The 144,179-nt window shown below is 42.6% G+C and overlaps 6 protein-coding genes across 20 annotated transcripts in view; 2 read left to right on the forward strand and 4 right to left on the reverse strand.

Moving 5' to 3' along the window:
* Positions 1-5,480: 5,480 nt before the first annotated feature.
* Positions 5,481-13,857, reverse strand: tmg2 (Transmembrane gamma-carboxyglutamic acid protein 2). Its single transcript, NM_001165242.1, is given in 7 exon segments — positions 5,481-6,171; positions 8,403-8,546; positions 8,945-9,071; positions 9,255-9,288; positions 9,447-9,610; positions 13,154-13,258; positions 13,724-13,857. Coding segments are annotated over 6 exon segments (627 nt in total). The 5' UTR covers positions 13,239-13,258; positions 13,724-13,857; the 3' UTR covers positions 5,481-6,098.
* A 4,481-nt stretch (positions 13,858-18,338) lies between these two features.
* LOC110521016 (ras-related protein R-Ras) lies at positions 18,339-40,047 on the reverse strand. The gene is made up of 7 exons (XM_036968766.2): positions 39,995-40,047; positions 38,850-38,968; positions 38,585-38,672; positions 23,820-23,922; positions 21,238-21,346; positions 20,859-20,977; positions 18,339-20,595 (listed from the first exon to the last, which is right to left on the reverse strand). The coding sequence occupies exons 2-7, from the start codon at positions 38,934-38,936 to the stop codon at positions 20,508-20,510; spliced, it is 594 nt and encodes a 197-aa protein (XP_036824661.1). The 5' UTR covers positions 38,937-38,968; positions 39,995-40,047; the 3' UTR covers positions 18,339-20,507.
* An 899-nt stretch (positions 40,048-40,946) lies between these two features.
* Positions 40,947-44,381, reverse strand: LOC110521913 (uncharacterized). The gene is made up of 5 exons (XM_021599866.3): positions 44,110-44,381; positions 43,678-43,794; positions 43,339-43,498; positions 42,705-42,828; positions 40,947-42,589 (listed from the first exon to the last, which is right to left on the reverse strand). The coding sequence occupies exons 2-5, from the start codon at positions 43,777-43,779 to the stop codon at positions 41,350-41,352; spliced, it is 1,626 nt and encodes a 541-aa protein (XP_021455541.2). The 5' UTR covers positions 43,780-43,794; positions 44,110-44,381; the 3' UTR covers positions 40,947-41,349.
* Positions 44,382-51,913: 7,532 nt separating this feature from the next.
* Positions 51,914-112,214, reverse strand: LOC110521915 (AP-2 complex subunit alpha-1). Of its 11 annotated transcripts, XM_090232187.1 has the most exons (23): positions 111,981-112,193; positions 111,323-111,417; positions 96,295-96,506; positions 84,185-84,378; positions 83,832-83,961; positions 83,008-83,109; positions 82,614-82,873; positions 79,358-79,526; positions 79,092-79,229; positions 78,497-78,679; positions 77,964-78,061; positions 77,471-77,702; positions 75,414-75,593; positions 64,764-64,918; positions 64,201-64,260; positions 63,592-63,663; positions 63,154-63,236; positions 60,741-60,831; positions 56,732-56,854; positions 56,466-56,582; positions 56,319-56,388; positions 56,057-56,191; positions 51,914-54,154 (listed from the first exon to the last, which is right to left on the reverse strand). In XM_090232187.1, the coding sequence occupies exons 2-23, from the start codon at positions 111,387-111,389 to the stop codon at positions 54,077-54,079; spliced, it is 2,949 nt and encodes a 982-aa protein (XP_090088313.1). In that variant the 5' UTR covers positions 111,390-111,417; positions 111,981-112,193; the 3' UTR covers positions 51,914-54,076. The 11 variants fall into 11 exon arrangements, with proteins under 11 accessions (XP_090088313.1, XP_090088312.1, XP_090088315.1 ...); XM_090232186.1 differs by having other exon boundaries at positions 111,323-112,214; XM_090232189.1 differs by lacking the exon at positions 64,201-64,260.
* A 5,716-nt stretch (positions 112,215-117,930) lies between these two features.
* On the forward strand, positions 117,931-125,746 carry LOC110521916 (protein arginine N-methyltransferase 1). 4 transcript variants are annotated; one of them, XM_036968892.2, is made up of 10 exons: positions 117,931-118,335; positions 119,416-119,511; positions 121,320-121,475; positions 121,857-121,920; positions 122,031-122,173; positions 122,733-122,820; positions 123,460-123,575; positions 123,704-123,854; positions 124,056-124,177; positions 124,391-125,746. In XM_036968892.2, exons 1-10 carry the CDS (start codon positions 118,195-118,197, stop codon positions 124,472-124,474), a joined length of 1,161 nt encoding a protein of 386 aa, XP_036824787.1. In that variant the 5' UTR covers positions 117,931-118,194; the 3' UTR covers positions 124,475-125,746. The 4 variants fall into 4 exon arrangements, with proteins under 4 accessions (XP_036824787.1, XP_021455551.2, XP_036824786.1 ...); XM_021599876.3 differs by having other exon boundaries at positions 118,034-118,335; positions 119,425-119,511; XM_036968891.2 differs by having other exon boundaries at positions 118,058-118,335; positions 119,425-119,511; positions 122,733-122,844.
* An 11,018-nt stretch (positions 125,747-136,764) lies between these two features.
* LOC110521917 (uncharacterized) overlaps positions 136,765-144,179 on the forward strand; it is a 20,441-nt gene continuing 13,026 nt past the window's right edge. Inside the window, exon 1 of one of the 2 annotated variants that reach the window (XM_021599877.3) lies at positions 136,765-137,087. The gene's annotated coding sequence lies outside the window, so the exon portion shown is untranslated. The remainder of the gene's footprint in view (positions 137,088-144,179) is intronic. The other variant, XM_090232198.1, reaches the window with a different exon arrangement.

The raw sequence follows: 144,179 nt of genomic DNA on the forward strand, positions 1-144,179 counted from the left end.
TTTTGGGCAAAAGGGTCAATTGGCCTTTTTAAATGTATTTTAATTCTCATCTCAAATGAGCTAGCTAGCAAGCATAAAGTATTCCATTCCAAGCACAGATAAGTTATTCTATTATTCTTTTTTTTTTAAAATTTAACTAGGCAAATTCTTATTTACAGTGAAGGCCTACCCAGGGCCAAACCCGCTGGGCCAATTGTGCGCAGTCCTGTGGGACTCCCAATCATGGCCGTTTGTGATACAGCCTGGATCACAACCGATTTGATGGAGCAATGTTGTTAGTTTCCCTACAAGCCTTTCATTCTAATAGTAATATATCATATTATTGACCTTCAACAGATGCACAGCCTTTGGCAGGGAAAAAAACTCAGTTGGGAGAGTAAAAGTCTCCCAACTTGAAGTTGTGAGCACAAAGACGTATGAATGCCACCAGGGGAAAGACAGACAGAAAGTATTCACTCCTCTTGACTTTTCCACATTTTGTTGTGTTACAGACTGAATTGAAAGTGGTTTAAATGTAGATGTGTACAGTGCCTTTAGAAAGTATTCACTCCTCTTGACTTTTCCACATTTTGTTGTGTTACAGACTGAATTGAAAGTGGTTTAAATGTAGATGTGTACAGTGCCTTTAGAAAGTATTCACTCCTCTTGACTTTTCCACATTTTGTTGTGTTACAGACTGAATTGAAAGTGGTTTAAATGTAGATGTTGTGTCACTGGCCTACACACAATACCTCATAATGTCAACGTGGAATTATGATTTTTTTTAAACAATTTATTTGACTAATTAATTAATAATGAAAAGCCGAAATGTCTTGAGTCAATAACTATTCAACCCCTTTATTATGGCAAGACTAAATAAGCTGAGGAGTGAAAATGTGCCTAACAAGTCACGTAATAAGTTGCATGGGCTCACGCTGTATGCAATAATAGTGTTTAGCATCATTTTTAAATGACTACCTCATCTCTGTACCACACACATACAATTATCTGTAAGGTCACTCTGTCGAGCAGTGAATTTCAAACACAAATTCAACCAAAGACCAGGGATGTTTTCCAAAGCTTCGCAAAGAAGGGCACCTGTTAGTAGATAGGTAAAAATAATAGTCAAGGGGTATTAATACTTTCTGAAGGCAATGTAAGTGGGGTTAGGGTCGTAAGTTTCCCCTTACACTGTAAAGAGCTTTGGATGTCTAAAAAAGTGCCATGTACAGTGGGAAGAAAAAGTATGTGAACCCTTTAGAGTTACCAGTAACTGAAAGGTTGCTAGATCGAATCCCTGAGCTGACAAGGTACAAATCTGTTGTTCTGCCCCTGAACAAGGCAGCTAACCCACTATTCCTAGGCTGTCATTGTAAATAATAATTTGTTCTTAACTGACTTGCCTAGTTAAATTAAAAAAATACCTGGATGTCTGCATAAATTGGTCATAACAATAGACAAACACAATCTGCTTAAAACTAATAAGACACAAACAATTATAATTGTTCATGTCTTTATTGAACACACAGTGCAAGTTGGAAAAAGTATGTGAACCCTTGGATTTAGTAACAGGTTGACCCTCCTTTGGCAGCAATAACCTCAAATGTGGTAGGCTTGATTACCAACAACGACGAGACGGCCTACAGGGAGGAGGTGAGGGCCCTCGGAGTGTGGTTACAGGAAAATAACCTCACACTCAATGTCAACTAAACAAAGGAGATAATCGTGGACTTCAGGAAACAGCAGAGGGAGCAGCCCCCTATCCACATCGACGGGACAGTAGTGGAGAGGGTGGAAAGTTAAGTTCCTCGGCGTACACATCACGGACAAACTGAAATGGTCCACCCACACAGACAGCGTGGTGAAGAAGGCGCAATAGCGCCTCTTCAACCTCAGGAGGCTGAAAAAATGTGGCTTGTCACCAAAAATACTCAAACTTCTACAGATGCACAATCGAGAGCATCCTGTCGGGCTGTATCACCGCCTGGTACGGCAACTGCTCTGCCCATAACCGTAAGGCTCTCCAGAGGTCTGCACAACGCATCACCGGAGGCAAACTACCTGCCCTCCAGGACACCTACACCACCCGATGTCACAGGAAGGCCAAAAAGATCATCAAGGACAACAACCACCCGAGCCACTGCCTGTTCACCCCGCTATCACCCAGAAGGCGATGTCAGTACAGGTGCATCCAAGCGGGGACCGAGAGGCTGAAAAACAGCTTCTATCTCAAGGCCATCAGACTGTTAAACAGCCATCACTAACATTGAGTGGCTGCTGCCAACATATTGACTCAACTCACTCACTTTAATAATGGAGAAATTGATGTAATAAATGTATCGCTAGCCACTTTAAACAATGCCACTTTATATAATGTTTACATACCCTACATTACTCATCTCATATGTATATACTGTACTATATACCATCTCCTGCATCTTGATGTGATAAATGTATCACTAGCCACTTTAAACAATGCCACTTTATATAATGTTTACATACCCTACATTAATTATCTCATATGTATATACTGTACTGTATACCATCTACTGCATCTTGCCTATGCCGTTCGGCCATCACTCATTCATATATTTTTATGTGCATATTCTTATTCATTCCTTTACACTTGTGTGTATAAGGTAGTTGTTGTGAAATTGTTAGGTTAGATAACTTGTTAGATATTACTGCATGTTCAGAACTAGAAGCACAAGCATTTCGCTACACTCGCATTACCATCTGCTAACCATGTGTATGTGACAAATACATTTGATTTGAAATGTTTTCTGTAGTTGTGGATCAGACCTGCACAATGGTCAAGAGGAATTTTGGACCATCCCTCTTTACAAAACTGTTTCAGTTCCACAATATTCTTGGGATGTCTGGTGTGAACCGCTCTCAAGGCATCTCAATCGGCTTGAGGTCAGAACTGACTGGGCCACTCCAGAAGGCGTATTTTCTTCTGTTCAAGCCATTTTGTTGTTGATTTACTTCTGTCTTTTGGGTTGTTGTCCTGTTCCATCACCTAACTTCTGTTTAGCTTCAATTGGCGGACAGATAGACTTACATTCTCCTGCAAAATGTCTTGATAAACTTGGGAATTCATTTTTCAGTCGATGATAGCAAGCAAGCTGTCCAGGCCCTGAGGCAGCAAAGCAGCCCCAAACCATGATGCTCCCACTACAATAGTTGGGATGAGGTTTTGATGTTAATGTTGGTGTGCTGTTCCTTTTTTTCTCCACACATAGTGTTGTGTGTTCCTTCCAAACAACACAACTTTAGTTTAATCTGTCCACAGAATATTTTGTTGCCAGTAGCGCTGTGGAACATCCAGGTGCTCTGTTGCGAACCTTAGACGGGCAGCAATGTTGTTTTTTTTGGACAGCAGTAGCTTCTTCCATGGTGTCCTCCCATGAACACCATTCTTGTTTAGTGTTTTACGTATTGTAGACTCATCAACAGAGATGTTAGCATCTTCCAGAGATTTCTATAATCTTTTGCTGACACTCTAGGATTCTTCTTAACCTCATTAAGCATTCTGCTATGTGCTCTTGCAGTCATCTTTGCACTCCTAGGAAGAGTAGCAACAGTGCTGAAATTTCTCAATTTATAAACAATGTGTTTTTTATGGGGCGGGGCAGCTATTATCAAAATCTCACACTGTGAATGTATAAATTATGTATTCAATATAGACAAAAAAAGACAATAATTTGTGCGTTTTTAGTTAAGCTGACGGTGTTTGTCTACTGTTGTGACAGATGAAGATCAGATTAAATTTAGTCAAATTTATGCAGAAATCCAGGTAATTCCAAAGGGTTCACATACTTTTTTTGCCACTGTAAGTCCAATTAATCATAATTATTATTAAATGTTTTGCCACCTTCCATAACTTGAAGAGCCTTTGTACTGAAATGGGTACAAAATACCAAATAGGTGTACTGTTAAGTTAAATAAACAACTATAGTAAGTTCATAGATGCCAAATAAAGTAACACATTTAAAATAAAAACAATTCTGTGAACATTTCTATGAAATTACGTTTTACTTGTGACTTTTGAAAATAAAATGTAAAATCAAGGTGTCAACATGCCATTTTAAAAACAATGCAGATATTGGAGTAAACCTATTTTGGGTTAAGACAAGTAACTGAGTTTGAAAAAGACATCCAATTACCAGTTTGCATTTTGAACGGTTGGTTTTATTATAGCTAATAAATAAAGAAACCATTGATGGATAACTTGATAAAATGGTGCTCTGTTCAATTACTAGTCGGAACTAGGAAACTCAAATTTCCGACTTGATGATTCGTTGAACGCGGGACGTGTATAACTTACAACCAGTTAGCAAGTCGGAAATGTCAGTTTCCTAGTTCCGACTACTACATGAACGCGGCATAAATGCATCTCTCTCGTCTGCCCCTGCAAGCCGGTCAGCATACGCGTCATCACACTCCCTATTCTGATTGGTCTTTTCCCACGAATAGTAAACCGGCATACGCGTTCATCACACTCCCTCATCTGATTGGTCAAGTAGGCGGGCCTTCTTACTTCGACGACTACAATATTCGTACCGCACATCAAAATATATTGTAGTAGTGCTCGCGTTCTTTTGTAAAACCAATCAGAAATAGACCAGATAGAATTGAAGAGTGGTTTCGCGGCCGTACTAGAATCTTGATGTCAGGGTTTCACGTCTTTTTCTTCTGAAGACGCCATTTTTGAGAGCGGCTGGTTGGATCGCTCGTTAGCACACTCCCCCACTCACTCACTTTTTCTCCCTCTCCAGTGCGCGCGCACACACACACACACACACACACACACGTAGTCTGTCTGCTACTCCGACTCTTGTTTAAAAACCATTTATGCTTGATCATGAGTGTGGTCGGAGGTTTCGTATGGCGGGTGTGACGCAATTGCGGAGCAATAAGAGGAATGCAGAGGCCAAATCAAGCTCTGAATCGCATCGCCGTGCGCCTCAAATTGTGAAACAAAGCAGAGGACTCTGTATTGCTCCGCATTGACATGATTGGTTGACGGTATGTGGGGGCGGGAGGTCCTGTATAAACACCAACTCAACTTTCTTGACAAATTCCTTCACGATAGTTCAGCTAAACACAAGATGTCTGCGCAGTAAATGCTTTACAGCCACCTCAGATGCAGATTGACCATGTAAAGCCTTTAGTCATATACACAGAGACCATTCTCTAGCACAGGCCAATTCTCAACCAGGGAGAAAAAGGGTACATTTGGGAGCAATGCAAGATACATTTATTTTTGATGAGTGCAGATATATGCAGGGTGGGCAGATTACTTAAAAAATGTAATCCGTTACTGATTGCAGTTATATAAAAAATTAAGTAATCAGTAACGGAAACTTTTGGATTATGCAAAAGTAGTAACATAATCCGATTACTTTTGGATGACTTTCACTTCTAACACCCGGGCATATTTTAAAACCTTGAAAACGTGCATCCATGGAGTCTTGATGACTGATTGACCAGTGGGCCAGGGTGCAAAACATTTTATAAAAATATTTTTAACAAGAAATGTGTATAAATATAAACAAGTTCAGAGTGGTCTGTCATGTAACAATTCAGATAAAAACAACTGAGATAAGACAAACATTAGGCAACATGTTGACCTAAATACAGTACCAGCTGCTAGTTTATACATATTAAAGGAAATTCCACCCCAAAACTATTTTTTGTTTCATTAGTCCATTGTTGACATAAGCAAAACATTTGGTGACTGTCAGCAATCAAGTTTTCAAGATATGTAACTTTCAAGGGATTGCTTCTCTTTCTCACAGGTAATCTTAATTTCTCTATTCTATAACATCCTTCAGCCTTGCCCCCATGAACTCCCCTCTTCCCCTGAATAAAAAAAAAGTCCTAAAAACTAGAACTGTGTCAATTACATCCCAATTTCAATCAGTACAGGGATTGAAATGCTCGCCTATTATATGGACATATACCATGTCTATTTCAACAACTCACAGGAATTGAAATGGAAATGTTCACAGCTGTGCTCACTTATAACTGTCCAGATCTCCAACTGAAGAAGCTTGTAACACACACACACACACTTCCTGAATGCCCCTTTTTAAAATGTCCATCCCTCCTTTTCACTCAGTGTCCTCAGTATTAGCAATAATCCCAGTATTGTCAACTGGGTCAGGAGGTTCTGATGGCACCCCCCTGTGTAAAAAAGAGAGAGAAAAATAATGATATGAATGAAACATGCACAGACAGACCAGTGATGTAAAGTACTTAAGTAAAAATACTTTAAATGACTACTTAAGTAGTGTTTTGGGGTATCTGTACTTTACTATTTATATTTTTGGCAACTTTTACTTCACTACATTCCTAATGAAAATAATGTACTTTTTACTCCATACATTTCCCTGAAACCCAAATTGTACTCATTACATTTTAATAGGAAATGGTCCACTTATCAAGAGAACATCCCAGGTCATCCCTACTGCCTCTGACCTGGCAGACTCACTAAACACACATGCTTAGTTTGTAAATTATGTCTGAGTGTTGTAGTGTGTCCCTGGCTATCTGTCAATTAAAAAAATGTAAATGGTGCAGTCTGGTTTGCTTAATATAAGGAATTTGAAATGATTTATACATTAACTTTTGATACTTAAGTACATTTTAGCAATTCCATATACTTTTGATACTTTAGTATATTCAACAGACTTTTAGACTTTTATGAAAGTAGTATTTTACTGGGTGACTTTCTTTACTTTTATGAAAGTATGATATTTTAGTACTTTTTCCACCACTGAGACAGACAGACACACACAGTGGACGGACATGCATATTACAACTAGTACAGAAAGCTGGAATACATTTACGCACAGTACACATTCGTCAACTGTATGTTCTACCATAGTTTAAGTCGGAAGTTTACATACACCTTAGCCAAATACATTTAAACTCAATTTTTCACAATTGCTGACATTTAATCCTAGTAAACATTCCCTGTCTTAGGTCAGTTAGGATCACCACTTTATTTTAAGAATGTTAAGTGTCAGAATAATTAGGAGAGGATGATTTATTTAAGCTTTTATTTCTTTCATCACATTCCCAGTGGGTCAGATGTTTACATACACTCAATTAGTATTTGGTAGCATTGCCTTTAAATTGTTTAACTTGGGTCAAACGTTTTGGGTTGCCTACCACAAGCTTCCCACAATAAGTTGGGTGAATTTTGGCCCATTCCTCCTGACAGAGCTGGTGTAACTGAGCCAGGTTTGTAGACCTCCTTGCTCACACGATTTTTCAGTTCTGCCCACAAATTTTCTATGGGATTGAGGTCAGGGCTTTGCGATGGCCACTCCAATACCTTGACTTTGTTGTCCTTAAGCCATTTTGCCACAACTTTGGAAGTATGCTTGGGGTCATTGTCCATTTGGAAGACCCATTTGCAACCAAGCTTTAACTTCCTGACTGATGTCTTGAGATGTTGCTTCAATGTATCCACATAATTTGTGTTCCTCATGATGCCATCTACATTGCATCAGTCCCTCCTGCAGCAAATCACTCCCACAACATGATGCTGCCACCCCCGTGCTTCACGGTTGGGATGGTGTTCTTCGGCTTGCAAGCCTCCCCCTTTTCCTCCTAAAGTAATGATGGTCATTATGGCCAAACAGTTCTAATTTTGTTTCATCAGACCAGAGGACAGTTCTCCAAAAAGTACAATGTTTTTCCCAATGTGCAGTTGCAAACCATAGTCTGGCTTTTTTATGGCGGTTTTGGAGCAGTGGCTTCTTCCTTGCTGAGAGGCCTTTCAGGTTATATAGGACTCGTTTTACACTGGATATAGATACTTTTGTACCTGTTTCCTCCAGCATCTTCACAAGGTCCTTTGCTGTTTTTCTGGGGTTGATTTCCACTTTTCGCACCAAAGTACGTTCATCTCTAGGAGACAGAACTCGTCTCCTTCTTGAGCGGTTTGTAGGCTGCGTGGTCCCATGGTGTTTATACTTGCGTACTATTGTTTGTACAGATGAACGTGGTACCTTCAGCCATTTGGAAATTGCTCCCAAGGATGAACCAGACTTGTGGAGGTCTACAATTGTTTTTCCTGAGGTCTTGGCTGATTTTTTGGATTTTCCCATGATGTCAAGCAAAGAGGCACTGAGTTTGAAGGTAGGCCTTGAAATACATCCACAGGTACACCTCCAATTGACTCAAATTTGGTCAATTACTTGTGTCATGCACAAAGTAGATGTCCTAACCGACTTGCCAAAAGGAGGATGGCTCAATAATGGCTGTAAATGGAATGGCATCAAACACATAGGAACCATGTGTTTGATACCATTCAACTCATTCTGTTCCATCCATTACCACGAGCCCATCCTCCCCAATTAAGGTGCCACCAACCTCCTGTGATACACACACACACACACGCCTACCCAGAGTAAGGTGGCGGGGGTGCGTCATGCTGCCCACTGCGGTTCAGGGCTTCGCCATAGGAGGGCAGTCCTGGGGCGATGATCCCAGCGAGAGGCACTGTCTCTGGGGCAGGCTGGCCATCCAAAATCATCCTCACTGGACCACTGAAACAGATGACATAAAAGTAATACTAGGTTAGGCTACACACAAGTAATGTTGGCCACACACAAGACAAAATATGGGAAGACTCAGGGTCCATTGCTTATTTCTGAAATAATGTTGCTGCTAGGTAGGGCTATCCGGGATTACATAGACCTATGTTATCATGTTGCTAATACCTCATGTAGGCTACTGTAATTAAAAAATAATAAGACAAATGTACTTTACCATATGTTGCTACTATGTAGGGATACCAGGGATTACATAGGCCTACTTTATAATTTTAAATTTGCTGACAGGTAGGGCAACCAGGCAGTAGATGCTTTAGGCTATAGTGTACATACTTACACTCTAAGATCGACACACTAACATACATAGACACAACACACACACTCAATCTTACCTGCCTGCCATTCTACCAGCCTTGTTCTTGTAACAGTAGCAGCCCAGCACCGTGGCTATGACAGCAGACACTAGAATAGCCAAGATCCCTGCCACTAGACCCGACACATCCACTCTGGGCGCCGTGTCTAAAAAAACAACACAATAAATATATTTGCAATGTACATTATATTAAGATTACAGCCTGTGCGATTATAATCCACAACACTAGCATCATCCATAGAGAAACATGAGGACAGTTGTGAGAAAGTAAATGTCAATATTGACTTAGTATAGATTTCCTAAATACCCCCCCAAAAAAAAGGTCTTACTGTGACTGCTGGTATATGTGTCCCAAAATACATTCTGGGGATAATAGAAAATTAATTCCAAGTAAATTTCTAGTATCCGATTAGTCAATTAATTGAACAAGCTTACAGTATTCTTAATGTGTGTAAATAATCCATCATTTCCAACAGACTTTCATGAAAGGTACCACCACATTCACTGCCCCCTTCCCTCACCGTTTTGGTTGTGTCCTCAAACACCTCCCTGGCCTCCTCGTAGGTGCACACCTCCTCCATGCACTCCCTCTCAAGGCTGCCTGGCGTCACCAGCTCCAGGTCCCATTTGTTCCAGAGCAGCGAGCGAGACAGGTACGAGGACGCAGACTGTTGTCCCAGGAACACTGGACCCAGAAAATGAGAAACAGAGAGACAGACAGCGTGCGAGAGACAGAGAGGGAATAAGACAGACAGACCGAGAGAGAGAGAGGATATTGGTGGTCATGAGATTGAGGTTGATATAATCAGAGATAGAGACGGAGCCTCTTTCACACACACACACACACACACACACTAGCAATCATTGATCATAAGTCTGACTTCGACAGACAAAAGTCAGTATTGAATGGATAACCTCACAATCAGATATAAATAGAAAAAGTGAAGCAAAAGAACAATTGCCCGACACAGTGGTTCCCAAACTTTTTCACTCAGTCCCCTTTCTATCTTTGGGGACACCCCTCCCCTACACTGTCCATGACACAAACTGGTCACACCCCTCTTGGAGGAGAGAATTTTGCAAGTTTCAAACTTACTTCCTGCAATTCTATAAACTTTCCCATGGGGTGGTGATTTTTTAAAACAGCAATTCTTCACATTTTGCCATGTGGTGGAGAACACATTTTGCCATTTCAAAGCAGATTTCCTGCAATTCTACATAGTTTGCCATGTCTTGTCTGTTCATGTGATAATTGAGTGACTAAAACATTACAACAAAATCAACGCGCTAAAAAAAAAATCTATAAATAGCTCTCTAAAGGTCTGCAATGACAAGAGGAAAACTGATTCACTATCCAATCACGAAATTGCACATTGTGCATTCTACTATTACAACTTTCAAGAGTAAGTTAAAAGCCCAACTGAGTTCTTTGGGCTGAGATCCTGCTAACGGGATCGATATGACAACAGCCAGTGAAAGTGCAGGGCGCCAAATTCAAAACAACAGAAATCCCATAATTAAAATTCCTCAAACATAGAAGTATTTTACACCATTTTAAAGATACACTTCTTGTTAATCCCACTACAGTCTCAGATTTCAAAAAGGCTTTACAGCGAAGGCAAACCAAACGATTATGTTAGGTCAGAGCCAAGTCACAGAAAAACACAGCCTTTTTTCCAGCCAAAGAGAGGAGTCACAAAAAGCAGAAATATTGATAAAATGAATCACTAACCATTGATGATCTTCATCAGATGACACTCATAGGACTTCATGTTACACAATACATGTATGCTTTGTTCGATAAAGTTCATATTTATATAAAAAAATCTGTTTACATTGGCGCGTTACGTTCAGTAGTTCCAAAACATCCGGTGATTTTGCAGAGAGCCACATCAATTTACAGAAATACTCATAATAAACATTGATAAAAGATACAACTATTATGCACGGAATTATAGATACACTTCTCCTTAATGCAACCGCTGTGTCAGATTTTTTTAAAAATGGAAAAAAATAGAAAAAGCACACCATGCAATAATCTGAGTACGGCGCTCAGAGACCAAAACAACCCAAACAGATATCCGCCATGTTGGAGTCAACAGAAGTCAGAAATAGCATTATAAATATTCACTTACCTTTGATGATCTTCATCAGAATGTACTCCCAGGAATCCCAGTTCGATAATGTCCATCATTTATGTCCAAATACCTCCTTTTGTTAGCGCGTTCAGTTCACAAATCAAAATTCATAACGCGCGTTCACTAGCAGCAGATGAAAAGTAAAAAAGTTCCTTTACAGTCCGTAGGAACATGTCAAACGATGTATATAATCAATATTTAGGATGTTTTTAACATAAATCTTCAATAATGTTCCAACCTGAGAATTCCTTTGTCTGTAGAAATGCAATGGAACAGATCTCGCTCTCATGTGAACAAGCGTGGTCAGCTCATGGCACTCTGCCAGAGCCCTGACTCATTCCCCTCTCATTTGCCCCCACTTCACAGTAGAAGCATCAAACAAGGTTCTAAAGACTGTTGACATCTAGTGGAAGCCTTAGGAAGTGCAATATGACCAATATCCCACTGTGTATTCGATAGGCCAAGAGTTGAAAACCTACAAACCTCAGATTTCCCACTTCCTGGTTGGATTTTTTCCTCAGGTTTTTGCCTGCCATATGAGTTCTGTTATACTCACAGACATCATTCAAACAGTTTTAGAAACTTCAGTGTTTTCTATCTAAATATACTGATATAAATATACAAATATGCATATTATATATCTAGCTTCTGGGACTGAGTAGCAGGCTGTTTACTCTGGGCACCTTATTCATCCAAGCTACTCAATACTGCCCCCAGCCATAAGAAGTTAAGGCCTCACAGTTTGGGAACCACTGGCCCAATATGACCGTACATGAAGTAGGGTGAAAAAGGAGGGGGTAAACCTGCCTCCAAACATAACATTAAATAGTTTATCTTTAGTCTCTCTGTGTTTCATAATTTTCCTTCAATTTGCAAGAAGAGGCTGAATGTATGTCATCGGAGAAAGCATCCAAGACGGCACCCCGTTGTCTCTGTATCTATCTGATTCTGTCTGGTCAAAAAGAGTAAGACATTGTTGCCGCTCATAGCACTGAATGCATGGGAAGCCATGCAAGGGAAGCGAACATTTGGCCACCCTTGAAAAAAAAAAAGTCTAAAATAATAGCAGATCAGCGTTGAGCTAAACTGAGTGAGCCCTACTGTGAATGGTCCTGGCGCACAAAAAGAGTGTCAAGTGTCAAGGGAAGCCAGTTTGGATTTGGCTTCACACCAATCACTGACAGCTAATTGCTAGCTAATTGCCCCTTTCCTAAATTACTCATGGATGGAGATTGGGATTTAGACATGTGGTTTCACTTAATTCTCCGTACTGGCCAATGATTATAACAAAGATTCTGATCCAACCAGAAATTCATACATTGTGCCCCTGGCCTGAGAGGATGGAAGTTCAATATGTAGCTAGATGTAGTAGGCTAATGTTAATTAGCTGGCTCATCGTTGCCCATGAAAGGAAGTTAGCGAGCAAGCATTTTAGCCAGGTAGCCTAGGACAACAAAAACTAAAAGTGTGTACTGTATGACAGTCATATACAGTTTTGTCAGCATCAAAGAGAGGAGGATAGCATTTCTCAACAAGTAGGGTGATTCAACATGTTTTTTCTACAGCCAGCCAGACACATCATATTTAGCGTACGTTGATTGAACTAAATCGTTTTTGTTATATTTTAGTTTTCACTGTATTGGACTAAGCATAGGTGATTTGATGATGTTGAACTGTTGAAGTTGAAATAGTGCTGGAATAGTGAAGGCAGCTCCTGTTTTCTTTGCAACTTGCGGTAACTGTCCGTGGTTCTAAATCAATAGCTGTTTAGTAGTAACTTGCTTGACAATGATGTAGGTCATGTAACTGTTTGTTACATGCAATATGCTTTGTGGACTTCATCAGACAGAGGTTGCTCTCCGGGTTTGTGATGAAACAAAGGTGTGGTTGAATTTATTCTGCCACTGTGTCTGTCTCCTTGTCTCGGCCTTGGGCCTATATATTACAGTGGCAAGCATATGAACTAACAGGTTATAGAGCAAACAACACAATTATCACAACACATAGGTAGTAATATGGCTTTTTCTTCCCTGGCTTGGCTTCTCCAGTGATTTTACCCACACACCACGACTGAACAGATGTGTGTTTACCTTCGTTGTGGTTGTAGACAACTCTGGCCCGAGCCAGGGGGACCAGCGACAGCATGCCAATACATATCTCTGCCAAACCTGGCATTTTTCAAGCAGGAGACACAACTGCAACAAAATGTATTTATTCATTATTTCTCTAATTAAATACGCCATACTCAAAACATTATTCAGTGATTTTCTCATGTAAAAAAAGCACCCACACATAAAAAAAACGACTGTTTCGCCCTCTTGAGGCGGAGGTTGAAACGAAACAAAAGCTACTTTTAGAATGTTTCGACATGTAACAAAATTGAATCACATAGGAACAAATACCTACATTGTAGCGTATCGTAGGCCTACTGTCTTATAAATAATAAGGAAAATAAAGAAATACATTTACATTTTTATTTTTCTATCTTAAACAAAATATTTGTTCGGTTGCATTGAGAAAAGAGAAAGCACAATTAACAATAATTAATTATCATAGCTATAGTTATATCGATAATAAACAATTGGTCAGTGATGCCTGCCCAATGATTTTGGTCGAAAATAATTGATCGTAATTCGTTAACGAGAAAATATTATCCTTACCTTGTGTCTTCGGTGTTTTCGCTTCGAAACGAATATTTAATCCTCTATTTTCAACTCGCTCACCCAGGCTTTCCTTAATTTAGACCATTACTAGGCTAATTTACGACAGATACAATATCTACACAAATGTACCTGTTAGACAAACACCCTGCCTATAACGTCACATGACATACCCGTTTTACAACATACCCTATGGTCATGGGGGTGTGAGGGCAGAAAGGGGGAGTTTCCTGAAATTGTGTGTGAAAGAGAGGAAGAGAGATCAACAAGGATATTAATTTCCATATCCAAACAGTTGCTGTCACGTTTACTTTAACGTTTTAATTGACAGAAAATAAGTAGAGATTTGTTATGTTTACTACTATAACGACATTCGATACTATGCTATAGCCACAGAGTGGGGGGCCAAAGTGAGGAATCTGTGAACCTTGGTCAGTGGCGGTTCTAGCTTGTATGGCTCCCTGGGCGAACCCCTCCTTAAGCGCCCCCCCTCACAACAACAAAAAAAGCACCATTCTGCACTACCTGTAATTTTTATTCAGTCATTTGGAACAACACAAATAAATAGTCCTAACATTTAAAACGATATAAATATAAATATATATACAAAAATAAGACAAAAAAAGAAGTAACAAAGACAAATAGAAACAAATTTGTTTCCATCCCCCAACACTGTCAACTAAACTAAGTCAAGACTAAACCAATTCACCTTGGTGGTGTGCAGACTGGTTTTATATTATTCTTAACGATTCCGTGTATAACTTTAGACCGTCCCCTCGCCCATACCCGGGCGCGAACCAGTGACCCACGAAGCATCGTTACCCATCGCTCCACAAAAGCCGAGCAAGGGGAACCACTACTTCAAGGTCTCAGAGCAAGTAACGTCACCGATTGAAACGCTATTTAGCGCGCACCACCGCTAACTACGCTTGCCGTTTCACATCCGTTACATTTCGCACAAACCAGAAAAAATGCAACAATATGTCTGTGAAACTATATATTCACAGTATTATGAATGAATTGTGGTTTATTTGGTAGCATTTCGTAGTGTGACTGATTTTACTAATTGCATTAGTCCTCTACCAAGTTAGAGGTGCGCTATTTCATAGCCCCTTACCTCAGGCTTCCAGTGGGGAGACCTGCCCCCTCCCCATCTCATACTTCTGAGTGGGAGACCTGCCTAGGCAGTAGCCTGCCTAGCTCACAAACTAGAATCAGGGCGCCCACTCCGACAAGGTTAGTTGACCCACAGTCCCACACGTTGACATGATATCATTGACGTGACGTGGAAATGAGTGATAGAAAACCGATCGCGCAAATGTCACCATTCCAATTTTTTTGGTTGCCCTTGTCGCCTATAACTAAATTTGAAACAGGAGTCTTATCATCCATTCATAGGTATGATGGGAAAAGAGATAACCCTTAGGGCAGTGGAATTTGGTATTGTTCTGCCCTCATGTGGCAGTCCCCCAACCCCAGGTAGACCTCTATGCAGAATATTTTTTAATCCTTGTGATGTTCATGTTTTTGTGTTCACCCAATGTTCACGGGTCAGATAGACCCACAATATTATTGGGTATTTAAATCAATACAGCCATAACAATTTACATAACAATACTTAATACTTAGATGTTGACATCCATTACAAACAATATAGACAGCATACATGGTTAATATTTGCCATTTACCTCTGCTCACATTTACCTCAGATCACTTTGCTTGTAATTGTAAACAAAACTCACTTATAATCAAGACATCGGTGGACAAACATCGCATCGCTTCTTCTTGTTGCTACCAGCTGCAATCTAGAATGATGAAATCACTTAAGTTCAGGAATTTTACAAACATCACTCACTCACTCAAATGTATTTATATAGCCCTTCGTACATCAGCTGATATCTCAAAGTGCTGTACAGAAACCCAGCCTAAAACCCCAAACAGCAAGCAATGCAGGTGTATAAGCACGGTGGCTAGGAAAAACTCCCTAGAAAAGGCCAAAACCTAGGAAGAAACCTAGAGAGGAACCAGGCTATGTGGGGTGGCCAGTCCTCTTCTGGCTGTGCCGGGTGGAGATTATAACAGAACACGGCCAAGATGTTCAAATGTTCATAAATGACCAGCATGGTCCAATAATAATAAGGCAGAACAGTTGAAACTGGAGCAGCAGCACGGCCAGGTGGACTGGGGACAGCAAGGAGTCATCATGGCAGGTAGTCCTGAGGCATGGTCCTAGGGCTCAGGTCCTCCGAGAGAGAGAAAGAGAGAAAGAGAGAATTAGAGAGAGCACACTTAAATTCACACAGGACACCGAATAGGACAGGAGAAATACTCCAGATACAACAAACTGACCCTAGCCCCCCGACACAAACTACTGCAGCATAAATACTGGAGGCTGAGACAGGAGGGGTCAGGAGACACTGTGGCCCTATCTGAGGACACCCCCGGACAGGGCCAAACAGGAAGGATATAACCCCACATTTCTGATGTTTCTGGCTATAGATTCTCCCATCCCTATGCAGGGTACTCATGAGTACCACATTTTTGCCTTTCTTTGGCAAGTAGGACACTAGGGAAGTGTCGGCCGTGAACACAAACTTAGAGGAATTGATAGGCCTGTTCCATGTATTCAAGAGCTGAGGTGGGAGCTCTGGGTTATTTTTGCGTACTGTTCCTCCCATCGTCAGATTCCTCTTGAGGAGCTCCTGTCCCAGATTGTGCGAAGTAAAAAAGTTATTGCATGTGATGTTGTGGTCACAGTTGTGGTCACAGAGCCTGTGTCATGTCCAGGACAACCCTTGGTTCTTCTCAGGGGCTCCTCCACCTGGCCTCCCCGTATGGGGTTAAGACGGTATGTACTGCCTAACGTTTGGCACATGGTTGTAAAACAGGGGAAGGCGGTACACCCACTTGTCCCACACTGACCTGATTACAGCTGGCTTGTCTCTCTGCCGCCAAGCTGGTCTGGTGTCTCAGTTATCGAAGCGGATAATCCTGGAAATAATGTGGAAGTCTTCAAGAGACATTGTTGCACGGAAAAGTTATCTGCCAGTTTCTGCATCCCACAGGGATTCCCCATTTGATCTGAAAACACCAGCAAGAATAAGAACCCCAAAGTATGCATGTAAATGGTCCCTCTCCTTCCATCTCTCTCCAAAAATCCACTTTTCCCTCCAAATTAGTGCAGTCCAGTATGATTTTCTGGAAGGTGTCTGGAATGAACAGTTCAAAGTAAGACTGTGTGTCCTGCACATGAGTAACCCCCATCCACGTTGGCCCTGGTTGCATCCTTATCACATTGGCAGCCATGCAGGTGGCTCATTCCTTGACCAAGAAGACCATTCAATTTCACAATTTTTTAACATACATATTTCTCCTCCTGCAGGCTGATGAGCTGGTTGCTGATGGGCTGGTACTGGGGGCTGAGGGTCAATCTCATCCTCTCCTTCCAACTCACTGTCAGACTCTGAATAGACAGAAACATGATCCTCATATTTCGGAAAACTCCTTCCACACTAGCTTCTCTCTCTGCAAAAATAATTTTAAGGGCCCTCTGAGCAGAGATCATTCTTGCCATACTGATCGATTGTGACAACGAGCTACACATGCAAAGCTATTTGTTGTGTCCCTCCTCCAATTTGCACCTGGTTGGGGTAGAGTGTGGGAAATACTTAATTTTTTTACAATGTATCAAAATAATGTAATGTAATAACATTGTTCAGGTTCCCACAAGACATTGTGTAGTTTTACACATTACAAAAGGGTAAAGAGTGCAAGACAGCAGGAGACAGGTTCTTGGTGCTCTGTTGAAACAGCAGGCTCAGGAAGGAGCAAGGCAGAGTGAAGGCACACAGCAAACCTTGTTTAAGTATTACTTGTTTTCACCTACACACACACACTTGTATTACCCTCGGGTCCAGTGGACTCAAACACCACATGTGTAATATAAATGTGCGGGGGGGGGGGGGGGGGGGGGGGGGGGGGGTGCAGTGCATGACAGACTCAATGAAAATGTGTTCTTTTACATGTTCACAGAAAATGAGCCAAGTCCAATGAGTCTCAGGTTGAAAAAATCATTAATTGTATAATTTGTCTTTTAGTAAACATTGAAAATGGGTTCCACAGACCTGAACACTACACTAGGGTTAAAGGTATTTTTTTAAACTTTATATATTTTTGAGATTTTATTGAAGCGATAGAACAGTGTTGGAAAGATGGGGAGGGCGAATCAAAGGGCAGTGAGACGGATTCGAACCCATGCCGGCTATAACCACACAGGCTACCTACCATACATAATATTTTTGGGAATGAACATCAGATAAGTGCATGCTTGAGTACATTGAATTGTCACAATCCCAATTCAAAACAGTCCTTTTTATTTATCTGTACATTTACATGCTCCTTTTCTCATTGCATTCATCAGAAGTTCTATTTTTTTCAATCAAATTTGACCTCGGCCAAACTGAGATTTGCTACTTCTTTCCTATCACTAATTGTTCACCAATGCTGTTGAAGAGAAATAGTAAAGTAGAAAAAAAGTTGGGGTTATCCAGATAAACCAGCTGCCCTATTTCATTCTGAGCAAAATATCTAGATTTAGGTAATAACATAAAAAGTGTAATGTGTAAAAAAAAGTATTTGGTTTATTTCAGTACAAAATACACATGGCAGATACCGGCAGATTACAGGGTGCAAGTTATATATAGTTTGAGATTCATTAGTATACGAATACAAACGGCTCTTTGCTGTTAAAAATTATTACAAAGAACAGACTTAAGTACAATTGTATGTTGTGGCTTATTACACTACAGTAATAAACACAGAGTCAACGCATTATTTTAGAATTAGGTAAAGAACAAATGGGGGACAAATGTTGATCCTACATCATCAACAGGGTTCTATTTCACAAATAAAATAAGATTGCCAGTTTTGAGATGTCAAATTATTCATCAAAACATCTCAAATATTTTTAGGGTCACAGAATTGAGTCTGAATCAACTCACAAATATGGAACATATCCAGAATCTTTCAGAAATTTAGATGGCTATCCTGCTTTGTGTGAAATATCACCCAGGGGAAAAGTAGGCTAACTGTTAATTACATCTATATGAAGGTTTGCAGGACTAGTGCTACACATCCTCTCTAAACAAACAAGTTACTTCATGACAAATGTAGTTTACGGAAGTTCAATCAGGAAGGCTGGTCTGAATGCTTGGTTAACTTGAAGCATAACATAATTATATGGGCATAGTGGGAATGAATACGAACGTATTGTCATCAGCATAGCGGCCTTCTTTCCTATTAGCCACGTCCGGAATGTAATTCATTATTTACCTTATATCCCATAAGCACGGCACAATAATGCACATTCCTCATGCCTGCTGTTCAGCTTATGAGCTCACACTTATAATTAGCACCGTCCTCTCTCGCAGCCAATGGGCAATCTTACGATGTATTTATATGTCAACTTACCCATGTTCTCGCACTTTCTCATCAACAGTTGTCGACAACCATCCCCTCCCCCAGTTATAATAATGGGAAGCGGAGTTGGTTTCCGATGCCAGCTGCCCAGTGTAGGGCTACCCGTCATCAGCATCTGGCTCTGAGGGGCAATCCCCGGAGACGAGGCCATACCGCAAATTTAAGAAAATTCCATATTACATTCTGTCTCTGTTGTTAATTCAGTTAACCCTGTATACTATTGAACTTTACATAACACCAACATTATAAATACACTGCATTTGTTGTCATTGTTGGACCCACAATTATTTTGGTTGATAGGAATGATGCCTTGTCTGCAGCTTTTCAACGGATCTTCATTAGCTTTGACTCATTCATTTAATACAGTTCAAAAACGAACTCCTTGATGTACATGGCTGGTAAGCAGTGTGACAAAAAATTTGCAAACAGCATTACAATAAAAATGACTTAAAAAGCAGGCCTACACCTGTATGCACAGACAAAAAGTACCTGGACAGCCTAAACTTCCACCCAATCATTTTAAAATAAACAATAGTACTTTAGTGTCAAACTACTTTTGCCTACCAGTCCATAAGTTGAAGTTGTGCAAAAAATATATTATGTGGTCATGGATACTACACCGTGAAATAATACCAGTGTTTCAAACATTTGTTTCCACTCTCATTCTGCTTCTTCTTTATCTCACTCGATTCCATGCAGTTTTTCAAAAATCAAATTTGTCTAGTCAGTTTAACTGGGCTCCCTTCCTTTTCTGTTGTAGGTATGAATAACAGCACCCTCTAGTTTCTAAATGATCCCATTCCTTCCAGCAACATCAAACCAGTGACTTACATCAGGTTGACCCAATGTAGGAGGCCACCTAAAACACAGTATCTGTGAGATCTCCCCCTTATACCATCCCTCCTCTCTCACTCTTTCTTCAGGCTGTGGACTCATCTCTTGCTCTCTTCTCATCTAGCTCAAGGCCTCCCTTTACATCCTTACTCAATAATGAAATAACAAAACCGTAAATACAAAAAGTATAGGGAAAAAAAGTTTGAAGATGCTAATTTCTATGTGTGAATGAAACCATAAAAATGTAACACCACTTTGCCCACCATTGACGTAAGCAAGCTCTCCCACACACATCCCTGCCCCATTCACCAGTTTTTTTTTGCATTTCCAAGTGTATATCCCCCCCCCCCCCCCCCCCCCTTGCCCAATTTTCCCATTTCCCTCCAGGTAAGTCAGATAAGACTTGCATCAGTGGTGAGGTGAGGAGGTTTTGGTCTCTGTGACAACAGTGCTATGCCAGGGGAGGGGACAGTTAAAGGAGGGTGCAGGGGCAGCCACCGCTCTTCCGTTTTCCTGTGTGGTTTGCAGGTAGAGGGGGACTCTCAGTCTCCTGAAACTTTCTGTGTTTAAAAAAAAAGAGAATGAAAGAGAGAGAGAGACAGAGAGAGAGTGAGGGAAAGAGCATTGGATGCTTCGACTCAGGAGCAGGCTATAATGGACACCACAACATCTGTCCCTCAACTTTGCCTCTAGTCACCAACTCTTCTAATCATCTAGCTATAAACATGATGACCTATTATAAAGTACCTTACAGCTTTCTGCAACATAATAAAATATTTAAAACAGCCTACTTTGCAGCTAGCTGTTAAAGTTGTGACATTACCTTATAGCTCGCACCACCTCCAGGAAGGCTTCGTCTACGTTGTAGCGGTTCTTAGCCGAGGCCTCCATGTAATGGATCCTGTTCTCTCTGGCAAAGCCCTGGGCCTCCTCTCTGGAGATCTACAGGCAGTACAGAGAGAGAGAGGTACATGCACTCAGGTTAAAAGCGAGCTGCTCGCCAGGCGAGTTTCATTTCCTCATTCCATTAAACTGTGTAAGATTAGGAAGTTGCTATTAGATCTAGCCAAAGAAACACTTGTAGCCACTCGCCACCTGTTGGCAACTCAAACGTATTTTCAAGGCCTGAGACTTTGAACCTGTAGGATCTAAATTGGCATTAAAGCTAGCAGAATATCTCTTTTAACAATGAAGACCAGTACCACTCTCGACTGGTCCAGGTCAGCCTTGTTCCCCACCAGCACCATGGGGAAGTCATCCCGGTCCTTCACTCTCAGTATCTGGGTGTGGAACTTGTGGATCTCATTGTAACTGAAAAAAGGGAAGGAAAGTGGTCGAAACAAGAACACATTAGGAACTGATCACAAGTGCTTTATGTCCAGGTGCAATCCATTCATTCAATTTACTGTAAAAAAACAACAAGTGTACATACCCCCTAAAACAGAGGCATATTCATTTGCATAAATCCAACTTCTTTTTTGTTTGTTGAATTGTATACTCTTATTTTAAAATGTACAAAGACGACAGCACAGTGACAACAAACATTCAAACATGACAACAAACACTAGAAGTGGGAGGGGTAGCCTGTGTCCTACCAGGACACAAAGGACATCTATCGAACCCTGCCAAATCAAGCCAGGCATCCTGTGTGACCTGGCAGGAGTCAAGTCTGGGGGGAAAGGTACAGTTCATAAATAAATACAGACAATTGTTATATTAGGCTAAGCTCTACATATGTTCTTAGAATGTTGTGTTTGTACTTAGACTCGTCGCCGCATGGGGACAGAACTTCTGCAGTGCACCTTTAAGACCCATTCTACAGCTCATAAGAGGGCAAGGGCTTGTTGCAATTCATAGGAGCTTCACAACTAATCTAAACTAACGGCACACATTAACTCTGTTAAGGTGCAATTGCACCCATCCACCTTTCAATTCAGAGAGAACTACTACAGCAGCTCATTACGCTGCCTGTATATGACACCATGTCATGAATGCGACACTTATGAGAGGTGAACGCCTATAACAAGTCTCACTTCCCCTAGTTACTGTAGCACTCTTTGATTAGTGTTGCATGGCCGAAACCAGAAAACACAGTATAGACTAAGTGTAATACTGACCATGGCTTGAATGCCTCAACACCTCAAGGAATGAATAAATGATCATGAGTGTGCTGCATTTGCATCGCAAATAGGGATGTTAACGGTTAACAGTTAAATCGGTTAGCAGCCAAAAATGTATTTGACTAGTCATGCTTATTGGTCTCTACAGGGATCATCAACTAGATTTAGCCGCTGGCCAATTGTTCTTGAACAGACGGTCGGGGGGACAGAACATCATTTAAAAAAGTTTGACTGTAAATTGTACGACAAGAACAGATACACATTGACTAAAATAATCATTTCAAACCTTGATTACATTTGGGAACATTGCCCTGCGTAGGGTGCTGTCTTTTGGATGGGACGTTAAACGCGTGTCCTGACTCTGTGGTTATTCAAAATCCCTTGGCGCTTATTGTAAGAGTAGGGGTGTTCACCCCGTTGTCATGGCAAAATGTTCTACCTGGCCACATTCCATCATGGCCACTTAATCATCCCCTTCAGTCCTAATCGCATACATCACTCCTCACCTCTCCACCTGATGTGTAGTGGTCGCTGTGCATCTCTGAGGTGTGTGAAGGGAGTCTTCCCCTGACTATATAAAAGTGCTTTGAGTACCTCAGCTGGTAGAAAAGTGCAATATAAATCCAATCAATTATTTGTAATGATTATTATTTGAATATGATCACATCTCTATAATGCATGGGAATATATTTCCAAAATAAAAAAAACTAACTTGGAGCTGATTTCCTGGTGTCTTATGTCCAACAATGAATATTCAAATGTATTTATTGCTCAGAAAACTGGGGGGTGGGGGAGGGGGGGCAAATAAAACCACCCACAGGCCAGATTCGGGCCGCAAGTTTTGGGGAACCTGGGTCTATATTTTACTTTGCATAATTTTTGACATTAAAATTGCCGCATGTGTATTTTCAATAGTCGTCATAAATCAAATGTATCACATGTGCACAGCACAGAGAGCCTAGTTTGCGGAGAGGAATAGCCTACCAGACAGCGTGAGAGTAGCTCCTCAAAAAGCCTGTAGGCTACTGGAGTGAAACCTGCTTTTGTAAGCCCAGTCATTGCACAACAAACAATTCTAAATGCAACCGCGTGTTAAAACCTTGTAGCATTGACTAAAAAGGAGCTATTTTTATTTCTCAATCTCAACTCGTAAAGCGAGCCTCCCATTTGCCATAAGCTATTAATGAAAAATGTCCGGTCCATGTATGCATATGCATGCATAGTATCAGAGAGGAAGAGGCAAGGCGCCAAAATCTGTCCAATGTGTTTCTATGGGCTTATTTTGGACCTAAGATTGTCGCCTGCTTTCCTGCCTTGGGACGACTCCCATTGTTAGAGCGGAAACATAAGCATCTCATCATTATATACATATCTCTGATAGTATTTTCTGTTGGTCATTTTAATGTTCTGAATTTTTTTTTTACCCTTCGTTGGACTGGTTAATGAGGGTCAGTTAGTTGGCAGCTAAATTTACCAAAATTTGCATCCCTAATTGCATACAGTGACGTTGCCTTCCTGAAACCTTGAGTACTGTAGCCCTGACAAATGCTTTAGATCTGAGGACTATGTTGTGTAGTTGGGAATACTGTTTTGAATCTCCAATCTACAGCTTGCCTATGACTCGAGATTGTCTGGGTGGATGCATTCACCCAGACGATTCTTACCTGCCAGTGTCATTCAGAGCGAACACCAGCAAGAAGCCTTCTCCTGAGCGCATGTACTGCTCCCTCATTGCCCCAAACTCCTCTTGACCTGCTGTGTCCAAGACTGACAGACACACACACACACACACACACACAGAGATTCAGATGTACATACACAGGGATAAATATGTACAGTGACATACAGTACATTCGGACAGTATTCAGACCCCTTGACCTTTTCCACATTTTGTTATGGTACAGCCTAAAATTAAACTCCCCCCCCCCCCCCCCCACCCCCCCCCCACACACACACCAATCTACAAACAATACCCCATAATGACAAAGCATTATACCCCAGTCAGAAATCCTGAGTCGGTTTCAATCAAGGATCTCTGTACTTTGCTCCATTCATATTCCCCTCGATCCTGACTAGTCTCCCAGTCTCTACCGCTGAAAAACATCCCCACAGCATAATGCTGCCCCTATTTTAGAACAAGGCTTTAATAACAAAATGTGGAAAAAGTCAGGTGATCTGAATACTTTCCGAATGCACTGTAGATGCAACATAGTAACAAATGCAGGAGGGGTGCAAGGAAGGCTCACTGACAAGCGCAACACCCTCCTTTTGTGTCAGTAGGAATTACGCTTCAGCTCAGATTTTCACTTTAAAATGTATGCAAAACAAAAAACATTGATTTAAAAGTTCAAACCATACAACTCTATGCACAATCTACATAGAACATTTCACAAAAACACATTTACTGATAGAACTGAGCAGATGCAAAGTTTCTAAAAAATAATTATGATAAAATCAGTTTATGCGACCACGTTTTCCAAAAACGGTTAAATATCTGCTCCGAATTAAGATTCAAAGATGTCTGCTGAAAGAATGGGGTGTCAGTTATGACAGGACACCTTGAGTTTAAAATAAGGTATTTTGGTCATTGAATAACAGTAGGTGAAGTGGATTTACATCCCTGATCTGTACTATACAGGAATGCATATAATTATGGATATGAATATCATTCTCTTCATGGTGATGTATCCTGAACTATCCAGAGGTGTGGGGGACAAATATAGAACAAAGAGGATAAAATGACAGAAGAGGACAGAGACAAAAGACAAAGAACAGCTTAAAAGAGGAAGAGCTTGCGTGCAGTGGTGGAAAAAGTACCCAATTGTCATACTTGAGTAAAAGTAAAGATACTTGAGTCATTTTCTATTAAGGTAAAAGTCACCCAGTAAAATACTACTTGAGTTAAAAATCTAAAAGTATTTGGTTTTAAATATACTTAAGTATAAAAAGTGAAAGAATAAATCATTTCAAATTCCTTAAGCAAACCAGACAGCACATTTTTTTAAAAGTACTTGTTACATTTTGAATGCTTAGCAGGAAAGGAGGAATGTTCAAATTCACGCACTTATCATGAGAACACCCTTGGTCATCCCTACTGCCTCTGATCTGGCAGATTCACTAAACATGAATGCCTCGTTTGTAAATTATGTCAGAGGGTTGGACATAATTTATAAACGAGGCATTCATGTTTTGTGAATCTGCCAGATTTGGATAGAAAACACTCTAAAGTTTCTAAAACCGTTAAACTTATGACTGTGAATGTAACAGAACTGATATGGCAGGCCACAACCCCCCCCCCCCCCCAGAAAAAAATTTTCAGCCTACCATTATTTTCAATGGCTATCACTTTTATTATAAGGCCAAGTCCTCCCAGATTGCAGTTCCAAGGGCTTCCACTAGATGTCAACAGTCTTTAGAAAGAGTTTCATGCTGGTTTTTGGAAGAATGAGCCAGAAATTGTAGTTTTTCTAGGTGGCTCCCATTCTGGCTGTAGTGTTTCCAAGCGTGTGGAAGAGAGTGCGTTCTTTGGTATTATTCTCCGGTAAAGACAATATCGATTCTCCGTCTTAAATTTTATTGTTTATTTACGTATTAGGGTACCTACGGTTTGATTATAAATGTTGTTTGATTTGTTTGGAAAAGTTTATTAGTAACGTTTGGGATTAATTTTGTATGCATTTTGATGGAGGGAAACTGGGTGGATTATTGACTGAAGCGCGCCAGCTAAACTGAGTTATGGATATAAAGAGGACATTCTTGAACAAAAATACAATTTGTGATGTAACTGGGACCGTTTGGAGTGCCAACAGAAGAAGATCAAAGGTAAGGCATTTTTTATATCACTATTTCTGACTTTCGTGTTGCACCTGCCTGGTTGAAATATGTTTTTCATGTGTTTGTAGGCGGGAAGCTGTCCTCAGATAATCACATGGTTTGCTTAAAACGCCGTAAAGCGTGTTTGAAATCTGACAACGGCTGGATTAACAAGAAGTTAAGCTTTATTTTGATGTATTACACTTGTGGTTTTATGAAAGTTAAATATTTATAACACTGTAGTTTGAATTTTGCTCTCTGCAATTTCACCGGATGTTGGCCAGGTGGGAAGCTACCGTCCCACCTGCCCATAAGAAGTGCTTTACACTACTGCTTGCGTAAGTGATTCAAATAATAGAGGCCTATCTCTGCTATCATTCAAGAGGTCAGCAGTAAGAGAACTATGGGCCCCAGAGCAGTGGGCAGGGATGCTGGCCCCCTACTTTCTGGGTGTGTACAGGCTGCGTATTTCAACCTGGATCCTGCAGATGCAGAGAACTAAGAAACTAAAAGCCAAAATCTTATCCCGGTGCTGTCTGAATCCACAGGCCAAGCGTTTCCACGAGTTGACCTTCGATAGCAACGAGTCAGCAAGAGCCCAAATGTATCAACTAATATGGCTGACCAGGGGTTGGAGAGAGACGGTGTTTCTGGTGCCCACTGAGCCTTCCTCCGGTTCAAGGGGTGCACATCCATGTAATCTATCCCCGCAGTGTTGGACCGCGGAGGGAGCCCCGGTATTAAAAGTCCAAGGAGAGGATGCAGAAGCGATGTAAGATTACCCTAGTTCGGTCACACTTAGTACAGGAGGGAGATTTATGTCAGGAACAGATGTCAGTCTCCTGTATCCATGGCAACACAGTGGTGCAGGTTACGTTAGTTACTCCACGAGGCAAGTGCACTATGAAGGTGGGGGTGGTGAACCAATTATCAGTACTGCTAGGGAGAGACTAATTTGTTTGAGAGTTTGTGGCGGATTAAACAGAGCAGCCCCAAGACTGCACCAGTGCGTGTAAGCAATGCAAAGCAGTCACTGGCACACTCAGAGAAAACACATCCCCAAAAGGCACGTAACCGATATGCCCCACTAGCACTCCAGGGAGAAGTCACCCAGATCAAGAGCAGGGGAGGAAGAAAATGAAATTCAAGATCAGAGGCACAGGCAGCTGTTTCAAGAAAAGACCGGAGGATACATGCTTAGGTATCAAAACGGAGAGCGGAAGAGACCAAGGGCCCGCACGGGCCCCGGTGTGAATAGACAGCCAAGACGTTAATTTATCTGATGAGTTGACAGGACAGTTTAGCACCACACAGCTGCAGGACCCAGACCTGGTCTCGGCGCAACACAGAGTGAAGGTGATGGATGGGAAGCACATGGAGAACGTCAATCCCCCCTTATTAAACCCCCCTTATTACTGCATAAAGGGCTTACAGTACTGGTGGTTAAGAGAAGGGGCCTATAGAGACATGGTACGGTACCTGGCGCATGTGTTGAGCGGCCACTTGGCAGTAGACAAAACTAAAAAGCACATCATGAGTAGATTCTACTGGCCCCACATTACAAGTGATAGTAGAGAAGTACTGCAAGTCAAGTGACAAGTGCCAAAAATAATGCCTCCTCAGCAAATTACAGAAACCAACTCATCCCCCTCCCCATCATTGAAACACCCTTTGAATAGATAGCCATGGATCTGGTAGGTCCTATTCCCAAATCAGCCCGGGAGCACGAATATACAGTGCCTTGCACCACCACCCCCCTTGGTGGTTTTCCTATTTTGTTGCATTACAACCTGTAATTTAAATTTATTTAGATTGCATGTAATGGACATACAAAATATTCAAAATTGTTGAAGTGAAATGAAAAAAAATACATGTTTCCAAGAATTTAAAAAATAAAAATAAAAAAAAGTTTTAATTTTTAAGTGGTGCGTGCATATGTATTCACCCCCTTTGCTATGAAGCCCCTAAATAAGATCTGGTGCAACCAATTACCTTCAGAAGTCACATAATTAGTTAAATAAAATTAACCTGTGTGCAATCTAAGTGTCACATGATCTCAGTTATATATACACACCTGTTCTGAAAGGCCCCAGAGTCTGCAACACCACTAAGCAAGGGGCACCACACCTAATCAAGGGGCACCATGAAGACCAATGAGCTCTCCAAACAGGTCAGGGACAAAGTTGGAGAAGTACAGATCAGGGTTGAGTTGTAAAACTATATCAGAAACGTTGAACATCCACGGAGCACCATTAAATCCATTATTTTAAATTGAAAGAATATGGCACCACAACAAACCTGCCAAGAGAGGGCCGCCCGCTAAAACTCACGGACCAGGCAAGGAGGCCATTAATCAGAGGCAACAAAGAGACCAAAGATGACCCTGAAGGAGCTGCAAAGCTCCACAGCGGAGATTGGAGTATCTGTCCACAGGACCACTTTAAGCCATACACTCCACAGAGCTGGGCTTTGCGGAAGAGTGGCCAGAAAAAAGCCATTGCTTAAAGAAAAAAACAAGCAAAGACGTTTGGTGTTCGCCAAAAGGCATGTGGGAGACTCCCCAAACATATGGAAGATGGTACTCTGGTCAGATGAGACTAAATGTAGCTTTCTGGCAATCAAGGAAAACCCTAAGTCTGGCGCAAACCTAACACCTCATCACTCCGAGAACACCATGCCCACAGTGAAGCATGGTGGTGGCAGCATCATGCTGTGGGGATGTTTTTCCATCGGCAGGGACTGGGAAACTGGTCAGAATTGAAGGATGGCGCTAAATACAGGGTAATTCTTGAGAGAACCTGTTTGTCTTCCAAAGATTTGAGACTGGGACGGAGGTTCATCTTCCAGCTGGACAATGACCCTAAGCATACTGCTAAAGCAACACTCGAGTGGTTTAAGGGGAAACATTTAAATGTCTTGGAATGGCCTAGTCAAAGCCCAGACCTCAATCCAATTGAGAATCTGTGGTATGACAAAGATTGCTGTACACCATTGGAACCCACCCAACTTGAAGAATGGGCAAAAAATCCCAGTGGCTAGATGTGCCAAGCTTATAGAGACATACCCCAAGAGACTTGCAGCTGTAATTGTTGCAAAAGGTGGGGGGGGGGGGAATAGTTATGTACATTCAAGTTTTCAAATTGTTTTTGGTCTTATTTCTTGTTTGTTACACAATAAAAAATATTTTTCTGCATCTTCAAAGTGGTAGGCATTTTGTGTAAATAAAATGATGCAAACCACCCAAAAATCTAATTTAATTCCAGGTTGTAAGGCAACAAAATAGGAAAAATGCCAAGGGGGGTGAATACTTTCGCAAGCCACTGTATACCGGTGGTAATTGATTTTTCCACATGCTACGCCAAAGCCATACCACTGCGTAATATGTCCACTAAAAGGTATTGCTAAAGAGTTGTTTCAGGTATTCTCCCGAGTCGGCAGGGACCCCGTTTATGTCCCGCATAATGAAAGATTTGTGTGCCTTGTAACAGGTTAAACAGATACACTCAAGCATATTTCATCCTCAGATGGTTCATGAGAACGCTTGAATAAAACTGTAAAGTCGATGATAAAAGGTAGTTGTGGAATGGGACAGGAGGAACTGGGACATGGTATTACTTCACTTATTGTTTGCTCTTAGGGAGATACCCCAGTTGCCAATGGACTTCTCCCTGTTTTAACTGTTAAATGGGAGGCCGTGCCGAGGGATCCTGGACTTATGTAGGAGATAAGGTACATTGGATCTTAGCGCAATGGAAGTAATGGCGAGTATCCCCTGTAAACTACAGAGTTAGGCAGCCAGGTAGGAGAAAACCTGAACAGCTATACCACATCAACCTTATGAAGGAGTACCATGAGAGAAATTAAGATATTAGGTTCTGCTCCCAACCCGCAGTCCAACAAGATCAACCCCAACTAGAGGTGCAGGTCGTGAAGTCACTGACACACCAGCAAGAGCAGGACCTACATGCCCTAGTGGTCCGACGCCAGGAGGTATTCTCTTCCCTCAAAGGGAATATAAATCTCATCCAGCATCATATATACACAGAGCCAGGCAAAATAGTGAACTTAAGGCCTTACAGAATCCATGCTGCGGGACAAAGAAATAGTCAGAGAGATGCTGGGTTGGGGAGTTAGAAGCGTCTCAGTGCATGGTCAAGTCTGTTAGTTCTCGTTCCGAAGCCAGACGTAACGGTGATATCTTGGAGGCTATCCAAGAGTGGCCAAGGCATAAAAATCAGGTGTGATCCTTTTTAGGGCTCACAAGTTACTACTGGTGCTTTATACCAAATGATGTCTCTATAGCCGCTTCATTGTCCGACCTGACCAAGAAAGACCTCCCCACACATGTGAGATGGACTCAAGTAGCAAAGATGGCTTCCTTTAACTTCTAGAAAGCTCTGTGCGCAAAACCAGTACTAAGAGCACCAGACTTTGACAGGGACTTAAAAAAAATATATATATTTGCGAAGTAATTACAATTTAGCAATTTACACTGGAGTGATATATGTGCAAGTAAAAATACTGGTGTGCAAAAGAGTAGAAAGACAAAAACGGGGATGAGGAAGGTAGTTGGTTGGATGGGCTATTTACAGATGGGATGTGTACAGCTGCAGCGATCGGTAAGCTGCTCTGACAGTTGACACAACATTAACGAGGGAGATATAAGTCTCCAACTTCAATGATTTTTGCAATTCGTTCCAGTCATTGGCAGCAGAGAACTGGAAGGAAAGGCGGACAAACGAGGTGTTGGCTTTGGTGATGACCAGTTAAATATACCTGCTGGAGCGCGTGCTACGGGTGGCCGTTGTTATGGTGACCAGTGAGCTGAGATAAGGTGGAGCTATACCTAGCAAAGACTTATAGATGACCTGGAGCCAGTGGGTTTGATGATGAATATGTAGCGAGGACCAGCCAACGAGAGGATACAGGTCGCAGTGGTGGGTAGTATATGGGGTTTTGGTAACAAAACGGATAGCACTGTGATAGCAAATTGGATGTAGTCTGAGTAGTGTTGGAAGCTATTTTGTAAATGACATCGCTGAAGTCAAGGATCGGTAGGATAATCCGTTTTACGAGGGTAAGTTTGGCAGCATGAGTGAAGGAGGCTTTGTTGCAAAATAGGAAGCCGATTCTAGATTGAACTTTGGATTGAAAATTCTTAATGTGAGTCTGGAAGGAGAGTTTACAGTCTAGCCAGACACCTAGGTATTTATAGTTGTCCACATATTCTATGTCAGAACCGTCCAGAGTAGTGATGCTAGTCGGGCGGGCAGCTATCGGTTGAAGAGCATGTATTTAGTTTTACTAGCATTTAAGAGCAGTTGGAGGCCATGGAAGGAGTGTTGTATGGTGTTGAATCTTGTTTGGAGGTTTGTTAACAGTGTCCAAAGAAGGGCCAGATGTATACAGAATGGTGTCGTCTGCATAGAGGTGGATCAAATAATCACCCGCAGCAAGAGCAACATCATTGATACAGTGCCTTGCGAAAGTATTCGGCCCCCTTGAACTTCATGTTTGAAGCCACATTTCAGGCTTCAAACAAAGATATAAAACTGTATTTTTTTGTGAAGAATCAACAACAAGTGGGACACAATCATGAAGTGGAACGACATTTATTGGATATTTCAAACTTTTTTAACAAATCAAAAACTGAAAAATTGGGCGTGCAAAATTATTCAGCCCCCTTAAGTTAATACTTTGTAGCGCCACCTTTTGCTGCGATTACAGCTGTAAGTCGCTTGGGGTATGTCTCTATCAGTTTTGCACATCGAGAGACTGACATTTTTTCCCATTCCTCCTTGCAAAACAGCTCGAGCTCAGTGAGGTTGGATGGAGAGCATTTGTGAACAGCAGTTTTCAGTTCTTTCCACAGATTCTCGATTGGATTCAGGTCTGGACTTTGACTTGGCCATTCTAACACCTGGATATGTTTATTTTTGAACCATTCCATTGTAGATTTTGCTTTATGTTTTGGATCATTGTCTTGTTGGAAGACAAATCTCCGTCCCAGTCTCAGGTCTTTTGCAGACTCCATCAGGTTTTTTTCCAGAATGGTCCTGTATTTGGCTCCATCCATCTTCCCATCAATTTTAACCATCTTCCCTGTCCCTGCTGAAGAAAAGTAGGCCCAAACCATGATGCTGCCACCACCATGTTTGACAGTGGGGATGGTGTGTTCAGCTGTGTTGCTTTTACGCCAAACATAACGTTTTGCATTGTTGCCAAAAAGTTCAATTTTGGTTTCATCTGACCAGAGCATCTTCTTCCACATGTTTGGTGTGTCTCCCAGGTGGCTTGTGGCAAACTTTAAACAACACTTTTTATGGATATCTTTAAGAAATGGCTTTCTTCTTGCCACTCTTCCATAAAGGCCAGATTTGTGCAATATACGACTGATTGTTGTCCTATGGACAGAGTCTCCCACCTCAGCTGTAGATCTCTGCAGTTCATCCAGAGTGATCATGGGCCTCTTGGCTGCATCTCTGATCAGTCTTCTCCTTGTATGAGCTGAAAGTTTAGAGGGACGGCCAGGTCTTGGTAGATTTGCAGTGGTCTGATACTCCTTCCATTTCAATATTATCGCTTGCACAGTGCTCCTTGGGATGTTTAAAGCTTGGGAAATCTTTTTGTATCCAAATCCGACTTTAAACTTCTTCACAACAGTATCTCGGACCTGCCTGGTGTGTTCCTTGTTCTTCATGATGCTCTCTGCGCTTTTAACGGACCTCTGAGACTATCACAGTGCAGGTGCATTTATACGGAGACTTGATTACACACAGGTGGATTGTATTTATCATCATTAGTCATTTAGGTCAACATTGGATCATTCAGAGATCCTCACTGAACTTCTGGAGAGAGTTTGCTGCACTGAAAGTAAAGGGGCTGAATAATTTTGCACGCCCAATTTTTAGTTTTTGATTTGTTAAAAAAGTTTGAAATATCCAATAAATGTCGTTCCACTTCATGATTGTGTCCCACTTGTTGTTGATTCTTCACAAAAAAATACAGTTTTATATCTTTATGTTTGAAGCCTGAAATGTGGCAAAAGGTTGCAAAGTTCAAGGGGGCCGAATACTTTCGCAAGGCACTGTATATACAGAGAAGAGTCAGACTCTGTGGTCCGGACAACAGACCCTCCGACGTGACACACTGAACTCAATCTGAGAAGTTCATCGTCGGTATCGGAGCGGTCCTCTCCCAGGGAGTGGGAAAGGTCGAACACCCCATAGCCTACATCAGCAGTAAGCTCTCAGGGAGGGAAATAAAACATGCCACGGTTGACCGAGAGGGGCTGGCTATAAAATTGTTACTCAACTACCTCAGATATTATCTGCTGGGAATAAAATTCCCCCTCGTGACTGATAATGCGCACTCACCTGGATGGCGAGAAAAAAAGAGAATAACAGGAGGGTATGTAGATGGTTATTGTGCTTGCAACTCTAACTTGAAAGAGCTGCAAAATCTGGACCCCTACAAATCAGCCGGGCTAGACAATCTGGACCCTTCCTTTCTAAAATTATCTGCCGAAATTGTTGCCACCCCTATTACTAGCCTGTTCAATCTCTTGTGTCGTCTGAGATTCCCAAAGATTGGAAAGCAGCTGCGGTCATCCCCCTCTTCAAAGGGTGGGACACTCTTGACCCAAACTGCTACAGACCTACAGTGGGGCAAAAAAGTATTTAGTCAGCCACCAATTGTGCATGTTCTTCCACTTAAAAATATGAGAGGCCTGTAATTTTCATCATAGGTACACTTCAACTATGACAGACAAAATGAAAAAAAAAATCCAGAAAAATCACATTGTAGGATTTTTTATGAATTTATTTGCAAATTAAGGTGGAAAATAAGTATTTGGTCACCTACAAACAAGCAGGATTTCTGGCTCTCACAGACCTGTAACTTCTTCTTTAAGAGGCTCCTCTGTCCTCCACTCGTTACCTGTATTAATGGCACCTGTTTGAACTTGTTATCAGTATAAAAGACTCCTGTCCACAACCTCAAACAGTCACACTCCAAACTCCACTATGGCCAAGACCAAAGAGCTGTCAAAGGACACCAGAAACAAAATTGTAGACCTGCACCAGGCAGGGAAGACTGAATCTGCAATAGGTAAGCAGCTTGGTTTGAAGAAATAAACTGTGTGAGCAATTATTAGGAAATGGAAGACATACAAGACCACTGATAATCTCCCTCGATCTGGGGCTCCACGCAAGATCTCACCACGTGGGGTCAAAATGATCACAAGAACGGTGAGCAAAAATCCCAGAACCACACGGGGGGGGGGGGGGGGGGGCTAGTGAATTACCTGCAGAGAGCTGGGACCAAAGTAACAAAGCCTAACACTACGCCGCCAGGGACTCAAATCCTGCAGTGCCAGACGTGTCCCCCTGCTTAAGCCAGTACATGTCCAGGCCCGTCTGAAGTTTGCTAGAGAGCATTTGGATGATCCAGAAGAAGATTGGGAGAATGTCATATGGTCAGATGAAACCAAAATATAACTTTTTGGTAAAAACTCAACTCGTTGTGTTTGGAGGACAAAGAACGCTGAGTTGCATCCAAAGAACACCATACCTACTGTGAAGCATGGGGGTAGAAACATCATGCTTTGGGGCTGTTTTTCTGCAAAAGGGCCATGTATCGTGAGATTTTGAGTGAAAACCTCCTTCCATCAGCAAGGGCATTGAAGATGAAACGTGGCTGGGTCTTTCAGCATGACAATGATCCCAAACACACCGCCCAGGCAACGAAGGAGTGGCTTCGTAAGAAGCATTTCAAGGTCCTGGAGTGGCCTAGCCAGCCTCCAGATCTCAACCCCATAGAAAATCTTTGGAGTGAGTTGAAAGTCCATGTTGCCCAGCAACAGCCCCAAAACATCACTGCTCTAGAGGAGATCTGCATGGAGGAATGGGCCAAAATACCAGCAACAGTGTGTGAAAACCTTGTGAAGACTTACAGAAAACGTTTGACCTCTGTCATTGCCAACAAAGGGTATATAACAAAGTACTGAGATAAACTTTTGTTATTGACCAAATACTTATTTTCCACCATTATTTGCAAATAAATTCATTAAAAATCCTACAATGTGATTTTCTGGATTTTTTTTTCTCATTTTGTCTGTCATAGTTGAAGTCCATAATGAAAATTACAGGCCTCTCATCTTTTTAAGTGGGAGAACTTGCACAATTGGTGGCTGACTAAATACTTTTTTGCCCCACTGTATATCTATCCTACTCTGCCTTTCTAAGGTCTTCGAAAGCCAAGTCAACAAACAGATTACCGACCATTTCGAATCCCACCATATCTTCTCCGCTATGCAATCTGGTTTCAGGGTGCACCTCAGTCACGCTCAAGGACCTAAACGATATCTTGACCACCATCAATAAGAAACAACACTGTGCAGCCGTATTCATTGACCTGGCCAAGGCTTTCGACTCTCTCAATCACCACATCCTCATCGGCAGACTCGACAGCCTTGGTTTCTCAAATGATTGCCTCGCCTGGTTCACCAACTACTTCTCTGATAGAGTTCAGTGTGTCAAATCGGAGGGTCTGTTGTCCGGGCCTCTGGTAATCTCTATGGGGGTGCCACAGGGTTCAATTCTTGGACTGACTCTCTTCTCTGTATACATCAATGATGTCGCTCTTGCTACTGGCGAGTCTTTGATCCACCTCTACGCAGATGACACCATTCTGTATACTTCTGGCCCTTCTTTGGACACTGTTAACAACCCTCCAGGCGAGCTTCAATGCCATACAACTCTCCTTCCGTGGCCTCCAATTGCTCTTGAATATAAGTAAAACTAAATACATGCTCTTCAACCGATCGCTGCCTGCACCTGCCCAACATCACTACTCTGGACGGCTCTGACATAGAATATGTGGACAACTACAAATACCTAGGTGTCTGGTTAGACTGTAAACTCTCCTTCCAGACTCACATCAAACATCTCCAATCCAAAGTTACATCTGGAATTGGCTTCCTATTTCGCAACAAAGCATCCTTCACTCATGCTGCCAAACACACCCTTGTAAAATTGACTATCCTACCAATCCTCGACTTCGGCGATGTAATTTCCAAAATAGCCTCCAATACCCTACTCAATAAATTGGATGCAGTCTATCACAGTGCCATCCGTTTTTTCACCAAAGCCCCATATACTACCCACCACTGCGACCTGTACGCTCTCGTTGGCTGGCCCTTGCTACATATTCATCATCAAACCCAATTCTCCCTTTGGCCGCCTCTCCTTCCAGTTCTCTGCTGCCAATGACTGGAACGAACTACAAAAATCTCTGAAACTGGAAACACTTATCTCTCTCACTAGCTTTAAGCACCAGCTGTCAGAGCAGCTCACAGATTACTGCACCTGTACATAGCCCATCTATAATTTAGCCTAAACAACTACCTCTTTCCCTACTGTATTTATTTTGCTCCTTTGCACCCCATTATTTCTCTCTACTTTGCACATTCTTCCACTGCAAATCAATCATTCCAGTGTTTTACTTGCTATATTGTATTTACTTCGCCACCATGGCCTTTTTTTGCCTTTACCTCCCTTATCTCACCGCACTTGCTCACATTGTATATAGACTTATTTTTCTACTGTATTATTGACTGTTTTTGTTTACTCCATGTGTAACTCTGTTGTTGTATGTGTCGAACTGCTTTGCTTTATCTTTGCCAGGTCGCAATTGTAAATGAGAACTTGTTCTCAACTTGCCTACCTGGTTAAATAAAGGTGAAATAAAAATAAATAAAAAACTGTCATCCACAGATCCGGGGTCCATCACAGAAATACAGACGCACTATCCCGTTGCGACGCACTGAATTTTGTTTCCACTTCTTGAACCGGCCGAGTGCAATTCGATGAACATTAAATATATTGTTTTGATTTTTGCAACTTACAAAGCCAACTCGTCATCTGTTTACACCACTCCTCGCTACCGCATAGATCGGAACCCCTCTGGACCAATACCAGTACACAAAAGCTAGAAATATGCAATATCCTTCTTTTGCATATTTGGGTATTATTCTAATGAGCTCTGCCTCCAAAGAAGACCAGTTTTGGTTGGTCTGGACCAGACCAAATCTGAACAAATCATAGATGTCTGTGTTTCTCAAGTTTGGACATTACAATACAGCACAGTAGAGTACAGTTCAGTACAGTAGATATTGGGCGGATTGACCAAATTTCAATTACTTTTCAACATTAATGGAGGTCCGTTGTCGGTTGGTGCTCAGTGGTTGAGGATGCTTGTTATAGTAAATGGAAAGAGGGTAGGTGGTTAGGTGTCATGGTAGGTATCAGTAAGAGTTGGGAGAGGTGACATTAACTGGAGAGAGATTAAAAGAAGAGAGCGGCAGAAAGGAGAGAAAGAGAGAAAGAAAAAAGAAAGAGAAAAAGAGAGAGCGAGAAAAAAAGAGAGCGAGAAAGAGAGAGCGGTTGTCGAGACCGTTTTCACAGTCTTGTTTTGACCACCAGACGACAGAAAGAGAAAGAAAACAGTTATGAGCAGAAGATAACAGTATGCCAGTTGAAGGGAGGACAGTAGCAGGTGACCCACATTGGACCCAAATGTTCCGTGTAGAGCATGGCGCTTGCAATGCCAGGGTTGTGGGTTTGATACCAGTATGGGAAAAAGTACAAAAATGTATTCACTCACTACTGTAAGTCAATCTGGGTAAGAGCGTCTGCTAAATGACTCAAATGTAAATGGTTTGTGACTACTATGACTTCCCATTTTAGCCAATTCAATCGCAGTAATTCCGTTACTGATTGTTCGGTAATTCCATTACGGATTTGCTAACAGAATTAAAAGTTTTAATCACTTAATAATTCATAAACAAACTTGATATCAGTAAAACCCCTATAACGAATTATGAGGTCTACCTTTGCTTGTTACTTATGTGAACTTTCATTATCCTCCTTAGAAAATATTTTAAATGTGTGTGTTTCTGGTAACAGAATGCACAAGACAATGTTTCTTAAACCTACAGAAGGCAAATAATTTCTCTGTAACTAAATATAAGTGTTCATATTAGTTGGCAGGGGTCTTTACTTCAACATTGTGTTTTGATGTATTTATAATACCTTAAAACAATTATCTGGTAGATGTTGTCTAAGACCCCTTTTCCATCAGTACAACCAGAATTCGAAGCCTTTGATTATTCCTCATTTTTAGGATGGAAATGGTTAAAAACACATATACATATATATATATATATGTCTTAATTTAAAAAAATAATAATATAGACTTCGCTTTCATTTGACATGCTATGAACTTCACGTTGGTCCTCATGGGTCCTTTTAGACGTAAATGCCCAGGGTTAACCGACTCGACAGGGGCCAACAGGCCATAGTGCACTTACATATTGTTATCTTCCTTGAATATGAACACAGACGGACAGAAACACTTTTGTTACGGCATAGTGAAAAGACTACACCTTGGCTTAGAGCATCAACATCTGCCAACTGCAAGTCATAACAGAGCAGATGTTGGTGAATCATACAGACAGATTTGGCCTTGCTCACTCACCGACTCAAGTAGTTTACGCTTTCCCTCCCTTTCCCTCCCTTGGAGCAAAGAACGTCAGTAAACTCACAGTATGACTTACTGTCTAATCGTGTCTCTTTCCCATCCACTGTGCATATTTTGGTGTAGGAGTCCTCGATGGTTGGGTCATAATCCGATACAAAGTATGACTGCGAAAAAGATAGGAGAGCATGGGTTAAGACTGTGTGGGTTGGCCTATATGGGTTAATATGCACAAGTTCAATGACCACCACAACATACTAGTCACATCAGAAGATGTGACAAGTTCAAGACAAACAAAACAACACACAGTTGACAATGTCCAAACAGTTGGGGGATTCTCTCACCTGAATGAATTGTATGGTCAAGGCACTTTTCCCCACACCGCCCCCGCCCACGACGACCAGCTTGAATCTCTCCTCCTCAGCAGACATGATTCGTTTCGTAAAATACTTTCAACAATTGTCTAAAAACGAAATGATAAAACTGATGACTAGCTGATAGGATCTATTGACTAAGTGTCATTTAGTAATCCGCAGGGTAGATGAGGGGGAAAAATGAAAGTCCACTTCTCCCACGATTGAGCGAACCACTTTTATCAAGGTAACGTTAGCTCATAGAGGTAGCAGAGTTGGGCTTTTACCTCGGTATTACGCCAATATATTTAACTTGAATTACCTACGATAGGTTATCAATATCTCAAATATAAAATGTATAGTTCGTTTTTTGATACTATTTCCTAACATTGAAAAGTTTAGTTTTAGTCTGGCCCAGTGTTGTAAACGATCCACAAAAGTCGCCTCTAACCCCAATAGTTTCGTATTACTGCCCCTAAAATTCATAGGTCGCTACATAACCCGGTAAAAAAAAAAAAAAAATCAAGTATTATTGTTAAAATCTAACGGTTTATCGGCCTCTCTCACATCATTTTTGTCAGGTGAAAAGCCTTCCGCACCCGCCTTAAGTAAATTGGGCTACCGATGCCAACTTTGTGACTCCAGAAGAAAGAAAAATATGAGCTTGATTATCAACTACCCCGTCAAACTTCAACGCACTTGCCTAACTTGCATTATCTCGAGATTGATCCGTCTACATATCTCTGCAGACGCATTATATACAAACGTTTGTGATGTCTAAGTTACAGGGTTTTTCTTGGCGATGTGTTCATTTTTCCCTCGTCTTCACGGACTTATTTTTTCATCGCTCCAAGGCAACTTTTGTTTCTCAACCAAGAAGGGTTTCTCGAAATCTCATGCATATGTAAAACCAGGCGTGTCTTACCGACACTGTTTCCTCATTGTATAAATTCTCATGCTTCTCCCTCTTTTCATGAATCAGCAAAGGCTCTATTAGAATGAGATACATTCTAAAAATGTTTATTTAATTAACACTGACCGTTTATTCGTGAAACTGAAACAATACGGTTAAACCAGATTTTAAATGAGTTAACTATAGTATTCACACATTATGTGTACTACATTACGTTTACTACCTTATTTGGCCGTTGAGCCCAGTTGTATGAAGGTCTAGTCATTCATCTGTTTAATGAGGAATTTTACAGCAGAGTGTACATATATCTAGGGCAGGGGAGTATACCTATAAAGCTGCTTTTGCAACATATGGGGGGGGGGGGGGGGGGGGGGGGGGGGGGGTGTATTGATCCCTGGCACATGGAATGTTTTATAACCCCTTTATTTATTTTTTTGTTTTGGGTTTAGTACTTTAGCCAATGCTTTTGAGAGTATTGTATGATTTCCATCAAAGGACTAAGGCCAACCTGTTGAGAATATGAGGAGATATGGGAGGGAAAACTCGTAGCATACAGTATTTTATACTAATAGTTATTGCCAAGTAAAGCATTCTTGTCTTCCTTTCCCTCCCTGATTTGCCCATCCCCTCAACCGGATGTGACTCATTTACATGGGCATGTTGCTCATTTTTACCACACCCACAGTGGTTAGAGCATTGGGCCAGTAACCAAAAGGTTGCTGGATCAAATATGTTGTTCTACCCCTGAGCAAGGCAGTTAACCCACTGTTCCCTGGGCGCGGTGGATGTCGATTAAGGCAGCCCTCGCACCTCTTTGATTCAGAAGGGTTGGGTTAAATGCGGGAGACACATTTCAGTTGAAGGCATTCAGATGTACAACTGACTAGGTTTCACCCTCAACTCCTCCTTATTAACCCAAGTAATTTGTTGACGTTTTAAGGGTGGATTTGTCTAAAAGTGAATATTATCCAACCTTTATTTTGTATTCTTGTAATATTTTATAAAATAAGTGAATAACCATATCAGATTTTTTCCTCATAGGCCTAAATGATTGTACATTTATGGTGAAATACATGGGAGATGAGTCAGAATTGAAGAACCAGGAGAGAACAGGAGTAAAATATGTCATCTCTAATGAACACTGTGATCCCATTACAAACAACAGTGCCAAAATACCATCCTCAAAATATTCATTTTATAAATAACAACAATAAACTGATCACTTAATTCACATCAATCAATAAATAAAAATCAACATAATCAAGCCTTAATCCATGAGCATTGTGTTGGAGGCATAAACTGCCCTATTTGTAATATACATAGTGCTTTTGAAGGAAGTCAACAATAAATGAGCATTTATAGGACAAAGCATTCACTCAGAGGACTGTGAACTTGGTATGGGCAGACAAATATTATACATGGAGTTCAGTTCTCTGTTCTCACACACACACACACACACACACACACACACACACACGCACACGCACACGCACACACACACACACACACACACACACAAATCAATCTCCTGGCATTTATCAGCCCTCTCTCTGTCCTCGCCAACGGTCTCTTACTGCATCAGCACCTATAGGGCAGAATAGCCGGTTCCACTTTGATCCGGGGGCCAAACAGCACCCCCAGCAGCATCTTCTCCCCCCAGCCCAGCAGCTTGTTGACAGTCAGGTTGAGAGGAAACAGGAGGCCCTGTTCGGCATCCACTCTTTCCTCAGACCTCACTGCAGATGCAGACAGCTTAGCTGCTGGCGACACCTGCTGGTCAACTACGATACTGTCCTGGCTCAAAACAGAACTGCTGCTCAGGCTCCCTGTTAGTGTCTCCCTCTCTGCTCTTCCCTTGCTGTGGTCCTTCCCTGTCTTTGGAGTCAATTTAGGCCTCCCCTTCTTCACGCTCTGACAGTGGCTGGGCTCTCTTTTAGGCTGGCCTCTTCCCTCTCTCTCTACCTTTGCCTGGGTTTGGGAGGAGTAGCGATTGGGCCAACCTGCTGCTTTGACACAGGATGTGCTCCTCTCTCTCTGTTGTACATCTGTCTGTGAGGAGGAAAGGGCCATCGTTGAAGGCTTTCTACCGTGCCTTTTTGAACCACTGGTGCCTTCTGACTCCCTCTTGTGGATGGTGTTAGAAACGCTGGACTGCGTTGGCTTGTGGCTAATGCTGTGCCTGTTGCTGCTTTCTGGCTCATTCTGGTGGGGAGTTGGTGGAATTGCACCAACGCGAGACAGGGAGAGGGTGAGGCTCTTGCGCTTCTCAGAGTGAGATGCAATGCCTGTTGGGATTTGTGGTGTGTTGGACTTTGGTGTCGGTGTCGCTGGTTCGTTGGGGCTTGGAGTCATTGCTCCACATGGGCTCTGGGCCTCCCTCTGGTTCCGGTTATGGTTCAGGTTGAGAGTGAGCGTTTTGTGTTTTCTGGAGAGAGACAGCGTCAGTTGTGACGGCACGCTCCTCTGGTCTTGCTGTGGCTTCTCTGATAGACTCTGAGTTTCACCTGAATATGAGGACCTTTGCTTTATATTCTCTGTGTTACAAGTGGAATTCTCATTGTACATTTTATGCACTTTAGCAACCTCTAAAAAGTCCTTAGCAACATAGCCATTGACCTGAATATTCCCCACCAGGGGGACAGAGGAACCGCCGCTAATGTTTTCATTGCTTGGCTGCAGACATGTGTCCAGTGATCTGATTGGCTGGATAGTGGGGTTGCCATTAGATGTTTTCTGAGTGAGGGTTCCTTGGAAGTGTTGTAGCTGACCCAGAAAATTGAAGTTTGGGGAGATTGAAGGCCTGCGCTCTTTCACAAACCTGAAAGTGAGGAACAGACAAGATCAGATGTGAATAGTTTACACACACACACACACACACACGCACACGCACACGCACACACATTATAATACACATACAGCACAGACAAACACACCTGTAGGCATGGTCAAGGTCCATCCCCAGGTTGTACATAATGTAGGCCACAGCCAGGGCAGGGGAGCGAGAGATTCCTGCAGCACAATGAACTACCACAGATCCACCTGATGACATAGCCCCATCTGAGAGAGAGAGAAGAGATAAGACATTTTCTTTTATTTGAAATCATCCATAATGTATTGCATGACATCACTTCAGCCAGACTGCAAACTGTGCAAAGCACACAGTTTACGTCAACTGTCATGAATGGGCTTCCTGCAACAGTAGGCTTGTATCAATTGTCCGTGGTACTGAATGGGATGTAACAACATTCAATATTTCTGAAACCATAGGAGCATAACTGGCCTACATGAAACCCTGATCAATAACTGCTCATCACTTGAACTGGGTCATCTGTGTTTCTTCCAGACAGACAGTCGCCAGTGTGTAATGCATACATGATGATGCAGACTATAGCATAATGATGACATGCAGAAATGTCCTACTACCTAATCTGCAGGATTTGCGTCGTCAAATCTCCAATGATGCCTATATTACCCTTATACTGAACTAGCTCTATCTTTGCACTATATGGGGAATAGGGTTGCCATCCATTTCACACCAAACTAACCCAATCTCATCATTATTCTCACCGATAAAACGCAGTGCCTCCGGGATATGGGGCAGCAGGTCGTCTCGGAGAGAGTCCTCGATTGGGATGCGAAGGTACTGGGAACGGGGAAGGAAAGTAGGCTGCGGGCTGAAGCGGCTCACGCTTAGCACGTATGAGATCCCGCGGGCGTCGAGGCAATCCTGCAGCCGAGTGGGAGTGCACGGGGACAAGCGAGACAGGGAACACGAAATATGAATACATTCTAGTCTTCTGGAAGAGGTACATTTTCGGTGCATTGTGAAAATACAAAACTTTGGCCAGTGACGAGAGCTAGGCTATCAATTCTATAGACTGACCTACTGAATGAAAACATTATTACCTGCGTAACGTCCGTCTCTGCACCCAGGTAAAGATACGGTAGGATGAGAGACAGCGGTGGACGCTCGCGTGTCCGGTTCTCTCTCTCCCTGTAGAACACCATCTCTGTCCTTTGTGTCTGGAACCGAAACATGAGAGAAAACGGTGTTCATTTCAATATCAAGGGATTACAATTATGTATTAGGCATCGAAAAAAGACTGCATGGAACTTTGACAATCATTTTAACAGTTGCATGAAATATATTAGCATTATTATTGCTATGAATGTTAATTAAGAAAACATTAATTTGTTCTATTGCTGCTAGAGAATGATGTTCTCTTTGCATTACGTCATGGATTTTGCAAGTTTGCATTCATTAGATGATCATAGGAGAATATAAAACCAGACATAAATGATGCAAGCAAAATGCAAGAAATATTACATTGTACTTACAGCGAAGATTTTCACTCCAAACGAAGATACTGGAAATATCGCACAAATCAACTTGCACACCAAATAACTCGATCTAATCGACCCGAATGGTCTCAAAGAAAATGGATTAAGAATGCAAAAATATATGTTATGCTTAATTAATAATAAGTAGAGTATAGAGCTCGCTCTCTCTTTCTTGACTTCTACTCTCGTCCTGTTCCTTGTCCTGTCTGCGACTGTAACATTATTTGTTGTTGTATGGCTATACCTGCGCGAGGGGGAAAGGATGAGGTAATGCTGTTTCTACAAGCTAAGAATAGTACAATTGTATGTGATGTCATTTTCAACCAATCCGCCGCCCATGCCGGACTCATTTGTTAATCATCATCAATTCGCCTGAAGACCCTTTGCTTTTTATTGTGACGAATCGTACCTTTTCTTACGCTATTGTTGCAGAGGCGTTTTTAAAAAAACATGCAGCTGCAATACGTCGTGGCGAAAAGCATTTATTTGTGAAAAACCCTATAATCTCTTCCAGTGGCGATTTTAGCATGTAAATCTTGGCGGGGCAACAAAAAAGAAAGAGTGGGATGCATGCCAGCAAAGCCACAACACAACGCTAAACAATACATTCATTGTACCATAACGGTGACAAACGGTGCCCATAAACTGTTAGAGCCTACATAAACCTGTCCCAACAGCAGAGTCCCAACACTTTACCACTGCTACACCTGGTCTGGCAGCGAAAAAGTTCATTCAGCCTCATTTACTGCCATTAAAAAAACCATAACTGATATGGCTGACTTCCTTAAACAAATGTGGTTTCTGCTGACAATTGAGATGTACAAACTACGGCATAAGGGGACGACAAGCGGATAAGAGGCTATCCGTAATTCCGATTAAGACATGAGCGAGCTAGGATGGACGCAGTCAATATAACTATTTGTTCAGTGTTTTTGAAATGTACAGCAACAGAATCCAAAACATGGTCTGTTCTTACAGTGTTCTCCCTGTACACCAAGTCAGAACTGTAGGATAAATAAAGGAGGCATATAAGCAGACAAGGAAAGCTCTTACAATATTTGATGATTACATTTATCACGACTCAGGATATGACCCAGATGCAGACAGAGGACCCGGATAGTACAGTTCTTAATCATTTATTTTAACACTGGGCAAAGGGCAGGTCGAGGAAAGGCATAGGTTTGTAATCAGGTAAGAGTCAGGCAGGTACAGGACTGCAGGCAGGCTCGGAGTCAGGGCAGGCAGAGGTTTGTAATCAGGTCAGAGTCAGGCAAGTACAGGACGGCAGGCAGGCTCGGGGTCAGGACAGGCAGAATGGTCAGAACTGGGAAAACTAGGAAACAACCAATTGACAAAAATGGAAAAATTCAACATTTAAAATGATAAACATTCAACATTGGCCTTGCTGTCAATGATGCATGATTTGTGCCGCGCTCAAAACAACTGTTAACTCGGAACTGCGAAAACTTGACTTCAGTGAGTTCAAGACAACTGGGAAGTCGAGAATAAACGAGCTCCGACTGGGTAAAAACCCTTTTGAACCGTCATCCAACTTGAAATTGTAAATCCGACCTCTTTCTAGAGCTACGACCTGAAGATCAACGACATCATTATGATTCGACCTTGCTTTTTCAGAGTTCCCAGTTGTTTTGAAAGCACGATAAATCCAGAGAATGCCAGACTGGAATGCCAGAAAGGGATGTTAAGATGGCGCCGAATACGATGGCTGACGCTTTACATGACCAACTGTGCTATTTTGTTAATTTTTTTTGCATTGTTTGTAACTTATTTTTTAACTTATTTTGTACATAATGTTGCTGCTACTGTCTCTTATGACCGAAATTAACTCAGAAAAGACGGAGGAAAAGGGGTCTGCCTTCTGAGAATCCTTAGGCGAGTGAGTAAACTCCCACCGCCATCCGTTCTACTGGCTAACGTGCAATCATTGGAAAATAAAATGGATGACCTACGATTACGATTATCCTACCAACAGGACATAAAAAAATGTAATTTTTACAAGTTTCACCGAGTTGTGGCTGAACGACGACACGGATAATATAGACCTGGTAAGATTTTCCATGCCCTGGCAGAACAGAGAAGAAGCTACGTCTGGTAAGACGAGGGGTGGGGGTGTGTGTCTATTTGTCAATAACAGCTGGTGTGCGATGTCTAATATTAAAGAAGTCTTGAGGTATTGCTCTACCTTATGATAAGCTGCAGACCACACTATCTACCAAGAGAGTTCATCTATATTATTCGTAGCCATCTATTTACCACCACAGACCGATTCTGGCACTAAGACCGCATTCAAACAACTCTATAAGGCCATAAGCAAACAAGAAAATGCTCATCCAGAAGCGACGCTCCTAGTTGCCAGGGACTTTAATGCAGGCAAACTTAAATGAGTTAAACCAAATATTTACCAGTATGTGTCACCAGAGGAAACTAGAGGGAGAAAAAAAAAACTCTAGACCACCTTTATTCCACACACAGAGATGCATACAAAGCTCTACCTCGCCCTCCATTTGGTAAATCTGACCATAATTATATCCTATTGATTCCTGCTTACAAGCAAAAACTAAAGCAGGAAGTACCAGTGACTCCATCAATAAGGAAGTGTTCAGATGACACGGATGCTACGCTACAGGACTGTTTTGCTTGCATAGACTGGAAAATGTTCCGGGATTCATCCAATGGCATTGAGTATACGACCTCAGTCCTCAGCTTCATCAATAAGTGCATTGACGACGTCATCTCCACAGTGACCGTACGAACATATCCCAATCAGAAGCCATGGATTACAGGCAACATCCGCATCGAGCTAAAAGCTAGAGCTGCCGCTTTCAAGGAGCGGGACACTAATCCGGATGCTTATAATAAATCCCGCTATGCCCTCAGACGAACCATCAAACAAGCAAAGCGTCAATACATGATTAAGACTGAATCCTACTACACCGTCTCTGATGCTCATTGGATGTGGCAGGGCTTGAAAACTATAACGGACTACAAATGGAAAGTCAGACGCGAGCTAACCAGTGACACGAGCCTACCAGACGAGCTAAATGCCTTTTATGGTTTTTTCAAGGCAAGCAACACTGAAGCATGCATGAGAGCACCAGCTGTTCTGGATGACTGTGTGATAACGCTCTCAGTAGCCGATGTGAGCAAGACCTTTAAACAGGTCAACATTCACAAAGCCGCGGGACATGTACTCAAAGCATGTGCGGACCAACTGGCAAGTGTCTTCACTGACATTTTCAACCTCTACCTGACCGAGTCTGTAATATCTACATGTGTCAAGCAGACCACCATAGTCCCTGTGCCCAAGGAAGCAAAGGTAATCTGCCTAAAGTATTACCGTCCGTAGCACTGACGTCGGTAGCCATGAAGTGCTTTGAAAGGCTGGTCATGTCTCACATCAACAGCATCCTCCCAGATACCCTAGACCCACTCCAATTCGCATACTGCTCCAACAGATCCACAGATGACACAATCTCAATCGCACTCCACACTGCCCTTTCCCACCTGGGCAAAAGAAACATCTATGTGAAAATGCTGTTCATTGACTACAGCTCAGTGTTCAACACTATAGTGCTCGCAAAGCTCATCACTAAGCTAAGGACCCTGTGACTAAACACCTCCCTCTGCAACTGGATCCTGGACTTCCTGATCCTCAACACTGGGGCCCCTCCGGGGTGTGTACTTAGTCCCCTCCTGTACTCCCTGTTCACCCACAACTGCGTAGCCAAACACGACTCCAACACCATCATTAAGTTTGCTGACGACACAGCAGTGGTAGGCCTGATCACCGACAACAATGAGACAGCCTATAGGATGGAGGTCAGAGAACTGGCAGTGTGGTGCCAGGACAGCTGATCGTGGACTACAGGAAAAGGCGTGCCAAACAGGCCCCCATTACCATCGACGGGGCTGTAGTTGAGCGGGTCGAGAGTTTCAAGTTCCTTGGTATCCACATCACCAACACACTATTATGGTCCAAACACACCAACACAGTCATGAAGAGGGCATGACAAAACCTTTCCCCCTCAGGAGACTGAAAAGATTTGGCATGGGTCGTACTGCCCAGTATATTGCGTACGTCCCAGTACATCACTGGGGCCAAGCTTCCTGCCATCCAGGACCTATATAATAGGCGGTGTGAGAGGAAAGCCCATAAAACTGTCAGAGACTCCAGTCACTCAAGTCATAAACTATTTTCTCTGCTCTGCTATCGCACAGCAAGTGGTACTGGAGCTCCAAGTCTAAGACCAAAAGGCTCCTTAACAGCTTCTACCCCCAAGCCATAAGACTGCTGAACAATGAATCAAATGGCCACCGGACTATTTACATTGAGCCCCCCTTTTGTTTTGTACACTGCTGCTACTCGCTGTTTATTATCTGTGCATAGTCACTTTACCCCTACCTATATGTACAAATGACCTCAACTAACCTGTATCCCCACACACTGGCTCGGTACCGGTATCCCGTATATATCCTCGTTATTGTTATTTTATTGTGTTACTTTGAATTTTTTACTTTCGTTTATTTGGTAAATATTTTCTGAACTCTTCTTTAACTGCACTGTTGGTTAAGGGCTTGTAAGTAAGAATTTCACAGTAAGGTCTACACTTTTGTTGTATTCTGCGCATGTGACAAATAAAGTTTGATTTGATTTTGATTGGACTTTGATGAGAAAATTTGCCCACGAAGGACCGCCATGCCACCTTCCTGTTCAAGTGAGCTCAGCACAACAAGGTGAGTCCAAAAATGTATTGTATGCTGTTGCATAAATTATGTAATATGCCAAGGAGATACTGTAGATACTGTAGCTAAGAAAGTAATACTAAGTGTATGTTGTGTAGTAAGATGTTAGTACCCCATGTGCCTCACCCTAATCATTTCGCCTACTGTAGCCTATAACCTGTTTTAGAGAAATGTAATCATCGAATATTGTAAGAGCTTTCATTGTCTGCTTATATGCCCCCTTTATTTATCCTACAGTTCTGACTTGGTGTACAAGGAGAACACTAAGAATGGCTAATGTTCTGAATTTTGTTGCTGTACATTTCAAAAGTGCTAAACAAATAGTTATATTGACTACGTCCATCCTAGCTCGCTCATTGTCTAAATCGAAATTACGGATGGCCTCTTATCCGCTTGTCGTCCCCTTATGCCATAGTTTGTACATCTCTTTTGTCATTAGAAACCACATTTTTAAGCCAGTCAGCCATATCAGCTATGTTTTAAAAAAAAAGGAAGTAAATGAGGCCGAATGAAATGTTTTGCTGCCAGACAAGGCTCCGCTGATAGCCAGGTGAGGCAGTGGTAAGATGTTGGGACTGCTGTTGGGACAGCTTTATGTAGGCCCTAACAGTTTGTAGGCACCATTTGACACCGTTATAGTGCAATTAATGTATTGTTTAATGTTGTGTCGTGGCTTTGCTGGCATGCATCCCACTTGGTATTTTTATTTGTTGCCCCACCAAGATTTACATGCTAAAATCGCCACTGCTGCTAGAGCTGCCCTGGTCAACTGTAAGTGCTGTTATTGTGAAGTGGAAACGTCTAGGAGCAACAACATCTCAGCTGCGAAGTGGTAGGCCACACAAGCTCAAGGTCACAGAACTGAAATGCTTGATAATGTTTGTGATATCAACAGAGACAGAATTGTGTCAAGGCACAGATCTGGGGAAAGGTACCAAAACATTTCTGCAGCATTGAAGGTCCCCAAGGACACAGTGGCCTCGCTCATTCTAAAATGGAAGAAGTTTGAACCACCAAGACTCTTCCTAGAGCTGGCCGCATGGCCAAACTGAGCAATCGGGGGAGAAGGACCTTGGTCAAGGAGGTGACTAGAAACGTGATGGTCAGTAAACAGATACAAATACACCTTATGGAACAGTGGGGATTGTGAAGAGACACACATGCACAGACAAAAACTTACACAATAAGACACACACTCTACAAACACATTTTGCATCGTAGATATGTGGTAGAGTAGTTGCCTGAATGTACACACTTAATGTAATGTAATATTTTAAATTGTATATAACTGCCTTAATGTTGCTGTACCCCAGAAGAACAGCACCTGCATTGGATCCTAATAAATACAAATAATGTAATCATTCGATCATAGCCTATATATAGTGACCCACAGATGCAAGAGGGGGAGAAAACTCACATAACATTGCACAACTCAAGATAAAATGGGTTAACATGAGAAGTACATAGATAATTTATATTAAGATCATGTTTTATTTCTGCATCAAGGCTGCTCTGTGCTTTGCACGGGGCACACGTTTGCATGTTCACTGTAGCCTAGGAGACGGCCTAGTTCGTCCCATTGGTGCATCATGACGAGTTACTCCTCTTGCTGAAGCCCTATATTCCCAATAGGTCAAATTAAGAATAAGAAAGAATTAATCTAATCTGATCTCAATCCAGTTCTGCGTTTACCCCTGTTAACAGTTCAGGTTTATGACTGGGGGAAGATTTGCTGATCCTAAACCTGTGCTTGAGGACCATTTTAACCTGGTGTTGAATTAGGAAAATAGAAATATGACTCTAGAACTTGTCTGTTGTCATTTTGATTATTGAGGGATAAAAACACATGCAGATGCTGCTTTCTTCAGTGGAAGCTCGTAATAGATGTGATCAGCACAACAAAGGACACCGGGAACAGGTGAATAAGGGGTTTGGGTCACTTTCACTCCCCCTCTGACCTGTTCATAGAGGATGTAATACCAAATCAGGAGTTCCTTTCTGATTAATCAGGAAAAATCTAATCTCACACCAGAAGACATACATTTAATTTATATGTGGATTGAGGGTCAGTTTCCCAAACATCTCCATTGATCATGCATTTTAGTCCAGGAAAAAGGCTCTATTATGTCAAGATAACAGTGAGGATGGAATCTGTTATCTTTGCACACTTGAGCTGCATTTACACAGGCAGCCCAATTGTGAATTGGGCAAAATATCTGATCCGATTGGTCAAAATACCAAGAATTGGACAAAACATCAGAATTGGGCTGCCTGTGTAAACACTGCCTAAATGATCTGTAAAGGCCCACTCAGTGATCTGTTAAGGCCCACTGTGACACTCCATACCCCTTTCATCCTCAGCCATTAGGTTAGAGGTACAGGTTGGTAACATGCAGTGTTAGAGAAGCTACTCTGAAAATATAGTTAACCAAGCTACCAATTACTTCACACTAAGTTAAGCTACACTAATTATACCCTCAAGAAAATATAGTTCACTTGACTAAAGTTACTTTGAAGTAGTAGTTCACTACATCCAAACTAGTTTATGAAAAAGCATCATATGTAAATCCAATATGTCAGACTACAAATCTCAAGAAAAGATCACTTCGGGGTCATATGTTAACATAATGTGGAATTTAGCCAATTAAACAGCATTTCAAGTGAGAGTTAGGCAAGTATGATGCAGAAAAAGGAACTTATTGCCTACTTCACCCAAATTATATTTTAGCAAAATCAGTAGTGTCTAGTTCCAGTAGTTAACTACACTGCTACATGGCAAAACAATCTTCATTCAAAGAGCAAAATCACATTACATCTACTACTTAGTCAATGTGGTGAGTTCTTATTGATTGGACTATGTGATACATCCAACTACGGTTCTGGAGAGCTGCTGGGTGTTCAGGCTTTTGTTCAAGCCCAGCACTAACACGCCAGTTTTTTATTGTGGACGTGGAACTGTGGTGAGCTTTGGAAAGAAATTCCTCTTCACACATCACACACAGACACACTTTCCCACCAAGAAACAGAGAGCCAGTGGTAGAGTATATGGCATAGTTTTACTTTCACATTATTCAGTACAGAGTAAATCTTAAATCTAACACAGGTATCTCACAGGTTTAACACCGATACACAGGGCTGCATTAGCTAGCGGATACTGCACACACACACACACACAAAATTATTCTACAGTTTCCACTACAATGATCAGACTGTCCCACTAATGTTGCATGGGTTAGACATATAAGTGACTCCTGTTGAAACTAATATGACCATGTCTCAAAGATAATTTAGGATATTTTTACCATGTGGTACACCAACACACACTCGTTGCCCACCCCTGATGATTAGATCCTGGTAGTTGTGATTGACAATTGGTCCGAGTTCCCTCCTCCCTCTCATCTCTAAGAATGGACATGTTGGTGCGTGTGTCTGAAATGTGAGTTTACAGATAAGTGCTGTCCAGTGTCTTTGTGGTTGGTTGTGTTTTCAAAGATTATAATCAATCTATTTGCAGATTGCTATCTTCTCCCAATTAATACCATAAGGTAAGTATTTGTGACGTGTGTGTGCGCGTGCGTGGACAAGCCTGTGCGTGTTTAGAGATCAAGTTCTGAGGTACTCCTCTTTTTTCAGTCAATCACGGTGTCAAGCAGCACTCTACTCTCCAATCCCATCCCTCTTTTCAGCATGAAAAATTTAAAATAAGGAATACTAGGCCTCTGCTCTGCCGCTTCACTCTTCATGTGAACACGGACTGGCCCACTGCCCTCTAACTCCTTCCAACTACCACCTGAACTCCCATCAATGGGACTTGCTCAATGCTTGCTTATGCACAACAAACATTTCATAAACTGTCGTAAAACAGCCCATGTCAGTTCCCTGCCTCAAGTGTCAAAAAACATTTCTAATCTGAAATAAACAGTTAATTACAATGGTGGTAAGTAGGCTTTATGACAGGTTTAAGTCAAGTGTCAACCTCACCGCTGTCTGATTAACACTGTAAACAAGACCAGCTACCCTGCTACTCTCTCCCTCAATCTCCTTCGAGCTGACCCCTCTACCCTATTCGCAGGGTACACACGGCTAGCCCTACTCTCGCTCTCACACACACACGACAAACACTTCAATAACTCCACTACTAATAAAAGTAAAATGACAAAAAATATAAAGTAATTACATTCTTAAAAAAAATATATATATATATATTTCAAAAAAAGAATATATATATATATATTCCATGAACAGGTACATAATCATTTGAGTTTATGTATAAAGTATGGTTACACGCCAGAAAGACAGGGGAAGTGGGAGAGGGGTGGTGTGTGTATGTGTTTGAGGGGTACTGAAGGACTGAGGTCTCTTAGAACCACCTAAAGTGCACTGGTCATTTCCACTGGAATAGAGCTGGAACTGTAGACTTGGGAATGTGCCGGAGATTTTTTTATGGAATATTATATCTCAGGGATTATACTGATAGAGGCCCTTGGAATGTATAACCGGTGGGGGACTGGGACAGCAAGGGTGGAGAAGAGATGGGGTTGGGGTGAAGGTGGGGGTTTAGAGTGTCATTTTGGACCCTTACACAGAAGAGTCCCATTTCTTTAGTGATTTCGTTTTACCCCTCCCTCCCACTAAAGGAGGACCCTATACAGATTCTTTACACGGACACTTAAGCATGTACAAATATATGTATCTGCCTACATGTGAGAGTATCTGGGTGTGTATTACGTGTGTGTGTGTAGAACTCCCAGGAATAGTCTAAGGTTGAAATGTCGCGGAATCAACGCACAGATTCTTCCACCCTCCCCCCCATGCATCACACAGGTACCAGCTGTCATCACAAGTACTCAGGGCTTAAACAGACAGGACGGAGAAGAACAGGACACACACACACGCACGCACGCACGCACGCACGGGTAAACACCAGAAAAAAACCAAGAATTGTAGCGCCATTGATAATAAACAGTAATAACAATAAGAATCGGAATTATAATCATGACAAAAATAATAAATGACATTCATAATAGGGCAGTCGTGCAAGTGGCAACGGCTGCTTTTTTCCCTTTTGTAGGTATTTTTCTTTCTTCTCATTGATTCTTTGTTCGGGGGGGGTTAAAACACTGGTCTCTCGGTGTGTTGGGCATCTAGAGCGTAGTAATGATGGCCTGGAGCGCGTTGGGCGAGTTCTAGACTCAGGGTTTCAGAACTGTTCTGCCAGGAGGTCACAGACGCGCTGGGAAACAGTGTCCTTGCTGCTGCGCAGAGTCAGCCGGTACATCTGACAGAGAAGGGACACAGATTTAGCATGTGTAAACACACACACACACACACACACAAATGAACATACAGGGTGGTCAGTAAAGTTCAAACACACATAATATATATATATATATATACAGTGCCTTCAGAGAGCATTCATACCCCTTGACTTATGCCACATTATGTTGCATTACAGCCTGAATTAAAAAATGGATTACATTTAGTTCTCACCCATCTACACACAACATCCCACAATGACGAAGTGAAATCAAGATTTTTTTTTAAATGTTTGCAAATTGATAGAAAATCAAATACAGAAATATCTAATTTACATAAGTATTTATACACCTTTGCTATGACACCCCAAATTGAGCTCAGGGGCATCCAATTTCCTTTGATCATCCTTGATACACCTGAGGCCAACTCAGTTGTTTGGACATGATTTAGAAAGAGAAACACTCTATACAAGGTCCCACAGTTAACAGTGCATGTCAGAGCGGGAACGATACCATGAAGTCCAAGGAACTGTCCGTAGAGCTCAGAGATAGTATTGTGATGAGGTATATATCTGGGGAAGGGTATAGAGTGCTGAAAGTTTGCAAGAGCAGTGGTCTCCATCATTGGGAAATTGAAAAAAATATGGAACAACCCAGATTCTGCCTACAGCTGTCCGTCCGACCAAACTGGGCAAGAAGGACCTTGGTCAGGGAGGTGACCAAGAACCCAATGACCAATCTGACAATTCCTTGGTTGAGATGGGAAAAAATGTATCCCTTTGGCCTGAATGGAAAGTGTTATGTCTGGAGAAAACCAGGCACAGGTCCTTGCCTGTCAACACCATCCCTATGCTATGCATTTCAATGAATTTAGCCAAATACAGGCAAATCCTTGATGAGAACCTGCTTCAAGAGTGAAAAATCTTAGATTGGGGCGAAGATTTATGTTCCAACAGGACAATAATGACCACAAGCATACAGAGAAAGCAATGCTGGAATGGCTTCAGGACAAGAATGTGAAAGTCATTGAGTGGCCCAGCAAAAGCCCAGACTTGAATCACATTGAACATTTGTGTAAAGACTTGAAGATTGCTGTTTACCGCCGCTCCCATCTAATTTAAGCGCTTGAGAAAATCTGCAAGGAAGAATGGGAGAAAATCCCCAAATTCTGATGTACAAAGCTGATACAGACAATGACACATTCTCCAAGACGACTCAAAGAGGTAATCGTCGCCAAAAGTGAATCCATAACGTATAAACTCAGGGGTGTGAATACTTACGTAAATTAGATATTTCTGTAATTAAAAAATAAATAAAAATTACTTTGTCATTATGAGGTATTGTGTGTAGATGGGTGAGAAATATACATTTAATCAATTTTGAATTCAGGCTTAACAATAAAATGTAGAATAAGTCAAGGGGTATGAAAACTTTAAGGCATTGTATATATTGGATCATCAAAAATGTTACCACGTGTTTAGAATGGATTTACACTGATGACACATTATCAACCTCGAGTCTAACACTGCACAGAGACCGAGAGAGACAGAGAGAGAGAGAGACAGAGAATGTGGAGATTCAAGTGTTCAATTTTGGGGTGTCAGTGAGAAAGTGTGGAAGAATCAATGTGGAGGGAAAAGTGAATGAGAACGTGAAAAAAGGGTGCGAAAGAGAGAATAGGGGGATGAGAAAGAAAGAACGAGAGTGAGAGAGAACAGGGACAGTTGTGTGTTACCTGCTCGCCAGGCTTGATTTGCAGCAGCACACAGAAAGACACAGACAGCAGTGAGTGATGCAATGAGAGCAGCACAGACGGACTCTGTGTGTGTGTGTGTATATATATGTGTGTGTGTGTGTGTATGTATATATATATAAATGTACATTTGTGTGTGTGTGTATATGTGCATATACATTTGTGTGTGTACCTGGGCCTGCGCATTGGGTTCCAGTCTCAGCAGACAGCCAACCTGTTGGGCCTTGGTCTGGATGACTCCAGCACACACATAGTTCTCTGGGTTAGGATCCACATTCTCCAACAGGGCTGTCCCAAGGCCCAGCAACTAGAGACAAGAGTGGGAGGGTGGGGGGGAGAGAGAAAATGGGAGGGGGTAGAATGTGGTAGACATTCAGCAGGCAAAGGAATTAAATGAATATGCCTAAAGTGTGTGTGTGTGTGTGTGTGTCTACCTTGGCCTTGAGCACTTCTGTGTCCATGCCATGACTGGCCTTGAAGATCTTTTGTGCTTCTTGCTGGGGCCTGAAAAGAGAAGAAGTCATAAATACACACACACGCACCCCCTTACATGCTCGCACCCTACACACACTCTCGCTCACTGGCTGAGTTGTTTCCAGCGCTGGAAGAAGTCTGCGGCGGCCATCTCTGTGGGTTGGAAGAACTTGTTGATGGTGACAGGCAGCTTGAGAGAGATATTCTGCAGGGCTCCCCCATACCTGAGAGGAACACACACACGCTACTTAATAAACTGAAGATAACAACAAAAAATGTTTGCGTGTATGTTTGAGTTACTACTGATCTTCCGTGCGTCATTGCGAGGTGTTTGTATCATATGTTCTGTGTAATATTCTGTGCGCGTGTGCACCTGAACTTGATGTTGAGCAGCGGAGCATCAATGAAGTCGGTCAGACACTCGATATTGATGACTTGCTGCACCTGTGCTCCTCCCTCCACTAGGGGTTCCACTGTTTTGGTCTGCACGTTGAGCTGTGGGAAAGCCAGTCAAGGAGAGGAACAGAGCCGGGACTAGAGACTATACTGGGGGGACTTTAATATTGAATATAGCTATCTATGTGTGTTAAAAAGTATAGACTACAACCCAATGGACACACATAGTAGTGTTGCACAGTACAGTTGTGGCCCAAAGTTTTGAGAATGACAAATATTACATTTCAAAGTCTGCTGCCTCAGTTTGTATGATGGAAATTTGCATATACTCCAGAATGTTATGAAGAGTGATCAGATGAATTTAAATTAATTGCAAAGTCCCTCTTCGCCATGCAAATGAACTGAATCCCCCCAAAACATTTCCACTGCATTTCAGCACTGCCACAAAAGGACCAGCTGACATCATGTCAGTGATTCTCTTGTTTAACACAGGTGTGAGTGTTGACGAGGACAAGGCTGGAGATCACTCTGCCATGCTGATTGAGTTCGAATAACAGACCGAAAGCTTTAACAGCATTCTCAAAAGTGACCACAAATGCGATGAGTGTAATGCTTTTATTATAAAAAGGTGAATTTTAATGGTGAAAATGATCAGCGTTATGTATGCCAGTTAGGCTCTACACCCGTTGTAATGCAGAATAATGTGTTTAAATTTTAAGAAGCTATTTGGCAACATCAGTTATGATGCAAACCTCATCAAAACATATAGGCCTATGGGCAAGGCTACATGAGGTGTGCGACTGTAACCGGTGTGAAATGGCTAGCTAGTTAGCGGGGTGCGCGCTAATAGTGTTTCAAAATCGGTGACGTCACTCACTCGGAGACCTTGAAGTAGTTGTTCCCCTTGCTCTGCAAGGGTCGTGGCTTTTGTGTGGAGTGATGAGTAACGATGCTTCGAGGGTGGCTGTGGTCGATATGTGCAGAGGGTCTCTGGTTCGAGCCCAGGTAGGGACGAGGAGAGGGAGGGTAGCTATACTGTTACATTGATGCTGTTTACCCAGATCACTGGTTGCTGCGGAAAAGGAGGTCGTCAAAAGGGGGGTGAGTGCAACCGGTGTGAAATGGCTAGCTAGTTAGAGGGGGTGCGCGCTAATAGCGTTTCAAATCGGTGACGTCGCTCGCTCCGAGACCTTGAAGCAGTTGTTCCCCTTGCTCTGCAAGGGCCTCAGCTTTAGTGGAGCGATGGGTAACGGTGCTTCGTGGGTATCTGTTGTTGATGTGTGCAGAGGGTCCCTGGTTCGAGCCCAGGTAGGGGCAAGGAGAGGGACGGAAGCAAAAAACTGTTACACGACTATGGTTTGGAAAAAGAAGGTGGACAAAAGCATGTGAAACAGCAGGGCATCATTCACAAGTGAGCAGCTAATATTGTCACCCATCACACTATTCTTGATATAATCTTGTCTTTACATATACTAAATCATATACAGTACCAGTCAAAAGTTTGGACACCTACTCACTCAAGGGTTTTTCTTTATTTTGAATATTTTCTACATTGTAGAATAATAGTGAAGACATCAAAACTATGAAATAACACATATGGAATCATATAGTCACCAAAAAAAGTGTTAAACAAATCAAACTATATTTTATATTATTCAAAGTAGCCACCCTTTGCCTTGATGACAGCTTTGCACACTCCTCCCCCATATGCTGAGCACTTGTCAGGTGCTTTTCCTTCAATCTGTGGTCCAACTCATCCCAAACCATCTCAATTGGGTTGAGGTCAGGTGATTGTGGAGGCCAGGTCATCTGATGCAGCACTCCATCCCTCTCCTTCTTGGTAAAATAACCCTTACAAAGCCTAGAGGTGTGTTGGGTCAATGTCATGTTGAAAAACAAATGATAGTGGGACTAAGTGCAAACCAGATGGGATGGCGTATCGCTTCAGAATGCTGTGATAGCCATGCTGGTTATGTGTACAGTTGAAGTCGGAAGTTTACATACATCTACGTTGGAGTCATTAAACTCGTTTTTCAAACACTCCACAAATGTCTTATATCCGCAGTAAAACGAGTCCTATATCAACATAACCTGAAAGGCCGCTCAGCAAGGAAGCCATTGCTTCAAAACCACCATAAAAAAGCCAGACTACGGTTTGCAACTGCACATGCGAAAAAGATGGTACTTTCTGGAGAAATGTCCTCTGGTCTGATGAAACAAAAATAGAACTGTTTGGCCATAAGGACCATTGTTATGTTTGGCGGAAAAAGGGAAGAAAAAAAGAACACCATCCTAACCGTGAAGAACGGGGGTGGCAGCATCATGTTGTTGGGGTGCTTTGCTGCAGGAGGGACTGGTGCACTTCACAAAATAGATGGCATCACGAGGAAGGAAAATTATGTGGATATATTGAAGCAACATCTCAAGACATCAGTCAGGAAGTTAAAGCTTGGTCACAAATGGGTCTTCCAAATGGACAATGACCCCAAGCATACTATAGAACATTTGTGGGCAGAACTGAAAAAGGGTGTGCGAGCAAGGAGGCCTACAAACCTGACTCAGTTACACCAGCTCTGTCAGGAGAAATGGGCCAAAATTCACCCAACTTATTGTGGGAAGCTTGTGGAAGGCTACCCGAAACGTTTGACCCAAGTTAAACAATTTAAAGGCAATGCTACCAAATACTAATTGAGTGTGTGTAAACTTCTGACCCACTGGGAATGTGATGAAAGAAATAAAAGCTGAAATAAAATCGCTCTACTATTATTCTAACATTTCACATTCTTAAAATAAAGTGGTGAATATTTACTCTGAAAACGAGAGTTTAAATGTATTTGGCTAAGGTGTATGTAAACTTCCGACTTCAACTATACCTTTAATAAATCACTGACAGTGTCACCAGCAAAGCACCAACACACCTCCTCCATGCTTCACGGTGGGAATCATACATGCAGAGATCTTCTGTTCACCTACTCTGCATCTCACAAAGACACAGATGTTGGAACAAAAATCTAATTTGGATTCATCAGAACAAAGGACAGATTTCCACCGGTCTAATGTCCTTTGCTCGTGTTTCTTGGCCCAAGGAAGTCTCTTTTTCTTATTGGTGTCCTTTAGTAGTGGTTTCTTCGCAGTAATTCGACCATTAAAGCCTGATCAACACAGTCTCCTCTGAACAGTTGATGTTGAGATGTGTCGGTTACTTGAACTCTGAAGCATTTATTTGGGCTGAGATGTCTGAGGTGCAGTTAACTCTAATGAACTCATCCTCCGCAGCAGAGTTAACTCTGGGTCTTCCTTTCCTGTGGCAGGCCTCATGAGAGTTTCCTCATAGCGCTTGATGGTTTTTGCGACTGCACTTGAAGAAACTTTCAAAGTTCTTCAAATGTCTTTGCTTATTTAAGCTGCTCTATACATAATATGGACTTGGGTCTTTTACCAAATAGGGTTATCTTCTGTATACCACTCCTTACTTGTCACAACACAACTGATTGGCTCAAACGCATTAAGGAAAGAAATGCCACAAATTAACTTAACAAGGCACACCTGTTAACAGAAATGCTTTCCAGGTGAATACCTCGTGTTGCTGGCCAGTACATGATGCAACAAAATGCCAACATGGCGATTTACAGTTAGCTGGTGTTCTAAAGCCTATTGTTTCCATTCCCCTTTAATACATACATGTCTGTCTCCAAAAAATGTTGACGTAAAAAAAAAAGAAATGTAATGATATTGAACTTAAAAGATGCCCATATACTGAACAGAGCAGCAGCAGCATTTGTCTGGATCATCTGTCATTTTGTGACTTTGGCTAATATACCTTCTTTTTTTGCAGCAGGATCATTTTGGTATCGAGTATCGTGATGGTATCGCGTATTTTGATACTAAACCTGGTATCAGTATCGAAGTCAAAATTCTGCTATTGCTATAGTGTGCAAGATAAGGGTGTGCCAGTGTGTGTGTGTGTGCAAATGCATTGAAGGATATGAGACTGCAGCTCCCCTGGACAGCTGACTGTGGTGTTAAAGCTGACAAACTGCACCGAGGTTTTATTGCCATAGAACAGATACATCCTCCCTAAAAAATATATAAAAAAACATGTTAGAAGATATGTCAAATGGACACATTTAGGTGACATTTCCAAAATAAAACATACAGGTTATAATGCATTATGTACGCTCCCATATTAAGGCTATAGTGCAGCATTTACACACCAACTCATTCCCGTTTATAATGCATTATAATTCATAATAACTACAGTACAACAACATATGGACACAGTCGGTAACTCACCCATCTCAATAGTAAAAGCACATACATACATAAACTCAGCAAAAAAAGAAACGTCCTCTCACTGTCAACTGCGTTTATTTTCAGCAAACTTAGCATGTGTAAATATTTGTATAAAAATACCAAGATTCAACAACAGACAAAAACTGAACAAGTTTCACAGACATGTGACTAGCAGAAATGGAATGGTGTCCCTGAACAAAGGGGGGGTCAAAATCAAAAGTAACAGGCAGTATCTGGTGCGGCCACCAGCTGCATTAAGTACTGCAGTGCATCTCCTCATCATGGACTGCACCAGATTTGCCAGTTCTTGCTGTGAGATGTTCCCCACTCCTCCACCAAGGCACCTGTAAGTTCCCGGACATTTCTGGGGGGGAATGGCCCTAGCCCCCACCCTCCGATCCAACAGGTCCCAGACGTGCTGAATGGGACTGAGATCCGGGCTCTTCGCTGGAAATCACACACAGAACGAGCACTATGGCTGGTGGCATTGTCATACTGGAGGGTCATGTCAGGATGAGCCTGCAGGAAGGGTACCACATGAGGGAGGAGGATGTCTTCCCTGTAAAGCACAGCGTTGAGATTGCCTGCAATGACAACAAGCTCAGTCCAATGATGCTGTGACACACCGCCCCAGACCATGATGGACCCTCCACCTCGATCCTGCTCCAGATTGCAGGCCTTGGTGTAACGCTCATTTCTTCAACAATAAACGCAAATCCAACCATCACCCCTGTTGCCACCCCCGTGCTTCACGGTTGGGACGGTGTTCTTCGGCTTACCAAGCCTCCCGTTTTCCTCCAAACATAACGATGGTCTTCATGGCCAAACAGTTCTATTTTTGTTTCATCAGACCAGAGGACATTTCTCCAAAATGTACCATCTTGTACCATGTGCAGTGGCAAAACATGGCAAACCATAGTCTGGCTTTTTTATGACGGTTTTGGAGCAGTGGCTTCTTCCTTGCTGAGCGGCCCTTAAAGTTATGTCGATATAGGACTCGTTTTACTGTGGATATAGATACTTTTGTACCTGTTTCCTCCAGCATCTTCACAAGGTCCTTTGCTGTTGTTCTGGGATTGATTTGCACTTTTCACACCAAAGTACGTTCATTTCTAGGAGACAGAACACGTCTCCTTCCTGAGCGGTATGTAGGCTGCGTGGTCCCATGGTGTTTATACTTGCGTACTATTGTTTGTAAAGATAAACGTGGTACCTTCAGGTGTTTGGAATTTGCTCCCAAGGATGAACTAGACTTGTGGAGGTCTGCAATTTATTTTCTGGGGTCTTGGCAGATTTCTTTTGATTTTCCCATTATGTCGAGCAAAGAGGCACTGAGGTTGAAGGTCGGCCTTGAAATACCTCCAGAGGTCCACCTCCAATTGACTCAAAGGATGTCAATTAGCCTACCAAAAGCTTCTAAAGCCATCATTTTCTGGAATTTTCCAAACAGTTTAAAGGCACAGTCAACTTAGTGTATGTAAACTTCTGACCCACTGGAATTGTGATACAGTGAATTATAAATGAAATAATCTATCTGTAAACAATTGTTGGAAAAATGACTTGTCATGCACAAAGTAGATGTCCTAACGGACTTACAAGAAATTTGTGGAGTTGATGAAAAACGAGATTGAATGACTCCAACCTAAGTGTATGTAAACTTCCGACTTCAACTGTACATACACACGTGCAAATACACCCATGCCGTAGCCAAGATATGCATTATGCTCACTCACCCAGCATCTAATGCATTATAGAAACTGAAGCGTACCTTACCACTGAATAAACATTCTGTATACTAAAATGGACATGACAAAGCTAGGATGTGAACACAAATACTAAATGACGTCATCTATTACATTCTGTGCACGCTCAGAGGTACTTACCAATGCTATAGAATAGCACAGACATCAATTCAAATAGGTTTAAGCATATAGGTTAATGTATTTCACACGGGACTGATCTGCATGAAAAGGGTTAATACTTCAAGGGAAGAATCCTAACTTGAAACCCACACATAACGCAATCTCCCAGAACTCACATCAATGTGACAAATGTGACTTATAGGATTCAAGCATCTCCCCGCATTGTCTAGTAGCCCAAACTCACCCAGGTTCTGGCGGTACTCAGACTTGATGCCGATCTGAAGCAGCTGGTTCTCAAACAACACACCGTTGTTCTTACACACAAATCTGACAGGAGAGAGAGAGGGAGAAAGTGAGTGAGAATGAACGTGTTAGGATTTATCATCATGTAGCATTTGCTGCTTATAACATGTCAATCAAGTGGCACATACACTACCTATAAGTCATTGGAACTCTGCAGTCATGCCATCATATCGCAATATCAATTCACTTTGCAGACAAACATACGTATCTTACCATACGTGAATGACTTAACATAACAGACGTCAGTGACATCTACACAAGTTGGTTTTGTTTCAATCCAGTAGGTTGTTAGATACCTTTGCTCAAGAGTGACAGAACCCAAAAACAAGCCAGCCCCGCCGGAAAGAGAGAGATAGGAGGAGCGAGAGAAAGCTCTTACTTGTTGAGAAGCTCATCTGACTCGGGCAGAGGAGGGGCAGGATCCTCAGAGGCCACAGTAGGGGGAGCAGAGCTGAGAGGAGGAAGGAGGGATGGAGAAAGGATGGATGAGGAGAGGTGGATGACAGCACCCACAGAAAATGGCAGGGGGTGTGAGAGAATGTAAAATGTGTTTGAAGGGGATAAAATGAATTACAGATAGAAAAAGGGATAGAGAGAGGAGGAGGAAAAGAGTGTGTCAAGCGAGACCCAAAGCAGTGAGGCATGACAAACAGGAGAAGAGAAGGAGAAGAGAAAAAGCAGAGGTGGGTTAGTATGAGCACTTAGATCCAATTCATCAAAACTGACAGTATTAACAAAAACAATGAAAAGTATTTTGCTTGTAAACATTTGTGTGTGGTACATGCATGTATGAATAAACAGCATAGGTAGACTACAATAACATAATCCAACAACCCACATGCAATAGAGGGTATGTGTGTCCATGTGACTAGTTTAAGGTTGAGGTGCCCATGCAGCCTCCCTAAATAGCTTTAGATTAGAACAACAGTGTTCATATGTGTGTTTGGGTGCAACATGACAGTCAGCCATCTTATTGCTGGCCCCTTACTCCGAGTCACCAGGACCCTCCACCAATGGGGAGTCAGAGGCCTCGGGAGCGTGAAGAGCGCTGCCAATGTCCAATCACAATCGAGGACAAGAGACACACAAGCACGCACGTTGCCGGACCAAGCACGCACGCACACACACACACACAAAAACACAGAGAAGGAGAAATAGAAAAGGGGAAGGAGAGAAAGTAAGAAAATAGAAAGACAGTCACATACACAGCAAGATAAAAAGAGAACAGACAAGATTACACATAGAAGACGCAGAGTGACTGATAGAATGACTGATAAAGACAGAGACAGAGGACCAGCACATATCACAGACAGCAAGCACCACAAGAATAAAACAACGCTCATTTTCAAGAGCAAGCTTCATATTCTACCACAGTGCATCTGGACAACTAAAACACATAACAGCCACACCACAAACATCAAGTATCCACTAGACACTGATCTTAGGTCAGTTTTGAATTTATCCCCAAGGGTAGGCTTGGAGTGGGGGTAATCTAGGCTGATTCCAGATCTGTGTCTATGGGAGTCTTCTAGTCACAGGGTGAACATTCACCTCAGGAAGCCGTCGTCGTTCACGCCAGCAGAAGTGGCAGAAGGCCCCGCCTCTGAAAACACATCAACCAATAGGCTGCCTGCACTGGGAGTGGCCCCACTAGCAGGAGCGGTCGAACGAAGGCCAAGCAGATCTGCTGAAGGGGAGGGGGTGGACTGGAAGACAAAGAAAGATGGACAGGGAACAGAGAGAGAAAGGATAGAGGGAAAGAGAGAGCGAAAACAGAGAGAGAGAGAACAGAGAACGAGAACGAGCGAGCGAGCACAAGAGAGAGAGAGCGAGAACAGAGAGAGAGAGAGAGGAGAACAGAGAGAGAGAGAGAGAGAGAGAGAGAGGAGAACAGAGAGAGAGAGCGAGAACAGAGAGAGCGAGAACAGAGAGAGAGGAGAACAGAGAGAGAGAGAGGAGAACAGAGAGAGAGAGAGAGCGAGAGGAGAACAGAGAGAGAGAGAGAGAGAGAGGAGAACAGAGAGAGAGAGAGAGAGGAGAACAGAGAGAGAGAGAGAGAGAGAGAGAGAGAGGAGAACAGAGAGAGAGAGAGAGAGAGAAAGAGAGAGGAGAACAGAGAGAGAGAGCGAGCGAGAACAGAGAGAGCGAGAACAGAGAGAGAATGAGAACGAGCGAGCGAGCACGAGAGCGAGAACAGAGAGAGAGGGGAGAACAGCGAGCAAGAGAGAAAGCGAGAGAGAGAGTGAACAGAGAGAGACATCATTTGTATAATAGCAGTGCTTTGAGAATATATTGCTCAATATTAAGTAAATCCATTACACAGACCGTGATTGTGTTTTTTCCAAAGCAATCACCATCTCTTTCAACTGCTGCCAGTCTTTGAATTGTCAGAACAGAAATTACAAGATTGCAATAACAGTATTATAACATCATGTTTTTTTTAACACTCATTTGTGTGTGTGGACTGAAAGTGGGTCTCAGAGATTAACCCTGACTGTGGATTTACGACAGATTGGTGAGAAACAACATCCCATTCCATGATTAGTGTCTGTCAGTCAGTACCAGGGAGAACCAATCTCCAGTTTCTTTAAAGAAAAAATGTAGTATTCTAGGTTGCATTAGAATTTTTGTACCAGAAAGCAGTAAATTAACTAGAGACAGATATTTGGTGCCATGTAAATCTTGATGTCTGTTGCATGAGAGCAAAATGTGCCTTTGTATAAATGATCTCATATGTGATTTGTCATGAAAATCCAGGAGGATGGACTTTGTTATAAAATGCTGTGGCTTAGTCCTGCTGGCTGGGGTCTCAACGAATCACCTACGGGTGACCTCATTGACAAGCTCCATTACTGCAGTAATTAAATAATAACGCTAACTTGCTTTGAAGAAATTTAAAAGTCTCTCCTTTTGATTACAATAATTCCACGACAATTTTGGTGACGAGGATGGGATGATGAACTTCATTTCTCTGATTGTTCCCAGTGAAATTCAGGTTAACCGTGTGCATTAGATGCAGCTGGGGAAAGACACTCTCCCCTATTTGGAGCAGATCGGATCCCCACATGGCTGGGAGCGTCAGCTGAATGGATACATCATTTTGACACGAATTGGATTAGGGAGGAGACTTTTTTCTTCTTCAATTGAATTTGAAAGTGCACAATTGATAGTACTAGTTAGACATTACATTGAACGTTGACGTCGGAGTGGACAATCAATAAGTGATAGGCTAACAAATTTTTGAAATAACAAAACAAAACATAAAAGCCCCTGTTGAGGGTACTCTCAGAGCGAGGTCTTCCTTAAGATGGCCACAACTGGGGTAACTAGCAGGACTGAGTTGAGTTGATAAGAGTGTTCTTAAGTGAGGTATCAGTTGCGGACTTCCAAAAGTCCAGATCCGTGGTACTGGTTGATCACAGTAGGACTGGTGAGGTTAATGTATTGATCGAGGAACCAGAGTGCGGGTGACGCCTTGCGAGGGCATTTGGCTTACTGAAGTTAAAATTATAACATGAAATGTTTTGATAAATTAGTTAAACAGGTATGACCTGGGTTACAATTGTTGAGAGGTTATTGTGAGTATTTGTTGTTGGGACCACTAATTAGGTAATCATTTGATAATGTTATGTGTTTTCCTGTTCATATAGACAGGGTTTGAAATCAGGTGTGGGTAATCTTTGTAGAAGCGTTCTGACCAAGTCTGACCAAGTCTGTGTGAGTGGTCTGACCATTCCTCTGTGGATGGTTATTTAGTCATGTTCTGTGTGAGCATTTGATCACTCCTGTGTGGATGATCATTAAGGTTCTGTGTAAGCCTGAGATAAATAATAATTAGGAGATAAGTTAATGATATGCAATGGTTTAAAATAGTTAGGTACATATGTGAAAGCTGTAAACCAAATGTACCTATAGAAGTAAGAAAATATTCCGTCAGGCGATAAATATTAAGTGTGTTTGGGAACAGGGCTGTGTGAATGTGATATGAAAGTTCTGTGAGTGTGGAAATAAGATGTAGAAATGTATATAAGAAGATTGAAATTTGGTTAATAAATGTTGATAATGTTATTTTGGGGTTCCGTCCATTACTTCCCATCATAGAATATCACCGGGTGGTATTGAGAGCGGGATGTTATTTTATACCTGAAGAGCATTATTCCAACGACCCGCTGGGCAGTGTCCAGGAAACTTCAGGTTTTTTCCGCTGGGAGATTGCTGAACCAATGGATTTGGTTGATGTGAGTACCTAAGAATTCAACGTTCTACATGGATTCTGTGAAGATATGAAAATATGATGAATTGTATGTGTGTATAATCAATTACTAGAGATTTTATAAAGTAATTCTGGGAAAATAATGAGATGCAACTTAAACAACCCATACGTAGACGTACGTAGGTTTTGAGTTGGTCCCTTTAATGGATCATTTGATAAAGATGAGGTTTAACATTATTAAAACTGTCTACAAAGTCTGGGCAATTGTCTCAGAAAATGATTTGAGTGTTTCCACTTTTGGTTAACTTACCCTAACGATGTCACTATAAAACGCTTATTGGATTTTCTCCGTCCGGGTACTACATTTGAAATAAAACTGCCCTTTAAGGCAATTTTTTTTTCTTCTTCTTCCCAGTATGAGAGGAGTTGCTATATTTATTGAATAAACCTTTTTCCATAAAGTTCGAGCGAATTAAGATTGAATCTCGACGTAACTTATAACGTCGTACAAAGCCTAGGGTATCCATCAAACGATCATTGCTGGATTAATGTGATGTAGTTCAGTAAATAAAATATATTGCATGAGAGAACAATCTGCTTCTATTAAAAAGCGAAAAATCCGTTTCCTAATCAATGAATGTCGATTTAACTCGTTGACTGCTAATCTATTCCTTTTGTGCATGTGAGAATCTCTGCGGAGACACGTGTGGACCTGTAGGGCTATTTCCTGGGAATTGTGTCGTTACTATGTGCCAGATGTTAAGACTACAAACCATTGTAATTGGGTTATTTGTGGGATTTCTTCGTCATTTCAATAGCATTGGGTCTATAATATTGACCAAAATATGGGTTTCTGATTGTAAATCAAGTATTGGTATGTTTTGCCTAGACAGAAACTGCCGGCAGTGTTTGTTTAAGATACAAACTGAACGTTTTAGCAGCTTGCTTAGTTCGAATTAAAAGGTCAATTTATTCAAGGTAATATGCTTTATTCGAGGTAATACCGTGGGGTCAAAATGATCACAAGAACGGTGAGCAAAAATCCCAGAACCACACGGGGGGACCTTGTGAATGACCTGCAGAGAGCTGGAACCAAAATAACAAAGCCTACCATCAGTAACACATTACGCCGCCAGGGACTCAAATCCTGCAGTGCCAGACGTGTCCCCCTGCTTAAACCAGTACATGTCCAGGCCCGTCTGAAGTTTGCTAGAGAGCATTTGGATGATCCAGAAGAAGATTGGGAGAATGTCATATGGTCAGATGAAACCCAAATATAACTTTTTGGTAAAAACTCAACTCGTCGTGTTTGCATCCAAAGAACACCATCCCAACCATGAAGCATGGAGGTGGAAACATCATGCTTTGGGGATGCTTTTCTGCAAAGGGGACAGGACGACTGCACCGTATTGAGGGGAGGATGGATGGGGCCATGTATCGCGAGATCTTGGCCAACAACCTCCTTCCCTCAGTAAGAGCATTGAAGATGGGTCGTGGCTGGGTCTTCCAGCATGACAACGACCCGAAACACACAGCCAGGGCAACTAAGGAGTGGCTCCGTAAGAAGCATCTCAAGGTCCTGGAGTGGCCTAGCCAGTCTCCAGACCTGAACCCAATAGAAAATCTTTGGAGGGAGCTGAAAGTCCGTATTGCCCAGCGACAGCCCCGAAACCTGAAGGATCTGGAGAAGTGTATGGAGGAGTGGGCCAAAATCCCTGCTGCAGTGTGTGGAAACCTGGTCAAGAACTACAGGAAATGTATGATCTCTGTAATTGCAAACAAAGGTTTCTGTACCAAATATAAAGTTCTGCTTTTCTGATGTATCAAATACTTATGTCATGCAATAAAATGCAAATTAATTACTTAAAAATCATACAATGTGATTTTCTGGATTTTTGTTTTAGATTCCGTCGCTCACAGTTGAAGTGTACCTATGATAAAAATTACAGACCTCTACATGCTTTGTAAGTAGGAAAACCCGCAAAATCGGCAGTGTATCAAATACTTGTTCTCCCCACGGTGTGTGTGTATATATATTTTTTTTTGGTAAGAGTTTCCATGTTTTAGTCCACTGGTGAAAGCGAGTCGTGCTCGTTGGGCTATATCGGGCCGTAAGGGATGCAGTAGAGGTCTGAATAGTTGAATCGGAAACTTTCTTCAATCATTTCTGATTACTGTTGCCGAGTTTTATAGTTTATGTAACACCAGTGAATTTGAGCAGGTAGTTAATGTATTCTAACATTATAATATGTTTCCATTATGTGGAACAGTGTCCGGTCATTAAAGTGGATTGCAGTTCGAGATTATTTTTACAGGGACAGTGCACATTAATCAATGTTTCAATAAAAGTGCCGGTTTTAGCCAGCCGGCTAATTTTCAACCACAGTCCCTGGGCAGGTTATTAAGAACAATTACAGTACAGACAATCAATGAGCAGTGAGCACATGCAGAGCAACATAGAACAAGCAACACGTAGCACGCAGACAGAGCAATAGCACAAAAAGCAACAAACACATAAAAGCAACAAAGTGTTTCCACAACTCACAAGCTACAGACAACATGGAAAGCAGCAATACACAGCTAGGGATAATATTCACTAGTCTGATTGGCCTTTAGCCATGTCTTCATGTTTTTTGTGAAGGTGTGAAAGGTGGTACAGTTGTGTCTCTCTGATGGCAGTGTATTCCAGACATGGGAAGCTCTCACAGAGAAAGCAGATCGACTAAAGGTGCTTTTCCTTAAGGGAACTATAGTCACCTCTCATGGCAGACCTTGTGGCTCTGCTGCCATAGGTTTGAGTTTTCATTTAACAAAAGTACTGAGTGGATGGGGAGCCAGGCCATTTAGGATCTTGAATACAAGACATACGTCAGTGTATTGCATAAGATTTTTCCAACTGAGGAGCTCATGCTTTCTGAGGATGTAACAGTGATGATGACAATTGGGCTTCCTATCAAGCACTTTGAGAGCCTGTTTGTAGACAGACTGAATGGGTTTTAATGTTGTACAGCAAGCTTGGGCCCAACTAGTCAAGCAGTATGTATGTTAAGGGAGACGTACGTCTCAAACAACTGTTTCATAGATGCCTGAGATCAAATATCACTGATTCCTTAGGCTGAGAAATTGACTACATTTGTGACCCGGAAAAAAAAGTATTACATTTAGTAACGATACCAGGATAACGTTATATGGTTATGGAAAAGAGAGACCAGTCATATCATATGATATGGGAGGGAATCGTTAGTGGCGAGACAGATTTTGCTGTGTCTAAGGGTAGCACATGCTAAATTAAGCACACAAACGTTGGGGTACATTAAAACAAAAATGATTTGAGGGAGTACAGTGGACTTATTATGTTATGTTTGTAGTTATAACTTTGGGTTGCTGATTAAGATGTAGTATAGTGGATATTGATGAAATGTACACTTTCTCTAGGATGAGAATGGGGGTGGTCATTTTCCTCTCTTTGAAATGTTTCCCCGGGGCTATGGTCTTGGCGAGAGCAGTGAGTGTGACTGAGACCGAAACTACCAAATTAACTAAGGCCTGGCCATTTTTGTTTGTTTTTACCTTAAGATTTGCAAATACCCACACACAACACACTTGTTATGACTATTTGTTGGTGTTTTTCAAATACTATGTCTGATTTATTGTGAGTGTTCTATTTCAGCGTAGCCTAGTGGTTACAGTAAATCCCACAGGGTAGCCTAGTGGTTACCGTAAATCCCGGCAGGGTAGCCTAGTGGTTAGAGTGTTGGACTAGTAACTGAAAGGTTGCAAGTTCAAATCCCCGAGCTGACAATGTACAAATCTGTTGTTCTGCCCCTGAACAGGCAGTTAACCCACTGTTCCTAGGCCGTCATTGAAAATAGGAATTTGTTATTAACTGACTTGCCTAGTTAAATAAAGGTAAAATAAAGTTTGGGTTTAGTGAGTTTTCCATTTGTCTTTGTGCCAAGGTATCTTAAAGGGACACGCACACACAAATAGAATTTTCTGGAGTTTTAATTGAACACAAGTTAAATATTTTGATAAGATACACTGGAAACTTGCATTTCGTTTCCAGTATGACATTGACTGTTTTTCATTATTTAGTCTAATATAGTAAGAAACCCTTCTTTGAAGGGTTTGTATGACCTCTGACATCTGTCCTGACTTTCCAGTGTGGTTTGATCACCCTCATTGGAAAGCTATTTGGATAATGAATTTAAGGTCAATTGTAATACTAATTTGAAGGTAATTTGTAATATTGATAATTATGATGAAGTTTATAGTTCTTAGCCATATTTGTGATTTGGACCAATGTGAAGAAGGAGAGGGTGTTGCCTTTGACTAAGGCTAGGCTTAAGTCCATTTTACTATGACCGTATAGGTGCAACTATTTTTCTTTATGGAGTTGTTAAGGATAGTGATTCTAATTAAATTATTTGAAATTATTTTGTTTTATTTTTAACCAGTAGTAGTGTTTTTTTTAATACACATTACTCACACTGGGAGTCATGCATCAAAATGGAGGAGGTAACAGTCCTCTGAGGTTTTGGATTGAAGTTTACACACCTTTAGTGATATATAGAAGTGTATTGAGTGACATGTGAAGGAATGTATTGTTGTGTTGTTTGTTCTGTTCTGATACAAATCTCACCAGAATAGGTCTGCTGGATGGTTGGGATGTGGTCTATCTTCCTGATCCTGTGGCTCTGCGATGATGTTGACAGTGTGATGGGGAGTATAAGCCAATTTGAAAAAATTGTTGTTTCAATATAATGTGTTATTCTCTTTGACATACATTTAGACATTGGTATTAAGAATAATTGGTAAACGTAATAATTTATCATATAGCCAATGCTTGTCTGGATTTCCTGAATCAAAAATGAACTGAGCTAAACTGTTGTTTTGATCTTTCCTCTCTCGAGGTCACAGTCGGTGGCTTAATGCATAAAAGGGATAATTTGCCCACGAGAAGTGTGAACCTCAAAACCCCCCCAAGCTGGCTGAAGAAGAGTGACAAAGGCGTTCAATACGGCCCTGTCTGCACCACTTCAACAGAGAGACCTGAGTCCGAGCCAGCAACCGATGTACAGCATCCAATCTAAGCTGTTTTTACTCGCATGTCTTTTCTCTCAGGAGTGTGACAGGAGTCCACATTGAGTGAGCATGGGGAGAAATCTGTTCCAAACTTCTCTCATGTTGTTGGTTGACAAATGGACTAGACATAATGGGTGGTAAATGTGGTGGTGGCTCAGGTGAGACATTGAAATTGGGACATTATCATGGACATCCACTTTGAACTGTAAAGCTATCTGAAAACAATGACGAAGACGGCAGCAGAATCAGTGCCTGAAGCGTTGGGGGGGAGGCATTGGTCAACAACTGTGCCCAAAATTGATTGTAGAGGTCTACACAGTGCTGAAATAGTAATTTAGATTAAGAATGATGCATTAGGATACTGATCTGTAATTATAATCATGATAAGAAAGTTAATACTAGAATGATTGGATAATTATGCAGTATGTTAATATAAATGTACATTCTGCCAATGTGTGTTGAATTGAGGGTTTTGAGTGATTGGTCCTATCACTGAGCAATGTCATTCTACAATTTGGTTGGAAAATTAATTGGGTTTTGATTATGATTTGGAAACTGAATGATTTTTAAAACTGACGGATTGATTGGTGAATGGGTAGATTGAAACTGATCCTAATCTATTTGACTTAGTTCCACTACCAAATTACGTTTTTGATGATAGTGATAATAGTCAGGAACTATAGCAGGTATGGTGTTATTAATGGCAGAGAGACTATAGGAGTTGCCTTATAAATAGTGGAATCATGACGCTTGTCTCGGGTCATGTTCATTAGGCACCAACGGAATACATTTTTACTTAAACCAGGAGTCACTACCTGGATTTGTCCAACAAGATATGCTAATTTTAGTTTCTAGAAATAGTTATTTCCACCATGCTGATCCATTGGAGTGTGATAGATAACTAATAACTAATGCATATTTTATTAAACTCCATTGTTGCATGCACTGCATTATGCATTAAATATTTGATTTTCACTCTCTATGAAGATATAGCCTTGAATCATATAAACTGTATGCATCTTTTGCTTTTCTTCAACTGCTGCCAGTCTTTGAATACAAGTGATTTATGTCATTGTGCTGTGTCTTGTAATTGCTACAAAACAAATTGTCCCTTCACAGAAAAACAACGATGATAAGGGCAAGGGGGTCTACTAAGCTATCCATTAAGATGGTCATACCAAGTATCATTTAGCTACTTGATTTTGAATTTAAGGACCCATTTAGGTATAATTAATATTTGTAAAGATTGTTATGAAACATTGAATTTGGCCTTACTGCCATTAGCCCATAGAAACACATTGAATAACAGATAGTCAAATAAATAAATAATAAAAGGATGTTTGTTTAAAAGTGTCCGTCTTCTGAGAGATAGGTGGACACCTGCTCGTCAAACATCTCATTCCAAAATCATGGGCATTAATATGGAGTTGCTGCTATATCACCCTCCACTCCTCTGGGAAGGCTTTCCACTAGATGTTGGAACATTGCTGCGAGGACTTGCTTCCATTCAGCCACAAGAGCATTAGTGAGGTTGGGCACGGATATTGGGCGATTAGGCGTGACCCGCAGTCGGCGATCCAATTCATCCCAAAGGTATTCGATGGGGTTGAGGTCAAGGGCTCTGTGCAGGCCAGTCAAGTCCTTCCACACCGATCTCGATAAACCATTTCTGTATGGACCTCGCTTTGTGCACGGGGGTATTGTCATGCTGAAACAGGAAAGAGCCTTCCCCAAACTGTTGCCAAAGTTGGAAGCACAGAATCATCTAGCATGTCAATGTATAATGTAGCATTACAATTTCCCTTCACTGGAACTAATGGGCCTAGCCTGAACCATGAAAAACAGCACCAGACCATTATTCCTCCTCCACCAAACTTTACAGTTGGCACCATGCAGTCCGGCAGGTAGCGTTCTCCTGGCATCCGCCAAACCCATATTAGTCCATGGGACTGCCAGATGGTGACGCATGATTCATCACTCCAGAGAACGTGCTTCCACCGCTCCAGTGTCAAATGGTGCAGATTTTTACACAACTCCAGCCGACACTTGGCACTGCACGTGGTGATCTTTTGTGTGCGACTGCTCGGCCATGGAAACCCATTTCATGAAGTTCCCGATGAACAGTTATTGTGCGGACGTTGCATCCAGAGGCAATTTGGAACTTGGTAGTGAGTGTTGCAACGGAGGGCCGGCAATTTTTTAATACATTTTTTGTGACGAACTGACTTGTTGGAAAGATGGCATTCTATGCCGGTGCCACATTGAAAGTCACTGAGCTCTTCAGTAAGGCCATTCTAATGCCAATGTTTGTCTATGGAGATTGCATGTGGCTGAAATAGCTGAATCCACTCATTTGAAGGGGTGTCCACATACCTTTGTTTATATAGTGTATAAGAAAGATCAGGAAATTATTTTTTATTTAGTTTGACCCATATTTCACCAATTTCTTTTTCCATATTTACTTCCATTCATTTTTTAAACTGGTACCGCTACCTTGAGACGAGTCAAATAACCAACATGTACGTGTTCGTGAGAGTCTCGGTGTGTAATCCCAAAACTGCTCGGGAACTACAGACAAGAGGTTGGCAGATCGACAATAGCGACTTCGGAGCAAAACGGAGAAACACCATCGTGTTCTTGAGTTTCATCTTTTCGTAGAGGGGTTTGGACGCTACAGGAGTTCTCGGGATGTCTCATGGTTTGACAAACACAGCTGTAGCTTGGCCACCTTCCACTGCAGAAGGCCACCATTGGCGGATGCGGTGGATTGAGATGCAGCGCATTCAAAAAACTTAAAACGGATTTTGTTGAGGATTTTTTGATTATGCTAATTAGATTTCCACGGGTATAGAGAATAGGTGCCATTTGGGGTGCAGAGAAAGTATATTGAATTGAATGCTCACAGCGTTAGAGGCTGCGATGGCAGCGTCGCCCCCCCTGTCCCCTCCACCGTTGAGCTCTCCTCTCTCCTTGCCGTCCTCCAGCTCCACCGACACGGCACCCGGACCCTTCTTCTTCTTCAGCTTGGCCAAGATGGATGACTCCCTCTCTGGGAAGGGAGGCATCTCCTCCAGCACAGTGGCCTGAAGAGGGGGGAGGGAGGGATGTGGTTACAGTTATGACAATGTGACTAAACCAGTCAGAGGTCAGGCCTGTGACCGTATAGCAATGTCCATGACCGTGGTTGAGGTTTACATTTGAAACACTGAACCGTATCTGAACACGGCAAGGTTATGTTGTTGATGCTCTGTTGGCCCGCAGTCAAATCGAAAGGTATTCTACAGTGGCTTCAGAAAGTACTCATAACTCTTGACTTTCTCCACATTTTGTTGTGTTACAGGAACATTTTTACTAAATTAATTCATAACGAAAAGCTGAAATGTCTCAAGCCAATAAGTATTCATACCCTTTGTTATGGCAAGCTTAAATAAAGTTCAGGAGTGAAAATGTGCTTAACAAGTCATAATAAATTGCATGGACCCACTCTGTGTGCAGTAATAGTGTTTAACATGATTTTTGAATGACTACCTCATCTCTGTACCCCACACAATTATCTGTAAGGTCCCTCAGTTGAGCAGTGAATTTCAAAACAGATTCCATCACAAAGACCAGGGAGGATTTCCAATCCCTCGCAATGGCACCTATTGGTAGATGGTAACCATTTTAAAAAGCAGACATTAAATAAATGCATTGTTTGCAACAAGGCACTTAAAAATACTGCTAAAATTAGGCAAGTCCATTAACTTTTTATACAGAATAGAAAGTGTAATTGTATGGGTATGCTTGTAATCATTAAGAACTGCAGAGCTTTTCAGGATAAAAAACAGAAACGAAATGGAGCTAAGCACAGGCAAAATCCAAGAGGAAAAACTGTTTGTCTGCTTTCCACCAGACAGGACTAAAACAAAACTAAAACACAATCTACTCAAGAGTTGCTTACCAAGAAGACAGTGAATGCTCCTGACCTAGTTACAGTTTTGACTTAAATCTGTTTGAAAATCTAGGACAAGACTTTAAAATGGCTGTCTAGAAATGATAAACAATCAATTTGACAGAGCTTGAAGAACTTTTAAAATAATAAAATAGGCAAACAGTGTACAATCCAGGACTGCAAATATCTTAGAGACCTACCCAGAAAGGCTCACAGCTGTTATCGCTGCCAAAGGTGATTCTAAAATGTACTGACTCAGGGGTGTGAATACTTATGTAAATTTGATCTTTCTGTATTTTATTTTATTATTTTCAATACATTTGCAAAGATATCTAAAAACATGTTTTCACATTGACATTATGGGGTATTGTGTGTAAAGAGAGAAAATCTATCGAAATAAGTGAAGGGGTATGAATACTTTCCAAAGGCACTGTAAGTGCATATAAAATGGCAACATATTTTACAGTAAACAATAAAAAATAAAGAAGTGAAAGAGATGAAGAAACACGTGCAGAGCTGCGATAGCCTGACACCTCACACTAAATTCTTCCTCTGCTCTGTTGTTCGCTACAGAGAGTCTGAAACTGCTACCGTAGAAGTCGTTTGTATGACTTTAAAATGAAGGGTGTGGTACAAAACAATTTAAATCAGTGATTGGATAGTGTATCAAATCTAACCAGAGGATCAAAATTGATCACGACATCTTGTAGTCTGGCCCAACCCATCAGTTTCTGGGACCAATCAGAACGGTAAGAATGTGTTCACATTCTAGAAACCGTCGGGGAGAGTGGCAAATCCAGACTCATTGTGGAAAAGAAACGTCAGTTGGTCAGAGCGATGTGGATGGGTAGCCAGGCAAGAGCTGTGTGTGCAGTGATAACACTCCCTGGCACAGTCACATATTCGACTCTCACACTGGAGACCAGGGTTCAATCCCTGTACCCACCCTTCCAACCTGTCACAGAGTGTCAGAACGCCTACAAATATATAGACCTCTTTTTTTGCCGATCAAAAACCCCAAAAGCTCACCAGGACGTCGGTGCTGGCGATGGAGGAGAGCTTGAGGTACTCCACGGCCCTCTGCTGCAGCTCCACGTCTGAGTTCCTGATCTGGCTGTCGGAGCGAAGCACCTCCTGGATCGTGGCCTTGGTCTCGGGGAACAGGTTGATGAACTTGATGTAGGCGGAGAGCAGCAGGGCGCGCGTGGGCACCGAACACAGGTGGAACTTTGAGTGGAGCAGGTTGAACTGGACCAGAGGGCTGGAGAGAGGGATGAGAAAGAGAGAGAAGACAGAGAGAGAGAGAGGGGAGCAGTAAAAGAGTTCAAATGATCGTGGGAAGAGAGGATGAGAATGGAGGAGAAGAGGGAGAGAAGGATGACAAAAAGGTAGAACCATAAAAAGAAATGAGAAAGATGGGGAAGAAAAACCTGATTAATACATCAGAAAATAAGAACACCCCGCATATTTGTGTGCGTCTCAGGTTGATGATGTCACTGGTGTGGGAGAGGCCACCACTCACCTAGAGCGGGGATCCCCGGCGATGAGGTTTCCAAACTCTCCCAGGATGTACCCCCCCACCTTCACCATGTTCTCATGACAGGCTGGGGCCTGCAGCGCCTGGAGGGGGAGGAGGGGGACAGTTAGAAATGTAAGTAATTTGAACAGATTTTATGATAGCCAAATGCTATGGATCTTCAGAGCCGTGTTCAGTAGGCACTGTGCGTCTGTGTGTGTATGTGTGTGTGTATTGTATGTTTTCCCCCTCGTGAGTGCCTCTGTTTGTGTCTGTGTTAAAGAGTGTGTAACCCAGCGTTTCCCAAACTGTGGGTCGCCTGATATGAAAATGGTGTCGTGGGAGAATTTATAAAACAAACAAATTACTCAAACGGGGAGGAAATAATAAACATATATTTTTTTTTATAATACATTTTAATAGTTTTAAAAATGTTTTCACCGTAATGTACTCAACCAGGGAATATGATTGAGGAATTTCCAAGCTGAGACAAAAAGAGCACATTGGATCCAGACGTATCCGGCTTGGGGAACCCCTACCTCAAAGACAGTCTTGGCGGCATAGCCCTGCACGTCATCGCGGTTGATGACAATCTGGATGACGCGGTACCACACCTCCTCACTGACGTAGTCCCCGGCAATGCGGATGAGGTTAAGGATGGTGTCAACATACCATGAGTAGTCCACTGCATACTTTTCTGCCAGGATGGCCACCTTCAACACCTGGGAGAGAAGGGAGCAGAGGTTACACCAGGGGTTCCTAAACCTTTTAGGCCTATGACCCCATTTTGATATCTGAAATTTCTTGCAGCTCCACCCATATGATATTTTTAAGTACAACAGCCAAGTTGTACGTTTTTATTTGGGGCTATGGCAGTCAATTGAAAAACATTTTCATTTAGATTTTTAAGATTAACCACATTACAATGATTTTGAGACACAAAGACGATATGATAATATATATCTACATATATATTTTTTTAAATTCGGAATTTTATAAATTCTCCCACGACACCATTTTCATATCAGGTGACCCACAGTTTGGGAAATGCTGGGTTACACACTCTTTAACGCAGACACAAACAGAGGCACTCACGAGGGGGAAAACATACAATACACACACACACACGCATACCATCTCCTCTCTGATGGAGTAGTCGGCTGTCTCCAGGTAGCTGAGCATCTCGGCAACTATCTGCTTGGCGTTGCTACGGTCACACATGGCGTAGAGCAGGTCAGCAGCCCTCTGGCGAACACTCACATCCCTTTCAGTCTGAAGAGAAAAAAAGGTAGAAAATGTGTTACAAACACCAAAGTACTTCAAACAAAGTGTTAATCAAAAAAGCAGCGTCTCATCTGAACAGTGTGTGTGTAGCGTGCGTGTGTTTGACAGAGACAGACCTTGAGTGCGTTGATGACGGTCTCGATGTGCGTCTTGACGGCCTCATGGGAGAACTCCGAGCTGGCCAGGGTACACATGCTTTCCAGAGCCAGGTAGCGCAGATTGGTCTCTCTGTGCTGCAAGAACTGACCTAGCTGGTTACAGGCACGCACCAGCAGGTTGGGCTCACTGGAGAGGGGGAGGTAGGAGGGAGAAAAAAAAATGAGTAAGCCACACCATAATTGCCATTCTTTAGGTTTAGGATGAGAAAGAGAGAAAGAGACAGAGAGAGAGTAGAAATAAGAATATACTCTGTGTGTGTGTGTGTGTGTAAATGTATTCCACATTTTGTTGTATTACAGGCTTGATAAAAACTATTTCTCTCACCAATCTACTAAGAATACCCCATGAAATACAGTATTCCATAAAGTATTCAATACATGTTATTATCACCTTTGGCATCGATTGCATCTGTTAGTCTTTCTGGCTAAGTCTAAGAGCTTTGCACACCTGGATTGTACAAAATTTGCACATTATTATTTTTAAAGCTCTGTCAAGTTGGTTGTTGACCACTGCTTGAAAGCCATTTTCAAGTCTTGCCATACATTTTCAAGCCAATTTAAGGAAAAACTGAAACAAGGCAACTCAGGAACATTCAATGTCGTTTTGGTAAGCAACTCCAGTATATATTTGGCCTTGTGTATTAGGTTATTGTCCTGCTGAAAGGTGAATGTCTCCAAGTGTCTGTTGGAAAACTGAACCAGGTTTTCGCCTGTGCTAAGCTCTATTCTGTTTAGTTTTATCCCCTCAAAAACTCCTAGTCATTACCAATGACAAGCATACCCATAACATGATGCAGCCACCACCATGTTTGAAAATATGAAGAACAGTACTCAGTAACGTGTTGTGTTTGCCCCTAACATAATGCTTTGTATTCAGGATATAAAGTGAATTTCTTTGCTACATGTTTTTGCAGATTTACTTTAGTGCCTTATTCCAAAACATGCATCCTTTTGCAATATTTTTTATTCTGTACAGGCATCCTTTTCACTCTGTCAATTAGGTTAATATGCAACTTATTATGTGACTTGTTAAGCACATTTTTACTCCTGAACTTATTTAGGCTTGACATAACAAAGGTATTTAATACTTATTGACTCAAGACATTTCATATTGTATTAATTTGTAAAAATGTGTAAAAACATAATTCCACTAGCAAGGCCAGTGACACAATATCTACATTTAATCAATTTTATATTCAGCCTGTAACAACAAAATGTGGAAAAGGTCCAGGGCTGTGAATCCTTTCTGAATGCAATGTATATACAGTGCCTTGCGAAAGTATTCGGCCCCCTTGAACTTTGCGACCTTTTGCCACATTTCAGGCTTCAAACATAAAGATATAAAACTGTATTTTTTTGTGAAGAATCAACAACAAGTGGGACACAATCATGAAGTGGAACGACATTTATTGGATATTTCAAACTTTTTTAACAAATCCAAAACTGAAAAATTGGGCGTGCAAAATTATTCAGCCCCCTTAAGTTAATACTTTGTAGCGCCACCTTTTGCTGCGATTACAGCTGTAAGTCGCTTGGGGTATGTCTATCAGTTTTGCACATCGAGAGACTGAACATTTTTCCCATTCCTCCTTGCAAAACAGCTCAAGCTCAGTGAGGTTGGATGGAGAGCATTTGTGAACAGCAGTTTTCAGTTCTTTCCACAGATTCTCGATTGGATTCAGGTCTGGACTTTGACTTGGCCATTCTAACACCTGCATATGTTTATTTTTGAACCATTCCATTGTAGATTTTGCTTTATGTTTTGGATCATTGTCTTGTTGGAAGACATATCTCCGTCCCAGTCTCAGGTCTTTTGCAGACTCCATCAGGTTCTTCCAGAATGGTCCTGTATTTGGCTCCATCCATCTTCCCATCAATTTTAACCATCTTCCCTGTCCCTGCTGAAGAAAGCAGGCCCAAACCATGATGCTGCCACCACCATGTTTGACAGTGGGGATGGTGTGTTCAGGGTGATGAGCTGTGTTGCTTTTACGCCAAACATAACGTTTTGCATTGTTGCCAAAAAGTTCAATTTTGGTTTCATCTGACCAGAGCACCTTCTTCCACATGTTTGGTGTGTCTCCCAGGTGGCTTGTGGCAAACTTTAAACAACACTTTTTATGGATATCTTTAAGAAATGGCTTTCTTCTTGCCACTCTTCCATAAAGGCCAGATTTGTGCAATATACGACTGATTGTTGTCCTATGGACAGAGTCTCCCACCTCAGCTGTAGATCTCTGCAGTTCATCCAGAGTGATCATGAGCCTCTTGGCTGCATCTCTGATCAGTCTTCTCCTTGTATGAGCTGAAAGTTTAGAGGGACGCCCAGGTCTTGGTAGATTTGCAGTGGTCTGATACTCCTTCCATTTCAATATTATCGCTTGCACAGTGCTCCTTGGGATGTTTAAAGCTTGGGAAATCTTTTTGTATCCAAATCCGACTTTAAACTTCTTCACAACAGTATCTCGGACCTGCCTGGTGTGTTCCTTGTTCTTCATGATGCTCTCTGCGCTTTTGACGGACCTCTGTGACTATCACAGTGCAGGTGCATTTATACGGAGACTTGATTACACACAGGTGGATTGTATTTATCATCATTAGTCATTTAGGTCAACATTGGATCATTCAGAGATCCTCACTGAACTTCTGGAGAGAGTTTGCTGCACTGAAAGTAAAGGGGCTGAATAATTTTGCACGCCCAATTTTTCTGTTTTTGATTTGTTAAAAAAGTTTGAAATATCCAATAAATGTCGTTCCACTTCATGATTGTGTTGATTCTTCACAAAAAAATACAGTTTTATATCTTTATGTTTGAAGCCTGAAATGTGGCAAAGTTCAAGGGGGCCGAATACTTTCGCAAGGCACTGTATGTCGCGCTGCATGAGGCAAATGGCGGTCACATCCAATAGTGACTGGTTTTCTGATCCCCACCCTTTCCTTTTTTTAAGGTATCTGTGACCAACATTAGCATATCTGTACTCCCAGTCATGTGAAATCCAAAGATTATGGCCTAATGATTATTATTATTTTTTTACATTTTCTGATTTCCTTACATGAACTGTAACTCATTAAAATCTTTGAAATTGTTGCATGTTGCGTTTATATTTTTGTTTAGTGTATATGAGCGAGAGAAATATACAGAGATATTGAAAAAGGGAGAGAAAAAGAGAGCGAGAAGAAGAAAGACCCCTAGAGTGACAGACAGCCTCCTCACCTGTCGTAGTGGATGATGAGTGAGATAGCCTCGAACAGGATGGCGTTCTTGGCGTTGGAGTGCTGCACCTTTTTGGACTTGGGTGGTTCCTGGGCCTTGTTCAGGATGGTTTCCAGACACTCCACCAGGCGACCCTTCACGGCGCCATCCTCTGGCGGGGGGTAGCACTGCAGCAGGCGCAGCAGTTTACAGGACAGCCATGGGGCCGGGACAAAGTAGTAGGTGTAGTCCTGCAGGTCAGTGGAGGCTGACGACACAATCTGGAGGAGAAAAGGAGGAGATGGGTTGAAATCCAGGGGATAGAGACAATGAGGCAAAGGAAGGATGGATCGCTGGACTGACATACATGATCTTATAGGTATACATGCACACGTGCGCAGACACACACACACACCCTGCTCAGACGAGAAACAGCCAGGGACACACAGGTTTTGAACTCATCTGGGTTCTTCGAGCTGAGACAGGTGATGAGGGAGATGGCTGCCGTGACAACACCCTGCGAGAGAGAGACACACGCTCATCATCAGAAACAACAGTAACACCTAAAAGGCATAAACCTCAACCTTACAGTCTCAATGAAGTCAGTAGTTACGTTCCAATATCCATACCAGCATACCACTTAAAAAGCATATCCAATGCCTTGCTTCATACTAAGAAAGCACCCTGAGAGGGGATGTTAGCAAACGGATGCATAAGGTTTTCAGGGAGAGCCTATAACGCAACTTCCGCTTTTGTACATTAAGGCGACACTCCATCTAACTCCTCCACATTTTCTGGATTGTTTGAACAGTGCAGAAGAACCTCCCCTCACATTTATTTTTTTCTCATCAAGACCAGTATCTGAGGCATCTATTTTCAGGCATTTATGCCTGCTACATTAGGTTACTCTGGCTTCGTTTGGAAAAAATCTGAATTGGGCTGCCTGTGTAAACACATTCTAGACTAGTGTGGATAATGTAACAGAGCTATTTAGCTAGCACACCTACGGCCTGGAAGATAAATGCACTAGCACACCTGATTCAACCTGATAAATCAGGGGTGTATTCCTTAGTGTAGCAAACCGCTTTACAATGGAAAACGTTTTGAAACGAAAGCAAACGTTTCTAATTAGACAATTCAGTTTAGTCGCTCCCCGTCTTCATTGTTTGCTTCCTAGGTGAATACACCCCAGGTGTGCTAGTGTTGGGCTGGAGCAGAAATGTATAGCCTGTCTCTCACCATGTGCTGGTCGTTGAGGAGGTGCACCACCCGGGAGGTCCACTCCCCCATCAGAACCAGGTCTGGGGAGGCCTTGTACAGACGCAGAAGACACAGGGCAGCAGACTGCTTCACACTGTCCATGGTGTCCCTGGCAATCACATCACAAATAGCACAATGCTCACTATAAAGGGCTACCAGTCTCCAACATCTCTGGACCTGGAAATATAGTCTATGCCGCAGATTTTGTATAATCACGCTGTTACAGCAAATTAATACAAAGAAAATCATGTCCTCAGTCCCCCCCCCCCATTTGCTTCTCCGGTCTCCTCACCCTCCCTTCCTCTCCCCTTCTCCATCCCCTCCATTCTTACCCGGCCACCAGAATGCGTGGTATCTCTCCAGCGAAGGCCTCGGCCATCTCACGGCTGCCTACGTTGGCGATGCAGTGCAGGGCCAGGCACATGAAGGTGGGGTTGCGGCTAGACAGGTCGTTCTTGATGGCGTTGTTGATGAGGCGGATCAACTCGCTGTTGCTGTTCACCAGCACCGAGATGAACAGGTAGCCCTGAGAGGGGAGCGAGAGGGGGAAGAGAGAGATCAATCATATTTTATTTGTATAGCCTTTTTACAACAACATTTTACACAAAGTGGTTCACAGTAACCCGACAAGCAGTGGCAAGGAAAAATGTGTTAATTCCTAAAAGGAAGAAACCTTGAGAGGAACCAGTAGGGAGTGATGGCAGGACGCCTTGTGCAGGGTTCATTACCTCCCTGCTGTTCGTCTGTGTCACTTTCATGTGGCTGAGACGGAGTAGGCCATCATTACGATATAGTCTCACCGCCTGAACCGTGGCTGCCTGCCACTTCCTCTCACATCATATTCCTTCCATAACACACTCATTCCTGTATACAGTGTATTCAGAATGTATTCAGACCCCTATATACTCTTTCCACACTTTGTTACGTTACAGCCCTATTCTAAAATGGATAAAAAAATGTAAAAATTAAATCCTCAGCAATCTACACACAATACCCATAATGAAAGTGAAAAACAGTTTGTTTATTTTTACAAATGTAGTAAAAAAACAGAAATACCTTATTTACATAAGACCCTTTGCTATGAGACACAAAATAGAGCACAGGTGCATCCTGTATTAATTTATCATCTTGAGATGTTTCTACAACTTGATTGGAGTCAGCCTGTGGTAACTTCAATTGATTGGGCATGATTTGGAAAGGCACACACCTGTCCCACAGTTGACAGTGCATGTTAGAGGAAAAACCAAGCCATGATGTCAAAGGAAACCTGGCACCATCCCTACGGTGAAGCATGGTGGTGGCAGCATCATGCCGTGGGAATGTTTTTCAGTGGCAGGGACTGGGAAACTAGTCAGGATCGAAAGAAAGATGAACGGAGCGAAGTACAGAGAGATCCTTGACGGAAATTCAGGACGCTCAGGACCTCAGACTTGGGCGAAGGTTCGCCTTCCAACAGGACAACGACCCTAAGCACATAGCCAGGACAACGTAGGAGTGGCTTCAGGAGAAGTCTCAATGTCATTGAGTGGCCCAGCCAGAGCCTGGACATGAACCGGATCAAACATCTCCGGAGAGACCTGAAAATAGCTGTGCAGCAACGCTCCCCCTCCAACCTGACAGAGATTGAGAGGATCTACAGAGGAGATGGGAGGAACTATCCAAATACAGGTGGGCCAAACTCGATGCTGTAATCGCTGCCAAAGGTGCTTCAAAAAGTACTGAGTAAAGGGTCTGAATACTTATGTAAATGTCATGTGTACTTACATTTTCCCAAAACCTGTCTTTCGATTTGACATTAATGGGATATTGTGTGTAGACAAAACATAACAAAATGTGGAAAAATGTGGAAAGATAACACATTTGGGAACAAATTGATTGTAATAGAATAAAGTATTTTTTACCTATCTATTCACCCATCTATCCATTCCCCATCCCTCTCTTCATTAGCCAGACATCCTCTCCTCAGACAGAAAACACTCTCAGCCATTACACAGCAGAATAAGCTGCAAATAAGCTGTTGAGCAGTAGCATAGAAAGACAGGCCCCAGAATGTTTGGAGTGTATTGTGACCGTAGGCTAATGTACTCTAATGCTAAATATGGTCCTGACTGAGTGAATTGCTATGCTGTTAGGGGGCCTAATGCTCGTCTCCTGTGTCTCTATGGCTATGTCCCAATTCTCCACTATTTTCCAGAAATGAGCACTTGCACACTCCTCGTCATTGATTTAAAAGCTTGGAATTGGTGTAAGAATTGGCTGGAGAGGAGTTTCCACCACTGTCAAATCCATGTGAGAATGTATGCAATTGCACACTTCGGGAGAAGGATAGCGAATTGGGACTTGTTTCTAATGCTGTCAAGGGGAGTGATCCCAAAGCCATAACGGCTAGCAGAGTCATATATTTAGAGAGTTAGAGAATCCAATGAATTGATCAATTTAATATTCAAAAGGCGCAAACATAGCAGAACTCTATGGCTCTGACAGCTAGTAGCCTCCCACTGGCTGCCACTTAATGTACATTCTACTTTGATGAGGGTGAGAAAGATCAATAGCAATTCATTTGTAGTGATTGCTATCACAGGCATACAAAACGCTGTCACTTGAATGACAGCGTGTTAGGGGCCTACGTACAGTGCCTTCCAAAAGTATTCACCCCCTTGGCGTTTTTTCTATTTTGTTTAATTACAACCTGTAATATAAATTTAATTTATTTGGATTTCATGTAATGGACATACAGAATATAGTCCAAATTGGTGAACTGAAAAAAATTACTTGTTTCAAAAAATGATAAATAAAAAAAATTAAGTGGTGTGTGCATACAGTGAGCACCATAATTCATTGGACAGTGAGCATTTTTTTGTTACTTTGGTTCTGTATTCTAGCACTTTGAGTTTAAAAGGAAGCAATGGCAATGAGAGTCAAAGTGAAGACTGTCAGCTTTAATTTGAGGGTATTTTCATACATAGCAACTTTTGTACATGGTCCCCTCATTTTAAGGTACAATAAGCATTTGTTGAATTGGCTTCACAGCTGTGTGTCATTAGGCAGGTGTATTCATTTGTGTCGTTAGTGAATGCAGGAGAGCTGATGATGAATAGTATGGATTCTAGACTTTGCTATTGCCTTTGGAGGTTGTTGTTGGGGTGTGACAATATGAGGAAGACAGCAGTGCCGATGCAAATGAAGCTGGCCGTCATAAGGCTCAGAAATGAAAATCAATCAATCAGGAACATTGCAAAAACCCTGGGCATGCCCAAGTCACCGGTGAACTCAATTATGTCAAAAGACCCGGTAGACTGAGGAAGACCACTGTAGTGGATGACCGGAGAATACGCTCTATGGTGAAGAACCCCCCCCCCCCCCCCTGACAACAGCCCAACAGATCAAAAACACTATCCTGGATGCAGGTGCAGATGTGTCAAAGTCTACCATACGTAGAAGACTACACAAGCAGGACTACAGAGGGTACACTACAAGATGCAAACCACTGATAAGCCTGAAGAACAGAAAGGCATTTCATCATTAAGACCTTTAGGATGTCTGGAGGGTGTCTAAATCAAATCAAATTTTATTTGTCACATACACATGGTTAGCAGATGTTATGTAGCGAAATGCTTGTGCTTCTAGTTCCGACAATGCAGTAATAACCAACAAGTAATCTAACTAACAATTCCAAAACTACTGTCTTGTACACAGTGTAAGGGGATAAAGAATATGTACATAAGGATATATGAATGAGTGATGGTGCAGAGCAGCATAGGCAAGATACAGTAGATACATATGAGATGAGTATGTAAACAAAGTGGCATAGTTAAAGTGGCTAGTGATACATGTATTACATAAGGATACAGTCGATGATATAGAGTACAGTATATACGTATGCATATCAGATGAATAATGTAGGGTAAGTAACATTATATAAGGTAGCAATGTTTAAAGTGGCTAGTGATATATTTACATCATTTCCCATCAATTCCCATTATTAAAGTGGCTGGAGTTGAGTCAGTGTCAGTGTGTTGGCAGCAGCCACTCAATGTTAGTGGTGGCTGTTTAACAGTCTGATGGCCTTGAGATAGAAGCTGTTTTTCAGTCTCTCGGTCCCAGCTTTGATGCACCTGTACTGACCTCGCCTTCTGGATGATAGCGGGGTGAACAGGCAGTGGCTCGGGTGGTTGATGTCCATGATGATCTTTATGGCCTTCCTGTGACATCGGGTGGTGTAGGTGTCCTGGAGGGCAGGTAGTTTGCCCCCGGTGATGCGTTGTGCAGACCTCACTACCCTCTGGAGAGCCTTACGGTTGAGGGCGGAGCAGTTGCCGTACCAGGCGGTGATACAGCCCGCCAGGATGCTCTCGATTGTGCATCTGTAGAAGTTTGTGAGTGCTTTTGGTGACAAGCCAAATTTCTTCAGCCTCCTGAGGTTGAAGAGGCGCTGCTGCCCCTTCTTCACAATGCTGTCTGTGTGAGTGGACCAATTCAGTTTGTCTGTGATGTGTATGCCGAGGAACTTAAAACTTGCTACCCTCTCCACTATTGTTCCATCGATGTGGATAGGGGGGTGTTCCCTCTGCTGTTTCCTGAAGTCCACAATCATCTCCTTAGTTTTGTTGACGTTGAGTGTGAGGTTATTTTCCTGACACCACACTCCGAGGGCCCTCACCTCCTCCCTGTAGGCCGTCTCGTCGTTGTTGGTAATCAAGCCTACCACTGTTGTGTCGTCCGCAAACTTGATGATTGAGTTGGAGGCGTGCGTGGCCACGCAGTCGTGGGTGAACAGGGAGTACAGGAGAGGGCTCAGAACGCACCCTTGTGGGGCCCCAGTGTTGAGGATCAGCGGGGAGGAGATGTTGTTGCCTACCCTCACCACCTGGGGGCGGCCCGTCAGGAAGTCCAGTACCCAGTTGCACAGGGCGGGGTCGAGACCCAGGGTCTCGAGCTTGATGACGAGCTTGGAGGGTACTATGGTGTTGAATGCCGAGCTGTAGTCAATGAACAGCATTCTCACATATTTATTCCTCTTGTCCAGATGGGTTAGGGCAGTGTGCAGTGTGGTTGAGATTGCATCGTCTGTGGACCTATTTGGGCGGTAAGCAAATTGGAGTGGGTCTAGGGTGTCAGGTAGGGTGGAGGTGATATGGTCCTTGACTAGTCTCTCAAAGCACTTCATGATGACGGAAGTGAGTGCTACGGGGCGGTAGTCGTTTAGCTCAGTTACCTTAGCTTTCTTAGGAACAGGAACAATGGTGGCCCTCTTGAAGCATGTGGGAACAGCAGATTGGTATAGGGATTGATTGAATATGTCCGTAAACACACCGGCCAGCTGGTCTGCGCATGCTCTGAGGGCGCGGCTGGGGATGCCGTCTGGGCCTGCAGCCTTGCGAGGGTTAACACGTTTAAATGTCTTACTCACCTCGGCTGCAGTGAAGGAGAGACCGCATGTTTTCGTTGCAGGCCGTGTCAGTGGCACTGTATTGTCCTCAAAGCGGGCAAAAAAGTTATTTAGTCTGCCTGGGAGCAGGACATCCTGGTCCGTGACTGGCCTGGATTTCTTCCTGTAGTCCGTGATTGACTGTAGACCCTGCCACATGCCTCGTGTCTGAGCCGTTGAATTGAGATTCTACTTTGTCTCTGTACTGACGCTTAGCTTGTTTGCTAGCCTCGCGGAGGGAATAGCTGCACTGTTTGTATTCGGTCATGTTACCAGACACCTTGCCCTGATTAAAAGCAGTGGTTCGCGCTTTCAGTTTCACGCGAATGCTGCCATCAATCCAAATCCACGTTTGCAAAGAGTCAAATAAAGTTCATTCAGAGCCATCGATGTGTCTGCTTGGGGGAGGATATATACGGCTGTGATTATAATCGAAGAGAATTCTCTTGGTAGATAATGCGGTCTACATTTGATTGTGAGGAATTATAAATCAGGTGAACAGAAGGATTTGAGTTCCTGTATGTTTCTTTCATCACACCATGTCACGTTAGCCATAAGGCATACGCCCCCGCCCCTCTTCTTACCAGAAAGATGTTTGTTTCTGTCTGCGCGATGCGTGGAGAAACCCGTTGGCTGCACCGCCTCGGATAGCGTCTCTCCAGTGAGCCACGTTTCCGTGAAGCAAAGAACGTTACAGTCTCTGATGTCCCTCTGGAATGCTACCCTTGCTCGGATTTCATCAACCTTGTTGTCAAGAGACTGGACATTGGCAAGAAGAATGCTAGGGAGTGGTGCATGGTGTGCCCGTCTCCGGAGTCTGACCAGAAGACCGCCTCGTTTCCCTCTTTTTCAGAGTCGTTTTTTTGGGTCGCTGCATGGGATCCGCTCCGTTGTCCAGGTTTGTAAGGCAGAACACAGGATCCGCGTCGCGAAAAACATATTCTTGGTCGTACTGAAACCTAAGATGACCTGGGGTACTAATGTAAGAAATAACACGTAAAAAAACAAAAAACTGCATAGTTTTCTAGGAACGCGAAGCGAGGCGGCCATCTCTGTCGGCGCCGGAATGAACTGTTGTCTATAGGATGTCTATAATGTCTGGAGGGTGAAAATCCAAAAACATTCTCTTTTGCTCAGAGTATTATTTATATCACCTCCCATGTCTGATATCTTAACTTTCTCTATGCCACAAAATCTAATGGTAGAAATGTCATGTTTTTGTCATTAAAATGTACTGCGACTGGATAATCCCTGTTGTTTTTCCTGATTGAACTTATGTTCACTAATTCTCTGTTTGAGAGAGCGGGAGGTTTTACCGACATAGCAGAACCCACATGGACATTTAACAATGTAAATAACATGGTTGGTAGAACATGTAATGATGTCATTTATTTGGAACAGTTGTCCTGTGTGTGGGTGGCAGAAATATTCACACTTCATCATATTGTTGCACTGTGCGCATCCTCTGCATTTATAGCTACCATTTGGTAGTTTGACACCAGGCCATCCACCAAAAGTCGTCGCCTCACTGTGCGTGCAGATGCACTCACGCCTGCTGCCATTCCTGAGCAAGGTCTGTACTGGTGATGCCCCGATCCCGCAGCTGAATCAACTTTAGGAGATGGTCCTGGCGCTTGCTGGACTTTGGGCGCCCTGAAGCCTTCTAAACAACAATTGAACCGCTCTCCTTGAAGTTCTTGATGATGCGATAAATGGTTGATTTAGGTGCAATCTTACTGGCAGCAATATCCTTGCCTGTGAAGACCTTTTTGTGCAATGCAATGATGATGGCATGTGTTTCCTTGCAGGTAGCCATGGTTTACAGAGGAAGAACAATGACACCCTCCTTTTGAAGCTTTCAGTATGATATTCAAACTCAATCAGCATGACAGAGTGATCTCCAGCCTTGACCTCGTCAACACTTACACCTGTGTTAACGAAAGAATCACTGACATGATGTCAGCTGGTCCTTTTGTGGCAGGGCTGAAATGCAGTGGAAATGTTTTTTTGCAGTTCATTTGCATGGCGAAGAGGAACATTGCAATGAATTGCAATTCATCTGATCACTCTTCAAACGCAAACTGCCATCATACAAACTGAGGCAGCAGAATGAAAATGTATTTGTATCATTCTCAAAACTTTTGGCAACGACTGTACATATGTGGATATCAAAATATGTTTTAATTTCAACGGTTTTCTGCAAGGATGCCAATATTGTTGGCCACGGCTGTATATAGGCTATTTCAAATCATATTGAAATCAATTGAGTTCTATTTTGCGACAAGGCTACTGTCTAATTTTAAGTCTCAACGCGTTTCATGATGTGACCAATTTGTGATTTAGTGCATCATTATTTGGTAAGCATAATTAAGTGCCTCATAGCCTACTTGCAGTCATACAGTTGAAGTCAGAAGTTTACATACATCTTAGCCAAATACATTTAAACTCAGTTTCACAATTCCCGACATTTAATCCTAGTGAAGATTCCCTTTCTAAGGTCAGTTAGGAACCCCACTTTATTTTAAATTATTGAAATGTCAGAATATTAGTAGAGAGAATGATTTATTTCAGCTTTTATTTCTTTCATCACATTCCCAATGGGTCAGAAGTTTGCATACACTCAATTAGTATTTGGTAGCATTGCCTTTAAATTGTTTCTTGGGTCGAACGTGTCGGGTAGCCTTCCACAAGCTTCCCACAATAAGTTGGGTGAATTTTGGCCCATTCCTCCTGACAGAGCTGGTGTAACCGAGTCAGGTTTGTAGGCCTCCATGCTCACACAGGCTTTTTCAGTTCTGCCCACAAATGTTCTATAGGATTGAGGTCAGGGCTTTGTGATGGCCACTCCAATACCTTGATTTTGTTGTCCTTAAGCCATTTTGCCACAACTTTGGAAGTATGCTTGGGTTCATTGTCCATTCGGAACACCCATTTGCGACCAAGCTTTAACTTCCTGACTGATGTCTATGTGAATATATTGAAGCCATCTCAATTTTCCGCCCTCATGATGCCATCTATTTTGTGAAGTGCACCAGTCCCTACTGCAGCAAAGCACCCCCACAACATGCCCCGTGCTTCAGGGTTGGGATGGTGTTCTTCGGCTTGCAAACCTCCCCCTTTTCCCTCCAAACATAATGATGGTCATTATGGCCAAACATTTCTATTTTTGTTTCATCAGACCAGAGGACATTTCTCCAAAATGTACAATCTTTGTCTCCATGTGAAGTTGCAAACCGGCTTTTATATGGCGGTTTTGGAGCAGTGGCTTATGCTGCTGGAGCTCTTGCTATTTATTTATTTATTTATTTATTTAACCTTTATTTAACTAGGCAAGTCAGTTAAGAACAAATTCTTATTTACAATGACGGCCTAGGAACAGTGGGTTAACTGCCTGTTCAGGGGCAGAACGACAGAGTTGTACCTTGTCAGCTGGGGGATTTGAACTTGCAACCTTTTGGTTACTAGTCCAACGCTCTAACCACTAGGCTACCCTGCCACTCCTATTCACAAGAGCGGCACGTGTAGCTTGTTGTTGTTGTTGTCATACAAATCATCAAACCGGCGACTCGATGGAAGACTGAATTAAAATGACAGAACTAAAAGTTAAAAGGCCAGGCTACAACACCAAGAGCCAACAGATAGGCTGCTATTTACTGTACGATTCAGAAGGGGAGAAAGTGCACAGTTCAAATTATCTAGTCTCAATTCGGTCTAAGGCACTGCATTACAGTGCTAGAGGCGTCACTACAGACCCAGGTTCGATTCCAGGCTGTATCACAACCGGCCGTGATTGGGAGTCCCATAGGGTGGCGCACAATTGCCCCAGTGTCGTCCGCGTTAGCGTTTGGCCGGTCTAGGCCGTCATTGTAAATCAGAATTTATTCTTAACTGACTTGCCTAGTTAAATAAAAGGTTAAATAAAAAATAAGATGATTGGTTTCGTGTAGCTCAGTTGGTAGAGCATGGCGTTTGCAACACCAGTACGGACCAGTACAAAAATGTATGCACTCACTACGGCAGCAGTTGTGAAAAAAGGATTGCGGGAGAATTTCTAAAATTTGAAAGAAATTGTGTTTTTATACATGCATAACAGTGCATTTGGAACGTATTCAGACCCCTTGACTCATTCCACATCTTGTTACATCACAGCCTTACTCTAAAATTGATGAAATTGTTTTCCCCCCCTAAATCTACACACAATACCCCCATAACGACAAAGCAAAAACAGGTTTCAGAAATGTTCTCAAATTTGTATAAATGTAAAAACGAAAATATCACATTTACACACAGTACCAGTCAAAAGTCTGATCACCGACTCATTCAAGGGTTTTTCTTTATTTTAACGATTTTCTACATTGTAGAATAATAATGAAGATATCACAACTATGAAATAACACATATGGAATCATGTAGTAACCAAAAAAGGTTTAAACAAATCATAACATATGAGATTCTTCAAAGTAGCAACCCTTTGCCTTGATGACAGCTTTGCACACTCTTGGCATTCTCTCAACCAGCTTCACCTGGAATGCTTTTCCAACAGTCTTGAAGGAGTTCCCACATAAGCTAAGAACTTGTTGGCTGATTTTAATGCCATCTTCCATAAACCACCCCTACCTTGTCACAACATAACTGACTGACTCAAACGCATTAAAGAAAGAAATTACACAAATGTACTTTTAACAAGGAACACCTGTTAATTGAAATGCATTCCAGGAGACTACCTCGTGAAGCTGGTTTTGAGAATACCAAGAGGATGCAAAGCTGTCAAGGCAAAAGGTGGCTACTTTGAACAATCTCAAACATAAACAAAAATATATTTTAACACTTTTTTTGTTTAACACTTTTTTGGTTACTACATGATTCCATGTGTTATGTCATAGTTTTGATGTCTTCACTATTAATCTACAAACCAGAAAATAGTACAAATAAAGAAACACCCTGGAATGAAAAGGTGTCAACTTTGACTGGTACTGTATGTAACGGGGAATTGATAGACACTAACAATCAAGGCAAAAAATTCACACAATGAAGTTACAAAACAATGAATGTGCATAAATTGGCAGGACAGCGCGCATTCTGGAGAGAGACGTGCCTTGTGCATTTTAGCCACACTGACCTTCTTGGACTGTGCCATCCATGCGGCCTCTGCAATGGATTAGTCTCAGCCTCTGCAATGGATTAGTTCACTGAGATTGGGCGCGAATCAGACAGGTGTCTCGAGTGCCATAACAAAAAAAGACATATATATATATTTGTTACTGGTCAACTAACAAAACAAGTATCAGTTGACCAACAGCCTATGAACCAAACAATCGACACGTCGACTAATTGGGGTCATCCCTAAAACATTCACACCCCTAATTTGTTTTGTCTTAAGGTGCATTGGAGTTCCTCCACCAAATGCTGAAAAGGCATGATATAAACATTTCAATTCTATCCCCCTGAACCTAGGTTGTGTTAGAGTGAATAGATTATATGATTTCTTACTGTAAACAGAGGCGAGTCTTCACAGTATTTTTCTATGTGAACATTCCACAATGTTGTACCCTACTGAATGTGCAATGTGGCCTTGTAAAAATACTACGTACCGTATTGCATGCCTTCCTTTTTCCTCAAGGAAACCACAAATCTGACATGGCAAGAGTGAATGTGTGGTTTCCACAACATTATCAAGGAAGGAAAGGAAGGGAGGAAGGAGGATGCATTTTCAAAGTATTCAAACCAGACCAAAGGCTACCATTGTGAAAGAGTTTGTACTGAAACAGGCCCTGTCAGGTCAACCTTAGACCTAAATATTTTTATATACCCCAATAGTCATACAGACATATTTAAGACTACTTATAAGTCTTTGCTCTGGCAATTGAATGTTCCGGAATATCTGATCACAAAAGCAGAGCTTGGCGTTCAAATTAATGACACTAAGTTCAATGATCTGTTGTACTGCAAATATAGACAGACAAGACTAGGACCCCATAATTGGTTTAGTAAATGCATCCGTGTATTTTTTGTATCAACATTGAAAGAACAGTTTAACCTTTTGCGTTTAGGGGGCGTTTTTGGCAACAAAACAAATTACCACCTTTGAAACTGCCTATTTCTCAGTCCCAGAAACTAGAATATGCATATAAAACACTCTAAAGTTTCCAAAACTGTCAAAATATTGTCTGAGTATAACAGAACTGATATTGCAGGCGGATATCTGAGGAAAATCCAATCAGGAAGTGCCTCTTATTTTGAAACATCTCTGTTCCTATGTATGCCTATGTATGCCTGATTATAAAAAACATTTGACATGTTTCTGTGGACATTATGGATATTATTTGGAATTTGTGTCTGCGTTGTCGTGACCGCTCTTTCCTGTGGATTTTTGAACATAACGTGACAAACAAACGGAGGTATTTTGGGTATAAAAATAATCTTTATGGAACAAAAGGAACATTTGTTGTGTAACTGGGAGTCTCGTGAGTGAAAACATCCGAAGATCAAAGGTAAACGGTTAATTTGATTGCTTTTCTGATTTGTGACCAAGCTTCCTGATGCTAACTGTACATAATGCTATGCTAAGCTATCAATAAACTTACACAAACGCTTGGATTGCTTTCGCTGTAAAGCATCATTTCAAAATCTGAGACGACAGGTGGATTAACAAAAGGATAAGCTGTGTTTTGCAATATTGCACTTGTGATTTCATGAATATGAATATTTTTTGTCATATTATTTGACTGTGGTGCTATGCAATTCAGCAGTTGTTGATGACAATTATCCCGCTTAAGGGATGGGTAGCATCAAGAAGTTAAGAGAAAAAGAAAAAGAGTAGCAGGCAACCAGTACAAACTACTGACAAAAAACAGACACTGGGATACCATGATACAGACAGACATAGACAATGAGAAATGGAGTGCCACAAACTGAAAATACAGACAACCAAACACAGACAGACATAGCTATAGAACACACACATTGTTCATTCATACAAAGTTCGGTGCTCTCTCACATACACACTTCACTTACGATCTGTTTCTCTGTGTACTTGTTGGAGCTGAGCAGGTTGACAGCCTCCATGTGTCCAAAGTCGATGTCATGTCCCAGCAGGAAGATGAAGAGCAGCTTGCAGACATACTTCTTCTTACTATAGCCATCCAGTGCCTTATCCCCCTTGAACTTGGAGCGGATGTTGGCCAGCTCCTTATTGATCCGCTTGATCTCTGCCTCCTTGCTCTTACCTGGGGAAGAAGTGCAGCCCTTTTAGATTGGATTAACGTTTTAATACTTTATTGCCATACCAACCAAAGATGTAAGGAATTAGATTTAATGCGGCTCTTAAAAAAAGGGACAAAAAGATACACATATACATACCAGGGATCAACATTCAGGTACATTTATTTACTATCAAATGAGAGACAAACTTATCACACAAGTCAGAGTAATACTAAATCTTGAATCACTTATTAATAAGGGAGCAGGTCAACACAACGCACACATATAAAGTGAATCAATTGAGTGCGCTACAATAATGATGGCTGGTCAACGAAACACCCTCAGATGATTCATTGAGAGCCGTGAGACAAAAAGTACAAAAGGTATTTTATAGCCAAGATACACCCCTTTCAACCTACATGACGAACAACAGATGTACAGAATGGGTCACAAGGTTAAGATTTGTATGAAAGACACGTATATTTCACAGCAGACAGTATCTGCTGTAAAAACAGTTATCTTTGTGTAGAGACCAGGGTCTGGGGTCATCTCTCCCTGGTACCATATAGAACAGAAACATTAACTTATGCTCTGGAATGCGGTCTCTTTAGGTTTTATCACCCAAATGACACCCCATTTAGTTGACTGGTTGATTGTTTAGTCGATTGTTTTGTCGATAGGCTGTTGGTCGACCAAGATCTCTTTAGTTGAGCAGGTGCAAATTGTTAGATATTTTTTTATTGGTCAAAAAAAATACATCGGTATGATTTGTCTCTTTGGACTAATCCATTGCTGAGGCCACGGGGACGGCAGTCACTCGAAGACATATGATACTGAAATTGTATATGGTTATTAAGCAAAAATAATCGTGCAACACTAATCAATCTAATATTATTTTAGAACAAATTAGCTTTCTCCCACTGTTGGATACGGTTGCAGTTTGTGGTTCTGTAACATATTCTTCAGTATACCGTAGAATTGCTGCCTTTCCTTATGTTGTTAGGTGCATAATATCAAAGTTACCCAACATATTAGGATTGAAAACAATGCGATGGAGGCAGCAGTAGCAGAGACGAGGAAACAGACCTTGCCTTAGCTTAATTGTCTAAGAAAACTCAGGAGATAGGAAACAAATTGAAATTAGGCTATTATTTATAGACCTAACTGTTAAATCATCCATAAACAAGTGTATTCGGAAAGTACAACTTCCCTTTTTCCACATTTTGTTACATTACAGCCTTATTCTAAAATGGATAAAACCTTTTCTCCTCATTAATCTACACACAATACCCCATAATGACAAAGTGAAAACAGTTTCTTAGAAAGGTTTGCAAATGTATTACAAAATAAAACAGAAATAACTTTTATTAACATAAGTATTCAGGACCTTTGCTATAATACTCTAAGTTGAGCTCAGGTGCATCGTGTTTCCATTTATCATCCTTGAGATGTTTCTACAACTTGGAGTCCACCTGTGGTAAATTCAATTGATTGGACATGATTTGGAAGGCACACACCCATCTATATAAATAAAGTACCACAGTTAACAGTGCATATCAGAGCAAAGGATTGTGTCAAGGCACAGATCTGGGGAAGGGTACCAAAACATTTCTGCATTATTGATGGACACAGTGACCTTCATCATTCTTAAATGGAAGAAGTTTGGAACCACCAAGACTCTTCCTAGAGCTGGCCGACCGACCAAACTGAGCAATTGGGAAAGAAGGACCTTGGTCCTTGACCAAGAACCAGATGGTGACTGACAGAGCTCCTCTGTGGAGATGGGACAACCATCCAGAAGGACAACCATCGCTGCAGCACTCCCCCAAATCAGGCCTTTTATGGTAGAGTGGCCAGACAGAAGCAACTCCTCAGTAAAAGGAATGACAGCCCGCTTGGAGTTTACCAAAAGGCACCCAAAAGACTCTCAGACCATGAGAAACAAGATTCTCTGGCCTGAAGAAACGAAAATCTGGTGGAAACCTGGCACCATCCCTAAAGTGAAGAAGGGTGGTGGCAGCCTTATGCTGTGGGAATGTTGCTCAGTGGCAGAGACTGGGAGACCAGTCCAGATTGAGGAAAAGATGAACGGAGCAAAGTACAGAGATCCTTGATGGAAACCTGTCCAGAGCGCCCAGGACCTTAGACTCGAGCGAAGGTTCACCTTCCAACAGCACAACGACCCTAAAAACACAGCCAAGACAACACAGGAGTTGTCTCTGAATGTCCTTGAGTGGCCCAGCCAGAGCCCGGACTTGAACCTGATCGAAGATCTCTGGAGACACCTGAAAATAGCTGTGCAGTGACGCTCCACATCCAACCTGACAGAGCTTGAGAGGAACTGCAGCAAAGAATGGGAGAAACTCCCCAAATACTGTCACACCCTGATCTGTGTCACCTGTCTTTGTGTTCATCTTCACCCTTATCCCCAGTGTATTTATACATGTTTTCTCTTTGTCTGTTGCCAGTTCGTTTTCCCATGCTCCTGTCTTTCTCTAGTTCCTGTTATCCCGGTTTTGACCATTCTGCCTGCCGTTCTGTACCTTTCGGACTCTCCATTGGATTACTGACCCCTGCCTGCCCTTGACCTGTCATTGCCTGCCCCCGTTTTGTAATTATCTTTGGTTACTTCGAAACTGTCTGCATCTGGGTCTTCTCCTGAGCCTTGACAGTACGAACTAAACACGACTAACCCAGCAGACTCGGACCAGCTCCGCAATTCCATCTCCTCCCAAGGAGCCACCCTTGGAAGGCACAAGGAGTTGCTGCATGGTCTTATGGAGGGGTTCCAGACCTTAGCCAAACGCCATGAGTGCACGTTGAACACATTGCTGGAGCAATTACGCAGGTTGTCTATCAGGCAGCCTACCACGACGGTAACCTTTCAGCCCCTAAGTAACCCGGGTGTTAGCAGCACGGCCACCCCGGTTTCCCGAGAACCCCACTTACCTTCTCTAGAAGGCGTCGCTGGAGAGTCTGGAACCTGTCGGGCATTTCTCGCTCAGTGTTCTCTCATCGAGCTGCAGCCCTACTCCTCATCGGACCGCTCGAAGATAGCGTACCTCATCACTGATGTCCGGGAATGCTCTTGCCTGGGCTACAGCTGTGTGGGAACAACAGTCAGCCGTATGCTTCAGTCTGGTGGAGCTCGTGGCAGAAGTGAAGAAGGTTTTTGATTCTGCATTTTCCGGGAGAGAGGCTGCCTGAAGTCACTCCATCTTCGGCAAGACTCCCGCAGTGTGGGAGACTATGCAGTGGATTTCTGCACGTTGGCAGCTGAGAGTGCCTGGAACCCGGAATCGATGTTTGACACGTTCCTGCACAGATTATCGGAGGAAGTGAAGGACAAGCTAGCTCATTGCCTTGACCACCTAAATTGATGGGTGGCTACAGGAATATAGGTAAGTGAGGAGGTCCAATTCCACCACGCCTCCGAGGCATCCCGGAAGTCCTCGACGTCTCCCTGACAGAGAGGACCCGAGTCTACCAGAGTTCTCCTGAGAGTCTCCGAAGTCTGACAAATCACCTTTTCCCGAGTCGACGCAACTAGGCAGCGCTTGGCTGTCCCCAGCCAAACGTCTACACCGGCTTCACATGAAGAGTTGCGTCTACTGGTAATTCCGTATCCTCCAGTCCACTGAAAGACCAGCCTCACCGGTAGGGGCGAGTACTCTGGTGGGCCATACGAAGAACTTTCCCTCTTAAAATCAATTTATTAAAAAATGTACGTGTTTTTCTGGATTTTTTTGTTGTCATTCTGTCTCTCACTGTTCAAATAAACATACCATTAAAATTATAGAATGATCATTTCTTTGCCAGTGGGCAAACATACAAAATCAGCAGGGGATCAAATATTTTTTTCCCTCACTGTATATAAATATTAGGACGAGCGATGTCGGAGTGTCATTGACGAAAATACAGAAAAATACAGCATTTGAAAAGAGTAAAACAGTATGTAAACAAACTGACTAGTGTTTCATTATTAAAGCGACCAGTGATTCCATGTCTATGTACATAGGGCAGCAGCCTCTAAGCTGCAGGTTTGAGTAACCGGGTGGTAGCCAGCTAGCAATGGCTATTTAAGTCTGATGGCCTTGAGATTGAAAAACAGATTCTGTCTCTTGGTCCCAGTTGATGCACCTGTACTGACCTCACCTTCTGCATAATAGCAGGGGTCAACAGGCCATGGCTCGGGTGGTTGATGTCCTTAATGATCCTTTTGGCCTTCCTGTGAATTCTGGTGCTGTAGGTGTCCTGGAGGGCAGGCAGTGTGCCCTCCAGGAGAGCCCAGTGGTTGCGGACAGTGCAGTTGCCATACCAGGCGGTGATGCAACCTGACAGGACGCTCTCAATGGTGCTTCTGTAAAAGTTTGTGAGGGTCTTAGGGCACCCGAGTGGCGTCAGTACAGTCTCTGGTTAAAATCTAGGCTGTATCACATCCGGCCGGGAAGTCCCATAAGGTGGCGCACAATTGGCCCAGGGTCAATTGGCCCAGGGTTTGGCCAGGGAAGACCGTCATTGTAAGTAAGAATTTGTTCTTCACCGACTTGCCTAGTTAAATAAAAAGGTCAAATATATATATCTAAAATACATTTACAAAAAAAGCCACATTTCTTCAGCCTTCTGAGGTTGAAGAGGCACTGTTGCACCTTCTTCATCACACTGTCTGTGTGGGTGGACCATTTCAGTTAGTCAATGATGTGTAAGCCAAGGAACTTGAAGCTCTTCACCTTCTCCAGTAAGGCCCCGTCGATGTGGATAGGGGCGGGCTTCCTCTGCTGCCTCCTGAAGTCCATGATCAGCGTCTTTGTTTTCTTTACGTTGAGGGAGAAGTTATTGTCCTGACACCACTCCGCCAAGGCCCCAACCTCCTTGTTGGTAATCAGGCCTGCTACCGTTGTGTCGTCTGCAAACTTGATGATTGAGTTGGAGGCGTGCGTGGCCACTCAGTCATGGGTGAAAAGGGAGTACAGGAGGGGCCTGAGCACGCACCATTGTGGGGCCCCTGTGTTGAGGATCATCGTAGTGGTGTTGTTTCCTACCTTCACCACCTGGGGCAGACATCTGAGGACGCGGCTGGGAATGCCGTCTGGGCCGGCAGCCTTGCGAGGATTAACACATTTAATGTCTTGCTCACGTCAGCCACGGAGAACGGGAGCGGGCTTTGTCAGTGGCACTGTGTTATCCTCAAAGTGGGGGAAGAAGGTGTTTAGATGTCCGGGAGTAAAACGGTGCCCGTGACATGGCTGGTTTTCCCCTTTGTAATCCGTGATTGTCAGTAGACCCTCTCACATACACCTTGTGTCTGAGCCGTTGAATAGCGATTCCACTTCGTCTCTGTACTGATATTTTGCCTGTTTGATTGCCTTACGGAGGGAATCACTACACTGTTTGTATTCAACCATATTCCCAAATCACCTTGCCGTGGACAAATGCGGTGGTTCGCACTTTGTTTTGCTGCCATCCATCCACGGTTTTTGGTTTGAGTAGGTTTTAATAGTCACAGTGGGAACAACATCCCCTAGACACTTCCTTATGAGCACAGTCACCGTGTCCGTGTGTAAGTCAATGTTATTCTCAGAGGAAAACATTGGTCGAACCAACGTTGAATTGACCTTAGCACGAGTACTTCCCGTTTGAGTTTCTGCCTATAAGAAAGGAGGAGCAGAATGGATTTGTGATCGCATTTGCCGAATGGAGGGAGGGGGAGGGCCTTGTAGCCATCCCGGAAGGGAGAGTAACAATGGTTGAGAGTTTTTGAAGCGCGAGTACTACAGGCAATGTGTTGAGAGGACTTTGTTTAAAATCCCCTGCTACAATTTATGCAGCCTCAGGATATGTAGTTTCCAGATTGCAAAGTCCAGTGTAGTTCCTTGAGGGCCGTGATGGTATCGGCTTGAGGGGGAATGTACACGGCTGTGACTACAAGCGAAATAGAATTCTCTTGGGAGGTAATGTTGTCAGCATTTGATTCTGAGGTATTCTAGGTTGGGTGAACAAAAGGACTTGAGTTCCTGTACGTTATCACAATCCCACCATGAGTAGTTAATCGTGAAACATACACAACTGCCTTTCTTCTTCCCTTTATTCCTGTCTGCGCAATGTACTGAGAACCTAGCTGGCTGTATGGACAGGGACAGTATATCCGGAGAGAGCCATGATTCCATGAAACAGAGTATGTTACAGTCCCTGATGTCTCTCTGGAAGGGGATTCTCGCCTTGAGCTCATCTACTTTATGGTCCAGGGACTGAACATAAGCGAGTAATATACTCGGAAGTGGTGGATGATGTGTACGCCTCCAGAGTCAGACTAGAAGTCCACTCGGAATACCTCCTCTCCACCGCCGTCATCGTCTTGGAGCAGCCTCTGGGTTAAGTTAAATTGCCCTGGGGGGGGGTAAAAACAAAAGATCTAATTCGGGAAAGTCGTATTTCTTGTAGTAATGCTATTGAGTTACCACCGCTCTGATATCCAAAAGTATTTTCTGACTATGTAATAACAAAAAAAAACAACATTCATGGCTAATAATCTAAGAAATAAAAAAAAAATGAAATAGTGCGAAGTTGCTTAGGCGCTAGAAGCAAAGCTGCCATGTCTGTCGGCTCCATCTTCTGATGTTGTCTTGCTCATAATAACCACACATGGTTAACGCAACAGCGTACCGCAAAAAAACTCCAATTGAAACGCCAGGAAACAAATGAAATCGGCTACCTCTCTCATAAAAACTGATCAGAAATGAAAATTACAATAATTATATTGGAGCAGTAGATATTATAAATAAGCTACAATGACTAAGGACAAAATACCATATGGAAGTGTCAGATTTTCAAGATAGGCTATTCCATGGTGACCACTGCACATCGCAAATATTCAACCAAGACTTTTAACTTTTTAAATACCTGGTTTTCATACCCATTCTGCAAACCCATTCTTGCCTTAGCATTTACTGGTAGATATCACTTGGAACATCTTTCCTACCCCTACCCGGTGTTGGTCTTTGTTGAGCTGCTCCTTGCAACAACCAGCTGTTTGAGAGCTGAGCACCCTCTCTGCCCAACAGATTACCTCAAACAAGGCTATGTGCGCAGCGCGTGTACACAATAATCAACATTAAAAAATTATAATCCCGAAGCTGGTAGTTTAATCAATTATATAGCCTTGATAAAAAATAGCATTATTACAATCTTTTTTTTTCACTGGCCCAAGTAGGCCACTGATGGATATGCTCAACTGGCCAGCAGGCAGCCCTGTATGTTGAGCCCTGAATACATACATTTGCATAGCTGTTACATACAATCAAGACATTACATATGTTAGGAAAGTTCATAATCTGCAATATAAATATGGTCGTGTGTGGTAACATCTAGGTTACACGATATACAATCGTCTAGATTGTATATCGTGTAACCTAGATATTACCACACACGACCATAAAAGGTCTAGATCAGGCTGGCCTATATCTAGACTACTCTCTGGAAATAATTGCACTCATTGAAAGATAATAATGGTATGGAGTAAATCCATTTGAATTCAATCACTTTTTGACATCACCCTTTTGATTTTAATAAAACTGTCCATACATATTTGCCCATTATAGAAGTGCTCAGAAAGTGCATTTTTAGACCTCAATGCCAAAACATTCAAGAGATAAAAGGTGCTCAAAGTTAACCCACTTTGCATACCCCACCATACGATTAGACATCCATGTCTTCATCACTGCAAAAGATAAAAGGTTGAGACTGATTTTATTTAAAAGCTTACAAAAACAGGGTTGTCAAACTATTTTATCATTTCTGGGAAAAAAATGTTTTATCAAAATGCATGTCCTTTTTAACCTTTAACATCAATTATCTAAAAAGCATTTAAAAAAATGTTTTGCATATGTTGTAGTTTAGACCTTCCTACTTAAGCAGCTTGGTTTGAAGAAATCAACAGTGGGAGCAATTACAGTGCCTTGCGAAAGTATTCGGCCCCCTTGAACTTTGCGACCTTTTGCCACATTTCAGGCTTCAAACAAAGATATAAAACTGTATTTTTTTGTGAAGAATCAACAACAAGTGGGACACAATCATGAAGTGGAACGACATTTATTGGATATTTCAAACTTTTTTAACAAATTAAAAACTGAAAAATTGGGCGTGCAAAATTATTCAGCCCCTTTACTTTCAGTGCAGCAAACTCTCTCCAGAAGTTCAGTGAGGATCTCTGAATCATCCAAAGTTGACCTAAATGACTAATGATGATACAATCCACCTGTGTGTAATCAAGTCTCCGTATAAATGCACCTGCACTGTGATAGTCTCAGAGGTCCGTTAAAAGCGCAGAGAGCATCATGAAGAACAAGGAACACACCAGGCAGGTCCGAGATACTGTGGTGAAGAAGTTTAAAGCTGCATTTGGATACAAAAAGATTTCCCAAGCTTTAAACATCCCAAGGAGCACTGTGCAAGCGATAATATTGAAATGGAAGGAGTATCAGACCACTGCAAATCTACCAAGACCTGGCCGTCCCTCTAAACTTTTAGCTCATACAAGGAGAAGACTGATCAGAGATGCAGCCAAGATCCATGATCACTCTGGATGAACTGCAGAGATCTACAGCTGAGGTGGGAGACTCTGTCCATAGGACAACAATCAGTCGTATATTGCACAAATCTGGCCTTTATGGAAGAGTGGCAAGAAGAAAGCCATTTCTTAAAGATATCCATAAAAAGTGTTGTTTAAAGTTTGCCACAAGCCACCTGGGAGACACACCAAACATGTGGAAGAAGGTGCTCTGGTCAGATGAAACCAAAATTGAACTTTTTGGCAACAATGCAAAACGTTATGTTTGGCGTAAAAGCAACACAGCTGAACACACCATCCCCACTGTCAAACATGGTGGTGGCAGCATCATGGTTTGGGCCTGCTTTTCTCCAGCAGGGACAGGGAATATGGTTAAAATTGATGGGAAGATGGATGGAGCCAAATACAGGACCATTCTGGAAGAAAACCTGATGGAGTCTGCAAAAGACCTGAGACTGGGACGGAGATTTGTCTTCCAACAAGACAATGATCCAAAACATAAAGCAAAATCTACAATGGAATGGTTCAAAAATAAACATATCCAGGTGTTAGAATGGCCAAGTCAAAGTCCAGACCTGAATCCAATCGAGAATCTGTGGAAAGAACTGAAAACTGCTGTTCACAAATGCTCTCCATCCAACCTCACTGAGCTCGAGCTGTTTTGCAAGGAGGAATGGGAAAAAATGTCAGTCTCTCGATGTGCAAAACTGATAGAGACATACCCCAAGCGACTTACAGCTGTAATCGCAGCAAAAGGTGGCGCTACAAAGTATTAACTTAAGGGGGCTCAATAATTTTGCACGCCCAATTTTTCCATTTTTGATTTGTTAAAAAAGTTTGAAATATCCAATAAATGTCGTTCCACTTCATGATTGTGTCCCACTTGTTGTTGATTCTTCACAAAAAAAGACAGTTTTATATCTTTATGTTTGAAGCCTGAAATGTGGCAAAAGGTCGCAAAGTTCAAGGGGGCCGAATACTTTCGCAAGGCACTGTATATGAAATACAAATGGTAGAGAGAGAATAGTCCTATAATAACTACAACCTAAAACTTCTTAACTGGGAATATTGAAGACTCATGTTAAAAGGAACCACCAGCTTTCATATGTTCTGAGCAAGGAACTTAAACATTAGCTTTTTTTTTTTTTTTTTACATGGCACATATTTCACTTTTACTTTCTTCCCCAACACTGTGTTTTTGCATTATTTAAAACAAATTGAACACGTTTCATTATTTATTTGAGACTAAATTTATTTTATTTATGTATTATATTAAGTTAAAATAAGTGTTCATTGAGTATTGTTGTAATTGTCTTCATTACAATATATATGATTTTATTTTTTTAATGGCTGATTAATCGGTATAGTCTTTTTTTGGTCCTCCAATAAATCAGTATTTGCGTTAAATCATAATCGGTCGACCTCTAGTTCTGATAGTACGAACTAACCATGACTGACCAAGCAGACTCAGACCAGCTCCATAATGCTGTCTCCCTGCAAGGAGCCACCATTGGAAAACACGAGGAGCTACTGCAATGTCTTTATAGAGGAACTCCATACCCTAGCAGAACACCATGACCAGGCTTTCGATACATTGCTGGAGCAATTCCGATTCCCTACTGGGCAGCGGGTCACACCAGTAATCTCCCAGCCTACCCCAGTGTCATAAAAACCCCGCTTACCTCCTCCGGAGCGCTATGCTGGAGAATATGGAACCTGCCGGGCTTCTCTCGCCCAGTGTTCCCTCGCCTTCGAGCTGCAGCCTTTTTCATTCCTCTCGGACTGCTCAAGGATAGAGTACATCATAACGCTGACGTCCGGGAGGGCACTCGCCGGGGATACGGCAGTGTGGGAGCAAGAGTCCGCCATCTGCTTTAGTCTTGAGGAGTTAGTGACGGATGTTCGGAAGGTGTTTGATTCTCTGTTGTCCGGGAGAGAGAGGCTGCTCGTAAACTGCTCCAGCTATGTCAAGAATCCAGTAGTGTGGCAGACTATACTGTGGATTTTAGCACATTGGTGGCTGAGAGTGCCTGGAACCCGGAAGCATTGTTTGAAATGTTCCTTCAAGGATTATCGAAGGTGATCAAAGACGAGCTCGCAGCCCGGGAGCTGCCCACGGACTTTGACTCCCTCATAGCCTTGACCATGCGGATCGATGGGTGGCTTAGAGAATGTAGCAGGGAGTCTGTGCCCTGTCGCGAGTGTCAGGGAACCACAGCGAGGCAATCCAATTTATGTTGATTAAGTCTCTTCAGGTTTCTGTGGTAAAGGGGATTCCCTTGGCTCCAGCAATACAATCCCCTCCGACTGAACTGCTGGTGCCATTATGAGCTGGAGCCTGTTCTGCCACGCCCATTGTCTGAAGTCAGCACAGCCTGCCCCGGGATATCTTCCTGTGGGCTCGGAGGTTGCCCCGGACCTCTCCGCCATAATCGCGGAGTACCAGGAACTGGATACTGGAAGGGGACGAGTGGAAGACTACCTCCAACACAGCCAGCGGCCACTACAAATACCTGGTTGTGCCATTTGAACATGTTGAACCAGTTCATTTGTCTACCTCGATAACATCCTTGTTTCTCCCACTCAGCCCAAGAACACGTGCTCCACGCCCAACAGGCCCTCCACAGCCTCCTGGAGAACCAGCTTTTAGTAAAAGCAGAGTGGGGGCTGTCCTGTCCCAGCGTTCTGCCATGGACCTCAAATTACATGCCTGCGCCTCCTCCCATCGCCTCAACGCCATGGAGAGGAACTACGATGTGGGGAATCGTGAGCTTCTCACGGTGAAGATGGCGTTGGAGGAGTGGAGACACTGGTTGGAGGTGGCGGGAACATCCGTTCATTGTGTGGACGGGCCACAAGAACCTGGAATATCTTCGCACCGCCAAGTGGCTCAATTTCAGGCAAGCTATGCGTGCCCTGCTTTTCACCCGGTTTAATTTCCCACCTCGTGACCATCCTTCCCACCTCGTGACCATCCTTCCCACCTCGTGACCATCCTTCCCACCTCGTGACCATCCTTCCCACCTCGTGACCATCCTTCCCACCTCGTGACCATCCTTCCCACCTCGTGTCTGGCGACGGCACTCAGCTGGGGAATAGAGAAGCAGGTCAGTGAGGCGCAGTGTTCCCAGTGGGGCGGTTCGGCTGGGAAACATCTGGCCCAGATAACCAGATGTTTGTACATGATGCTGTCCGCTCCTAGGCCCTGGAGTGGGCCCACTCCTTCAGGCTGCCAACGGGCTCTCGCCTTTCGAGTGTTCCCTGGAGTATCAGCCCCCACTCTTCCCGGAGCAAGAGGTCGGCATACCTTCGGCCCAGATGTTTGTCCTCCGCTGTTGCCATACCTGGAAGAGAGCCCGGTTGGCTCTTCTCAAGACCATCTCCAGGTATCGACGACAAGCAAACCGCTACCGGACCCCGGCATCGTCTCGGGCAGAGGGTTTTGGCTGTCCACTCATGACCTGCCCCTCCGGGTGGAGGGGCAGCAAAAAAAAAAAAAATCAGACCTTTCAGACCATCTCCAAGATCATTAGTCCCTCTGCTGTTCAGCGTCTGTTACACCGTACCATCCCACTTTTCAAGTGTCACAGATTAAACCTGTCTCACAGCCCTTTGTCTCCTGTAACGTAGCACCCGAAGTTTTAATATAAACCAAATTTGATCATATTCTCCAACAACACAAATAAAATGGAAATATTTGATTCTATAAATACAAAGCTTAGGCTATAAAAACATGACGTTTCTTTCCCCTTGGTCCAGATGAGATCAGAGTGCATAGGCTTCTCTAGGCTACCTGTAGCTGTGGTCGATATCAGTAGGTTACAGTTGATCAGACTGAAGCACAGACTAATTGTGCACCTTCACAAATCATTAAGCATTTATTTTGTGTGGCAGGTATGGGCTTACACATAAAACAGCTCATTGCAACTCCACAGTGAATTCACTTACACCCCTGTTTTCAGTCACAATTTGCTTTTACAACATTTGCATGATATTGATAAAAAATGTCTGATTTATTGTAATGTTGTAAGGTAGGCCTACTGTACTTTTATATTTGTATGAGAGGGTTAATTGTTTTTTTTTTTAAAGCTAACGTGACTTGATGAACAAGCTAAAATGAAGCTAAAATGAAGCTAAAATATAATGAGTGTAGACTACAGAGGAGAAAATATACCTTTTAAATTGTCTGCACCTGCTTGTGAATTGTTGCATTATTCAAGAGTGCAATGTGGTTTGGTTGCCTTATTCAATAGTGTAATATGTTTTAGAAGATAAGTTTGTGGTTTACTGGGTTGGCTAACTGTGATATTTACAGTCAATTTGAGTTGTGGACCAAGAATGTCACGTTGCCAGGCACAACGGAAGGCAAGGCAAGGAAGGAATGAGAATTGCTTCTCCACTCCTCAGACTCTCCTTCATATCTCATAGAGGGAATAGGGCCATGTGGGGGAAAGAAAGGGGTGAGTAGTATATTGAGTAACTTGAAAGAAATAGGGCCTAGCATGTGTAAAGTTCTTAGATAGCCTAATTCTCCAACATTCACCCTATGTATTTATGAGGAATAAATAAATAAGCAAAGAACTTGAGAGTTAACTAATAGAACAACAGGAACAGCGACTAAATTGGGGAACAGTAGGGAAGGAGAGATCAAGGAGAACACAACGTTCCAGAGGGAGAAGAGAGGAAAAGCCATACTGTACAAATCATCAGAGGGATGGATGGGAAGAGGACAAGAGTTGGAGGTGGGACAGAGGAGGGACGGGGCTGGGGTGAATAAGGGTGAAATTCAAGATATTAGTGTGTGACTGTGTCCATTTCAAATAGAAATTTCAATTTCAGTTTAGACGCTGGACTAAGGTAATGCGTGTGCTGTTTGAGTTTTCCAACTTTTCAATCTGGACTACTATGATGTCATTTTGTGATCTCAGACAGCAGTCTATTCCAAATCAATCTTATGCTAACCCCACAACACCACTAGCAGTCTTGTAACCTCTTCAGGTCTTGTTTCTGTTGTTTATCATGTTTGAAAGAGGGGCAAGGTACCCTAAATGCCATGCGGTGCCCTCTTATGAAGAAATATTGCAGTCAGAGCACAGTAAACCAAAGAACAATGCCATTTTTTTTTACTGCAATAATTTTGCAGTGTAGCTGCAGTATAACTGCGTCTAAAATACCACAGTTGACTGCTGTTACTGCACTTTTTTGTAAGGGCCAGCTTTACATGAAACAAGCTGCAAGCAAGACACTGTCTAGTATTCTTAAAGCCTGCATTTTCCCTTACAAAAAAAGATTGCAGGTTTGAAACTGCAGCCGACTGTGGTATTTCTATTGCAGTAAAAAAAATATATTGGACACAGTATTTGCAGCATACTGCAGTTATACTGCACTCTGACTGCAATCTTTTTTTTGTAAGGGTTAATGTGCACACGGTGTGTGTGTGTATTTTGAGTGAGAGAGAAAGATTATTCTGCTCTATCATGACAGTGGTTATGAAAAATGGCAGTGTCATGCACAATATCTGTATAATGTATGGGCGTGTATGTGTGCGCTATGACAGACAATGCACTCGGAATAAACCAGGCCTCAAATTAGAAAAACTGGATTAGCAACATTTGTATATTATTCCAACTATTGACAATACATTAATATCACTAAACAAGGTAGGCGCAAACACATGATCGACTACTATGCTGCGAGTGGCGACCAATTCTAATCGACCCAGTAGTTCAACCGGTTGGTTTAGCTACTGTAACGTTCTCTCTCAACAGCGATACAACATAACTATCCATCCAGCCCTGCTACATTTCGCCCTATGCGACTGCCTGATAAAATGTATTATCACAACAACAACAAAAACTGGGCAAAATTAACCCTGGTGGCCCATCGCGATAACAAGTCAGCTACTCTGCTTCTGTTCTGGTACGGGTGACGTGAACAGCAGTGACAACATATCATGAGTAGCGGCCTAGTAGTATGCTACGAGTCTGACACACAACACATCATCACGGTCGACCGTGTATAACCACCAAGCACAGTAGTAGACAGCGCAAATGGAAAAGGGATGCGGTGCAGCAGCAACTGTACCCGCGAATGACCTCTCTCCATAGTTATAACCCCTCTCTCCTTACCATTGAGCTAGCTGTTTTACTTTACACCACTACATTTCAGGGTACAGTTGAAAACAAATGTATGTTGATCAAATGTCGTCCACCATGCAAATGTTTATAATAACATGGCTCGTTGAAAAGCCAATCAATGATGGAAAAATACACTTACAATTCCGTATGTCCGAAATGAACACCGCTAATCCGCGCATCCCATCTCCCTTCGACACAGCCGGCATTTTTGCTGGTTTCTGTCCTCACTCCGGACTTTCCCGTAAAAAAAAAATGAATTGTCGATGGTCAGCTATCAAACGTCAGCTGGCGTTTAGGTGTTACAGTGCAGGATGTGTTAGCTTGTTTCCTAGCTAGTTAGCCAGCTAACCAACTTTTAACCGTTAATGTTCCTTGGCGTTTTACCAAAGACAGCAGGTTTATAATGGCTTGCTAGCAATGTAGATTAGCTAGTTTGGATGACAGTGCCGTTGATCAATTCAGCAAACTAGCAGTATGGTTACTCCAAGTGTATCCGTGTTAACTAGCCGACGTTTCCGCTGGCTAGCAAATTCATTCAAACCTTCTCTTCGTTCACGACCAGATGACGGTTAAAGTACACGCAGTTGTAACTAACTACATCTACCCGCTAAATATATTAACGTTATATATCCAGATATCAGAGAAAAAGCACAATGCCAAAAAAATGCCACTCAGTCTGATCTCTGACTGTCAGTGAGTCACGCACGCAAGCTAGCTAAACAGCTAACGTTAGCTGGCTAGCTAGCTATATCAAATCTTGGAAAACATCACTAGTTGACCGTGATCAGTCAGCATACCATCGTATTTCCACAATGTATCTATTCCAATAATCACGTATGTCCGATGGCTAAACGAAGGCAATTCGATGTCGTCAATAATTTATGTCAATTCACTACTCGGTAGCCTTGGACAAGGCTCGTGACAGCACAAGCAGCGCGACCACGAGACGTGTTCGTTTTGCGCAGACTCTGGCGCTTCTTTTTCCTTCGTCTTGTACTCACCAGTGTGTTGTGAGCATCATTCGCGTAAGCAACAATAGCGGAAACCGCGGTTCGCCTTCAAAATAACAGTTTCCCATTGAAACTGACGATACAATTGTGTAATCAGGCTACAATTGGACTAGATCATGCAAAACAAGGTGGGAATGTTGTTATATAACTTCAACAAAAGACAATTATTTGTTAATTTGACTCAAAAAAAATTACACAACTATTAGCGTCTTAGCTCTTAAACCACTGAAATGAGCAACATTAATCTCACCAGTTAGCCAGTATATTGAAAATTCATATTACACTGTGCAGCCTAACCTATGGATTGTACACCCATGAAATGGGGTATCACCATAGTGCCCTCTAAGCTCACCACAAAGCTCATGGCCCTGGGACTGAACTCCTCCCAAGAGGACTTCCTGACGGCCTACAGAGAGAAGGTAGGCACTCTGACGGTGTGATGCCTGGCAAACAACATCTCACTCAACGTCAGCAAAACAAAGGAGCTGATTGTGGTCTTCAGAAGGAACCAAGCTGGGCACACCTCCATCCTTATCAATGAAGCAGCCTCGAGATGGTCAAAAACATCAAGTTCCTCTTCTTACAAATCTCAGAGGAACTGAAATGGTCAAACCAGAAGGACACCATGGTTAAGAAGGCGCAGTACAGTATAGTCGCGCCTTATCGTATTGGCAGTATAGTAGCATCGTGGCAAAAACTGTGAGACTGGCCAATAGCTTCTACCCCTTTTTTTTTTTACCTTTATTTAACTAGGCAAGTCAGTTAAGAACAAATTCTTATTTTCAATGACAGCCTAGGAACAGTGGGTTAACTGCCTATTCAGGGGCAGAACAACAGATTTGTACCTTGTCAGCTCAGGAGTTTGAACTTGCAACCTTCCGGTTACTAGTCCAACACTCTAACCACTAGGCTACCCTTAGACCATCAGGCTGCTGAATAGTCACCAGCTGCTCCCCATGTCCCCCAGACTTAATACCCCTGCGACCCTGTGCATCTGACTAATAAACTCATGTAATCTAATCTATCAGCCTATTCAGTGACACACACAGAACACAAATGTGTAGAGTTTATACAAACATTAGCATCCTAGCTCTTATCGCAGGAATTTGAATGTGGGAAATCAACTTTCCAGTCAGTCTATTGTGTGTATTTGGACATTCAGACTGCACTGTACAGCCTAAACCAGTGGTCACCAACCTGATCGATCTTCAAGGCATACCTCGTCGATCACCAAACATTTCTGTAGAAAAGACAATGATAAAGGCTTGTCTTTTTGTATTATTTGTGTTGCACTGTTGGCGGTCAGTGCTCTTGATTCAGAAGCCCTGCGCACCGGGTAGGCAAAGTGTTCCCATTATTTAACCATTTAATTTGTCTGAAAATACTAACTCTGGCTGCCTGGAGGACCGGGAGATCTGTGGCTAATTCGAGTGTATCTACTGCTGGCCAATCTGGATAGCTCAAATCACAGTGCCTACAACTTCCATGATCTTATGGCCACAGCAAGGTTTTATACTAGCCTACTTGAGATTTCATAACTTTTTAAACAATGACCAGAGGGAGACTGTAAAGAATACAGCAAGTGCTGCTGTTTTTATGAGTGAGTTCATGTTTAAGTATTTATTCAGCACTGGTTTTATTCAACACTATTACAAAACATAAAATGCTCATCTCCCTACTTCCACTCGAGCTGCAGCTGCATTAAATGAGTAGCCAAGTGTATCAATAGCCCTGCATTTTTATTATTATTAGCAGCTCGTCGTGTCCATTTTAAAATGGAAGAATATTTCACTTTCTTTGGTCATAGGAACAACATGAATTTGTACATGAGGCAGATGCAGAGCCAGAGCGACTCGAGTTTCGCCATGAGGCAAAAAACGGTGTCCCCTCTCTCTGGTCAGTCTCACCTGAGGAAAGGAAGGAGAGAGCAGGGACCATGTCTCTCTCCCTCAGCTAAGATTTATGGTTCAACTGGGAACTCGGAAACAAACAAGGTCGAACCATGATGTCAGTTATCTTCAGGTCGGAAAGTCGGAGCTCGAGAAAAGGGCCAGAGTTCCCAACTTGGAATTCCGAGTTTGATGATGATCGGAGATCATTTTGTCCAGAGTTCCCCAGTTGTCTTGAACACTCAGAAGTCTGAGATTTCCCAGTTCCCAGTTCCCAGTTGTTTTGAATGCGGCATAATGCCATGTTCAAAACAACTGGGAACTTGGAAATCTTAGACTTCCGAGCAATCAAGACTACTGGGAACTTGGAAATCTTAGACTTCCGAGCGATCAAGACAACTGGGAACTCAGAGAAAAACGAGATCGAACTGGGAAAAATTGCTTTAGTCATCCAAGAAACAAATATTTGGGTAAACTCTACATAATTGTGTTCTGCTGCTGTCACCGAGTTGGATGATACCCCATTTCATGGGTGCACAATCTGTAACTTAGGCTGTACAGTCCAATATGAATGTTAAACAGGCATAATAGGCTGTAAAGTGAGCTGATTTCCCACAGTTAATGTTCCCCAATAAGAGCTAAGACGCTAATACTTGTGTGAACTCTTAAACTCTTAACAGTTGTGTTCTGTGGGTGTCACCGAGTAGACTGATACACCATTTCATAGGTGCACAATCCATAGGTTAGGCTGTACAGCTCAATATGAATGTCCAATACACACAATAGACTGACTGGAAAGGTGATTTCCCACAATCAAAATCCTGCAATAAGAGCTAAGATTCTAATATATGTGTAAACTCTACATAGTTGTTTTCTGTGGGTGTCACTGAGTAGGCTGATACACCATTTCATAGGTGCACAAGTCATAGGTTAGGCTGTAATGTGTATATAAGTATGCCCCCAATGCAATTCTGAATTGCAATTATTTATATTATTTACATAACAACATTCCAACCTTTTTTGTTGCATTGTCTAGACCAATTGTGTCATGATGATATTATTTTTATCTGTTAGAATCCATTTCAATCAAGGTCTTTTAATTTGATGGCGAACAGCCGATTTCACTATTGTTTCTCACACTAATGTTGTTCATGACACACACATCTCGGGCCTCGGCTCAAAACACAAAAACTGATTGGTGGAATGTTGACTATTTGCTCATCTCAAAGTTGGACCCTTGGGTTGAACAAAATCTGCCGTATTTAATCAGTTTAAGTGCATATTATTTTAATGACAAAGATTTGAAAGAGATAATACAATTGTTTTATAAAAGGAGACTTTTTAACTCAAGTAAGTTGGTTTCTTGCCCCCCCTCCCCTCCATGCAAATGTGGCATGAAGTCAGCTCAATGTTACTAGCTAGTACTACTGCTAAGCCTCATCAATAATGTCTGCTCTGCACTTTCTGCAAATACTAAACAAATGAAGCGCTTGACCAAATTGAAACTAAAGCCTAATATTGAGCATACCATTGAAACCCTGTTTTAAAAAACAAACATATTTATGACCAATTCTAAGGTGAAATACATTGATTTGATGATGCACCATGGTCAGGTTAATTATCTATTTTTGTGAGTGGTATCGTCCTCTGGGAAAGGTGGTGGTCAATATTTTCCATCTTTCATATGAGACCTCCAATTGAAAATCTGTTCTGACTCTTTTATGGACAGTTTTCCAGAGCATTGCTGGACTTAAAAGCCCTTGACACCCCTTATACCATATTTGCTTCAGTGTCCCTAGCTTGTTGGCTCCACTGCAACGCTTTCCTTTTCAAATAAAGGTGCATAAGAACAACTGCAATTGCAAGTGGGGTTCCCGAGTGGCGCAACGGTCTAAAGTATTGCCTCTCAGTGCTAGAGGCGTCACTACAGACCCTTGTTAGATTCCAGGCTGTATCACAAATGGCCGTGATTGGGAGTCCCATAGAGCGGCACATACTTGGCCCAGCATCGTCTGGGTTAGAGTTTGGCTGGGGTAGGTCGTCATTGTAAATAAGAATTTGTTCTTAAGTGTCTTGCCTAGTTAAATAAATAAATAAAAATTGCCATTGTAATATTCACTGCTGGGATAAAGCCTACAACCTTGGTATATCCCACAAGCTCTAAGTATACTTAGTCATATAGTTAGTTGTTGATGACGACTACTTACATTTTGTTTGTTTGATAGATTGCGCAAAGATCTTAATCCAATAATCTTTCATTAGTCAGAAGTGCAGCAGTTTTAGCCAAACGCAATCATAGCTGGCAGGGCATGCAAACCATTACAGACTACAAAGGGAAGCACAGTCAAGAGCTTCCCAGTGACACGAGCCTACAGGACAAGCTAAACTACTTCTATGCTTGCTTCAAGGCAAATAACACTGAAACATGCATGAGAGCACCAGCTGTACCGGAAGACTATGTGATCACGCTCTCCGCAGCCGATGTGAGCATGACCTTTAGACAGGTCAACATTCACAAGGCCACAGGGCCAGATGGATTACCAGGACGTGTACTGCGAGCATGCACTGACCAACTAGCAAGTGTCTTCACTGACATTTTCAACCTCTCCCTGTCCGAGTCTGTAATATCAACATGTTTTAAGCAGACCACCAAAGTGCCTGTGCCCAAGAACACAAAGTTAACCTGCCTAAATGACTACCGACCCGTAGCACTCACGTCTGTAGCCATTAAGTGCTTTGAAAGGCTGGTCATGGCTCACATCAACACCATCATCCCAGAAACCCTAAACCCACTCCAATTTGGAACACCTATGTGAGAATGCTATTCATTGACTACAGCTCAGCGTTCAACACCATAGTACCCTCAAAGCTCATCAATAAGCTAAGGACCCTGGGACTAAACACCTCCCTCTGCAACTGGATCCTGGACTTCCTGACGGGCCGCCGCCAAGTAGTAAGGGTAGGTAACAACACATTCGCCATGCTGATCCTCAACACAGGGTCCCCTCAGGGGTGTGTGTGCTCAGCCCCCTCCTGTACTCCCTGTTCACTCATGATTGCACAGCCAGGCATGACTCCAACACCATCATTAAAGTTGACGATGACACAATGATGATAACAACGAGAGCCTATAGGGAGGTCAGAGACCTGGCCGTGTGGCGCCAGGACAACAACCTCTCCCTCAGCGTGATCAAGACAAAGGAGATGATTGTGGACTACAGAAAAAAGAGGACCGAGCACGCCCCCATTCTCATCAACAGGGCTGCAGTGGAGCAGGTTGAGAGCTTCAAGTTCCTTGGTGTCCACATTAACAACAAACTAACATGGTCCAAGCACACTATGACAGTCGTGAAGAGGGTAAAACAAAACCGATTCCCCCCCAGGAGACTGATATGGTATGGGTCCTCAGATCCTCAAAATGTTCTACAGCTGCACCATCGAGAGCACTGGTTGCATCACTGCCTGGTATGGCAACTGCTCGGCCGCAAGGCACTACAGAGGGTAGTGCGAATGGCCCAGTACATCACTGTGGCCAAGCTTCCTGCCATCCAGGACCTCTATACCAGGCGGTGTCAGAGGAATGCCCTAAAAATGTTCAAAGACTCCAGCCACCCTAGTCATAGACTGTTCTTGCTGCTATCACACGGCAAGCGGTACCGGAGTGCCAAGTCTAGGTCCAAGAGGCTTCTAAACAACTTCTACCCCAAGCCATAAGACTCCTGAACATCTAGTCAGACATTGCCCCACCCCCCCCCTCCCTTCTCCATACCACTGCCACTCTCTGTTGTCATCTATGCATAGTCACTTTAATTAACTCTACCTACATGTACATACTGCCTCAACTAACAGACTCTGTACCAGCACCCCCCTGTATATATATATTTTTTACCGCTCATCTTTAAATACTTGTTGCTTGTATATGTTATTCTTATCCGTATTTCTTGAAACTGCACTGTAGGTTAGGGGCTCGTAAGTAAGCATTTCACTGTAAGGTCTACTACACCTGTTGTATTCGCCGCATGTGACTAATACAATTTGATTTGATTTGATTCGAGGTGAAATTGTGAACCAATGATAAATCTTTATGCAAAACTGGGGCTGTCGTTTGGGAGATGCCTGCAACACGGATCCAATTACGGACTGTATTTTGCGTCAAAGGGTGGGGGCTCAAAGCTGTGCGTTTTAATACCACTATGAGTCTGCGTCCAGGACCACACGGAATTGAAATGGCGGAGACAACAGATAGAATGGAGGTAAGCGCAGCGGTGTGGTCGAATGCACTTTAAACAACATATAATTTGTTTCTGTAGGTTAAAATGCAAGTATTTTCACTAAGCAAAAGTAACTATATGTCCAATGGCACCGTAGGCCGCGGAGCCTGCTAGTTCAGAGAACACACGCACTTCACTAGCAAAGCATCCATTTTAGCCAGGCACCACATAACGTAGGCTCATTCATTTGTCGCCACGTTTGCTAGCACAGCAAACTCTTACTGTGTATACGCGGTTGTCATGTAATTATAGTTACTGAATTATGAATGCAATTGGGAAATTGATTAGTAATGACATATGTATGTTGTGATCTAATCATTATCAAGCCATCGTTAGCTCGTGCTTCGGGGAGAGCCCGCATGGGTGCCAGGTTGGTAATGCTAACTAGCATTTCACAAGGCACATCTGGCACTGTGCCGGCATTTGATTTATGTAGGCCAAGTTCAGTTTTAATCCATCAAGTAAGTGTCGATAACTAAATCAATTTAATAATTGTTAGACATTGGTGTTAGCTCTAAGTTGTGCTACTTACGTTAACCTAACCGGCAGCCCGGGAGGATTTAGACGCCACTATTTTAGCTAGATAACTATGTTCCTTGAATAAGGCATGGCACATGTTCATTAGGGGAGCTCGCAAGTAACGTTCTTATGTTCAGCGCGCACCATTCGGTTAACTAATGGTTTTCTACGTTTATTTGCTGTCCCAACTTCACATCTGTCAGTGAAGGCCTAAATCACCATGTGCTTTCTCTCTCCCTTTGTGCTCGGAGAAAAGGAAAGCTTAATGCACTACACTGAACTTGGGCTTAACTACAACTACGTGAATTTAACACCGCACTCCCGTACTCCCAAATGTAACTAAAAAGTTGGAAGTATTGTCCTATGAACATTAAATGTTAAGTTTTTAGCTACTTAAAGAAATGAACACACACTTCAAATCTGTTCAATAGTTATTTTATCAGCATGTTCTGCCTGGCTGTAAATGGTTTGGATGGAGAACCTTCATACATGTTCATTGTTGCCAGTCTGGTGCTGGTTGTGACTGTTATCTCTTTTGGTGAGATTTCTCAGGGGGAGAGCTCGGCCAAGCCAGCAGCAGAAGACATGACTTCTAAGGACTATTACTTTGACTCATACGCCCACTTCGGTATACATGAGGTAGGTATATTTGGAAAAAATGGTAGTAGTTATACATTTACAGTTGAAGTCAGCAATTTACATACACCAAGGTTGGAGTCATTAACTCGTTTTTCAACCACTCCACAAATGTCCTAACCGACTTGCAGTTAATGAGACATCTATGTGCATGAGTCATTTTTCCAACAACTGTTAACAGACAGATTAATTCACTATATCACAATTCCAGTGGGTCAGAAGTTTACATAAACTAAGTTGACTGTGCCTTTAAACAGCTTGGGAAATTCCAAAGCATGACATTTTCTGGAAGTTTCTGATAGGCTAATTGACATCATTTGAGTCAATTGGAGGTGTACCTGTGGATGTTTCAAAGCCTACCTTCAAACTCAGTGCCACTTTTCTTGACATTATGAGAACATTAAAAAAATCTGCCAAGACTTCCAAGTCTAGTTCATCCTTGGGAGCAATTTCCAAACGCCTGAAGGTACCACGTTCATCTGTACAAACAATAATACGCAAGTATAAACACCATGGAACCACACAGCCGTCATACCACTCAGGAAGGAGACAAGTTCTGTATCCTGGAGGTGAACGTACTTTGGTACGGAAAGTACAAATCAATCACAAAACAACAAAAAAGCACCTTGTGAAGATGCTGGAGGAAACGGGTACAAAAGTATCTATATCCACAGTAAAACCAGGCCTATATTGACATAACCTGAAAGGTCGCTCAGCAAGGAAGAAGCCACTGCTCCAAAACTGCCATGAAAAAGCCAGACTACGGTTTTCAACTGCACATGGGGACAAAGATTGTACTTTTTGGAGAAATGTCCTCTGGTCTGATGAAACAAATAGAGCTTTTTGGCCATAATGACCATCGTTATGCTTGGAGGAAAAAGGGGAGCCTTGCAACACCATCCGAACCGTGAAGCACGGGGGTGCTGTGCTGCAGGAGGGACTGGTGCACTTCACAAAATAGATGGCATCATGGGGAAGGAAATTGGTACATATATTGAAGCAACATCTCAAGACATCAGTTATAGTCGCAAATGGGTCTTCTAAATGGAAAATGACTCCAAGCATTACTTCTCTTCATACTTCAAAATGGCTTAAAGACAAAGTCAAGGTATTGGAGTGGCCATCACACAGCCCTGACCTCAATCCTATAGAACATTTGTGGTCAGAACTGAAAAAGCGTGTGCGAGCAAGGAGTCCTACAAACCTGACTCGGTTACACCAGCTCTGTCAGGAGGAATGGGCAAAAATTCACCCAACTTATTGTGGGAAGCTTGTGGAAGGCTACCTGACAAGTTTGACCCAAGTTAAACAATGTAAAGGCAATGCTACCAAATACTAATTGAGTGTGAACTTATGCCCCACTGGTAATGTGATGAAAGAAACTAAAGCTGAAATAAATCATTCTCTCCTATTATTGACATTTCACATTCTTAAGATTAAGTGGTGATCCTAACTGACCTAAAACAGGGATTTTTAAATATATATTTTTTACTATAATTAAATGTCAGGAATTGTGAAACTGAGTTGAAATGTATTTGACTAAAGTGTATGTAAACTGCCGACTTCAAATGTAAATGTTTATTTGGTGAGAATTGGTACCACAACCAAAATGGTTGAAATGTGGAGACTCCTGTCACACTGCCTTATACTGAATTGTGGTCAGCATATCTGTACCAAAATACAATGGGGCTAATAATAGTCTTTGATGGGTAGTACATTTGTCAAATGTTCGGTGATGTATACATCCCAGTTGGAATGACTCACCTGGTAAGTGTTGCCTTAACTAATGTTCCTCATGTCCTGCTCTGTAGGAGATGCTGAAAGATGAGGTGCGCACCCTGACCTACCGGAACTCAATGTTCCACAACAAGCACCTGTTCAAGGACAAGGTGGTGTTGGACGTGGGCAGTGGGACTGGAATCCTCTGCATGTTTGCAGCCAAAGCTGGTGCCAAGAAGGTCATAGGCGTAAGTATCCCCACCTTGTTTGCATATGGAGAAGAGACTCATACACACACACCTCATTTACTACCATGCATTGTCAATAGTCTGTAGTATGTTTAGAACTTGTGATACAGCTTCACCATTCTATATGCTATGTGTGACATGTCCCCATTGTCATACCATATTGTGTAAGGCACACCTGTTCTTAATCTAGCACAGATGGGACTGCTTTGCATCTAGCCCTGTTTTATTTGCTTAATCATAATGAACATAGAAAGCCCACAAATTCCAAGTGGACTTCAATTCCTTTGATTGGTGCACTAAAGGATACCATGGTTCTGGTTAGTTGTCATTACTTGAGACACCCAAAGGCCTGCTGTCTAACCCTCGCTTCTGTGCTTTCAGATTGAGTGCAGCAGTATTTCTGACTATGCCGTGAAGATCGTCAAGGCCAACAAAATGGACCACAGTAAGTCAGTACTTTTCCCCTGCCTCTTCAGTCACACCTATCCTTCACAGTGCTTCAACCTGGCTTGAAACAATGTTGTGGCTATTTAGTTGTAACTCCTTCTCCTTCAGTTGTGACCATCATCAAGGGGAAGGTGGAGGAGGTGGACCTTCCTGTAGAGGGAGTGGACATCATCATCTCTGAGTGGATGGGCTACTGCCTCTTCTACGAGTCCATGCTCAACACTGTCATCTACGCCAGGGACAAGTGGCTGGTATGTTCCTGTCCATATATTTAATTAGTACATGATGGAATGGACTTATGTTTGTTTGAATGTCTTAATTGCCATCTTTCCCTATACTGAAATTTTCAGGGACAAGTGTTCAACTCTGTTTGGCCATATACCAAGGCTTTTAGGAGATTCAGTTCCTGACTTGCTGTGGAATTGGCCATAAAGTAAAACTAATTCCAGTGGATCTCGCCAGCGCCATGCTGGGGTGACTTATTGGGAACATTTCAGCTTTTGCACTGGTGTAAACTCAAATGTTGTCCATACCATGTATAAGTGTTTGTCCTGTAACAATATTCAATCTGATCAAATTATGCAATTGTGAAGTGTTTTAGATCAGTGTTAGACTTTGTCTGGAGTTGGCTTCCCTCTTTTGGGGGCTCAACTCCCCTTGCAGACTGATGCATGCATACCACCAGCAGTCATTGTGCCATGATTCCACACAGCTGCAACAAAATGTCAGGCCTCTGAATAGCCTGCTAATCTGTCATTCCTAAGTGTATTAACCTGCCATGTTCTTTTTCCCTCTCCCTTTGTCTCCCAGAAACCAGAGGGCCTGATTTTCCCAGACAGGGCTACCCTGTATGTCACAGCCATTGAGGACAGGCAGTACAAGGACTATAAAATCCACTGTGAGAATTCCTCTAAATTTTGGGGTAATGTAGTTGGTGTGATTTGGCCAGCGTTGTACCCATGTTTTTGGTTGGAGAGGAGCTAGTCAGGGGACTTTGAGTGTCAGATTGGATTCTGTGGTCAAGGACTGTCATGGCCCTTGTTGAACAGATTCAGCTAACTCTCAAGTCTGTCATTGGAGCCAAAAGCTACTTTTACTGACTCATCAGCAATTTGGGAAATAACATTTACTTGTTCTGTGTTTGTATTAAGATCACTATTTGTCAATTACACGCAAGGTCCAACCAAAATGTAACTCCCTTTTAACTTAACCCCTCCGAAAGATACATGCGCGTGTTTTGGAGAGGTGCGGTGAGATGCCACACTGGGTGCCTGGGGAGTTAAGTGCCTTGCGCAATGGTGTCTGATTTGATACCAGCAATCCTTACTGCTAGGCTACCTGCCACCCCTGTAATAGTTAGCCATAATGCTGATCTAGCTAGCTAACTAGTCTGGACTTAAGTGTGCATTTCTAGACCTAGCAAAGCTTTCCTTTTCCTTCAAAGAGCAATGCCTGGATGACAATTTAATAAAGTTACTTTCTAAACTCGCCGTCTGCCCAGTTGTGGTGGTAACCCCCTATTTCTTCTCTGTAACAGGGTGGGAGAACGTGTACGGCTTCGATATGTCCTGCATCAAGGAGGTGGCCATCAAGGAGCCCCTAGTGGACGTGGTGGACCCCAAACAGCTGGTCAGCAGCGCCTGCCTCATCAAGGTGAGTCAATCACACTCAGCAGCCTCCCCAATATAGTTCTGTGACTTTGTATTGGCACCATATCTCCAGTTCAAACAGAGGATTTTGCCTTGTCATCTGGGTCTCCCCCCTCCCTACATTGTCCCCAGGAGGTGGACATCTACACAGTGAAGATCGACGACCTGTCCTTCACCTCGCCCTTCTGCCTGCAGGTGAAGAGGAATGATTACATTCACGCCCTCGTCACCTACTTCAACATCGAGTTCACTCGCTGTCACAAGAGGACGGGCTTCTCCACCAGTGAGTCTTTAGCCCCCCCCCCCGTAAACAGTCTGCACTACAATAATAGACTTGTTCACTGAATCCTCGTAAATTTAAGTCTATGGTAAATGACAGCACACAAGTAGTCTTTAATAATTGCGAGAATACATTTGACTCTTAAGGGCTATATTTTTTTTCTGTTGCGTGAAGTCATATTAGACCTGTTTCTCCTCTCCCCAGGTCCAGAGTCCCCCTACACCCACTGGAAGCAGACTGTATTCTACCTTGACGACTATCTGACTGTGAAGACTGGAGAGGAGATTTTCGGCAACATCAACATGAAGCCCAATGTCAAAAACAACGTAAGAGAGGAAAAACCTCCCAGTCTTAGTTTGTTGGGATGCCTTTGTAGTCTCTTTTTTGCCTTCCGTTGGTTTGACGGTCTTATAAGGCTGTTTACGCTTTTCCTGGGTATAATTTTCCAAAACTAGAAATGATTAATCTTCTGTGGTTTAAAGCTGGGAGCTTATCCAGTGCCCACTCTTTTAACCTGTTTCTGTATGTTTTGCTTGCAGAGGGACCTCGACTTCACAGTTGACATAGACTTCAAGGGTCAGCTCTGTGAGGTGTCCAAGACCTCAGAGTACAGAATGCGTTAGGTGCCCCCTTCTCCCACACCTTGTGTGTTTTGTGAAAGGGGGAGTGCTGAAGGAAGAGCAGCGGTCAGTGTGTGTCTATGATCACTTAATTCTCATCCTCCAAAACTAGTACTCTTAAGCAATATTTGAAATATTCTGTTTTGCTTTCTTGTAACGTTTAATCAGATGTTCTGAGGTTTAAAACAACCAGTGGAAAGACATGGCGACTCATTGTGCAATAGTCACTGAAATAGTTTTTTTTACATGTGCTTATGTCTTTACGTTCAGCTCGATCTTAGCCTGTGCTTAAACTCGAAGTGTACACACACGCTGACCCCCTCACCTGCCTGTACATAGTGTTATTGTTCAGTTATTTTGGCCTTTTTTTTTCTCTTTTTTTTTTTTTAAAGTCCTGGATCTTGTTGACTTGGCAGAGCCCCCCCCCCCCATTTTCATAAGAAGTGCCTCCTGTGACTGGATTCTGTCCCCCCACCAGCCAATTAGATTGTCTATTGGGGGGATGCAAATCAGCCATTGGTGTATTTAAAAATTCAGATTGAGAGTAATTGGAGGAAATCCAATTACAATTGTAGCTGTGATATGACTATCATGACATGGAGCCTGCCTCAAGATGAGCTGAGTGGCCCCATGGATCATCATGTCTGATTGGGTAGGTCTGTGCTGATGATCTTGCACAAGACTGACCGTAAGCGGTTTGTTCTCATCCAGCAGGTGGGGGTGATGTAGTCTAACCATGAATCCGTTATAATTTCCCCCTCTTTCAGATTGGTCTTTGCTGAACCTGTTCTAGCAATCAGAATTCATAAGAACCCCCCTACTAAGAAAAGCAAATAAGTGTGTTTTGATTAGAGGAGTTTAGCCCTGTGTACCTTAGTGCTAGACCTGGATGGCTGGTTTATTGGGACCACAGCAAAGCGTCCACTCTTCCCAGTGCAGGAGTAAACGAGATTCCTCTACCCTGTTGTCATCGCCTGGATTCCGTAGCATTGGTTTAGCCGAACCCAGGGACCCTTGTTTGCCCTCTAGCGCAAAGTGCAGCACTTAAATCTGAAACGTGTGCCAATATAGCCAGGCCGCCAGCCAGGAGTGGCAGATGTCTACCTCTGAGATTGGTTATTACCAGTTGGCTATGCAGGGTGGACATGGGTCAGACCGGACTGTTTCATGTTATGTCTTTTTTGGCCTTGCTGCTTCATGCAGCTTGAGTGCGGACCCAACATACTTTTAAATTTTATTTATCTTTTTTTTTTAATAAAGTGAAATGGGAAACTGTCATGTCTTTTTTTGTAACTTCTGTTTCAGAATATTTGTATTGGCTCATGTCTTTATGGCAATTGGAATAGGGTTGGCTCTGAAGAAACCATTCATGAATAGAGGACACATGGCCAGTGTTGCTTAAACCTGTCAGGATTTGTGTACTCCCTTATTAAACTACTTGGCTTATCAGAGTCCATTTGTCATCAAAACAGTGGGGACTGTTCGAAAATAAATCGGGTCAGGTTTGTGTCAACATGCAACAGTCTTTTAAGCAGTGGGTGTCAAGGATCATATCACTTCTGTCACCCTAGACCCACTTCAATTTGCGTACCGCCCCAATAGGTCCACAGGCATGCAATCGCCATCACACTACACACTGCCCTATCCCACCTGGACAAGAGATATACCTATGTAAGAATGCTGTTCATTGACTACAGCTCAGCATTCAACACCATAGTACCCTCCAAGCTCATCAATAAGCTTGCGGCCCTGGGTCTCAACCCCGCCCTGTGCAATTGGGTCCTGACAGGCCGCCCCCAGGTGGTGAAGGTTGGAAACAGCATTTCCACTTCGCTGATCCTCAAACAATGCTCCTCAAGGGTGCATGCTCAGCCCCCTCCTGTACTCCCTGTTCACCCATGACTGCATGGCCATACACACCTCCCACGCAATCATCAAGTTTGCAGACGACACAACAGTAGTAGGTTTGATTACCCACAACGATGAGATAGCCTATAGGGAGAAGATGAGGGCACTCGGAGTGTGTTGTCAGGAAAACATCCTCTCATTCAACATCAACAAAGCAAAGGAGATGATCGTGGACTTCAGGAAACAGCAGAGGGAGCACCCCCCATCCACATCTAAGGGACAGCAGTGGAGAAGGTGGAAAGTTTGAAGTTCCTCAGCGTACAAATCACAGACAAACTGAAATGGTCCACCCACACAGACAGTGTGGTGAAGGCGCAACAGCGTCTCTTCTACCTCAGGAGGCTGAAGAAATTTGGCATGTCACCTAAAACCCTCACAAACTTTTACAGATGCACAATTGAGAGTATCCTGTCGAGCTGCATCACCGCCTGGTACGGTAACTGCACCGCCCATAGCCACAGGGCTCTCCAGAGGGGGGTCTGCACAACGCATCACCGGGTGCATACTACCTGCCCTCCAGGACACCTACACCACCCAATGTCACAGGAAGGTCAAAAAGATCATCAAGGACAACAACCACCCGCACTGCCTGTTCACCCCGCTACCATCCAGAAGGCGGGGTCAGTACATGTGCATCAAATCTGGGACTGAGAGACTGATAAATTGCTTCTCAAGGCCATCAGACTGTTTAACAGCCATCACTAACACAGTGAGACTGCTGCCTACATAGACTTGAAATCATTGGCCACTTTAATAAATGGATCACTAGTCACTTTAATAATGACACTTTAATAATGTTTACACATCTTGCATTACTCATATAATGTATAAACTGTATTTTATACCATATATTGCATCTGCCTATGCTGCTCGGTCATTGCTCATCCAAATATTTATATGTATATATTCTTATTCCATTCCTTTACTTATGTTTGTGCATATTAGGTAGGTGTTGTGGAATTGTTAGTTTACTTGTTAGATATTTCTGCACTGTCGGAACTAGAAGCACAAGCATTTTGCTACACTCGTAATAACATCTGCTAACCATGTGTATGTGACCAATAAGATTTGATTTGATTTGAATCAGGCCTTCATGATCGAATTGCTGCAAAGAAACCACTACTGAAGGACACCAATTAGAAGAAGAGACTTGCTTGGGCCAAAAAACATTACCTGTGGACATTAGACCAGTGGAATTTTTTGTCTGATGAGTCCAAATTTGTTTATTTTTGGTTCCAACCGCTGTGTCTTTGTGAGACGCAGAGCAGGTGAACGGATGATCTCTGCATGGGTGGTTCCCACCGTGAAGCATGGAGGAGGAGGTGTGGGGGTGCTTTGCTTGTGACACTGTCTGTGGTATATATATTTAGAATTAAAGGCACACTTAACCAGCATGGCTACCATAGCATTCTGCAGCGATACGCCATCCCATCTGGTTGGCGCTTAGTGGGACTGTCATTTGTTTTTCAACAGGACAATGACCCAAAATACACCTCCAGGCGGTGTAAGGGCTATTTGACCAATGAGAGTGATGGAGGGTGCATCAGATGACCTGGCCTCCACAGTCAACCAACCTCAATCCAATTGAGATGGTTAGAGATGAGTTGGACCGCAGAGTGAACGAAAAGTCGCCCAACAAGTGCTCAGCATATGTGGGAGCTCCTTCAAGCCTGTTGGAAAAGCATTCCTAGTGAAGCTGGTTGAGAGACTGCCAAGAGTGTGCACAGCTGTCATCAAGGCAAAGGGTGGCTACTTTGAAGAATCTAAAATATATTTTTATTTGTTTAACACTTTTTCGGTTACTACATGATTCCATAAGTGTTATATCATAGTTTTGATGTCTTCACTATTATTCTACAATGTAGAAAATAGTAAAAAGGAAGAAAAACCCTTGAATGAGTAGGTGTGTCCAATGTTTTTACTGGTACTGTACATTAATAAACATGTATTCACTCTGGACATGTACTGATTTTCTCAGTTTTGAGTCATAAGCTTTAAGTTTTGTCTTGATGTTGAATTTACCATAGAAGTTAATAAAAAAAATGTGAAGACCAATGTGCCAAACATGCTATGAAAAAGTTATTGTTTTGTAATCTAACAACTGAAAAATGAAAATGTGTTGTTTATGCAAAACCTTATTGTATTTGGTCATCCCCAAAATGTGGCCACTTAAAAGCTTGATAGGTGCATCCTTCGAGTACACAAAATCCAATCCAACCAGTTGTCTGGGATAATCTGCTATGTCATCACACATACAGACTGCTATAGTTAAGGAGTTTTACATAGTGCATCAGGTATACTATTGTGAGTGGAGCTTACTTTGTGCTTTTGTAAAAAAAGGCCGTCCTGCTCCCCACCTCTCTACCCAACATCCCCTCACAGTCTACTTAGTTTCCCTTAAATCCTGTTCATTTGTCTTCTCAGTCTAACTTAGTTGTCACTCATGCCATTCCCAACCAATCAGAGTGCTTGGAAAAGCGTGTCTGGACACTGCACCCGCCCACTCAGGTCAGAGTGTTATCGCTGTCCGAAGAGAGAAGAGGCATGTTTTCTGAATACTTTTTATTGTGGGCAGTAACACGAATTGAATGTTGTGTGTGTGCATCGAAATAACCACAAGTCATTCAGAGTATCACAACAGTTCAACTACTATTCCACAAAATTACTTGTGGAGAAGCAATTATTGGTATCATGATTGTCTATGAATTATTTTCATTTTTATTTCCATTCGCTATAATGGGGGATCCTGTTTTTTGCTAACAATGCCTGCAGTACCTTGGTCGGTTATGAACTTCCCCGGCTCCAATGAGTGCAAGCGGTCGATCTCCCCTGGTACGCACGGACAGAGACAGATACACAGTCCCCTCCCCGATTTTATCATGTAGACAAAAAGAATGGTCATCACTAGCTTCATAAACCTGACCATTTCTATAATTTCTCTTCTTAAAACCTAATCTTAACCCTAGCTTTAACCACACTGCTAACCCTAACCTTCTTTCGGCTTCATGGCTTTGGAAACTAGTGGAAACAAGAGATATCTCCGGTGGAAACCTATGTCACTTTGATTACTATGTTACTTTTGTTGCCATTTCACTGTGTGATAATTATGTCAATAAAAATGTAAATGTGATTTGGTTTTGGTTCTCAGTACACTAAAGTGATATAATAAGAACTAAATCCTGTCAAATTAAATGTTTAATTGACAGGCTTCTCACAGTCAAATGACAACAAAAGTGACATAGTAATCAAAGTGACATAGTAAAGGAATCAAATAAGCTACGTTGTAAATTCACTATACACTGCATTTGGAATGTATTCTGACCCCTTACGTAATGGCCTTATTCTAAAATGTCTACAATTGTTTTTTCCCCTCATCAATATACATACAATTCTTTGTTGAAGCACCTTTGTCAGCGATTACAGCCTCGAGTCTTCTTGGGTATCACCTTACAATCTTGGTACACCTGTTCAAGTCCGTGCTCTGGCTGGGCCACTCAAGAACATTCAGAGACTTGTTCCGAAGCCACTCCTGTGTTGTCTTGGCTGTTTGATTAAGGACGTTGTCCTGTTGGAAGGTGAACCTTTGCCCCAGTCTGAGGTGCTCTGGAGCAGGTTTCCATCAAGGATCTCTCTGTACTTTGCTCCGTTCATCTTTCCCTCAATCCTGACTAGTCTCCCAGTCCCTACAGCTGAAAAACATCACGATACTCTTACATTCGGCAGTGGAAAGAACAAGAAGAAAAAAAACCTGCAGGTTAATTAAAGCAATTCCCAATATCAGACATTACCTTTTTAATTCCATGCGCTATACATTTTGCTAGAATTTTTGCATCACAAAAGTGCAGTGTAAGGGGTCTCCAATTTATTTTAATGGACAGGGTCTTTATATTTAGAACTTGGATCATGTTTCAGTAATAATGAAATCAGACCTTCTTGTTGAGTAACTAATAATCTACCATGTGTGTAGGAGTGGTTAAAACATGCTAATAACGGTCCTCTGAGTGCATCAAAAAAGGTTTGGTATACTTCCACTGGTATGCCATCCAACTCTGGAGTTTTCACTGACTTAAAGGCTTTAATTGCATCAAGAAGTTCCTCCACTGTAATTTGGGATTCACATGCGATAATTAGTTAGTTAATTTTACATAATTAATAGAAAAAAATCCATACAATTATCTGGAGATGGAGGAGACTGAAATTAAAATGTGCTTAAACTACTTGCTTCCTCTTTCAAAATATTGTTTGGTGAATCATGGGTGACTCCATCATTGTCACAAGTTTCAGTAAATTATTTTTGGTGGCATTTCTAAATAATTTGGTGCATTTTCCCCCATATTCCATCCAGTTTGCTCTATTTTTTTATTTTGTTTTTCCTCTAACTTATTATGTGCCTCTATGGTACAGTTTTTATTGCTATCTATCTGTACTATTAGTCCTTCCATTTGCTTTGTTAATATGGACTCTTTTGACCTAAATTGCTTTTGTTTTAGAGATGAGTGCTGAATTGCATGGCCTCTAAAGGCACATTCATACAATAAGGGGATCTGCTGTACCCATGTTATGTCCTTTATAAATTCTTATGCCCTAGTTAAAAACAAATGATCATCCAATAGGCTGATTCAATTTCCAATATCCTTGCATACGTGGAAATTCTGTAAGAGTAATATATATGTCAATTATTTGATGGTCTGACCACATTCTGTCCCCTATCAACACATTTTAAACTTTTTATACCAGCGAGAATGACATAAGAAAGTAGTCAAGATGACTAGCTTGATTGAGCCTCTGCCATGTATATCTCACTAGGCCTGGATATTTAAGCCTCCATTTAAAGAGCATTCGGAAAGTATTCAGACCCCTTGACTTTTTACACATTTTATTACGTTACAGCCTTATCCTAAAATTGATGAAATAATGTTCCTCATCAATCTACACACAACACCCCATAATGACAAAGCAAAAACAGTTTTTAGAATTTTTGCTAATGTATAACTTTTTAAATATTTTTTAAATACCTTACTTACATAAGTATTCAGACCCTTGCTATGAGACTCGAAATTGAGCTCAATTGCATCCTGTTTCCATTGATCATCCTTGAAATGTTTCTACAACTTGATTTGAGTGGTACCTGTGGTACATTCAATTGATTGGGCATGATTTGGAAAGGCAGACACATGTCAGAGCAAAAACCAAGCCATGAGGTCCCAGGGCCCCCGAGACACCGGGACCCAAACTTCGAAAAGAGCACACAGTGCCACCCACAGAACAGAAGAAGATTAACCGCCAAAAGCATTTCCAACGCCCTCACCTCGATTTGTATTATGAACTCAGCAAAAAAAGAAATATCCTCTCACTGTCAACTGTGTTTATTTTCAGCAAACTTAACATGTGTAAATGTTTGTATGAACATAAGATTCAACAACTGAGACATAAACTGAGCAAGTTCCACAGACATGTGACTAACATAAATGGAATAATATGTCCCTGAACAAAGAGGGGTCAAAATCAAAAGTAACAGTCAGTATCTGGTGTGGCCACCAGCTGCATTAAGTACTGCAGTGCATCTCCTCCTCATGGACTGCACCAGATTTGCTAGTTCTTGCTGTGAGATGTTACCCCACTCTTTCATCAAGGCACCTGCAAGTTCCCGGACATTTCTGGGGGGAATGGTCCTAGCCCTCACCCTCCAATCCAACAGGTCCCAGACGTGCTCAATGGGATTGAGGTCCGGGCTCTTCGCTGGCCATGGCAGAACACTGACATTCCTGTCTTGCAGGAAATCACGCACAGAACGAGCAGTATGGCTGGTGGCATTGTCATGCTGGAGGGTCATGTCAGGATGAGCCTGCAGGAAGGGTACCACATGTCTTCCCTGTAAAGCACAGCGTTGAGATTGCCTACAATGACAATAAGCTCAGTCCGATGATGCTGTGACACACTGCCCCAGACCATGATGGACCCTCCACCTCCAAATCGATCCCGCTCCAGAGTACAGGCCTCGGTGTAACACACATTCCTTTGACGATGAACGCGAATCCGACCATCACCCATGTAGAGACAAAACCGCGACTCGTCAGTGAAGAGCATTTTTTTGCCAGTCCTGTCTGGTCCAGTGACGGTGGGTTTGTGCCCAAACGCGACTTGTTGCCGGTGATGTCTGGTGAGGACCTGCCTTACAACAGGCCTACAAGCCCTCAGTCCAGCCTCTCTCAGCCTATTGCGGACAGTCTGAGCACTGATGGAGGGATTGTGCATTCCTGGTGTAACTCGGGCAGTTGTTGTTGCTGTCCTGTACCTGTCCCGCAGGTGTGATGTTCGGATTTACCGATCCCGTGCAGCTGTTGTTATACACGGTCTGCCACTGCGAGGACGATCAGCTGTCCATCCTGTCTCCCTGTACCGCTGTCTTAGGCGTCTCACAGTTGCAATTTATTGCTCTGGCCACATCTGCAGTCCCCATGCCTCCTTGCAGCATGCCTAAGGCACGTTCACGCAGATGAAAAGGGACCCTTGGCATCTTTCTTTTGGTGTTTTTCAGAGTCAGTAGAAAGGCCTCTTTAGTGTCCTAAGTTTTCATAACTGTGACCTTAATTGCCGACCGTTTGTAAGCTGTTAGTGTCTTAACGAACATTCCACGGGAGAATGTTCATTCATTGTTTGTGGTTCATTGAACAAGCATTGGAAACAGTGTTTTGGGATTTTTATGAATGATCTTTGAAAGACAGGGTCCTGAAAAAGGGACGTTTCGTTTTTTGCTGAGTTTATATAGTTATCAATACATACACTTCCGTTCAAATGTTTGGGGTCCCTTAGAAATGTCCTTATTTTTTAAAGAAAAACACTTTTTTGCCCATTAAAATAACAAATTGATTAGAAATACATGGTTAACGTTGTAAATGACTATTGTAGCTGGAAACGGCAGATTTTTTTATGGAATATCTACATAGGCGTACAGAGACCCATTATCAGCAACCATCACTCCTGTGTTCCAATGGAACTTTGTGTTAGCTAATCCAAGTTTGTCATTTTAAAAGACTAGTTGATCATTAGAAAACCTTTTTGCGGCCTCCCGGGTGGCGTGAGTGGTTAAGGGTGCTGTACTGCAGCGCCAGCTGTGCCATCAGAGCCCCTGGGTTCGCGCCCAGGCTCTGTCGTAACCGGCCGCGACCGGGAGGTCCGTGGGGCGACGCACAATTGGCCTAGCGTCGTCCGGGTTAGGGAGGGATTGGTCGGTAGGGATGTCCTTGTCTCATCGCGCACCAGCGACTCCTGTGGCGGGCCGGGCGCAGTGCGCGCTAGCCAAGGTTGCCGGGTGCACGGCACATTGGTGCGGCTGGCTTCCGGGTTGGACGGCGCTGTGTTAAGAAGCAGTACAGCTGGTTGGGTTGTGTATCGGAGGACGCATGACATTCAACCTTCGTCTCTCCCGAGCCCGTACGGGAGTTGTAGCAATGAGACAAGATAGTAGCTACTACAACAATTGGATACTACGAAATTGGGGAGAAAAAGGGGTCAAATAAAAAAAAATTACATTAAATAGTACCCGCAAAACACCAGTCTCAACGTCAGCAGTGAAGAGGCGACGCCGGGATGCTGGTCTTCTAGGCAGAGTTGCAAAGAAAAAGCCATATCTCAGACAGGCCAATAAAAATCAAAGATTAAGGTGGGCGAAAGAACAGACACTGCACAGAGGAACTCTGCCTAGATGGCCAGCATCCCGGAGTCGCCTCTTTGACACTAAGACTGGTGCTTTGCGGGCACTATTTAATGAAGCTGACTTTTGAACTTTTGCTTATCTTAATTTCCACAATTCACAAATAATGTGCGTAATAATGTAGGCAGTGTCACGGCCGTTGTCGGAATGGTGAGCGTGGTGAGCGTTTATTTTATTTTATTTGTTCAAATGTCGCCAATAAAAACAACCGTGAAGCTTACAAAGGCCCCTAACAAAGACAACTTCCCACAATGACAGAAGGGAGGCCGTCGTTGGAGCCTTCGTGCTATGACTCTTAACTGGAGGCTTCGTGCCATGGATCATTACTGGAGTGAGGAGACGTATGGGCAGCCTGGTGCGTGGAGCTGCCACAGGGCTTACCAGGCAGGGGAGACACACAGGATTCCTGGTTCTGGGAGGAGGCACAGGACTCACCAGGCTGGGGAGACATACTGGAGGCTTGGTTCTTGGCGGAGGCACCGAATACACTGGGCCGTGGAGGCGCACTGGAGGTCTCGAGCGTAGAGCCTGCAGAACCCGTCCTAGCTGGATAGTTATCTTCGCCCTGCAAATGCGGGGCGCTGGCACAGAACGCACTGGGCTGTGTAGACGCACCGGAGACACAGTGCGCAGAGCCGTCGCAGGATATCCTGGGCCGAAGAGACGCACTGAAGACCAGGCGCGCTGAGCCGGCACCATCAGTCCTGGCTGGATGCTCACCCTAGCCCAGCAGATGCGGGGAGCTGGGATGTAGCGCACCGGGCTGTGATCGCGCACTGGAGACACCGTGCGCTTCACCGCATAACACGGTGCCTGACCAGTACCACGCTTCTCCCCACGGTAAACACGGGGAGTTGGCTCAGGTCTATAACCTGACTCCGCCAATCTCCCCGTGTGCCCTCCAAAATATTTTGGGGGGCTGCCTCTCGTGCCTGCTACATTGCAGTGACTCCTGGTATCGTTGTCGTTCCTCCCTTGTCCCCTGCCATAACATGCTCCCATGTCCAAGATGTCCTCCACTCGCTCTTCTTCCGTGCTCTTCTTCCGGGCCCAGGATCCATGCTCCTCCTGGCCACGCTGCTTGGTCCCTTGGTGGTGGGAGGTTCTGTCACGGCCATCGTCGGAATGAGACCAAGGTGCAGCGTGGTGAGCGTACATTTTATTTTATTTGTTAAAATGTCACCAACAAAACAAGAAATACCAAAAACGACCGTGAAGCTTACAAAGGCTATAGTGCCCCTAACAAAGACAACCTCCCACAATGGCAGAAGGGAAAAAGCTGCCTAAGTATGATTCCCAATTAGAGACAACAATAGACAGCTGTCCCTGATTGAGAACCATACCCGGCCAAAACATAAAAAAAGAAAAACATAGAAAACAGAACATAGAATGCCCACCAAAATCACACCCTGACCAAACCAAATAGAGACACTAAAAGGCTCTCTAAGGTCAGGGCGTGACAGGCAGTTCATGCAAAGGTTTGTTACCTAGAAGCAGTATTGCCATTACAAAGGTTACATTTTTGGCAAGCAATTATTATTTTAGGAAACAATTATTGTGATTCATCCTACAGTGCCTTGCGAAAGTATTCGGCCCCCTTGAACTTTGCGACCTTTTGCCACATTTCAGGCTTCAAACATAAAGATATAAAACTGTATTTTTTTGTGAAGAATCAACAACAAGTGGGACACAATCATGAAGTGGAACGACATTTATTGGATATTTCAAACTTTTTTAACAAATCAAAAACTGAAAAATTGGGCGTTTGAAGCCTGAAATGTGGCAAAAGGTCGCAAAGTTCAAGGGGGCCGAATACTTTCGCAAGGCACTGTATATTGTCCCTAACATCATAACCCCATAGCAACAGATGTGGGATACATACACACACACACACATACTCGTACACACTCGACCCCTCTCCCCCACAAACAACCACAAGCTCAGATGTTCAACAGTTGTTCCATCCCCGAGCCCAACTCAAGAAAGGCCTTGATGTGTGAAGACAGTTGCAGTTGTTTGAGAAGGCATGCAGAATTTAGCAAAAAAAATTGGCAAAAATATGTCAATTGTATTAATCAATGTCAAGTCCTAGCTGTTGGAGATCAGGTACACCCCGTTCCCCTGAAACACACACACGCTGGTCCCCCGTTGTGATCATTTTCCCAAGTATCTCTGTGCAGTCAGACCTTTGATTATTCCGTGCCACCAGGGCCACAGTAATTTATCCAGTCTCTGATTGTCTTGAGTGTGACCCCCTCCCCATGGGTTACTGCAGCTAGTGTTGCCAGCACTGCCACTACCTGGGTGGGGGCACCCCACCCAAATCCCCACCGGCTAGGTACAAGGTTGTCAAGGTTCTCATTAACAGCTTTGAGAATTTCCTTGTATATTACGCTCACCCATCAGGGGACTTTGGCTTTGTAGGCCCAACACTGCCACTAGCCTCATACCATGAATATGCATATCCATCTCGAGACCATTCCGATTTTTCACAAAGTTGCCGGGATGTTACGTGTCCTATTTATATCAGTACATTCGTAACAACGTAAGCAGTATGAAACATCTATTCAATCAAATAAACCTCACGTAGCAAATAAGCCATATTTCAACACTTTCATTGACCTCCATACAGAAAGTCCCTACCATGTAGGCGAAACAACGAAACATCGCCATCTGCTGGAGGGAGACAGATTTCCGCGGAGTTGGGCCTCTCTCTTCCCCATCCTCTCTGTGGAAACCAGGTCTCACGTAAATTATCCCGAAGCTTCGTGAAACATTAGAGGAACTGTCGCGACAGTGTTGTCGCTTTACGTCATCCCGCCATTTTAAGTTGAGGACAAATATTTTTTCTGGCAAGAAGCTAACCAAGCTGAAGCTCAAGTATATTCAACTGTGGGGAAACATCTTGCGTTGAACAATTAGAGTGCACGCTCTTATTCCACGTTGCCTGATTCGGGCTCTCTGAGTTTTAAAGGGATTGAATGAAGAGTTAAGGTGAGTGGGCCAGAAATGTGTAGTGTCCCTGAGTGGAGGCACGAGGCCTACGCTGGACAGTGGTTAGCGTTTTGGTAGATAACGTTACATATACCAGTTTAGTTAACCGAACTAGACCTGTTAAAATGTACCACATTTGCACCATATTTCATTTTAGGTATCTGGTATTTCTGTAGTTAACTAGCTTAAAGCTTTGGTGGATTGGCTAAGGTCCATTGTTTGACTGCGTTGTTAGCCTCAGTTAGCCCACTGAGGTGTCTCGTCGGAAGCCAGACTAATCTAATCAAATTGTATTGGTCACATACACTCGCAATAACATTTGCTAACCATGTATAACGAAATGCTTGTTCTAAAGGCGTCCTTATCCGGAACAGTTGGTGCATATATTACGGAATTTTGTGACATTTTTGTTCGTTTTAGTCTTGAAGGTGCAATTCGAAGGACTCTCCCTGCGCTATGTACACGCAGAGATTAATGGGATGCTTGAGGGGGGAGGCATCCCGTTAGTTCATTTTTTAGGCTGTTCGTGCGAACATTTGTTTTTCACAAGTTCGGTGCAAAAGTCAACGCCCCTTCGTTGCTCATTGGTCAACAGTAGGGATTCTAAAAATTAACTGTTTGTGTAATAGCGGGTTCTCATTGTGTGGTTATCCAGCAGAAGTAGACTCTGTTCTCTGCTTTCACAGGTCAGTGTGGATTGCACATTTTGGTCACCGAGAAAATATAATAAAAAGCGAATGGAAACTTCAATTGCACCACTGTTTAACTTTACCTTACACCTATAAACTATTCCCCAAAACCGACCAACCCATCCCACTACTTTGACCCTACATTTTCCTACACTAGGCCTGGGAGAATGGAACCCCTTCTCTCAACGTACTGCAGATCTTCTGTGTTAAAATCTTACACCCAAATATTTATCTGCTGCTGCAACTACCATGTATCTTCTGTGATTTCTGCTCCATCAGTATTAGAGGTTGACCGATTAATCGGAATGGCTGATTTAATTAGGGCCTATTATAACAATCGGTAATCTGCATTTTTGGACACCGATCATGGCCGATTACATTGCACTTCACGAGGAGACTGCGTGGCAGGCTGACCTGTTATGCGAGTGCAGCAAGGAGCCAAGGTAAGGTGCTAACTAGCATTAAACGTATCTTATAAAAAAACAACCAGTTTTAACAATCACTAGTTGATTAGTATCAACATGGTTGATATTACTAGTTTATCTAGCTTGTCCTGTCTGGCATATAAATTAACAGGCACCGCATTGATTATCATTGAATCACAGTCTACTTCTCCAAACGGGTGATTTAACAAGCGCATTTGCGAAAAAGCACTCGTTGCACCAATGTGTACCTAAACATCAATGCCTTTCTTAAAATCATTACACAACTAAAACATTTTAAACCTGCATATTTAGTTAATATTTACTTGCTAACATTAATTTATTTTAACTAGGGAAATTGTCACTTCTCTTGCGTTCTGTGCAACAGTCAGGGTATATGCAGCACTTTACTGCGTTTGCCAGCAGCTCTTCTCAATGCTTCAAACATTTGTGCTGTTTATGACTTCTGTTTATGACTTTTATGACTTCAAGATTATCAACTCCCGAGATTTGGCTGGCCATACTGAAGTGCCTATAAGAACATCCAATAGTCAAAGGTATATGAAAAACAAATGGTATAGAGAGAAATAGTCCTATAATAACTACAACCTAAAACTTATTACTTGGGAATATTGGACTCATGTTAAAAGGAACCACCAGCTTTCTCATGTTCTGAGCAAGGAACTTAAACGTTAGCTTTTTTACATGGCACATATTGCACTTTTACTTCTCCAACACTTTGTTTTTGCATTATTTAAACCAAATTGAACATGTTTCATTATTTATTTGAGACTAAATAGATTTTTATTGATGTATTATATTTAGTTCAAATAAGTGTTCATTCGGTATTGTTGTAATTGTCATTATTGTGTGTGTATGTACTGTGGGGCAAAAGGTATTTAGTCAGCCACCAATTGTGCATGTTCTCCCACTTAAAAAGATGAGAGGCCTGTAATTTTCATCATAGGTACACTTCAACTATGACAGACAAAAAAAGAAAAAAATCCAGAAAATCACATTGTAGAATTTAATGAATTTATTTGTAAATTATGGTGGAAAATAAGTTTTTGGTCACCTACAAACAAGCAAGATTTCTGGCTCTCACAGACCTTCTTTAAGAGGCTCCTCTGTCCTCCACTCGTTATCAGTATAAAAGACACCTGTCCTCAACACCCCCCTATCCACATCGATGGAACAGTAGTGGAGAGGGTAGTAAGTTTTAAGTTCCTCGGCATACACATCACAGACAAACTGAATTGGTCCACTCACACAGACAGCATCGTGAAGAAGGCGCAGCAGGGCCTCTTCAACCTCAGGAGGCTGAAGAAATTCGGCTTGTCACCAAAAGCACTCACAAACTTCTACAGCTGCACAATCGAGAGCATCCTGGCGGGCTGTATCAACGCCTGGTACGGCAACTACTCCGCCCACAACCGTAAGGCTCTCCAGAGGGTAGTGAGGTCTGCACAACGCATCACCGGGGGCAAACTACCTGCCCTCCAGGACACCTACACCACCCGATGTCACAGGAAGGCCATAAAGATCATCATGGACATCAACCACCCGAGCCACTGCCTGTTCACCCCGCTATCATCCAGAAGGCGAGGTCAGTACAGGTGCATCAAAGCTGGGACCGAGAGACTGAAAAACAGCTTCTATCTCAAGGCCATCAGACTGTTAAACAGCCACCACTAACATTGAGTGGTTGCTGCCAACACACTGACTCAACTCCAGCCACTTTAATAATGGGAAATTATGTAAAATATATCACTAGCCACTTTAAACAATGCTACCTAATATAATGTTTACATACCCTACATTATTCATCTCATATGTATACGTATATACTGTACTCTATATCATCTACTGCATCTTTATGTAATACATGTATCACTAGCCACTTTAACTATGCCACTTTGTTTACATACTTATCTCATATGTATATACTGTACTCGATACCATCTACTGTATCTTGCCTATGCTGCTCTGTACCATCACTCATTCATATATCTTTATGTACATATTCTTTATCCCCTTACACTGTGTATAAGACAGTAGTTTTGGAATTGTTAGTTAGATTACTTGTTGGTTATTACTGCATTGTCGGAACTAGAAGCACAAGCATTTCGCTACACTCGCATTAACATCTGCTAACCATGTGTATGTGACAAATAAAATTTGATTTGAAACAGTCACACTCCAAACTCCACTATGGCCAAGACCAAAGAGCTGTCAAAGGACACCAGAAACAAAATTGTAGACCTGCACAAGGCTGGGAAGACTGAATCTGCAATGGTTAAGCAGCTTGGTTTGAAGAAATCAACTGTGGGAGCAATTATTAGGAAATGGAAGACATACAAGACCACTGATAATCTCCCTCGATCTGGGGCTCCACGCAAGATCTCACCCCGTGGGGTCAAAATGATCACAAGAACGGCGAGCAAAAATCCCAGAACCACCTAGTGGACCTAGTGAATGACCTGCTGAGAGCTGGGACCAAAGTAACAAAGCCTACCATCAGTAACACTACGCTGCCACGGACTCAAATCCTGCAGTGCAAGATGTGTCCCCCTGCTTAAGCCAGTACATGTCCAGGCCCGTCTGAAGTTTGCTAGAGAGCATTTGGATGATCCTGAAGAAGATTGGGAGAATGTCATATGGTCAGATGAAACCAAAATATAACTTTTCGGTAAAAACTCAACTCATGTTTGGAGGACAAAGAATGCTGAGTTGCAGCCAAAGAACACCATACCTACTGTGAAGCATGGGGGTGGAAACATGCTTTGGGGCTGTTTTTCTGCAAAAGGACCAGGACGACTGATCCGTGTAAAGGAAATAATGAATGGGGCCATGTATCATGAGATTTTGAGTGAAAACCTCCTTCCATCAGCAAGGGCATTGAAGATGAAACGGGTCTTTCAGCATGACAATGATTCCAAACACACCGCCTGGGCAACGAAGGAGTGGCTTCGTAAGAAGCATTTCAAGGTCCTGGAGTGGCCTAGCCAGTCTCCAGATCTCAACCCCATAAATCTTTGGAGGGAGTTGAAAGTCTGTGTTGCCCAGCAACAGCCTCAAAACATCACTGCTCTAGAGGAGATCTGCATGGAGGAATGGGCCAAAATACCAGCAACAGTGTGTGAAAACTTTGAAGACTTACAGAAAAAACATTTGACCTCTGTTATATACCCTTTGTTGGAAATGACAAAGTATGGAGAAACTTTTGTTATTGACCAAATACTTATTTTCCACCATAATTAGCAAATAAATTCATTAAAAATCCTACAATGTGATTTTCTGGATTGTTTTTCCCCCTCATTTTGTCTGTCATAGTTGAAGTGTACCTACTTGCACAATTGGTGGCTGACTAAATACGTTTTTGCCCCAGTTATGTATGTGTGTGTGTGTAATATATAAATAAAATTGGCAGATTAATCGTATCGGCTTTTTTTGGTCTTCCAATAATCGGTATCGGCATTGAAAAATCATAATCGGTCGACCTCTATTCAGTGTAGTTGATCACCATGGCTATAAATGCAAGAAATCCTACTCACTCGGGGGCTCCCAGTCGACTCTCTCTCACCCTCGGGCTATTCTCTGCTCTATTCACTGCCTCAACATAGGCTGCTTTTTGCACCACTCGAACTCTGGCAATCTCAACCTGTTTCTCGGGGCACTTTTGATCCCCAAGTGCATGGGCATCCCCACAGTGCTTTCTCTATCCTAACTGTACACTCCCTCTGACTATGCCCTCCTGTACATTTCTCATATTGTGCGATCTCCATTCTATACACTGCTGCAACATGTCCAAATTGTAACTGACTTCAGTGGGCAAATGCGCCCTTTCGATGGCCACTGGCATGCTGGAGAAGTGTGCCCTTCATGGATTAATCCCTGTTTCAACTGTACCGGGCAGATTGCAGACAGCATGTGTGGGTGAGCGGTTCGTCAACGTTGTGAATAGGGTGCCCCATGATAGCGGTGGGTTTATGGTACGAGCTGGCATTCGCTACGGACAGCTAACACAATTGCATTTTATCGATGGCAATTTGAATGCACAGAGATACAGTGATGAGATGCTGAGGCCCATTGTCGAAACATGGAGTGATGGATGAATGGCACAACATGATAATGCACGGCCCCATGTCGCAAGGATCTGTACACAATTCCAGGAAGCTGAAAATGTCGGTTCTTCCATGGCCTGCATACTCACCAGACATGTCACCCATTGATCATGTTGGGATGCTCTGGATCGATGTGTACGACAGCGTGTTCCAGTTCCCGCCAATATCCAGCAATTTCGCACAGCCATTGAGGAGTGGGACAATATTCCACAGGCCACAATCAACTGCACTGCATGAGGCAAATGGTCATGCCAGATACTGACTGGTTTTCTGATCCACGTCCTTTTTTCCGTGGTATCGCTAACAGCTACATCTGTATTTTCAGTTGTGAAATCCAAAGATGACGTCCTAATGCTTTTTTTTATTTCAATTGACTGATTTCCTTAATATGAACTGTAACTCAGTAAAATCTTAAGTTGTTGTGTTTTTAATTTTTAATTTTGTGGTGTATCAGCCTAAAGCATTCACTTTCTGCTAGCTAGCTATCCTTGTAAATGTTTTTGGGGGAGAAATCTCATGTTGGCGAGTTAACGTTAACCTCTGATCTCCCCATCCCGGATCCGGGATCGTGAATACAGACTCAAGCTCATTACCATAACGCGACGTTAACTATTCATGAAAATCGCAAATGAAATTAAATGAATCTATTTGCTCTCAAGCTTAGCCTTTTGTTAACAACACTGTCATCTCAGATTTTCAAAATATGCTTCTCAACCATAGCTAAACAAGCATTTGTGTAAGAGTATTGATAGCCTAGCATTGCATTAAGCCTAGCATTTAGCATGCAACATTTTCCACAAAAACCATAAAAGCATTCAAATAAAATCATTTACCTTTGAAGAACTTCAGATGTTTTCAATGAGGAGACTCTGTTAGATAGCAAATGTTCCGTTTTTACAAAAAATATTATTTGTGTAGGAGAAACCGCTCCGTTTTGTTCATCACGTTTGGGTAAGAAAAAAAAAGTCATTTAAACTTTTTTCCAAATTAACTCCATAATATCGACAGAAACATGGCAAACGATGTTTAGAATCACTCCTCAAGGTGTTTTTCACATATCTATCGACGATAAAATCCATCGTGGCAGTTTACTTTCAATTCTGAAGAAATGGAACGCGCATGGACCTACAGATTACGCACACAGGACACCGGGCGGGACACCGGGTAAATGTAGTCTCTTATGGTCAATCTTCCAATGATATGCCTACAAACACGTCACAATGCTGCAGACACCTCGGGGAATAGACAGAAAGCGCAGGCTCATTCCTGGCGCATTCACAGCCATATAAGGAGACATTGGAACACAGCTCCTTCAGAATCCGGGGCATTTCCTGTATGAAACTTCATCTTGGTTTCGCCTGTTGCATTAGTTCTGGGGCACGCACAGATAATATCTTTGCAGTTTTGGAGACGTCAGAGTTGTCTCTTTCCAAGGCTGTCAATTCCATGCATAGTCGAGCATCTTTTCGTGACAAAATATTGCGCTTAAAACGGGCACGTCTTTTTATCCAATAATGACACAGCGCCCCTATAGGTTCAACAGGTTAACCTGTGACTTTCCGGCCTTCATTTTCCTTGAAAATGGGAAGATTTGAGCATTGTTTGGCAACATTGATCAGTTTTCGACACTAGCTTCGAAGCTAGTTCCACACATCAAAATAAGATGTTGCCTTACCTTGCTAGCTACATGGAAATCATTTAGCTAGCTTTGCAGAAGAAATTTAGCTGCACATGGTTATCGCAATGGTCTTCCAAGCCTTTGTGGCTCTGTCCACACTGCCTAATGACAACACTGATGCAACCAACTCCATGTCTGCATATTATTAGTTACTATGTAGTATGTAAACTAAACATGTC

This window comes from Oncorhynchus mykiss, chromosome 4 (genome assembly GCF_057628025.1).
Source record: "Oncorhynchus mykiss isolate SJ-2025 chromosome 4, ASM5762802v1, whole genome shotgun sequence".
NCBI lineage: Eukaryota > Metazoa > Chordata > Actinopteri > Salmoniformes > Salmonidae > Oncorhynchus > Oncorhynchus mykiss.

Coding starts and splice junctions, on each gene's coding strand:
- LOC110521016 (XM_036968766.2), bottom strand. CDS start 38,936: ATGTCTGCTGAGGAGGAGAGATTCAAGCTGGTCGTCGTGGGCGGGGGC. Junction 38,673..38,849: donor TGACCATACAATTCATTCAG/GTGAGAGAATCC, acceptor TCTTTTTCGCAG/TCATACTTTGTATCGGATTA. Junction 20,978..21,237: donor ACCTGGACCAGTCGAGAGTG/GTACTGGTCTTC, acceptor TACTGCCTGTAG/ATCTCCAGAGAGGAGGCCCA.
- LOC110521915 (XM_090232186.1), bottom strand. CDS start 111,389: ATGCCGGCTGTGTCGAAGGGAGATGGGATGCGCGGATTAGCGGTGTTC. Junction 96,507..111,322: donor CATTTCGGACATACGGAATT/GTAAGTGTATTT, acceptor CTTCTTCCCCAG/GTAAGAGCAAGGAGGCAGAG. Junction 79,230..79,357: donor CCGTCATCAACGCACTCAAG/GTCTGTCTCTGT, acceptor TTTTCTCTTCAG/ACTGAAAGGGATGTGAGTGT.
- LOC110521916 (XM_036968890.2), top strand. CDS start 118,195: ATGCCTGCAACACGGATCCAATTACGGACTGTATTTTGCGTCAAAGGG. Junction 118,336..119,415: donor AGACAACAGATAGAATGGAG/GTAAGCGCAGCG, acceptor TCTTTTGGTGAG/ATTTCTCAGGGGGAGAGCTC. Junction 121,476..121,856: donor GTGCCAAGAAGGTCATAGGC/GTAAGTATCCCC, acceptor CTGTGCTTTCAG/ATTGAGTGCAGCAGTATTTC.
- LOC110521913 (XM_021599866.3), bottom strand. CDS start 43,779: ATGGTGTTCTACAGGGAGAGAGAGAACCGGACACGCGAGCGTCCACCG. Junction 43,499..43,677: donor CAGAGACGGACGTTACGCAG/GTAATAATGTTT, acceptor ACTCGGCTGCAG/GATTGCCTCGACGCCCGCGG. Junction 42,590..42,704: donor GACCTTGACCATGCCTACAG/GTGTGTTTGTCT, acceptor CCTCACTTTCAG/GTTTGTGAAAGAGCGCAGGC.